Below are 144,179 nucleotides of genomic sequence, written 5' to 3' on the forward strand. Positions count from 1 at the left end.
AGACCCCATATTCCTATTGAGATGTCTTAGGTACCCTTCATTAACAAATTATTTTAAACCCTGGTATTTTCACATCTTTCTCCGTCCAATTTGACAGCAGAGGCGTCGCACCTCCTTCCTTAAACCCCTTGCATTTCCTTAAAGAAATTTGTGCCATCCGGAAATAATTTTTTTAAAACAAATCGGAATAGCATTAAAGAAAAGTATTTTTAAATTTAGAAATATTTTTCAAAACACTCAATCCAAAATATAAAAATATTTTTCTGAAAAAGAGTGTATCGAAAAACATTTCCATATCCAAAAATATCTTGAAATACTCATTTAACAAGCTCGAAAGCATTTGCTGTGTGAAATACTCATTTAACAAGCACGAAAGCATTCACCACAGCAAGCCTTCACATAATGTAAATTACAATATTTTTTTCCTGTGACTTCATTGTCAAAGTAGAAGAATCTTATTATTCTTTACCCAGTCACCAAAACATTCGAATAAGGTTATTAAATTCGAGAATTTACGTAAACTCATGAGAAGATGAGAAGAAAGTAAACTCAACTCAGTAAGAATTTACTTCAAATAAAAAAATTATATAAATAATATCTTAATTCAAATAAGACTACAAAATTATATAACTTTAAATAAATAAAATTTATAATTATATTGTTCATAAAAATAAATATTGTAAAACATAAATACTTGGATTATTGTCACTAATTTTGATGCATCTCATTAAATATATAACTTTCAAACTCGCACAATCACTCCAAACTCGCGATTATACACGATCTTACCGATTTCACAGTTGATTCTATTGAGTTTACGCAGATAACGAGTTAACTCGGAAAGTTGGAAAACGAGTTAACTCGAGAGTTTGATAACTTGAAGCAAACATGGATCAATGACAATTTCCCAAAGGCTCACTTAATTATTTTTCGTAGATCATTAACAGTAAGAAGCCTTATAATTCAGAGGCATTATTAGATGAGACAATTTTTATTCTTGGCAAAAAAGAAAGCAAACAACATCTTCAACACTATATCGAAGGAATAGTATTACTTTTGTTGTTGAAGCTATTATATTTGCAGGCAAACAAGGAACTGGCGCAGGATAATGACACAAAGAATCACATACAATGTGACAGGAATATCAACACACTTGTTTCATATGTGAAAGAAAAGGCATGAGTAAAAAACCAAGTATTCCAAACCAAATCCAAAAGCTCCTCCTCATTGTTAGTGGTCTCAGCAAGCCTGACCACATCATAAATCAACACCCTCATCAAGACCTTTTGAACCGATCATCACATTTGAATCAATTTGTTTGTCAAACTTCTTTTTCCTCCTTGCTTCAAACTCTTGAAACCCCTCCATCTAGATCATTCATCAATCGTTCAATTGTATTGAAAATTAAACCTATGATTCTATCATTGAAAAGGTAAAAAGTACGAAACAAGATCATACCTGTTGCAATTGATCCATTGATATAGGATTACCATGCAGTGATATGTTCTGAAGAGCTTTGCAATCTTTCAATAAATTCCGAGGAGCCTGTCCGAAATGAAACCAAAGCGTCATCAAGACATTTGAAATATAAGGAAACTGGCTATAGTATAAATTTGTTACGCTTGGGCTTTCAAGAGGCAAACAAAAATATTCAAATGCGAATGAATTATAAACAAAAAAAAATGGAAAAGGTATCATTGTGTAAAAATAGTTTATTACCTACAAGATGGACAACTATGATGCCATAGTCCAAACCCACCAACGTAAATTCTAGTTAGTATGGCATATGTAATTCAAAGTCAAAACTACTATTTAGCAGCTACCGTTAAAAATTATCTGTAGAATTTAACAAGTATGGTTAAAAAAATGCTACATTTCCGAATATCAACTTGGCAATTGTTAGTCGACCACTTGATCGGCTCTAAATAGTTCTCATAATAATGAATAACTTCTCATGCATATCCGTGGGAATGAAGCTGGATATTCCTAATATTGAAGTAAACCCTTAAGCAAACCAATGCAAAAGAGAAACAGGAACAAGCCTACCTCTCATCGATTTTACACATCCTTCCAACTACATAAAAAATATTATTGTACAACATACATACATATATAAACATACATACATATATAAACACACATGTATAGTTTTGAGCGATCCTGGTCATAACCTCAATTTTAACTACCTTCATTACTGCTTAATAGTTTTGAGCCTACATTGGTAAACCTTTAATAGGGCCTTTCTCTTAATATCAACCCAGATCAAAATTGAGATTAATTCAGTGACTTGATTAGTTTCACTCAGCCATGTGCTTCACAGTCTTCCAGTTTTGTAGTGATGTGGTGGTCAGTTTGAAGCTCTCTCTACACATGTTGTTATTGCACTCTTACATACATCTGCTGCAGCTCGTTGGATCTACCTCATAAATATTTTAATGACGAAGATAAAATGGTTTGAGAGAGGACAAAATCAAAGTCCCAAGGGCAGTTTAAGGGCAATATAACTACCACACAAAGTCACCCTTTTAATAAGCAAACAACAAAAACTATTTTGTACTATATTTGTAATATAAATTTATATATTTAGTGATGTGTCAGGTCAAGAGGTTTAGTTAGATACCCACTGGTTCAACCAGTGACCTTCTAACCCAGTACCTTGATAGGGTTAATGACCTATTCAGTTATGATAACACTGCATACCATAGAAGAGTTGATTTTTTGAAACTCAAATCCTAATTCATGGCAAATGATGATTGTTATTTTTTTAATTGAGAACATTAAAAGCTAGCTATATATTCTTTCTATATGTTTTTGGTTCAAAAAGTTTATGCATATGATGCCTGCTCATATAATGTAGCCCAAAAATTAATATTGACTCATCAGTTTTTAATTAGTCTCTTTGGGTATGTATGTTAAAAACATTTTGTTAATATAAAGGTAGATATGTTACAAGTTTCATCATATGAATTCCGTTAGTTGAACTCAATAGTTAATATAATTTAGCTAAATCTTTCCTGTTGTTTTGTTAATGCTTCAAAACACATTTAAGGATAAAGAGGAAATCATTATCGGACCAAATTTTGCTTTTACAATATAGATGAATTGTCCTTAGAAGATATCCATACAATTTTAGAACATAGAAAAATTCAATTCACACTCACAAAATAAATAAACTATTATAAATGGAAACAGTAAAATGCATTTAATCAAGTCTAGAAGTCCATAACCTAGAATTCAAAATCACAAAAAACTACCTGCTTCACATTATTGTTATCCAAGCAAAGTGACTTTAAGTGAGAGAGATTGCACACGGAAGATGGAAGATCTTCTATAAGATTATCTGAAATGTTAAGAAAAAGGTTGGAATTAGCCTCATTCAAACACAACATATATACAATATTGAATATAGAGAAAAGCTAGGTATAGGGTTAACCTCCCTGGTGTTGAGAATATACATAAGATAATGTATTTATAATAAAGAGGATGGAGGCTAAGCCTAAAATATAAATGAATATGTAAAAATAACATAATTAACATAGGGACATGTTTCCCTAATTAACATAAAACACGATATATTTAACATTCCCCCTCAAACTGGTACATATAAATCATATGTACTGAGCTTGTTACAAATATAATTAATATGTAGTCCCTATAAAGACTTAGGGAAAATGTATGCTAACTGGTCATTTAAGTTTACAAACTCAGTCTTGATGTCTCCAGATACAATCTTCTCTCAAATGAAATTACAATCAGTCTCAATGTGTTTGATCCTTTTGTGAAAGACAGAATTAGAGTTGATATGAAGAACAGTTTGATTGTCACATATAAGTGTCATTTGAGTGACATCTCCAAATTGTAACTCTTTAAGCAATTGTTTAAGCCAAACAAGTTCACAAGTGGCTAAGGCCATAGATCTATATTCTACTTCTGCATTGGATCTTGCCACAACACTTTGTTTCTTACTCTTCCAAGGGATTTAGTTACCTCCAATGGAAACACAATACCCGGAAATAGTTCTTCTATTAGAACGAGACCATGCCCAATCAGCATCTAAATAGCAAACAATCTTTGTATGGTTATTGGAACCATATAACAAACCATTTCCAAGAGATCCTTTAATGTACTTTAATATATGGATGATTTCCTTCCAATGATCTTCACATGGGGAAATGAGAAAGTGGCTTACAACACCGACGACAAAGAAAATGTCACGACGAGTAACTGTAAGGTAATTTAATTTCCCAACCAATCTTCTATATTGCTCAGGATATGAAATAGGCTCCCCTGATTTGGTAGGAGTTTGGTATTAGGATCCATGGGTGTGTCAACAGACTTTGAATTCATCAACCCAGTTTCCTCCAAAATATTCAATTCATACTTTCTTTGAGATAGAACAATATCATCGTTGTATTGTGCTATCTCAATACCCAAGAAATATCAGAGTTTGTCAATATCTTTGGTCTAAAAATGGTGGCAAGGGTGTTGTTTCATCTAGGAGATGGTGGTCACTACTTGTAAGAACAATGTCATCAACATATACAATGAAATAGACACATCCAAGTGCTTGAGTGACGGTAAAAGACTAAATGATCTACCTCACTCCAAGTCATACCAAATTGTTGAACAACGCCACTAAATTTTCCAAACCAAACCCTAGGAGATTGTTTTAGACCATATAAAGATTTGCAAAGACGACACACCAAACCAAAAGACTCCCTTTGAGCAACAAATCTTGGAGGTTGCTCCATATAAATTTCTTCTTATAAATAAACAAACAAAAGTCATCTTTGCCACTGAAGAAAAAGTGTCACCATAATCCAATCCAAAAATTTGTGTAACATTTGGCCACAAGTCGAGCTTTGAGGCGATCAATAATACCATAAGGACCAAATTTGATAGCAAAAACTCACCTACAACCAACAACAAATTTTCCAAACAGTAATGGGACATGCTCCCAAGTTCCACTCTTCTGAAGAACACTTAATTCATTTAGCATGACCTAACGCCAACCAGGATGGGCTAAGGCAACACTGACAGATTTAGGAATGAACACAGAAGAAACAGACGAAAGGTGGGTATAAAAAGGTGAAGATAATCTATGGTAACACAAAGAAATATAATGTGGAGAGGGATTACGAGTACAACATAGAATTAAGAATTTTGTTATCTAAAACCAATGATGGCATACGATGAATAAGATAGCATGTAGTAAAAATAGCATCACCCCAACAATGTTGAGGAACCTACCATTAATTAAAAGAGTACTAGTTATTTCAATAAGATATCTATTTTTGTGCTTAGCCACTCCATTTTGTTGAGGTGTATAAGCACGAAGTTTGATGAAGAATGTCATGAGAAACCATAAATTGTTTAAAAGAATTTGAAAGATATTCAGGATCATTATTACTTCGCAAAGTTCGAATAGAAATACCAAACTGAGTTTTAATTTTATTATAAAATGTTTGAAAGATATTGTTAGGATATTTACCCTATTTATCATCATTATATTGTGTCAAGGGTTACCCTATTTATCATGATTATATTGTGTTTAAGGTTATCCTATTTTTCATGATTATATTGTGTCTAGAGTTACCCTAATTATCATGTACTTTTGTATCAGTTTATTCTTATAAATAGAAGATTATGAGAGGGATCAATCAAGCCCTCAAGAATTATTTTACAGTTTCAATCTCAAGTGATATAAAATAAATCAAAACGGTTTTTCATTAAAAATAACCAAGTACGTATGAAATAATCATCAATAAAAGTAACAAAATATTGAAAACTTAAATTAGACTTAACATGACTATGTTCCTAAATGTCAAAGTGAACTAAGGCAAAAGGAGACGAAGCACATTGTGAGACAGTACTAGGAAAGGAACTATGACTATGTTTCCCTAATTGAAACGACTCACACACCAAACTAGATAGATAACTTGGACAACCGGGTAACAAGTTATTGCAATTTGGCCAAACTGGAATGACCTAGATGAGCATGAAGGAAAGATGGAGACTCCATAATTGTGCCAACATGTGTAGAAGGGTGGAAATGATGAAGACCACAAGACTCACATTCAATGTCAACTAATGGATAATAAATTAAAAAGAGATCCAGGGACATAAAGAACATAATCAATGGATAAAAAAGGAATAAGGTTAACAATCCCAACACTAAGAGCTAAAACCGAGACCCAATAGCCATTGTAATAGAAGGTAAATTATCCAGAGAGGATAAAGAGGAAAACAAAGATTTGTTACAAGTAATGTGATCTATGGCTCCTGAGTCGATACCCATGGACCAATAGATGTAGATTGAGTCAGACCAACAAAAGATGTCCTGTGCGTGCAACCAAAGCAGTGGAACTAGAAGGTTGACGATCCTCACACCATTTAAGAAATTCATAGAAGAGAGAAGATTTGTCGATGGTATTAGATCAAAGAGGATTCACAATAGATGATTGTGAGGGAGGATCATTCTGAGCAACAGTAACATATAAGGAGGACGACCATGTAATGCGTAACACCTGTCAATCTTGTGGCCTAGCTTGTCACAATGGTCACACTTGTGATGATGCCCTTTTCTTAGCTTGCAAGAGCGATTACGATCATCATGTTGAGATGCTAAAGCAGAGGAATCATCGACAGAAGGTGTATCATTGATGGGTTTACTCGACACACGCAAAATGATGGAACAAGTAGAAGTAAATGTGGGTACAACAAGGAACCCAAAATTTGATCACGGACATGGGAATATTTGTCAGCAAGTCTGTGTAAAGCCAATACCATGGAAAATATTGATTGTTGCTCTATTTCTTGGGAGGAGTAGAGGTAGGAGGTCATAATTCATTAAATTCATTAAAAAGAGCATGAATTTTACCCAAATAATTAGTCATGAAGTCTTCGATGAGCAACAACATTGAAAAGATTGTGACAAACATCATAAAGACATTGAGTATCATTGTTGTATAATAATTTTGCTTGTTTCTAGACAGCAAAACATGTGTCGTAGGCATGAAACATTTGTTTTAAGGAAGAGTGAATGGTATTCTTGAGAACCATGCATATCTAAGCATCAATTCTCTTCCAACGAGAAAATTCACTAGAGCAATATCAGTCACTCTTTGAGTAAGATGATCAAGATACCCCTGACTCTCAAGCCAAAATTTAATGTCTGACACCCAAGTCGCATAATTAGTGTCATCTAACTTATTAATGGAGAATTGCACATTAACACAGTTACTATAGACTGACGGGTCAAACACACTGGTGGCAAAAGAGATATCAGAAGAGGCAGCAGAAGACGCCATGGAGAAAGAGAGAAAAAAATCTTAAAAACCCAAAGAGGTATAATTGGACCAATGAGGCCAGATCCAAAAAAGAGAATGAAGAGGCGATGTCAGCACAGGTGATCGTTGCCGAAGAGTAGTGGCAACGTGGTGCAAAACTGACAGTGGCACAGCTTTGAATGGTGCATGAGAGAGCATGGCTCCTCCGATGGTGGTGATTCTTGCAGCATGGTCGAAATGATCAAAACTGTGTGTCCACCCGATGGTGACGTGATGGCAGTGGCAGCAGCAACGATTGCAATGGCAGGTGCGATGAAAAAAAAATGCCAAAACACCCTAACCTCTAGATACCATATTGAATATAGAGAAAAACTAGGTATAGGGTTAATCTCCCTTATGTTGATAACACACATAGGTAAGCCCAAAATACAAATGAATATGTAAAAATAACATAATTAACATAGGGATATGTTTCCATAATTAACATAAAATGCAATATATCTAACATATAAAAACATAATGTAGATTGTTCTAAAGATCCAAATTATATTAACTGTTGAATATAGTGAAAAACTATATTTAGATTAATCTCCCTTGTGTAAAATACACACATAAGGTTATCTATTTATAATAGAAGAAATATGGGCTAAGCCCAAAATACAAATGAGAAATAATAACAAACTAACTAAAAGATAAAAGATATAATATATCTAACACTCCCCCTCAAGCTGGAGCATACAAATTGTATGAACTAAGCTTGGAATAGATGAACTCAGTGTTGAACTAGATGATTTGTCTTCAAGAGTGTGAGGCAAACATAGATGGACTAACAGCAGTTTGTGAAACTTCAACTTCAAAAGTGGATGAAGGAGAGCAGTGGTGGACAATGACAAGCTGCAAGGACTGATTCCCAATCAATGATGGATGAGTGACAGGATCAACAGTAGTAGCTGAAAGCTAAGAGCTACAAAACTGCAGGGACTACACTAAATCCTCATCAATGATGGATGGGTGACGGGATCAACAGTAGTAGCTGAAATCTACAAAACTGCAGGGACTACACCCATATATGTGATGTGACTTGCAGTGTCTTGGAAACGTACTCCCCTTAGTGTGAAGGACGAAAATGTGGAATATCACAGTTGCTGGACCACTAAAACAAAACAAAATATTAAGCTACAATGCTGAAACAAAGACATCAAAGATCCAAAGATACGTTGGAGGTCCAAAATTCTTTGCTGGACAACTCCCAAGTGGTGATACTTAGCCGTGTATCACAAGAAGATCGGGCTAAACTCTAGCCCAAGAAGAACTGACGCAGTTGCGTCTGTCTGAGGCGGTAGCGACTGCAGCGGCGGTTGACTACTATAAATCTGTAGGGACTAAATTGCCATCACTAACTGATGGGGCCTGTAGTGGCTGGAAGCGACAAAACTACAAGGACTGCCATTACTAACTGACGAGGTGATGGGGGCCTACAGTGGTTGGAAGCATACGGTGCCTGGACAGCTGCAAACGGCGCGGGACAGCGGCAAACGGCGCGGGACAGCGCAAACGGCGCGGGACAGCGCAAACGGCGCGGGACAGCGCATCAGCAGCTGAGACGAAGCACACAACGCAGAAGCGGCATCAGCAACTGAGACGAAGCACACAACGCAGAAAGGAAGGTCCGACGATGCGGAACGTGCGGCGAGATGAAGATGCTTTGAAAACAGACGAAGATGGCAGCAATGGCTGCTCTGGAAGGTCTGAACAGAGAGAGGGAGGTCCGGCGAGACAACCGGCAGCGTCGCGGTTTGATGCCGATGCTGGGAAGGCGGCGCGTGACAAACACGCACCCGAGATCTAACGGAGAAGAAGCGGCGCGTGGCGGAGCGTGGGAAAGAGTCAGACGCCGGCACCGGTGGGGTTGGTCGTCGCGTGAAGAGGCGAACCAGATCTAGTGGTCGCCGGACGGAACTGTGACGGTGGCCAGCGACAAGGCGGCGGCGGACTGGCCAGAAAGAAGCGCTGCGTGGCGGCGTGTGACTGAGAGGTGGCTCTCGAAACCGGCGTGGTTGGTCGTCGCTCGAAGAGACGGTCCAGATCCGCAGGTCACCCGTCGAAATTGTGACAGTGGTCGGCGGTGGCGGCGGCAACGGTGGCCGGAGTTAGCAGCGACGGCAGAGGAAAGTGGCGACGACAGCAGTGGCACACTGGGTCTGGACTGGTGCTGACTGTGGCACAGATTTAAGAAGAAAAAATGGACTACCCAATGAGATTTTAGGGGCTGCCGGCGGCCATGGCGGCCGGCCGCCGGCAGACAAGAGACCCTGGAAGAAGATCAGAGAACCTGCTCTGATACCATGTTGAATATAGTGAAAAACTATATTTAGATTAATCTCCCTTGTGTAAAATACACACATAAGGTTATCTATTTATAATAGAAGAAATATGGGCTAAGCCCAAAATACAAATGAGAAATAATAACAAACTAACTAAAAGATAAAAGATATAATATATCTAACATTAACAAAGAATTTTATGATATATTACCAACATGAAATATTAGCATGTTTCGAAATTATAACCACACATAACCTGAAAATTACTATTGATTTAGTTATACTACACATGTTTGGATTAACTTATTTTGGAGTCATGAGATGGGGGTTGACTAACTCTTAAGAGATATTTAAAAAAGTAATCATTCTTGAAAATAACTAAAACAAACATAAACAAACTATAAAGCACAACGACTCCAAACACTTCAACTTCAAAATAAGAGGTTAAATAAGAGAAATAACCTGAAATATCAAGAAAACATGAAAAGCAATCTAGTTCAGCAAATCTTAAAACAAAAACTTCCATTGAAGAGATCATGAAGGCAGATCCTCTTTGGGCTAAAAACAAAAAATTCTAGCTTAGGAAACACATGAAAAAGAACAAGTAAGGAAAACACACGCACAAGCCAATATGCAAACATATCCATTACAATGTCCAGGAAATGCATACATGAACAATTTGTTTCTACATAAAACATACCATTTGCTTGTAACTCTTCCAAAGAGGAGCAACTGCCAACAGATTCCGGAAGGGACTGTAACTTGTTATTTGACACATTCAAAAGCACCAACTACAATATTAAACAATGTATTAGCCTCTAATGTTAAAATAAGGTAAGCATTTCATATTAAAGTCTGCCAAACCATACTTTGAGTTCTTTTCTTTGAGTGCATAATTATACCAAGCTCTGTGCAAATCAAAATCACAAGTCTATCTAGCATAAATTCTGCATTGGAATAGACTACAATATGTGTGTCTGGATCAGAGTTCTTAAATTCTAGAAGTCTTAATTAAATATTATTCAAGGTTCAGAAGTTAAGCTGATTTCAAGAGAAAAAAAATTATATTTATTCACTTGAAGAGTTGACAAATAGACAAGAACATACTTCGGATGGCACAATAAAATATAATTTTTTTTCATTATGACAAATAACATTGTTTCTTACATGTATACATGTATGAAGTCGAGACAACTACCTTTTTGAAATGTCTACACTCAAAGGATAATTGCAAATTTTCAAAATTGAATGATCATGAAGCAAATAATCATATCTAGGTATAAATGCATTAAGCACGTGGAAAAGAAGAAAACATAAAAAGTTGAATGATATTTAGGTTACGAGATGTATTACATTTCTCAAACTTCCAATAGTCATTGGCAAGGATGCTAATAAATTCCTTGAGACAGATAAGCGTTCAAGCCTTACTAACTGGTCCACTAGAGAAAAAATACATTGAATTAATACAAAAAACAAAGAAATAAATAACGATATTTACTTTAAATAGTTACTTAAAGATTACATTCATCAGGTAAGGAAGTAATTCGATTTCCATCCAGATTCAACAGTTTCAAAGATTGGAGTTTGCCTAAACTCACTGGCAGTCTCTCAATTAAGTTCTCCGCTAATACCTGTGATGTCAATGCAACTTCAATTAAAATGGTATTTTAATCAATCTTTTCTATTATATAACTCTACCTATTTTTAAAACATTAAAGAAGTGGCTACCCAAATACTACTATGGTAAAAATAAATGAAAGATAGCAGAGTCCTAACATAGTCAAAAGAAAATGAGTTTCAAAGTGAAAGAAAAAAATTAAAATTTAATAATTAAATAGTAACCGTACTTGCAAAGGGAAATAAAAAAAATGACAGGGTTCAATGCAGAGTTGTGGAAATGAAGACAAACTTCAGTCTGACTTGGTTCTAATAATTTTTATTTGTCCCTTTAGTTTATAAGTCCAATAAGTGGTGTAAAACAAGCACATATGCAACTTGTTAAGGTTCTACCAATTAGAAAGTCAAGAGATAATTATAGTGTTTAGTTTTTACTAGGTTTTGTAATTAAGAAATGACAAGAAATAGTGTGTGTGTGTGTGTATGTGTATATATATATATATATATATATATATATATATATATATATATATATATTATAATCAACCATGATTTATAACTATCCATTATGTTTGAACACATCATTTGGCAGTACGTTGCTAAAGCCTGAAAAAAAAAACGAATTGGTAATACCAGTATTGAGAAAAGAAGGCCACAAAATATCATGTCAAATTCTCTTACAACCTATTTAATTTACTGACCCTATTAATTTATTTAAAAACGACAGAAAAATCCATAAAAAATATCTTAGTCCAAAAACGTTTATAGTAAATGCTCAACAGAAGCTACCATCGCATCTGGCATAGCTGCATAAAGTAATAGTTGGTTCTTACCATGCGTTGTATATTAATTAACTTGTTGATTTCCATAGGAATGTCAACTGCAGAGGAAAAAATGAATTGTTAACAACAAAGTAATAATCCTTTTAGAGAGAAAACACACTTTTGTTACATGTCAAAATTACCATATACTTAGAGGAATGACATCTTAACCAAAATGTAAGGTAAATATAATAGAAGAATGGAAAACCACTTATCTATTCGATTATGCGTCAAGTCAAGAGTGCGAACAGATGTGTCTAACTTAATAATTTCATCTGGAAATGTCTGTTTGCAAAGGCTCCATTGTAAGTAAACGTGTTCTGAAAAAACACACAAGAGCAAGCATACAAATACAAATACACAAAAAGAGATAAAGTAAATTGTCCACACAAATTTTCAATAAAAGCAACAGACCTCTGTCAAATGTTTTGACGAGTCTCGCAAGTATCACCAACAGTATAACATCACTTTTCCGAAAATCAATTCATACCAAAAAAACGCCTCAAATAGCTTCACAATGTAAACAATACAATTCAAACAACAACTAAACAGATTATCTAATCAAAGTTTCCAAACTGACACTACCAAACCAGTACACACAAAAAGCTCATAAAACTTAAACATTCATCGTTTCAAATTTCAATGTACCAAGCTTAAACAACACAGTAAAAAGAAGAAAATATCATAAACAGTGACGTAAGTGTCATTAACTTTAGACGTCAACAGTAGAGGCTTTGCCAACAGCATAACATTATCATCATTTCAAGGTTTCAAATGTAACACAGCATGCACCCATGATCTCAACTAACAAAGAAATAAATAAAAACAAGAAAAAAAAAAGTACAATTGGGAAAAATCAATTAGACACGATAAAGAGAGAATTGATTGCCTTTAATTTGGAATCGCGCAAAGCAACAATTCCAGTGGCTCGCCAACGTGCGATCCTGTTGGCTTTGGTATCACCGTTTTTGCTCAAGAAACAACCCATTTTTTAGGTTAGCAATGGAGAACGATTCGTTGTTTGAGTTTGTAGAAATTGATGGAGGTTTCTGCGAGGGTGAGACACTATACTAACAATTCTTCGCGATTTGTTGTCCCACCCACCTCTGTTGTGTCTGGGTGGTGTTCGATTGGGTCTTCGCTCACAAATGACGTGATGTTATTTTCTTATACTATTTTCTTTTTCATTTTTTTTTTCTTTTTCTTGTGTTTGAGGAGTTCAGCCTGTTAAGATATTAAAAGTAATTTAAACCTAAATCACTCGGAGGATCCATTCGGTTGGCCTTTGCAGGATGATCAGTTAAGTTGTTGGTATCTTTTACGTTTAGTTGCTATACACTCGTACACTTAAATTTAACCAGTAAAACAACAGTTAATTCTCACAATATTTTTTAAACAGTTGAATACTAACCTACCTACAAATAATACATAGTTATGAGTATCTTACATATTTTATTATGAACTTATGATAAAATCTTATATGTAGGTCTCATGTTTTACTATTATAATTGTATCTCAGTTTTTAGCGGACAAATAGTGGTTTGTGGATGCCAATCACGTGATTATAGCTTTAATGGTACTCTCAGTTGATTTTCTTTTCCTTATATATATTAACATATTATAATCAATGAAATATCTGCATATAATTTGACATGTTATAAGAGTCAAATTTATGATATCTCGTTCTCTCATAACATAGCTACATATAACATAGCTACATAGTTGAAATGACAGAGGAACGTGAGAATATTGAAATCGAGGAAGTGAAAGAAACATTCTCGTCCTACGATTTTAGTGTCAATGATAATCATGAAAATGTGATTACATTAGGTGCAACTAAAAGGAGAAAACTATGAGGAATGGGCTAAGGCAGTGAAGATCTTTTTGCGAGCTCGAAGAAAATGAGGTTTCATAGATGAGACTCATACGAAACCGAAAATAGACGCATACAAGATGGAAGATTGGTGGACAATTTAATGGAAGCTTGTGTCTTGGATACTAAACACCATTGAACCTAATTTGTGTTCCACTATTGCCTACATAGAAAACGCAAAGGACATATAGGATGACATAAAGGAACGATTATCGATTGTGAATGGACCAAGAATCCAACAACTAAAGTCAAAATTGACAGAATGTAAACAACAAGGAATGACAATGGTTTCCTATTATGGGAAGCTAAAAATATTGTGGGATGAACTGGAAAATTATGAGCAAATACCACAGTGTACAAGTGGTGGATGCAAGTGTAATATTGTTACCAAACTTGAGAAACGAAGAGAAGAAGAAAGTGTCCATCAATTATTGATGGAGCTAGATCATGAAAGCTATAAAACAACACGGTCAAATGTTTTGGCACCAAATCCATTACCCTCATTAAATCGGGTATATGTCACCATGGTGCAAGAAGAAAGGGTGAGAACAATCACTAGGTCCAAAGGAAAGCAAGGAATGATCATGGGACTGGCTGTGAAAACAGATACTAAAAGCAAGTTGCGCAAAAAGCAAAAGAAAAAGAAGTTATATGCACACATTGTGGAAGGATTGGACATGACAAGGACAATTGCTTCGAGATCATTGGTTATCCAAATTGGTGGGGAGAAAGGCCACAAAATGAAAACAAAAGTGGCAGAAGAAATCAACAAAGGACATGGTTCTTCTAAGGAAGAGAAGGAACACCTCGTGTTAATATGGCACATACCAGTACATGTAGTAGTGACATGAAGCCAAACACCAGAAATCTAGAAGTAGCGAGATTGAGTATTGAGTAGTGGCAAATCTTGGCAGCCATGTTGAATTCTCACAAGGCAAATGCGAGTGAAAGGATGATCGGTAAGAAACCATGTGACTTGTGGATTATTGACAGTGGTGTCTCTAACCATATGACAGGAACACTATATAACTTGTGGGAGAGTCGAACTTTGAAAAATGCCCTATGGGACTGTCAAATGGTGAATTAGTGATGGCAAACAAAGAAGGATCGATTTTCCTTGATGGAGGATTAAAGCTTGAAAATGTTCTATATGTTTTGAAGTTAAATTGCAATTGATTTCAATATCACAATTGATAGATGAATCAAAATGTATAGTGCATTTTACGGATAGGTTTTGTGCAATGCAAGACCACATTTCGAGGACTAATTGGAGCATGTGAACGGAAAAATGGATTATATTGGTTTTGTGGTGCGAGTAACGTAAAGGCTTATCAGATCAACACAAAAAGTTAACTTGAGATTTTATACAAAAGAATGACACATCATGCCTACCAAATTTTTGAAAAGGTTCTTAATATGTTCAATGGGCATAGTGATAAGGATAAAAATAGAATGTGTGAAGTGTGTGAGAGATCGAAGCAAAGTGGGATTAAATTTTTTTTAAGTGATTATCAAGTGCCTATCATTTTTTATTTAATACATTGTGATTTATGGGATCCATACAAAACTCAATCGTTTTGTGGTGTGTCTTACTTTCTAATCATGGTTGATGATTGTTCTCGAGATGTGTGAATATACCTATTGAGCAATAAGAAAGTTGTGTCATAGACTTTAATGAATTTCATCGCTTTAATAGAACGATAATACACGAAACAAGTCAAAACGATACAAGTACGTGGCCTCCAGGATTCTTGGTGTCTCAGATTGGTATGGTGTGTCGTCTCCACAAGTTCATTTATGACCTTCGTCAAGCTCCTTAGTGTTGGTTTGCTAAACTCTCAAATGCTCTCGATCAATACGTGTTCCAACACTCTCAATCAAATCACTCCTTGTTCATTTTCAAAAAAAAAAAATTGTACAACTAGTCGTGTTAGTTTATGTGGACAATGTTGTCATTATTAGTATTCATAAAGTTGCCATTACAAAATTCAAAGGTTATCTTCATCCCTAAATTTATCCAAAAAAATTGATTTCTCATTTAAAATGAGAAGAGGTTGGATGAGGGTTTATGGCCCAAAAGTCAAAAATAATTTTGTTTGTTTGAAGTATTTTTGCTTACTATTTTTTATAAAATTAAACATTTTTTAAAATTACATAAATTTGACATATTTAATTAAAGTTATCATTTTTGGATGGTAAGATGTTAATACATTTCTTAAATATAATTGACTATTGAATTTAAAATTCGATTTTAATTGACATTAACTTTATAATTTTTCAGAATAAACTACATTAATAATTTCAAAATCAGTATTTTAATTTTAATTCTTATTTTTTGTTTTGATATCCCATCGCCATTTAAGTTACAATACTAATTAATATTATCTAAACGTTTTCCTATCTTAGGAAAAAAATTCAAATGAACTAATATAAGAAAATAACTTTGATTTTGTTAATTAAAAAATAATTATTACATACATCAATAAAAAAAATTGTAAAAAACTCAATTGAAAAAATATAGTTTACACATTATTTAAAAGTAATATCCCAACTTGATTTCCTATAAGTCTTGACTCATAATCCTAACAAGCAAGAGGGAGCATATCATTTGCTCATTGGAGTTTAGTTCGTTCTAAGAATTAGAAGGCTACACTTTGGTAAATTATTTCCTTGATTCTACCATCTTAATATTATCTTATTGTCATTTTTACTAGACTGAACAATTTTGCAAAGGTTAAGCCTTAAAAAAAAATTGAGAATTGTGATAAAATAATGGGCTAAATGCTTTATGTTATTATAAGCTCATTCATTAAAATTCTTTTTACCGAATCGAATATAATTTGTAAAAACTTCTTCTAACAAGTTGAGATGTCTCATGTCTACATCTTCTTAAAGACGAACTCAAAATGTATTTGCAAAAGATATTTTTGATGTTGTTCAAATCAATCCAATACATCAAATAATAATAAATATTGTAATTAATTTATATTGGTCTACATAATTAATTATTTTGATTAACTTTGTTTAATAATTTTTTAATATATTTTAACCATTATCTTAATTTAATTTGACAATGTGAGGAGAGCGTGAACCTAAGATAAGAGAAACATAACATCAATGAGAGAAACAAAGATAAACTAAAAAAGAGAGCGTTGAAAATATTTGTGAAGAGGACGCTTGAAAATGAAAAGAACGTGAAGGGAGGAAGAAATTAGAGATTTTCATATTTTATGATAGGTGGTTTACTATCTGTCATAATAAGTTTTGAACTTTATTACAAAAATGTCACCGCGTCCAATTTATTATGATAGGTAGTGAATTAACCGTCGTGATAAGACCTATTATGACATGTTTTCTTACATCTACTATAATAAATTTTGAACATAATTTCAATTTTCAACACGTCCACCTAGGTCTCTCAAAGTACGTCATAATAACCTTTACTTTATTACGAAAATACCATGAGTCAGCTTATTATAATAGGTAGTAGTCATGATGGAAGAACGGCTCCGATAAGTGACCGAAGGTGCGATGCAACACCTTCGAAGCTTCCTCCGACGAGTAATAAGCAGCAGAATGATGAAAATGATGACGAGAACTCGAGAAAACCCTAGGAAACAATAAACACTCCAAAAACGGAGAGGATTCAACTCGAAGAACCCTAAAACCCTAGGTTGATGGAGAAACCCTAAAATGAACTGATTAATCGGTTCAAAATGAAGATTGATCGGTGGAAATCGAAGATCAAGCGGTGGAAATCGAAGATCAATCGGTGGAAATCGAAGATCAATTGGTGAAAAGGTGTTTTAAACGATAGAAATAAAAATCAATCGGTGAAAAATGAAGAACACACGGTGGAACGGGTTTTAATCAGTAGAAAAGTGGTTTAATTAGAGGAAAATGATGAAAAGATGAGGTGGAGAGGGAAACAAGGGTTCAGAGCAGTACCTTCACGAGAGAGAAAGACTTGGCTCGCATGAGAGAAATAAAATGGAGATGTGGTTTTGTGAAGTAAAGACGCGAGTGAGAGATTTGAGGTTGAAGGAATTAGCTCGGGAATGAAGAAGATATGGTTTCTGAAATATGAAAAGTGAATGTGGTTGAATGAGCAACAATGTGTAAAAGGATGTGGTGAGGCGTTGATGACGCGTTCACAAGGTAGAAATGGCTCTGTTGACGTACATGCCACAAAGCTAAAGCGAAGTGGTGGAGAAGCTACGTTATGGAGGGGAGAGAAATAAGGTGAAGCACCGTGGAAATCAAGGAAAAGGAAAATGGAGGTATTATGCATGGAAGGTGGCTAGAGGAAGTCTTTGGACTCTTTAGCATGACTTTCAAGAGAGAATAGTTTCTGATTCAGAAAACTTAATTCTCATTATTCTCAAAAGTGCCAAAATACAAGAGAGGAACTGAGTATTTATAATAATTCATGCTCATTGCAAGCATATACACGTATACAATAAAATGTAAAAATACAAAAAAGAGACACTGATAAAAATACGTTAGACAGGATTCCATCAAGTCATCTATCATAATAAGTCGTTATAAAACATTTTTTTCCACTTGTCATGTAAGCCAAAATGATCTTAAATCAAGTGGTCGAGATTATCTCTATCTCATGTGATATAATAGTCATTAATTGAATGAAAAAACAATTTTTTATTAAATTTTGGCTTATTTTGTTGCATGTATCTTGTTCGTTTTTATTGTTAATTTCAATTCATAGTTTTGTTTCTTTCTTGTATCCAGTTCTTAATTTAATAATATTAATCGAGAAAATTTTAATTAATAAATAATTGTAATAATAAAAATAATAATTTTTACTTACCAATAAAATATCTTAAAATTTGACAAAAAAAGAAGTAATATTAATAGAAAAATATATATTAATATTAGGTAAAAGAAATGTATAAATTAAAGAAAAGGTATTTTAAATGTATGAAAAAATAATCGTTAATTAATGTTAACTAAAAAACTTAAAATATGATAGATTTTATTATGAATTTTTTTTACAGCATTTATCAATAACATATTAGAGTAATATTTTCCTAGATGACCTGTCTTGAGGAAGATCTCTTCAATTGTTTCGGAATATATGTCTTCATTAAAATATTAGAGATTATTTAATATGTTTCTCCTAAATTTAGGATTTCATACATATATATCTTCATTTATCTTCACTAATTTGAAGCAGAGAATATTCATGACTTTTGCCGTGACACGACATTTGAATGGAATGAATTCTCTAAAGTTTTCTTCTAAATCACCAACTTTTCACTAGTTGTCCTTCAAATCTCATTCTTCCTCGATAGATGTAATTTAAAATATAACTTTATGTAATTTAAAATATAACTTTAAAATTATAAGAATTATTTTAAAGTTATTAAAATTAATTTTTATCTTCTCACTTCGAAAGGCCTTTTAGTATTTTATTAAAGTTTATAAAATAAAGATAGTTTTACTTCTCTTAGAAAGGATTTTTTCTAAAATGATACAACAATAGTTACATCTTTTAAAAATATAGAAAAACAGTGAAAGAAACTTTCTAACCCGTAATTTCTGTATCATTAAAAAATCATCTAAAAAAAATAAGAGAAAAGAAAATATTGATTAAAATTTTTTGTAATAAATCTATTAAATTTTTTTTCTTCATTATTATGTATATAAGAATATTGTGAAAATCATTAGATTCAAGATTTTATATATTTTCATTTAATTAAAATTATAGAATTTTTTTACCACTGAAATCATATGCTACTGGATTTTATGATATTCCATAAGAGTAGTGTTTTTTGTTTTCGAAATTTAATTGCATGTGAATTGTGATATGCAATATTTTAATAAGGATGGCATATATTTTGACTGTGCATTGAATTAAAGTTTTCATAATTAAACTTGGCACAATTGGGTCGACATACAAAATTCTCCTTATGGCATTCAACGATGAAATTGGATTTTTGGGTACACAACCAGAAAGTACACCCTATGCAAAACACAAATCCTAGAATCTATAAATACTCACAGAGACAAAACATAAACTTCCATTTTCATATATAAAAAAAGAAAAGAAAAAAAAGAAAAGGATATTAGTAGGTAACAGGAAGCACGAAAAGAAGAGGAGAGTCCATGATATTATATATATACATACATATATATATATATATATATATATATATATATATATATATATATATATATATACATATATTGCTGTTACGAGTGTTTTGAAGATAATTAATTTGGAATTCATTTTAGCATGTATGGACAGTGTGTACTATGATGTAGTCTAATTTCAAAGTGAAGCTGTATTATGACAATTAATCTTAATATAAAGGATGTTAGATTATAAATATATTAACTAGTTTATAGGTTAATTGAAAGTTATTGTTATAAAGTTTTTATGGATTATCCAAAAGAGAAGCATTACTTATAATTAGTGATATTAAAGTGAAACTTATGATATACTTAGTAAATATGTGTGTATATTTAACAATAACATACACATAAACTTAAGTATAATTATAGATTGTATGGATTTTGTCAATTTAAGCATCACCTAAAGGTGAACTTAAATGAATGACTTATATGATAACTTATCAGTTTAAGTGTCATCAAAATGTGAACTTAATGCATGACTAGTGTATTTTTTTTTGAATCCATTAATTTTATCAAAATATTAATGTATGAGCTTGTATATTGTTTCTAGCTTCCATGAATTTATTAGGTTTGAGCAATAATGTGGTCGAGTTTAATGGGCTAAATTATGTTGATTGGTCAGAACAAATTCAGTTGCAACTGATGTGTTAGACTTGGATGTGAGTATTATTATGGATGAAATGCTCATAGCCATTTCGGAGACCAGTACAAGTGATGAGAAGTCTCTTTAAGAGGCTTGACATAGGTGTAATAGGTTGTCCCTAAGCTTGATACGCATGCCCATGACAGAGAATGTAAAACCTTTTATGCCTAAAACACAAAACACAAAGAAATTTATAAAAATGATCAAGGAGTACTCACAATCAGACATAACTGACAAGTCTATTGTGAGAACTCTTATGAATGAGTTGACAACTAAAAAGCTTGACTGGTCACAACCCATTCATGACAATGTAATTGGACGACAAGGTTGAAGTCAGTGTTAATGAGTCTTATCTAGTATAGTCTACCATGAGCTCTCTTCCTCCTGAATTTGGCCGGTTCTAGGGGAATTATAACACTCTTAAAGATAAATGGAGCTTTCAAGAAATCAAGGTCATGTTGATACAAGAGGAGGGGAGGTTGAAGAAAATGAAAGATCATTCTATCCATCTCATAACTCATGAAGGTGCTAGTTTCAGTAAAGCCAAATCATGAAACAAGAACAAGAAGAGGAAAACCCCAATGAAAATGTATAATGGTAGTATTCAGAAGGACCATAAATGTTTTTTTGCAAGAAAATAGGTCACTTCAAGAAAGATTGTCCAAAAAGAAAATATTGGTTCGAAAAGAAAGGTACTTTTTATGTTTATGTAAGTTTTGAATCAAATCTTATTGAAGTACCTAATAATACCTGGTGGTTGGATTTTGGAGCTACCACTTATGTTTATAATTTTATGCCCGAATTCCTTTCAATCCAACCCATAAAGGAAGTGACAAGTATTTATATATGGGGAACAAAATGAAGAAACATATAGAAGGAATTAAGACTTACAAATTGATTATAGACAATGGTTATTGTCTGGATCTTGAAAAATGTCTGTATGTTCCTAGTTGTGCTAGAAATGTAATTTCTTTTGCAAAGTTTGATAATTTGGGTTTTAATTTTAGGATTCGAAACAATATTTTTAATTTGTATAAACTTTCGTACTATTATGGTTCCGAAACTTTATTGGATAGTTTATATCGTTTAAATCTTATGTTAATTTTTCTGAATCCATGTTTAATGTTGAACATGTTATTGGCAGTAAATGTAGTGCAAGAAATGAATGTTATGTTTTCTTATGGCATAAAAGATTGAGTCACATATTCAAAGAAAAGATGTTGAGGTTGGTGAAAAATAAAATTTTACCTCAATTGAATTTTAAAGACTCTGATGTATGGATTGATTGTATTAAGGGTATAAAAGAAACACATTAAAGAATCCCGCCACAAGAAGCAGTCAACTTATTGAGTTAATATGCATCAATATTTGTGGTCCTTTTGACAGTAAATCCTCGGGTGGTGAAAAATATTTTATCTCTTTTATTTATGACTTCTCACGTTATTATCTATATATATATATATATACTGCATGTCTTCTTCTTTAAAAATGACAAGTACTATGTTAAACACATAGATTTGAAGTACTTGTCGGTCAAAAAGAAATGCAAAAACATAGAGTGTTGATTGAATATGTTGGTACTGATTTGATGATAGTAGATGTGTTAAATAAAGGACTAGTGCCAAAAACTTTTATTGGCCATATTGAAAGTATGAGTATTGTGGATAAGTCAACTTTAACATGATGATGTTATCTATCTATATGAAAATGTGTAGTTATATGCTTGTACTGCCATGACACTTGTGAATTCAATTAAAGTTATGTTTTTATATTTATGGACACTTGTGAATTCAATTAAAGTTATGTTTTTATTTATTCTATTTTTATCAAATTATTTTCCAAAATCTTTTTCAAACAGTTTTCTAAAGAACTACGTAACCCGATTTCTCATTTTAAATGAAAATACGTAAGAATAAGGTCAATCTTTATCGAAAACATAAAATAAAAAGATATATTTTTGTTTCTTGAAACTACGTCAATTTTGTATCCTTAATTAAAGTTATTATTTTTAAATGAGCGCAAGTCCTAATATCTTCCTCACGCCTAATCGATTTTCGAAAGTAGTTTAGGCCTAATCGATTTTCGAAAGTAATTTTCCATAACTCAATTTTAGTTGACATTTGTTAATACTTTTTAGCTTTTATAAATTAAATTTATAAAATAGTTATTTCTATTTTAAAATCAATAATATATGAAAATATTACTCTAAATAAAAAATTCTAACCATGCAATATTTCCTTTACTTAATTATTATTTTTTTCTTATCATCATTATTATTGTCATATTTTTTATTTCTATGTTTTTAACATTTTATCATCATAAAAATAATGATTAAAATAACTATAATAATAACAAATTATATTATAAATCAAATTGTAAACCAAATTAATATTTCTTTAATTTAAGTAAATTTATTCTATCATTTATTTTCTTTTTAAAATATTTCATTATTAATTTATTTTTTAATTTTCTTTCTCCCTTATTTTATAAATCTTCCAATTTAATTTTTTTGACAATATGGTAGCTATAACTTTAATAGTATAAATATATTATTGTATTATCAAAAAATTTATTAAAACAATCTAGACAATTCTTAAATTTTTTATTTATATATCAACTTTATTAAATATAAAATTAAAAGAAAGCGTTGCATAGATGAATATTTTTTAAATTTGAGAAAGCATACCATAGCTCCTGAGAACAGTGAACAGTTAGGTGTTATTGGGTATTTGCTTTTAATTTTGAAAAATAATCTTACTTATTAGATCTTTTAAGAAAATCACAACCCATCTTCCTTATATTTTTTAATATAATATATTATCTACAAGTAATGTAATCATTAGTAATATTTTATGATCAATTATTTAAGATCACGTTTCCATGATGTAAATCAGTTTAAAAAACAAATTCAGTTTTTTTTTAATTATTTATATTATATTATATTATATTGATTATGTTATTATATATTAACAAAATATATAATCTGTCATAACCATTAAAATTCACTCAAAGACCCGTCTTAGTGGATTACATGGGTCAAGAAAGGGGATCCGAAAATCAGATGGTGGAACGTTGGAAAAAAAACTCTAAGTTTTCAAAATTTCATGCCACTTTCTGCATGCACTCTTCTTCTCCAGATTTCTGAAAATTCCATTCTCTCCTCCTTCTCTCTAAAAAGCTCTTACTTCTCTCTAAGAATTCTCATTGTTTCTTCCTCTAATCATCACTCAGGCACCATTCCCACTCTTCCGGTGTTAAGGGCTTTCGATTGAATCGATCGGTTTGTGAAGCTGAGCTAAGTTCTTCTCTCCACTCAGCCGTGCGGTTTTTTGGACATGCAAACCAAGTTCTGGTTTCATGTGTTGATCACTCTTCTAAAAATGAGTAGTTCTGATAGTGTTTTGGTTTTTACTTGGTTTAGTTTTGGAGATTTGTTGAGCGTTGAGGGTAAAAGGATTTGTAGAGGTGAACCAGTAATCATACCTGTGAACGTTCGGTCACCTTAAAGGTAAGGGAAGCTTATATAATTTGATTTTATTTCTCGTTTTTGAATGCTGGCATGCTTGTTTGATTGTTGGATGAAATATGAAGTATGATTGTACCATGTTTTGGCTGTATGAATGCATGAAGATAAATGCTGAGGAATGAATTAATAAGAGTATGAGAATTCTAAGTCTGTATTACTATGTGGAAATTGATGTTCGTCACTGAAGGTCATTGACCGTTCGGTTTTCTTGTGGACTCGGTTGGAACTAGATTTTTTCATTTGGATGGAATTCCAATTGAGGACTGAGCGTCTTCGTTTAGTAATATTTATATATATATATATATAAGCGTTCAACCAAGGATATTCGTTCCTTGGTATTCAGTTATAAATGTAAGTATATCTATATGTAATTGTATATTTCGTTCGTCCTTGAACATTAGTTAAGTGATATCTTATATTTATCAAGCCTTTATTCTATAAATTAAGTAGTGTTCGGTCTTACACCAAGCGCTCGTACTATGTAGTGCTCGGTCTTACACCAAGTACTCGTACTAAGTAAGTGCTAGGTCTTACACCAAGTGCTCGTTATCCTTTCTATAATCTATCTTGATGATAAGAGCGTTCGTCCAAACTCAACAGTGTTCTCTCTCCACTGTGCTCGGTCTTCGACTGACATTAGGTTTTCTTGATGATAAATTCATAAATAAGCTAAGTATTTATAGCGTTCGGTTTCTTCATAAGATTCCTTTAAGTACTATCATTTGATGTCTTACAGTGTCTTTATCCATTGGTTTTGGCCTAGAGTCTTAGTACTCGGCCTAGGCTTTACTGTGTTCGGTCTAAACGCTCATGAGTCAGCTCATTAAATTGGCTCACTTAGTGAATAACATTCGCTTCTATTAGTCCTTGTGAAATATTATTGTAATCAGTCTCTTCCCAACCCCGATAGTCACTCTCTTGGTTTTGATCCGTTTTGGAACTGGAAACCTCTCGATCTCACTCCAAATGTTCGGTCTCATTCGGGGTTGAAAATTTACGTTCGGTATTTGGTATCCTAAGGGATCGTTGTTCAAATTGGTTCAGTTGAGGTTTAATAATGAAAGATGATGGAGTATGATATGGATGAGACATATTTGATTATGAAAGAGTATTCCGGGGAGGAATATCTCATGAATGAATATTGGAATTGGTAAAGTATGAATGTGGCATGCTAAGCTGGCGATTCATCCTGATATTCCATGATTACTCGTTCTCACGTAGAGAAGGGTAAGTCATCTGTGGGAATGGCAGAAGGTCCTAGTCCTTATGATTAATTTGGACAGATAAGACTAACCTCGGGTGACAGCTGTTGAGGGTATCTCAGTTATTACATCACCCGGGTGCACGAACGTCGTAGCTACACAGAATTCATATAGTCCGGACAGTTAGAGTCTAGTATTAGGCTTTGCATGAAAGAGTTAATGATTTTATCTGATTTAATTGATTGTGTGTAATATATGCCGATACATGAATTAAATTACATAAGCTTACCCTATTTTTCTGTCTTGTTCGTTTTGTACGTTCGGTTGTTGTCCTGTCGCAATGATCATCTGTGTGGATGTGAGCAGAAGGAGAAAAGCTGTTGGAAAAAGCGTTGGAAGAAGAAAGTTTAGTCGAGGTAGAAGTTAAGACCGAACAGTGTAACCGTTCGGTCAATATTTAGTTTAGTTGTACGATGATCGTTCGATCATCTTTTCCCTTTTTCTTTTGTATGACCGTTCGGTATAGGTCTTTTGTAAACCGTTCGGTTAAGATTGAGTAATTGTACAGTTTTAACTTTCTAGTTATTCTGTAAGGCCGTCCGGTCATAAGCGTACATCATATTTTATGTAAGACTGATCTCTAGTATTATTAACATGTGATTATTCTATTATATAGTTTTATACTGTATTTTTGGAATGTTATGTAATCAAATAATAATAGTTTAATTACACAATATATTAATATTATAAGTATCGTTTTATATTATAATTAAATGACATATTAATTTGTTAAATATGTAACAAGTTTTTATTTCCTTTCATATTTTACATTTTATATCATTATCACATGACACCTATGAGAATATATTACTATTAGTTAGAAAGAGATTTTTTATTTTTAAATTTTAATTTCAGATATACAAATTTGTTTCTTTAATTATATATTAAAAGTTATATAAATTAGGAAGAGAATTGGTGTAAGGTCACAGAAGAAAAAACTAAGGTTGGAACTACTCGTGAGGATCCGGTGCTTCCGAACCCTCCTCTCGTTCTCTGTGGAACTTCTCTCTTTCTCGCACGCGTCTTTTCTCTCTTTCTCGCACGCGTCTTTTCTCTCTGCGTTCTGGTAAACATTTTCATCCCTTTCATTATTTTTCAGTTCCTATTTGATGCATTGTGTGTATTGAGAAACATTTTCATCCTTTCAATTGCTTTTTCAGTTCCTATTTGATGCAGTGAGTGAGTGCGGCAGTTTTGGAAAAGGGGGTGATTGTTTCGTCTGTGCAGCAGGAACGTGATTCGGAAGGGGTTTAAACTGTGCTGCGAAACCTTGGGTAGAGCAAGGAGAGTAGAGTCGGCCAAGGTATGGGGTGCTAACTTTACTTGAGTTGTAATTGTTGGCTGAATGTATGATACGTGATGATAATTATTTTGTTTGGCATCCTGTTTGGGAAAAGTTGGTGTTTTAGTGCATATAAAATTAGGTTCTCTTATATGGTTTTAAAAAGAAAAAAAATTAACGCATGAATGGCGGTAGCTGGGCATGAATAAGTCTGGAGCAGTGGCATATTTATGTTGAGTCAATTAAAATAAAATTGATGTTTTATGTTATAAGGATTTGAATGTGCAGTGTTTTATGGGTTGTTTTGGTTATGTAATTGGTATTTTAATTAGTTATGTCCTTGGATATCTTCTGTGAGAGCTTAAACATATAGATGGCTATGGTGCAGTGTTTTATGGACTGTTTTGAACTTATTATTGGTTGTTCCAGCACTAAAAAGTCTGGCGTGGATAAATTTTGAAAGTTGGTGCATGGAAATAGGTTCGTGGAGTGATGTTTTTGGATAGCAAGAATTTAAGTTTAAGGTTTGAATATGCAGTGGTTGAATGTAATTTCTTTGGTTTTTTTAATTGGTAGGTTCTTTGGATATTTTCCCTGGAAGATGACACATCAATTGGGTCTTAGTGCAATGAGATTTTTGGGTGTTAAAAAGTGTATATTTTGAAAACTAGTTCTAGAAATAGTCATGGTACAACTGTAATTCTGCTAAGAAAATTTTATGGTGTAAGTCCTGAACATGCATTGCTGAATATATATATATATATATATATATATATATATATATATATATATATATATATATATATATATATATATATATATATATATATATATATATATATATGGTGTATGGATTGCTTTGAGCCTATAAGTTGTGGTTTGGTGTTTATATTGGAGGGAGCATAGGCACGTGAATGGTAGATAAGCTTGAGAAAAAAAGATAAGGACATAGTGTATGCGCCAATAATGGTTTTAAGGTTGAATTTGGTACGGTGCAGTTTTTTAAAAAGAATGCTATGTGTGTGTGTGTGTGTTTTATATATATATATATATATATATATATATATATATATATATATATATATATATATATATATATATATATACCGAGCATGTGGATGGATTGTGATTTTTGGCAAATTTTCAGCACCTGTTTTGAATTGGTATTAATTGGTATTTTTAAAATGGATAGAGTTGGTTGTAAATAGCTGCGGTTAAGTGTTTAAGTATTTTCAGATTATTATTATTATTTGTTTTTTTTTGTATGTTAAGATGGAATGTGTGTTATGAGTTTGAATCACGAATTATGTTGCAGTTTTAAAGAGCTGTTAGGAGTATTTGGTTTGTTGTTTAAGGTTGCAAGGTTGTTGTTTGAGTTGAGACCTTTGTTTCTTTGGCTGAAGTATGTATGCTGTTTTTTTAGTTATGCATATGGTTGCGAGTTATGCTTGTTGTTTATGAGTTGTGCACGGATTAGTTCTGAGCTGTGTAAATTTATGATTGAATTGTGTGAGAGTGATGTATTATGGTTGGGTGAGATGGTTAATGATGTTGAATACCTCGGTATGTGTTGGTATGCGTGATTGTGGATAAGGGTAGGGGTCTGTGAGCAAGGATTTTTGGGTTGTGTTGTTGTTTGAATGGGTCAGGGTGAGTGGAGTTAGAACCATGAGAACCATGCGTGATCCTGAATGTTTCAGCTGTGGTGACATATATATTGAACCCAAGTTAAATTAGGGCAAAACCCATTAAGAATTTTAAAATTGTTTAAAACTTATGGGAATGCTGAACACTGGCATTTAAATTGTTTTTTGTATGTAGAAGATTAAGATATGAAGAAGAAAAGTACCAGAGGTTTGGAGTTGACTTCTTACATTTAAAATGTTGTTGTGAGTCACATTTTCTTTTGTTGACATTGCTTCCCTCTGAACGTTGCAGAAACATACAGCAAAAAGTTTTTAATAGACATAGTTTGTTTACGGATTCCTCTGTATAAAAAAACTCAGAAATATTCTATTTTGCGTGACATTTTTAACACTAGCACTTGTTGCAAAGGTTGCATATATGTTACATTCTTTATTGTGTCTGCAACTATTGATCAAGTTCTGTTTACGGTGATGGGCATCTTTGACTCTTTTCATTTTCTCTAACCATGTACTCCAAAACTCGGCTAATTTATTGTATTTTTATGTTCTTGCAGTGACAATGGGGGGTGATGATAGTCTAAAGACATGGGTATCAGATAAATTAATGTCCCTACTGGGATATTCTCAGCCCACAGTCGTACAGTACATGATTGGACTAAGTATTTCATCTAATTTCATTTATGCTCCTTGAAAATTCTTCTATAGTCAGTTTGGAAATCATGTCAGCGATTCATGCGCCTTATTTTGGCAATCACTTTTTTGGTGTTGCAGCCAAACAAGCTACTTCACCAGCTGATTTGGTGGGCAAGCTAGTGGAGTTTGGGATCTCATCAATGGACACTCGTGCATTTGCGGAAGAAATTTACTCAAGAGTTCCTCGCAAGTCATCTGGTTTAAATGTGAGTTTTTTTTTTCTAAGGTGCAGTGAAATATACTGCCATAGTGTTCATGTAGCAAACCCTTTTTTTTTTTGAAAATCTCTAGTATCCGCTGCCTATTGATACTCTTCCATTCTGTATCAGCAATATCAAAAACAAGAGAGAGAAGCTGTAATGTTGGCCAGGAAGCAGAAGACTTACACAATTTTGAAGGCTGATGACGATAGTGATGATGAATCTGTGGATAAATCTTCAATAACTACTACTGCATCTGGAAGGCTTGACAATCACAAAAAAAAGCGTTTCAGGAAGAAAACTGAAGTTCAAGATGACCACGACGATGAGGCAATTTGCTCATAACCTATTAGATTCATTTTCATATTTCTTGCTCATGGTAAGTAGCTAACTGATGGTTCTTCTAACAGCATGTGAATTGTTTTGACCAAATGCAATCCTGCAGGTGATTTTGAGAAAGGAAAGTGAGAGACAAGTGAAGAGAAGAACTTCCTCCGATGATGATAATGATTCGGAGGTACTTTCTCAGTATTCTGCTCCCCTCCTCCCGGATAAATATCTAAGTTTGCCTATGCATGAGAAACTTTGTTACTGATAATGAAATTTCTGTCATTTCCACTTGTTTGATTAATGTTATGGCTGATTGTCAGCTAGCTTTTATTTTTCCCACTGCATATCCAACTCTATTTGTCAGTGGTTTGTGGTCTTGTTTTGGGTAATTAGATCCCTTACTGAGTGATGTTTTGATCCATAGGACTTGATGCGACCAAGCTATTATTGCCTGTCTTCCATATGATTTGTGTATTCAAAAGAAAACTAGATTTTCTATGGTCTATTTAATCTTGTCAAAGGGTCTTTTGTTTAAAAAACTTTCCTGTGTATACTGTTAGACCTCTACTTGTGTATAGTAGGAGAAAGACAGTTACATAACTTAACTGTCTAGGCAGTTAGGGGGTTAGGGGGGTCGGTTGAGGATACCTTGTATATAAGGGAGATTAGTTGTAAGTGGAGAGTAGTTAGTGAATTCATTTGTTTGATCAGGAACTTGTTAAGTCCTGATAGGGGGAGGTTAAGCTCTCTTCTTTCTGTAACCATTACCTGCATTTTGAATAAAGGAGACTGTTTCAGTTCAATTGTGGGTTGTGTGTGAGTTTAGAGGCGTGTTTCTCATAGGTTCTTGATAAAGAACCTATCATATACAGTGTTTCATTACATTTTTCAAAAGCATTATTTATTGTTATTACTATTATTGTCCATCTCTTGTCTTGATGTAATTTCTTGTTTATTTGCATACAGTCTGAAGAAGAAAGGTTGAAAGACCAAAGAGAGAAGGAGGAATTAGAGCAGCATATGAGAGATCGAGATGCAGCTGGGACGCGGAAGGTACTTGTCAATGTTCAATTGATTTGGTTATGTGTACTTGTTCTTTACTCTTTTAATGATTATCTTTATTTATTATTATTATTATTATTATTATTATTATTATCAGTATTATCATGGGCTAATACTACTATTACTAACTTATGGTGTTAGATAGTATCTGCATGAATTCTTTGTTATAGATAAAAGAAGAAAAATTGTTGGAAGTAATGAGGAAAATTTTGAGGTATATGGATAACAATGTGCATTATTTTATATAAAAAAATAGTATTTTATATTTTTATAAACTTTTTGATTTGTTGTTTTATAAAATATTATCTTTTTTGTTTTTGTTTTCTTTTTTTCCTTTTTTTGTTTTATGGATGAAGTTTTATTGACAAGGAAAACCCAATCAAGGATTCCTCAAAGGCCAAAGGGCCATCAAGAAGCAAAAATATTCAAACTTTCTGTTTTAAATTGGCAACAAATTGTCCATTCTATCCACATATAAGATTGTCCTGCCCTCCCCTTAACTGGCCATGTTCGTTGAGCCAAAGAAAGTGTACACAGTAGACGTGTGCATGGCATATGTAAAGGCATAGAAACACCCAGTAAAGGCTAGAATTACTTGTGCTATTATCTTTCTTTAATGCAATTTGGTTAATACTTATAGCTTAGTCGTTATTTTAAATAATGTTATTATTGAAGAATATGTTGATGCTTTTATTAGAAGCACATATACCTATTTCCGTGCACACTTATCTAATGTACTATTTTTTTGGCCTTATCTGTTATTGCCTTCTAATTGTTTGAATTGTTTCATGATTTTCAGTTGACTGAACATAAGTTATCACAAAAGGAGGAAGGTATGTTTATTGTTTGTTTGTTAAACTTATTGCTATGTACAAATACGACCCATCTGATTTCATGCATGTTTATATACATTAACTTTGTTATTATTGAATACAGTGAAAAATTGTGTTTGGAATTAATCTCCCTTGTATAGAAAATACACATAGGCCACTTTATTTATAATAAAGCAAATATGGACTAAGCCCAAAATACAAATTAAAGATAAATCTTAACAAAAGATAAGTAACTAAGACAAGAGATAAATATAAGATATCTAAGATATGTAATAATCCAAAATATCTAACAATCTCCCAAGCTGGTGCATATAAATTGTATGTACCGAGCTTGTTACAAATATAATTAATTCTCAGTCCCCGTAAATATTTAGTAAAAATATATGCTCACTAATCACTTGAGTTAATGAACTCAGTCTTAATATCTTTGGATACCTTTTCTTGAATGAAATGACAATCAATCCAATATGTTTGGTCCTCTTATGAAATACAAGATTAGAACTAATATGAAGAGCAACTTGATTGTCACATATAAGTGTCATTTAAGTGACATTTCTAAATTTTAACTCTTTAAGCAATTGCTTAAGCTAAACAAGTTTACAAGAGTCTGAGGCCGTAGCTCTATTATGCTTTTGCACTAGATCTTCCCACCACACTTTTTTTCTTGCTTTTCCAAGAAATCAATTTACAACCAATGGAGACACAATATTTAGAAGTAGATCTTCTATTAGAAGGCCATCCCGCTCAATCAGCATATGAATAACAAACAAATTTTGTATAGTTATTGGAACGATATAACAACCATTTTCTAGGAGATATTTTAATGTACTTTAATATATGAATTTTGCACTCCAATGATCTTTACATGGGGAATTAAGAAATTGGTTTACCACATTGGCTACAAAGGAAATGTCAAGACGAGTAACGGTAAGATAATTCAATTTTTCAACTAATCTTCTATATTGCTTAGGATCTAACATAGGCTCCCTCTGATTTGTTAGGAGGTTGGTATTAGGATCCATGGGTGTGTCAACAAATTTTGAATTTATCAATTCAGTTTCCTTCAAAATATCCAATGTGTACTTCCTTTGAGATATAACAATACCATTGTTGGATTGTGCCACCTCAATACCCAAGAAATATCTGAGTTTTCCAAGATCTTTGGTCTGACAATGGTGACAAAGATGTTATTTCATCTGGAAACTGCCATGGTTGTCATTGTCTGTAAGATGTCATCAACATATACTATTAAGTAGACATATCTAAGATATCTAACATTTATAATTACCAAAGTAAGGGTTTAGGGTTTAAGGTTTAAGGTTATGTTTGTCAATAAGGATATCAAATCTCGTCTATTTATTGTCTTGACTTCTTTTTCTCAATATTAAAAAACTATCCATGCTATTATATAAACATGGTTTCAGCTCAATGCTTCTCTTTATCTTTATAGTTTAAAGATTTCTATATGCTTGTTTTGTAATCTTGGTTCAATCTGTTTTGTAACAGAAGAGGCAATTCGAAGATCTAGTGCTGCAGAGCCGGAGGATATTCAAGCTTTGAGGTTTGTTATTACATTTTTGGGTGTTGCATGGGTGTGGGAGTAGTCTTTTACATGAGAAAACATCAAGGTTTGCCGTCTTCCGGGTAGTGGTTAAGATAATAATCGAAAAGAAAGTGTTTTTATTTTTGGGAATGTTTAAGCGATTGACACTTACAAGCAGGTAATTTGATGTTTAAGATCCTGGTTAGTCACTGAGGAAGAAAAGGCGGAAAAACTGAAAATCTAGCAAAAGTTCTTTTAATAAATACATAATATGAAATGTATGAACAACTTAACACTTCAGTGCTAAAGTTTAGATTATGTATGATATATCAAGCAATTTTAAATTACTGTAATTTTTTTATCTGTATATTCAGACCATATCTGTTATATATATTATTATTTTGAAGTTTAAAAACTATTGCAAAAATTAGTTATATTTATTTTTTTATTTCATTATTATCTATAAATGCATATTGCTTTTCATACGTAATTAAGTTATATCTATGAAGAAATTGGTTTATGTCATGATGTGTTGTTGACCGGAGGAAATAAAGTGCTATACCAAGTTGCTCTGAATGATATTTGGTAGTGTCTCAAAAGGAATGCATTTCTAATGAAAAACCTTTGAAACTTAATTTCTTTGGGATTGATTTGATTTCTTGGTTGCTTTTTTGTGCTCAACTTATGGTTTCCTTAAGGGAATTTTGTATGGTAAATTTGCATAAGGAATTGGAGAGCTATCTTGTATTATTGAATGGTAGATATTTTGGGTAAAATGGATAGGGGGAAAACTGAATGAAATTTAATGAAATATTGAAATTTTGGTTTATGTTGCCAATGGAATTTTGTATGGTAAATATTGAAGTATCCGATCAGATATTGTTGTTTTTGTCTTTCCTTGACTTGTTTAAGGATAAATTGCCATTTATTGGTTTGAAATGACTTAAGTTTAGCACAGTATGTCATGTTACTGACAGTTTCACCACTGTCATTGCAGAAAGGTTTCAAGGCAAGAATACTTGAAGAAAAGGGAGGAAAAGAAATTAGAAGAACTAAGGTATGATGCAACTAAGTGTCTTAAGGTTCTTTGTTAGGTCACATTTTTGGTCAATAAATAAATTATAGTTTGATTGCATTACTTTGCTGTGGCATGCTAGTATCGTATTAGTTATTTATTTTATCATTGAGTTTAGTAGTTTTTCTTGGTTACCGCAGAGATGATATAGAAGATGAGCAATATCTGTTTGAAGGTGTGAAGCTTTCGGAAGCAGAATATCGTGAACTGAGGTAATCTATCTGTTTGGTGGTTTCTTGAGTTCCTCTTCAATTTGTTTTGTGGTACTATTGGACAGTTTTTTATTTCTTTTTTTCTCAATTAAAGATTGTACCAACTGAATCATGTGAAGCAAATGCGATGCCCGGCTTTGGTCTCTACCATAGTCCTTGCTTTAGGGGATATTTGATATCCGAGAAATCTTTTCATACTTGAGAATTACAAATCCTATGAATTATTAATCCTAGGAATGACCAAATTCTGATTGGTTAGTAAAAAATATTGGTTAGAATATTTCTACAAGTTTTCATTATGTGTTATTTTTATTTAAATCTTTAATTTATTATTATGTTAGATGATTTGATAAGAGACTCTCACTTCACTATGGAAATGCCAAAATTCTAGAAAACTAAAAATTGTTCTTTTACCAAAAGTGTACATATAGAGTTTTTTGAAATTTAATCAAATTTTTGATTTAATTTTTGATTTTTCATGTTCAATCTGTATGTTCTGAAAATGTATAATCAATTTGTATTCCATGAGTGTATAGTTTCTGTATTACCAAAAGAATTTTTATGTGCTTTGTTTATTGCCCCCAGGTACAAGAAAAAGATCTATGAACTTGTGAAGAAGCGCACAGAGGAGGCTGACAATGTGAATGAGGTAAATAATCATTTAATTTGTATTCATGAGAATGTGATGCTGGTTGGTTATTTATTAACTGTTGATTATTGTTGAAATAATTTTTTTGTTAGTTTAAGTTGCTTGCCAGTTTATTCCCCTTTAACTTTCTATTGAGTATTACAAGTTATTGCTGTTAGGATATTTATCCTATTTTATTATCATTATATTGTGTCAAGGGTTATCCTATTTATCATGATTATATTGTGTTAAGGGTTACCCTATTTATCAATTATATCGTGTCTAGGATTATCCTATTTATCATGATTATATTGTGTCTGGGGTTACCCTATTTATCATATGTACTTTTGTATCAATTTATTCTTATAAATAGAAGATTGTGAGAGGGATCAATCAAGTCCTCTAGAATTATTTTACAGTTTAATTCTCAAGTATTGCCAAGACTAAGCTGTGTAGTTCTAAAATACAATGGAAGTTGGTGTGAAGATCTTTTATCTGACAGACTGTTTAATTCTTTTGGGATCTGGGAACTGATAAAGGGATCTGGACACTCAATAAGTTAAATTGATCCATCTGTGTTTTTTTGTCCAACTCTCATGTTCTACTGAAATTGCAGTATAGAATGCCAGATGCTTATGATGAGGAAGGTGGTGTAAATCAGGAGAAGAGGTTTTCTGTGGCTATGCAGCGTTACAGGTATTTCACTTGGCAAATGATCTCCACTCCAGTTGGAATGACATATACGCTATTAGTCTATTCTCATTATTCCAGTTATCATGTGTTTCCTCTCATGTTGTTTGCTTTGTTTTATTTTATAGGGATCCAAATGCTGAGGATAAAATGAATCCATTTGCTGAACAAGAGGCTTGGGAGGAACATCAAATTGGTAGACATTCTCCATTATTATACTCATAAGAAGTCCTTATTCTTTATCTAAGTTCTGAATAACATCTTTCAGGAAAGGCAACGCTGAAGTATGGTTCAAAGAATAAAAAACAAGTCTCTGATGATTATCAGTAAGTTTCTTCATCTAGAAACAAGTTTCCAGATTCAGACTGATGACCATCCAATCTCTAGAAACTTTATTGTTGCATTAGGGATCTCCGTCAATTAGGTCCATTAACATTATTCAAATTGGGTTCCTGTGGTTAGTTATCCATCAACAAAACAAATGGTAGTTAGATGAAACTATACCATAAGGATCCAGTCAAAAACAATTATAAGATCAAGGACCTAATTGACAAAAAAGTAGTTTAGGGACCTATTAAAAATTCTTAAATAGTTCATGGACCTTCTAATGGGATATAAGGTGATAGGATATAATGTGTGTAGGATAGAAGGAAACAGATTAGGAATGAGTTGTTAGTTGGTTGGAGGGCCTTTATAAGAAGACAGGGAGGTCTTGTGTCATAGAGAGTTTTTTGATATTAGTTGTATAGACAGGAGGTTGTTCCTGTGGAGGGAGAGTGCTCCCTTGAGAGTTGGATGCTGTACATTTGTATTCTCTTTCATTTGAGTAATAGATAGACTTTTTGTCCAATATTCTCTGTGTGTGTGTGCTGTTGGAGTGAAAGATTGATTTCTTTACCAAAGAATTCTATCAAATTAGTCCGACTTGTCGGATCCAGAAAAGGGAAAATAATGGAAGGAAGAATCAGCGCAGTAGAAAGGGCGATAGAGGAACTAAAAGAGGGTCATCAAGAACTCAAGGAGATGTTTAGCGATTTTATTAAAAACTCCAAGAATTTAGACAGGAATTCGGAGGGAAGTCAAGGGTTGGTGTATGGGGAAAGAAGGGGAAGGAAGGACGAGGCTGAGGAGGTGATGGAAGAAAGAGTAAATACTTTGGAGAAAGGGGCCAACAATCAAGGAAGAGCCATGACAGAAAAAAAAAGACAGTGTGCAAGACATAAGAGAAATCATCCAAGAAAAGAAAGACATGCTGCAGGAACGCATAAATCGTGGAAGGGGCTCAAAAGGAAGTGAGAAATCTGTTATGAAAGGAAAGAAAGAGGGAAACACGGGATTGGATGCTAAGAAAGATATTTTGCAAGACACCAAGAAAGCAAAGCAACCCTCAGATAAAGGAGAAAATTCAATCAAAACCCAACCATCAAAGAACCGGGAAGAAAAAGCAGTCTAGGGGTTCAAGACCTACCAACAAAAATCCAGGAATTTTTCTTGGGAAGATCTTGCAGCAACTCTGCCAAGGATAGTTGAGGGGAACAAGAGAAGCATGGTATTGGATAGTTTGACAGCAATAACATGGACTGGGAGTGAAAAAATTTTCATCCAAGAATTCAAGATATGGGAGTCCCAAGTAAAATCAACACTAAGAGATCAGTTGAGGGAGTATTCCTTGGGAAAGCTATAGGCCCTATGCAAAAAGGACAAGTTTCTCACCCACATCACCAATGTGGACATGGCTGAGTATTTGTCTAGGTGTTTGTAAAGCAAAGACACAGATAATAGTGTGGTGTTATCTAGTAGGAGTTGTTGGGATGTTAGGATGTTTATGTTGAACCATAGGTGTGGATCCAATTACATGCATAGGAATTCTTATGGTTGGTTTGCAACTAATAATAAGTGTGGTGACAATAATAGATGGGAATGGATTGAAGATATGAAAATATTGGATTTTTTCATCATGGAATTAGGGTTCTTGGTGGATGATTCTAGGTTTTTAACGCCTCATGTCACGTGAGCAAGGAATTCAGCAGTTTCTCCATGAGTGTTCATGTGATTGTTGGAAGAAGTGAGAGGGGTGATCGGATGTATGATGGGCATATGGGAAAGTTCACTTGGAGAATCAAGAATTTTACTAGGTGGAAGGACTTGTTAAAGAAGAGGAAAATCATGGATACAGAATCAAGAAATACTTCCAGTTATTGGAATTGTTTTGTTAGCCATTAGTTATCAGTGATGAACCTGAAATGGAGGATAAATCTTTCACCAAGGAATTTCAGAACCACTACTCAAAAGCTGCAAAGGATGGGGGTTGGTGTGAGTTTGTGACACTCAACAATCTCTTTGAACAAGATTCAGGGTGTTGTGTCCAGGAAAAGGTCATAGTCTCGGCTGAAGATCTTACCAAGCATGATTTCAAGTTGAGTAATAATGGTACTTCTTTGGATAATTCGGGTAGAAGAAGTTCTTTTACATGGAAGAATAAAAAGCCCCGCGCTTTCAAGGAAATAATGGAGACACAGAAACGGTTCTATAAATTTTGTCTCTCATATCGACCACCACCCAAGCCTCCAGATCTAAATTTTGTTCTGCAACAGGGTGTAATGATAGGATATAATGTGTGTAGGATAAAAGGAAACAAATTAGGAATGAGTTGTTAGTTGGTTAGTTTGTTGGGGGGCCTTTATAAGAAGACAGGGAGGTCTTGTGTCAGGGGGAGTATTTTGATATTAGTTGTATAGATTGGAGGTTGTTCCTATGGAGGGAGAGTGCTCCTTTGAGAGTTGGATGCTGTACATTTGTATTCTTGTTCATCAGAGTAATAGACAGACTTTTTGTCCAGTATTCTGTGTTTGTGCTGTTGGAGTGAAAGATTGATTTCTTTACCTAAGAATTCTATCACCTTCTGAGTGATTTAATCTCTTTAATTATTTAGATTTGTTGTAGGGTGTTATTCATCACCTCCATTCCTGTGTATAGAAATAACCGATTTAAACTTGTTCATAAATTGTTTAGGTATGTGTTTGAGGACCAGATTGAATTTATAAAGGCATCCGTAATGGATGGAGATAAGGTATGTGGATTACGCAGCTGGACTCATGGGATTTAGTGGTGATATTCTTTTGTTTGAACCAGTCTCTCTTTGCAGTTTGATTATGAAGAGCTGGAAGATTCTCTTGAAAAGTCCAGACCAAAGTCAGCTTTGGAGGCACTTCAGGTAGCCTTTTGAATTTATTCATGACTTTAATAGCTGCTTGTAGATTGAGAGGCACCCACTTGCCAGTCATTTTTCTTGTTTAATATTTAATATGAAGTTAAGATAAATGAAAATAAAATATTTAAAATAGCTGATTAATTTTAAGAGGAACTTTAACAATTAAATGTCTAACATGCTTTTCTATGTAACTGTATGAAGTATAGGGTGAAATTCTTGTTGGATCCACTAATGTTGTGGATCCCATTCCCTTTTTAACAACTTCCTTTTGAATCTTAATGGAACCCATATGAATCAAACAGTGGTATGCTGTTATCATTTTCCTCATACTATAATTACAACAATTATACTATTTATATTTTAATTCCTTTAGAAAGAAATTAAGTTACAAGGAGGTTGGCTGTTAGTCAAACTTGAGGATTAAAAATTAAAAATCTCAATCTTTTGGCAGGGTTAGTTTTTGAAACGAGACTATATTATTCACCTTTTTGTTGTTTTTTTAGGAGGAGAGGAAAAAGTTACCCATGTACCACTATCGGGATGAATTGCTCCAAGCTATTCATGATCACCAGGCATTTTCCCCTTCTATTCCTTTCTACTGAATACGAGTGAATTTCATCTCTGTTGTCAATGATCTGTTTTGTATTTGTATTCATTGCCTTTGTGTAAATATTTTCTTGTATACAATTGTGTCTATTCAAATTAAAACTCGAATATTCTCTTTATTTAGGTACTTGTAATTGTTGGAGAAACTGGTTCTGGAAAGACAACACAGATCCCCCAATATCTTCATGAAGTTGGATACACAAAGCATGGAATGGTGTGATTCAATTGCATTCATGTGCTTACAACATCTAAAAACCTTATTTTATGCTCCTGTTAATACTTTTTGGCAATGTGCAAGTATTGACAATGCTGTGCTTCTTTGCTGATGTTTTATTTTTCTCTATTCTTGTTTTGTGGGCCTTGTCAACTATTGTTTATATATTGGGGAAAAAGTAGTTACCTGTTTGATTTTTCCATGCATGTTACTATAACTCCTAAAAAAACAATTCAAGAGCAGTGGCCATGGTTTAATAATTTAATTTTGACTGTCATTCAATTATGATTACTTGTAACTTTTCATACATTGTATCATACCTTTTGTATTGTAGGCATTGAAAATGACGAAACCTAAGGTGGTTATATTTTTCTTTGCAGATTGCATGTACTCAGCCGCGGCGTGTTGCAGCTATGAGTGTTGCTGCCCGAGTTTCTCAAGAAATGGGTGTTAAATTAGGACATGAGGTAAGCTGCCCTAAGTTTTGAATATTTTAACATTATTTCTGTAGTTATTATATTATAGAGTTTATTTGCTGTGAAGATTTAACATTTTTTAGAAAATGGATATACACATTATATGTTGAGTTCTTGTCAATATGTAAGTGGATTATGCACATCTCTCTTTCACTTGTCTTAGTCTTTTAATTGTTTAATTTGAATTTTTTTAATTTTAGGTTGGTTACTCCATCCGTTTTGAAGATTGTACATCAGAGAAAACCATTCTGAAATATATGACTGATGGAATGTTACTGAGGGAATTTCTTGGTGAGCCTGATCTAGCAAGTTATAGGTGAGCTTTTCTTGGATTCATATTTGGGGTTTAGTTAGACGCATTATAATTGTTTACTTATTATGTTTGCAAATGTTGCAGTGTTGTGATGGTGGATGAGGCTCACGAGAGAACACTCTCAACGGATATTTTGTTTGGATTAGTAAAGGTGAGCAGAACATTCTGTGTTGAACTAAATCTGTTTGCCTTGTTTATAATTCTAACAGGTTCAGCGTTGAGACGTTTTGAAGTCTATTTCTTGAAAAATAAGCATTTTTATTGATATTGAAGACACTTTGGGCATATATTTGGTTGAGTCTGTTGCAAGTGTTTTCCTTTACATTGCAATATCCTCCTGTGTACTTAATATTTTTGGGCTAAATAATCATTTTGGTCCCAATAAGTGTCACATTATTTTTTGAAACTAAGAAAATTTCAAATGAATCCTTGAAATTTATAATGGTTTCATTTAAGTGTTAAACTTGTTATCATTTTGGTCCCTAAACATGTTATATTGTAACTTAAGTCATATTTCTGAATTTGACTCACGTGGTTGACAGACTGCACTTTCAGTGGAATTTTCTTGGTTAAAAAAATTAGTATGACAGTGTTATTGATGGGATTTGGAGCAGATAGGACAATTATTGGCTGAAAATATGAAGTTACGTGTGTATTGTTTAATTAGGTTCAGTTATGTTATTTAGGAATGTATTTTGTATTAGGTCTGATGGTTAACATTTATTATGTTTTTAGGAGCAGCTATTATATTAAAGTTATATAGCAAATGCCATGTAGGAAAAAAGTAAGCAGAGTACTTGAAAGTTCTTTGGGCGACTTCTGGTGGAATTTTCTCTTTAATTAATGTGCCTAAATACTAAATATCATTGTTCAATCAGCAATAAACTTTCAAGGACTAAACTGCTTGTCTACTCTCTGTTTTTGTGACAGGATATTGCTCGATTCCGGCCTGATCTCAAGTTGCTGATATCAAGTGCTACACTTGATGCTGAGAAATTCAGTGATTACTTTGATTCTGCACCAATATTCAGAATTCCAGGGAGACGATATCCTGTTGAAATAAACTACACGAAAGCTCCTGAGGCTGACTACTTGGATGCTGCTATTGTCACGTCGCTTCAAATCCATGTCACTCAACCTCCTGGAGATATATTGGTATTCCTTACTGGACAAGAAGAAATTGAAACAGCAGAAGAAATCTTGAAGCATAGAACTAGAGGCTTGGGGACTAAAATTGCTGAGTTAATAATATGCCCTATATACGCCAATCTTCCAACTGAATTACAGGCTAAAATATTTGAACCAACTCCTGAAGGAGCACGAAAGGTGGTACTTGCAACTAATATTGCCGAAACGTCATTGACAATTGATGGGATCAAGTATGTGATTGATCCAGGATTCGTTAAGATGAAAAGCTATAATCCTAGAACAGGAATGGAATCTTTGCTAGTAACTCCCATATCAAAAGCTTCAGCCAATCAGAGGGCAGGTCGTTCTGGAAGAACAGGTCCTGGAAAGTGCTTCCGACTGTACACCGCATATAATTTTCACAATGATTTGGAGGAAAACACTGTTCCTGAGATACAGCGGACTAACCTTGCAAATGTAGTTTTGACTTTAAAAAGTCTTGGTATTCATGATTTGTTGAACTTTGATTTTATGGATCCTCCCCCTGCTGAGGCCTTATTAAAAGCTTTGGAGCTTCTATTTGCATTAAGTGCATTAAATAAGCTCGGTGAGTTAACCAAGGTCGGTAGACGGATGGCAGAGTTTCCACTTGATCCTATGTTGTCAAAAATGATAGTGGCTTCAGAAAACTTCAAATGTTCAGATGATATCATTTCAATTGCTGCTATGCTTTCTGTTGGAAACTCAATATTTTACCGTCCAAAGGATAAACAAGTACATGCAGACAATGCAAGGATGAATTTTCACACGGGAAATGTTGGAGACCATATTGCATTGCTAAAGGTTCCGTTGCTACTGACTTTTTCTGTATTTTGTTGATTGTCAACTTTATCTATATGCATTTTTTCCTTTATGTGAAATGTTAGACTCTATTATTTGATCTAATTATAGATTAGATATATTTCTTGTGCCATCCACCATGACGGTGAGCTGTGCTGCATCACCCGTTGAGTTCATGGTGACCACATTGTTCTTTGTGGGTCATTCTAAATTTTTACTAGACCTTATTATTTTTGTTTCACTCAGGTCTATAATTCGTGGAAGGAGACCAATTATTCAACGCAATGGTGTTATGAAAATTATATACAGGTATTGACCTTTTACTGCAAACCATTATTTGGCGTGTCCGTCCGTATTTAGTGGAAGTGCTAGAAGAAAGTAGTATACACATTTATACGTTGTTAAGTAAGATAAGTAGCGATAATGTGATTTGAGAAAATTAAGGAATTGAGTGAAAATGGTGGGAGAAATGCTACTTTATTTAACTTGTTCTAAATATAATTTGGTTAAGTTTTTTAGTTCATTTGACGAGCATTAAGTTTTTTTACAAATTGAAGTGTGTAAAAAATATTGTACCAAATACTGCCTCAATGTTCTCATTATTGAGAGTGGTGATGTGCCATGTTAATAGTTACTTTAGAGGGTTTTCTTTTGCAGATAGAGTGGATATAGCTTTGAGAAGATGTAATTACTAATCGTTTTCTTTTTATTGATTGACTTTTTCTTATCCTTTCTACTATTACCTTTTACTTTTTTCTGCTGATAGTATTCTTTTTATAAAAGAGAATTTTAAAACTTGTTGAATTTAGGCTTGTGACTTTGATGCCTATATTTAGTTCTCTTGTCATTGTGATCTATAAATGGAGTATTTCCTCAATGATTCTCAATTAAAAATGCTTTTATTCGAATTTATTTATCTTTTGTTCATCCTAGCAATGATTTTTGTTTATTAGTTTGTTTGTGTTTATCTTAATTCCAGGTAAGGAGTATGAAACGGGCAAGGGATATCCGTGATCAACTGGCAGGTCTTTTAGAGAGGGTTGAAATTGAACTAATGTCAAATGAAAGTGATTTAGATGCCATCAAGAAATCTATTACTTCCGGTAAACTTATAAAACTGGTAATTTCTTGCATTGCAGATACTCTTTTAGTTTACTGAATCTAATTGTTAACTGCTGCAGGGTTTTTCCCACACTCTGCTCGACTCCAAAAGAATGGATCTTATCGAACTATCAAACATCCACAAACTGTTCACATACATCCTAGTGCAGGGCTGGCAGAGGTATTTTGGTATTGTATGTTGCTAATAAGTGATAATGTATGTTGATTTATTGGACCGCTTACTTAGCAGATAAAAATAACAAAGTAAAAGAGTAAGGAAGAGAGAAATTTGCAGAGATGATTTTATACTGATTTGGATATTACCAATCTTATGTCCAATTACTAATCTCAAAAACAGGGACTAACTATTCACTATCACAAAACCAGGGGAATTGGTTTCTTACAAAAACTTGTGCCTTTTAAAATTTTCTCTCAATTAAACTTACTTAGCAGATAAAAATAACAAAGTAAAAGAGTAAGGAAGAGAGAAATTTGCACATATGATTTTATACCGATTTGGATCTTACCAATCCTACGTCCAATTACTAATCTCCTACGTCCAATTACTAATCTCACAAACAGGGACTAACTATTCACTATCAAAAAACCAAGGGGAATTGGTTTCTTACAAAAACTTGTGCCTTTTAAAATTTTCTCTCAATTAAACTTACTTAGTAGATAAAAATAACAAAGTAAAAGAGTAAGGAAGAGAGAAATTTGCACAAATAATTTTACATTGATTTGGATCTTACCAATCCTACGTCCAATTACTAATCTAAAAAACAAGGGCTAACTATTCACTATCACAAAACCAAACAAACTTACAATCACATAGATACAAGTTGAAAGGTTTAGAATACACCTCTCTTGACGCCCAAGAGATGAACCACACTTCCCTAGACACACCAAGGGATGAGCACCTTCTTCAACACACAAAGCATGACACCTTCTTCAGAAAACCTCCTTAGACACGCCAAGGATGATTTGGCTTTTCCTCAGTCACAGCAGTAGTACTCTCTATTGCTCCGCAAACACCCAAGTTTCCCAAGCCTTACAAGAATACAAGTTTCTGTTGTGGTTCAGAGAATTCACAAGTTCTTAAGTGTTTTGGATGCCGTAGAATGAGAAATAAGAGTCTATTTATAGACTAAGCAATGGATACCTCCTAATTTTGGTTTTCAGCCATTCTTAATGTAATAATCAATTATTTTAAGTGTTAATCGATTATTCATTAAAGGACAAGCCTGAAAGATAGTCCAACGGCTAAAGACCGTTAAAAACTCCAATGGATGTTAATCGATTACAACCTTTGTTAATCGATTATTCCTGAGCCATTTTGAGTTTTCAGACTTTGCTATAATAATTGATTATTCCTAGTGTTAATTGATTAAAACTAATTGATTACCACTCCATTTAATCAATTATTCTAGTGCGGTTTTGACTCTAAACACAATTTTTACAAGACATATTACAAGGAATCAACAACCACTAGAAATCTAAGACCTAGACAACAAATTACACTTTATTACAAAAGATTTACAACATGATACAAGTCTTCAAAAGATCTTGTTCTTGATTGCGCATGACTTGATTTGGACATCATCAAAACTTCATCTTCATCATTTTGCTAACATGAAGGTCACTATGAGTTCCTTGTTATGAAGTATAATGTCTTTATTATTATTAATATTTATGTTAGGGTTTTGTTAGGGGCTTCCTGCCCTTTTACTTTTTAGAACTACTGTCTCCTATAAATACAGTAGTAAGTTGTATAAGGTTTTTTAAGTGAAAAATAAGACTTTTCAGCTTCTCTCAACTCTTCAAGTCTTGTTATGCCTTTTAGGCTGACAAATGCTCCAGTTATTTTTCAATCCTTAATGAATGATGTTCTAAGGCCTTTTCTATGGAAATTTGTCCTAGTATTCTTTGACGACTCCATGTGGAAGTGGCCAACTCCATAAGATGCCACTGCTTTACGTCGATTTTTGGGCCTCATGGATATTACTATAGGCGGTTTGTGCAAGATTATGGAAACATTGCCAAATCTTTGACACAACTATTGAGGAAGGATGTGTTTCAATTGACTGAGGAGACTCAATAAACTTTTACCATCTTAAAGGATGCAGTGTCACTTTAACAACCTTGGCTGTTCTAGATTTTTCTAAGCCTTATGTGGTTGAGACAGATGCATCAAGCAAGGGATTGGGTGCAGTTCTCCTTCAAGATGGTAGGCCCTTAGCCTTTTGGAGTCAACCTTTGTGAGCCCAAAACAAATCAATTTACGAGAGGGAATTGATGGCTATTGTGCAAGCAGTGCATCATTGGAAACGTTATTTGTTGGGGGCACATTTCATGATCGTAACAGATCATAAAATTTTGAAATTTCTGACTGAGCAGAAACTCTTGACAAAAGAGCAGTTCAAATGGACAACTAAATTGATTGGATTTCATTTTGAAATCTGATATAACCTAGCAGAGAAAACACTCGTTGATGCATTATCCAAATTTGCTTATACTTGTAGCATCTCTATTTTGCAGCCCCAAGAACGGGAAGGTTGGGAAGAAAAGGTGAGAAAAGATAAGAAATTAAGTGGTATCATGACAAATTTGTTGATAGACCCTAATGCCCATCCTCTTTATGAGATTAGAAAAGGAAGACTGTACTACCAAGGTAAATTAGTGTTGTCTAATAATTCATCCTGAATTCCTACAATTATTAAGGAGTTGCATGAAACACCTATGGGAGGATCTAATGGCAATTTTCATTCTCTTAAACGAGTCGCGGGTATTTTATTTTGGGAGGGCATGAGGAAATAGATAAAAAGTTTTGTTATGCAGTGTGAAGTTTGTCAAAGAACCTTTGCCCCTGCAGTGTTATTGCAACCCCTATAAATTCCAACACAAGTCTGGCCAGACATCTCCATGGATTTTATTGGAGGTCTACCAAGAGCAAAGGGAAAAGACACCATTTTTGTGGTGGTGGACAGATTCACAAAGTACACTCATTTTTTTGCTTTATCTCATCCTTATTCAGCAATGGAGGTGGCTCAACTTTTTGAAAAGGAAGTTGTCAGATTGCATGGATTTCCTTCACCCATTGTTTCAAACAGAGACAGTTTTTCTGAGCCAATTTTGGAAGGAGATTTTCAAACAAGAAGGCACTAAATTGAAGTACAACACTGCCTATCACCCACATTTGGATGGCCAAACGGTGGTTGTGAATTGCTATCTCGAAACCTATTTAAGGTGCATGACACAGGAACTCAACCAAAACAGTGGCCCACTTGGCTACCTTAGGCCGAGTTTTGGCTCAACACCAACTACAACGCCTATTCCTTGATGAAACCATTCAAGGCTTTATATGGTTGCGATCCTCCTCTCATTTTTAAAGGCACAACAATCCCATCCAAGGTGGAAAGTGTTAATTAGATGAAGGTAGTAAGGGATGAGATTTTGAAAGAGTTGAAAGAGAATTTGTGCAAAGCCCAAGAGAAAAAGAAGCTTCAAGCTAACAAACACAGGAGTCATGTGGTTTATAATGAAGGGTAATGGGTTTTCTTAACATTCAACCATATAGATTTAAATCCTTAGCATGAAAACCAAATGAAAAATTAAGTCCACGTTGTTATGGACCTTATCAAGTGGTGTAACGAGTTGGAAAGGTTGCTTACAAATTACTCCTACCACAACACAACCACATCCACCCTGTCTTTCACGTGTCTTTGCTCAAACCAGCCATGAGTTTGGTGTGACAGATTGAGAGATAGTATAATCCTCAAGACTTGTGTCCTGCTCCAACGTTTGTCTGGTACGCCGATCTTGAACAAGAACATAATTATTAGCAAAAAGAACATAGTAATTTTGGGTGCGAGTAAGCTTGCTTGTGGAGATTAAATTGAAAGGACACTTGAGAATATAAAGCACAAAATCTGGGGTAAGATTAGAAGAACGTTGTGTTTGCTAATGCCGTGAACTTTTATTTTAAAGCCATGTGCCATGGTAACAGAGGGCAAAGAATCCAAATAAGTCAGTTGAGAGAAAAGGGACTTGTTGCGATACATATGGTCAGAGGCACTAGAGTCAAGAATCCAAGGTCCAAGGGAGGAGGTTTGAGAAATACAGGCTACATGATTACCAGACTGAGCAATGATGATGACATGTGTAAGTTGCATGGCTGCCTTGTATTGGAGAAACTCATTAATGGCATCAACGAAAATTGGAACCTGATGGTTTTGAAGAGTTGACTTGAACAATATTAGTTGTCTTGTGTTGTTGTCATGCCTTTGTACGACATTCTGATGGTTTTGAAGAATTGACCTGAACAATATTAGTTGTCTTGTGTTGTTGTCATGCCTTTGTACGACATTCTGCCTTAGTATGGCCATACTATTGACAAAAATTGCAACAAGTGCATTGACCACGATATCCACCACGATTTCCACTTCGTCCACCATGGTAGGAAGATTGAGAGTGAGTAAAAAGCAGAGGAATCAGTTGGAGGTGCAAGAGAATGACCAAATATGTGAGGAACTGAGAGGCGAAGTAATTGTTCACTAAAGGTGTCATAAGATGGAACAACCATGGCAGATAAGATTTGATTGTGGACAGAATCAAACTCAGAAGGAAGTTTAGCAAGTGCAAGCACCGTAAAAAACTTGCCACGTTGTTCAATATGTTTGTCTACATCATTAGTAAACGACAAGATTGACTCAAAATCAACAATTAAGTGATCGAGCTTACCAAGATATGTTATCATGATTGTCCAGCTTCATAGTGATAATAAGGTTGGAGACAACTGTAAAGGCGATGAACATCGTTAGAGTATACTTTCTTGGCTTTGTTCCTAACATTATAACAAGGAGTAAAAGTGTGCTATTGAGGCTGCAATTTGACATCATCAATTTGCATCCATTGGGCTTGATCATTACGCGAAATGTCTTTGGCTTGTTTGGTCAAGTGGTCGGCACGACCTTGACCCTAAAACCATAGCTGGACAGCAGCAGCCCAACCGTTATAGTTGCTCGTCGATCAATTTTTCACATGGAATCAGCAGAAGAGTGGTAAAAGTAACTACAGAAGGGGTACTTGAGCGTGAGCTTTCGGAAGCCATGGGAAAAGTACTTGAAATGGGTTTAGAAAGGGGTGTTTGGCTTTGAGGAAGGGGGCAAAGGGCATGTTGGCAAGTGGGTTGTGCTGGAATAGTGAGAAAAACGCAAGTGGAGACAGGCGCATGATACGAATGTGCCAGGAAGAGGCCGCGTTTATGGGTGCATGCATCAGCTGATCTGTTAGGTTACTTTATACGAGTAACCTAAATCTACCCTCCCTTCTCACTCAAATACTCAAACAACACAAATGAAAGTCTGTATGTATGTAATATTGATTTTGTAACTTGAAAGAAAATACAAGTATAATCTTCCCCAAAGTGGCCTATCCTCCTCCATTAGCAAATATGGCTAGTCTATACCCAAAATGAAAATATATGATGATCGCTCTTCCCCTATTCTGAAATTATTTATACTCTCTCTCTACGAACAACTAACAAACTTTCCCTCTATTGAGCCATTCGGTCATTAGCTCCCTCCTCCGATGCAACACCGTTCGGTGTGAACACATTACTGTTCGGATATTACTTCAACATTTCCACTCGGCCTTCAACATTACCGATCAACCCTCCTCTTCTATTCCTCCTTTCATATCCACCGTTCGATCCTTACTCCTCTTATATTCTTTTAGCTTCCTAACATTACCCTCCCCTTCAATATCAACCTTGTCCTCAAGGTTGAAGTCCAAACCATCCTCTTGCTCTGTATTAAGACTTGGGGTGTCTCCTCCCTTGGCTGCTGCTGGTTCCTTCGCTGTAGCACTTTTCAGGGCTTTGCAAATCCATGATAAATTGAAAGAGTAGCCACTTGATAGATATAGTGCAGAAAGGCATATCCGTCCAGTTTGGCCATAAGTGAAAAATTTCATTCCCAGTGCATATTCAAAAAGAACTGGAATAAGCCCTTTACCCTGTCCAGTTTCCTGTAAATCAAGGCCTGATAGAACATTAGCCTCACTACCGCACTCCAACTCAATACCAGATGCTATCTCCTTGTAGGCATTGTGTATTAAGTCTCTCTCAACATAATTAACTGGATCACTTTCAAAAGATATAAACTTTGCTACGTCCTTCCAAGCATTCTGTCCTATATGTTTTCTAGTCCTTCTTACATATGATTTATTAGACTTAGCCTTAAACTGATCATCTATGTTGAATATAGTGAAAAACTATATTTAGATTAATCTCCCTTGTGTAAAATACACACATAGGGTTCTCTATTTATAATAGAAGAAATATGGGCTAAGCCCAAAATACAAATGAGAAATAATAACAAACTAACTAAAAGATAAAAGATATAATATATCTAACACTCCCCCTCAAGCTAGAGCATACAAATTGTATGAACTAAGCTTGGAATAGATGAACTCAGTGTTGAACTAGATGATTTGTCTTCAAGAGTGTGAGGCAAACATAGATGGACTAACAACAGCTTGTGAAACTTCAACTTCAAAAGTGGATGAAGGAGAGCAGTGGTGGACAATGACAAACTGCAAGGACTGATTCCCAATCAATGATGGATGAGTGACGGGATCAACAGTGGTAGCTGAAAGCTAAGAGCTACAAAACTGCAGGGACTACACTAAATCCTCATCAATGATGAATGGGTGACGGGATCAACAGTAGTAGCTGAAATCTACAAAACTGCAGGGACTACACCCATATATATGTGACTTGCAATGTATTGGAAACGTACTCCCCCTCAGTGTGAACGGCGGAAATGTGGAATATCACAGTTGCTGGACCACTAAAACAAAACAAAATATTAAGCTACAATGCTGAAACAAAGACATCAAAGATCCACAGATACGTTGGAGGTCCAAAATTCTTTGCTGGACAACTCCCAAGTGGTGATACCTAGCCGTGTATCACAAGAAGATCGGGCTAAACTCTAGCCCAAGAAGAACTGATGCAGTTGCGTTTGTCTGAGGCGGTAGCGACTGCAGCGGCGGTTGACTACTATAAAACTGTAGGGACTAAATCGCCATCACTGACTGATGGGGCCTGTAGTGGTTGGAAGCGACAAAACTACGGGGACTGCCATCACTAACTAACGAGGTGATGGGGGCCTACAGTGGTTGGAAGCATATAAGGATTGTTTTAGGCCATATAAGGATTTGCGAAGACGACATACCAATCCAGATGACTCCCCCTGAGCAACAAAGCCAGGAGGTTGCTCCATATAAATTTCTTCATGCAAATCACCATTTAGGAAAGCATTTTTGACATCAAGTTGGTAAAGAGGCCATTGTCGAAGAGCGGCCATGGCAATGAATAGGCCATATAAGGATTTGCCACTGGAGAAAAAGTATCACCATAATCCAAACTAAAAATCTGTGTGTAGCCTTTGGCAACCAGTCGAGCTTTCAGACGATCTATTGTGCCATCAGGGCCAACCTTGACAGCATACACCCACCTGCAACCAACAAGAGACTTTCCAGATGGTAATTGGACAAGCTCCCAAGTTCCACTTTTCTGTAAAGCACTTAATTCATCCAGCATAGCTTGACACCAGCCAGGATGAGTTAAGGCATCACCCACAGATTTAGGAAGTGACACAGAAGAAATGGATGAGAGACAAGTGTAAAAAGATGGAGATAATCTGTGGTAACTAAGAACAGTATAATGGGGGGAAGGGTTACGGGTAGAGCGTATACCTTTGCGGAGGGCAATAGGCAAGTCAGACTCATTTGCTGGAGCCGGAGGAGACACAGGAGGCGGCACTGGAAGTGAGTCATGAGGGAGACAATTGCGGCGACTATAAACCTGAAGGGGTGGTGGTGAAGGACAATCTTGTGGTGAATGAGAGTCTAAAGAAGGAGGAGACACAATGGGTGGAGCATCACCAGAAGGATCACAGATAAGAGGAATATCAACAGTAACAGGGAGAGGTACAGAACTAGAAGATAGATGTGTAAAGTAAAAAGAAGATTCATCAAAAGTGACATCAGCAGAGATAAAATGACGATTGAGGGAAGGGGAAAAACACTTATAGCCCTTTTGTGACCGTGGAAATCCTAAGAAGACACATTTGTGAGACCTAGGAGATAACTTATCAAGACCAGGACTAAAATCATGAACAAAACATGTAGACCCAAAAACTCTAAGAGGTAATGGATGTAGAGGGTCTTGAGGAAATAAGATAGAATGAGGGATTTTGTTATCTAGGACGGAAGATGGCATGCGGTTGATAAGATAACATGCCGTGAGAACAGCATCACCCCAAAAACGTGAGGGTACTTGACCATGAATGAGAAAGGTACGAGTTGTTTCAATAAGGTGTCTATTCTTGCGCTCAGCCACCCCTTTTTGTTGAGGGGTATAGGCACATGAGGTTTGGTGAAGAATGCCATGAGAAGCCATGAAATGTTTAAACGGTTGAGAAAGGTATTCACGGCCATTATCACTGCGTAAAGTGCGAATAGAAACCCCAAACTGAGTTTTTATTTCATTGAAAAAAGATTGAAAAATAGAAAACAACTCAAAACGATTCTTCATGAGAAACAACCAAGTACATCTGGAATAGTCATCAATAAAGGTAACAAAATACTGAAATCCGAAAGTTGACTTAACACGACTAGGTCCCCAAATATCAGAATGAACCAATGAAAAGGGGGATGACGCTCTTTGTGAAACACTACGAGGAAAGGAACTACGAGTATGTTTACCTAACTGACAAGACTCACACGACAAACTTAATAATTTCGACAGACTCGGAACAAGTTGCTGCAGTTTGGCAAGACTTGGATGACCTAACTGAGCATGAAGAAGGGATGGTGACTCCATGATTACGCCAGCATGTGGAGAAGGGCTGAGATGATATAGGCCATGAGACTCACATCCTGTGCCAATCATGTAACCAAACAGAATCTTTGGTAAATGAAATAACACAATTAAGGGAACGAGTTAGATGACTTACGGACAATAAGTTAAAAGGAGACCCAGGGACATAAAGTACATTATCAATGGATATGGACGGAAAAATATGAACAGTACCAATACCATGAGATGAGACTCTAGACCCATCAGCCATCGTTACCGAGGGTAAATTATCCGGACATGACAAGGAAGAAAACAAGGACTTGTTACCAGTGATATGATCGGTGGCGCCTGAGTCAAGGACCCAAGATCCGAGAGAGAGTCAGACCAACAAAAGGGGTACCTGTGCGTATAACAGAAGCAGATGTAGTGAAACTAGAGTGCTGACGGTCCTCATACCATTTGAGAAATTCCTGAAAGAGTACAGGGTTATTTATGGTATTTGATGAAGTAGGATGGTCTGCAGACGGTGATCAGGGAGGTGGATCAGAATTAGCCATTGCTATAGGTCGAGGAGAACGTCCATGAAGCGCATAACATCTATCAATTTTGTGGCCTAGCTTGTCACAGTGGTCACATTTTGGACGTCCTTTACCTGGTTGGCGAGACCGACTCTGATCATCAAGTTGGGCAGCCATGGAGAGGGAGAAACCCTAAAAATCCAAAGTGCTCCGATTGACGCAACGACCACAGATCCAGAAAGAGGGCGAGGAGGCGATCACGGCGGTGCTGATCGGCGGCGGAAATCTCCGGCGACGCGCCGGCACGCGCGGCGGGAATCGGCGGCAGCGGTGACGGTTGCGGCGACGCGTGGAGGCGCGTGGGTGGTCCGTTCGCCGCGATCTTTGGACCATGGTGGTCGCCCGGCCGAGACGATTCCGATGGTGTGGTCGTCGGTCGATTCTGGAACTCCGATGACGGCGATGGCAGCGGCGGCGGCGACTGCAGCGTCAGCGGCGGTGATGGGTACCGGAGACCGTGGAGTTGGCGGGAACTATTCCTGTGCTCCAGATACCATGTGAAATAATAGAGAAGATTAGGAGAAATCTCCCTTATGTGTTTAGCATACACATAGGGTAGTTTATTTATAATGTAAGATAAGGGTTAAACCCTAAATACAAAATGGGCTTAGCCCAATTAACATAAACACACAACTTAAAATCTAACAGTCACTCCTCTTGTTTGGGCGACTAGCATCTCAAACTCCTGCACATAATCCTCTATAAACCCTCGTTGTTGCAGCGATGCTAATTTTTCGAACACAGTTCCCCGCTCTCTCCCACCGAACCGCCGCACCACAGCATCACAAAATTCTTCCCACTTGGGTTCCGTTACCTTCGTCTTCCAAAATCGAAACCAGTAGTTGGCGCTGCCTTCCATGCAGACAAAGGCCAATCGGAGTTTCTCCTTTTCCCCTACCCCTTGGATCTCGAAGAATTTGTCCGCTCGAGCAATCCATCCCATCGCTGCCTTCCTCCGAGCTCTCTCTTCTCCCCTCCGAGCACTCTCTTATCCTCCGCCGATTGTCATTAATTGACCCCTGACTTCCTTCTGAATTCCGTTCTAGATTTCGCGCCAACCTCTCTACCACTCGCGTCAACTCTTTCAAGTCCTATCGAATGCCCATATTGTCTGCCTTCAATTCTTCTCCCGCTAGCTCCAACGCGTTCATCCTCCCTTCGATTCGGTTCTCCAATCCTCCCTTCCATCTTGCTCTCCCTCCAATTTGGATCCGGCAGGTCGGACCAATTATTAGGTTACTTTATACGAGTATCCTAAATCTACCTTCTCTTCTCACTCAAATACTCAAACAACACAAATGAAAGTATGTATGTATGTATGTATGTATTATTGATTCTGTAACATGAAAGAAAATACAAGTACAATCTTCCCCAAAGAGGCCTATTCTCCTCCACTGGCAAATATGGCCAGTCTATACCCAAAATGAAAATATATGATCCCTCTTCCCCTATTCTGAAATTATTTATACTCTTTCTCTCTATGAACAACTAACAAACTTCCCCGCTATTGAGTCGTTCGGTCATTAGCTCCCTCCAATGCAACACCGTTCGGTGTGAACACATTACCGTTCGGATATTACTTCAACATTTCCACTCGGCCTTCAATGTTACTGATCGGCCCTCCTCTTCTATTCCTCCTTCCATATCCACCGTTCGGTATCAATGTATATACGGTCCTTACTCCTCTTATATACTTTTAGCTTTCTAACATGATCAGAGTGGCAAATTAAGCATGGTGGTCACCAGAGAAAGACGGTCTTGATTGTAGTGGTCACCAGAGGCTCGGTGATAGATAACACGAGCACATAGTGGCCATTGTTAACCTGCAAAAAAAGATCCAAGACTGAAACCCTACGCAACTGATTCCATATAGAATTATATATGTTTTGAATGTATTGTGTATCTAATGTAGATCAACACAATATGTATTTATACTATTTTACAGAATTAATTATAATAAAAACACTTAATAATTAGGAATCGATCATCCTAATTTCCTATATTATGTAGGGGTTAATTTCCTCAAATCTGTAATAGCTGATTACATTCTAACAGTATAAAAGATCTAATTGTTTCTTTCATCATTTGGTTTCTCTTATAGGTTCTTCCTAGATGGGTTATATACCATGAACTAGTACTCACAACCAAGGAATATATGAGACAGGTAATTCCAACTGTTACCTATTTCATGTTTCATGACTTTTTTCGATGGATATCTGACAATAGCTGAAACTGAATACTCATGTTTCAGGTGACAGAATTAAAGCCGGAGTGGTTGGTGGAGATTGCGCCCCACTATTACCAGCTTAAGGATGTTGAAGACTGTATGCTTTCTCTCTCTTTCTCATATTGCTATTATATTTTTAGAAGGAGTTAGCAACATTTCCCCTTTGAGCATTAATCAAGTTTTCTTTATAAATATCATAAAGAGTCCTGTTATTGGATTCTAGCTATGATCCTGCCATTAGTTTGTGGATGTTATCCCACATGTTTTAATGATGATTCTAATTTATAGGTTGTCATACTGTTAATGCATCTTTAGCTGTTTAGTAGTACGTGAGAAAAATACAAATAAATTAGAATGAATTTGGGAGTATGTATTGCCTTCTCTTAAGTTTTCATATTTATTTATAGTAGTTTTTGAGATACATCAAATACTGTGAATGAGAGGGAAAACTAGATGGTTCTAGAATATGTTCCTAGAAACTAGGTTTAACACAAAGCATTCTTCTAGAAACTAGGTTTAGGCGATCGGAAAAGAAAGAAATAGTGAATTTATTCAAGATAATTATGTACTTACAAAATACCGTCTCAATTCATCCTATTTCATCCTATCGAGGATGTGATATGGTTCCAAAGGGTGAACTGGACAGTTCCAATAAGATTTCATTCTTGAACAAAAATCCGATAGACTTTTTGGAGGGAGGGTCCCATTGGCGTGCATCCAGTAGGAATTGAACCTACGAATTCGCCAATTATGAGTTGGGCGCTTTAACCATTCAGCCATGGATGCTTAGCGGGAATCCTCGTACATGGTGAATAACCAAATTCCAATTGAAGTGAAATCTTTCGGATAAATCAATGCAATTAGGAGGATTCGATGAAAGGACATCAATTCAAATCCTGGATTTTCGAATTGAGAGAGATATTGAGAGAAATCAAGAATTCTCGCTATTTCTTAGATTCATGGACCCAATTAAATTCAGCGGGATTTTTCATTCATATTTTTTTCCAAGAGAGTATTAAAAACTCACCCATAAACAATAATAAAATATTATCATAGTATTAAAACTATTTCAAAGATATATTAAATCTGTTTGTTTCTTAGATATTATTTTGTTTTATTTGATATATATTTGTTTTATTTTGCTCAAGTAGCATATAGCATATTATTAGTCAACTTCGAATTTTTTGATTGTTATAAGAATGTTATTTATGCCATATAGCTATTGAGTATCAAATTTTATGGCAGCGTATTCGAAAAAAATGCCCCGAGGAGCAGGCCGGGTACAAGAGGACAAATAAATGACACTTTTGGAAGAAGAAAAAAATGTCTCTGAAACATGGGATATGTTTAGGCGTGTCTTCCACAGGAGTACACAGAAGTGATTAAATGATACACGACTATACCAACTTATATAAGGTTGGACTTTTATCACACTAGGAGTGTATCTTCTTTTTGTTTGTAATGATATTTTAGGTACTTTTGGCATATTAGTCTAATTGAGATGTCAAAAGATTATAATCATGGGATATGTACTGTAAATATTGTACTATAGCATTGTATTTCCATGCCTGTGCTGACTTCATTACTAAATTACCAACAAATTTTGCTCTGTTAGGTTGTTTTTTCATTTTTTTTAAGTGAATTCTGTTTCAATTTTGTTATTGCTATTTTATACTAACGAATTTCACAAGGGTAACACAATATTTTGGAAGCAGCATGAACAAATTCATTTGATCTAGCAAATAGTTTCCTATCATTCTATGGTTGAGATGTTTTGTCCCCATATCTGGAACAAGATGGATGAATGATATGTATCATTATATTAGATATCATGTATTGTTTTTTTTTTCATTAGTTTTACTTAGATATTAATTCTTTTAGTTTTTCTTTTTAGATTCCAATTAATTTTTCTTTCCCCACCTAGTTTTACTAAATAAATAAATAAGTTATAATTCTACAATTCTATCTTAACGTATCAAGTCTACGGATATACAGTAATGAAGAATTTAGGTTTATTGACTTATGCGACCACAAATCTTTCAACAAATGGCTCCAGTGCGTAATATTTAAACCATTTCTTATCCTTTACTTACTGCAAAATAATTTTTGTTTTTTTATTTAAAATTTAACAATTATTTAATTTAATTTAAAATTTTAATATTATTTATAGTATTTTTATATTTTAATAATTATCAAATGATTTATATTTTTATAATAATTTTATTAAAAAAGTTAAAATAAAAATAAAAATAATGGAAATAAAGAAAAAAGTAAAAAAAATAATTTAAAATAAGATGTAGTATATTTAAATATATTAAATTATATTAAAATATTGAATTAGATTAAAAATTATTAAATTTTAAATAAAAAACAAAATTTTAAAGAAAAATTGTTAATGTAACCGATTTGGATATCTTAAAATTATTTTTTTATTTAAAATTTTATAATTGTTTAATTTAATTTAATATTTTAATATATTTAAATATATTAAATCAATTTTTTTTCATTATTACTATTTGATTTTAATTATTATTTTTTTAATATAGTTATTATAGTAATAGAAATTGTATTTTAATAATTATTAAGATACAAACATATATTAAATAATATTAAAATTTTAAATTCAATTATTATTAAATTTTAAATCTAAAAATGAAATTTGAAAAAACTTATAAATTAGATTTGGAAATCTCGTTGTGACTTTAATAAAAAAGAAAAAGAATAAAAATATTTATTAAAATTAAAATAATTTTTTTAAAAAAGTTGATGTAGGTCGAGATGTTGGAGGGTAAGGGAAAACAATTCCCTTATCTTATTGTCATTTTTATCGGGCTGGACCATTGCAAATGTTAAGCCCTGATAAAGCAATTGAGAATTTTGAATAAAATTAAAATAAAATAGAAGAAGGCGATAAAGTAGTAGTATGAATGGTTCATGTCATTAATTTTTTAAAAGGTTTAATTTGGATATCCAAATTTTTGTGAAATTGTCTCAAATTTTATTTGATCGGACTGGACTGACTGCCCAATTTTTAATAACATAACATAGTGTGATAGTCTTCGGTGGAATTTTTTTTATTTTAAACTTTAAATAAAACATAGACCTGACTCCGGGACTCCTCGCCGCACTCCAGGGAGATTAACTTCGGCTTGTAGAGAACCAACCATTCTTCTTTCTTTTTCTTGGTATTGTTGCGGCTCCGCAGGAAGGAGAAAACACCTTTCTTCTATCTTTACTTTGAGGTCTTCATGGTGGTGCGATCCGGCATGAACGATGGTGGATTCATAGGGTTATACTGTCGTGTTTTATCACGTTGAGCCGCAAAGAAGATCTGATGGTTGTCGCGTTTTGCGAATTTGGGGATTAAGATTTTCGGAATTGGAAATTTGAGAATTTTGGAGGTTTTGAAATTTGTTCTTGCAAATTGGGGTTTTTGGTTCTTGCGTTCTGATCTTGAAATTGGGGATTAGGGTTTCTAAATTTGGGATTTTTCCTTTTGGGGTTTTTGTTCTTGATTTTTTTGATGTTGCGATTGGAGGAGTTGGGATTTTTCCTGAGGTTTTTGTTCTTGATTAGCAAAAGGTCTTTGAATTAGAACCCGTGTTCTGCAAATGGGACAGATGGGTGTGTGGAGAATCCATGAGTCTATACAGTGCAGATGGAAGGTGTGGTTGCAATTGGGCAATAACCTGCATAAATCACCAACCTTGAAACTCTCTAAGCAAACAGCACAATCGACGGGGCTGCTGCACCCTCTTCTCTCTGCTGATGCTGCTGCTGGCTCGTTATACACAAAGCAAGGAAGGTTTTTGAGGTCACTAATGTTGTCTTCACCCAACGTTCTTTTCATTCCAATCATGTTCTGCACCTGTTGAGTACCTTCTTCATCAGTATTGTTCCCTCTGAAGACTCTCCCCACGATGCAGACATGGATAACCACCAAAATATCTATACCCACAAACAATATGATCAAAGAAATCACAATCTTCATCACCGTGATCTTGCCCAGTTTACCCAACCTTTGTTTTCTTCGAACTTAGAAGTGTATGATTCTGATAAAGTATGTTTACTCCTTAGAGACAACAGATTGAAACTGGGTTTAGACAACTACCAGATTGTAGCAACGGTGAACCATCGAAGTCAATCCCCTAGAGCATGGCAAGGAGTCATCGGAGTCTGTTTTATTTAAAACTTAAAATAAAATAAATTCCACCGGTGTCACTTCATAAAAATTGCGCACTTACCAAGCCAATCAACAGAAATTTTAACGTAGTCTAATCTAATTATCGGTAAGGTTTTAACTGAGTCAATTTTATAAAAATAAAAAACCTAACTGAGATCAAATAAAATACAATAACTTATTTAAGACCGTTCCACGCAAACAGAGACCATTCCATACAAACAGAGACATCCGAAATGAGCCTTAGTTTGCTGCATGTACCTTGTTACTTTTACTGTTAATTTCAATTCATGGTTTTGTTTCTTTAATTCTTAATTTCAATTTATAGTTTCGTTTCTTTTATTCTCAATTTCAATTCATAGTTTTGTTTCTTTCTTGTCTACAATTCTTAATTTGATATTAATGGAGAAAATCCTAATTATGAGAAATATTAAAGTTATTTATTGGTAAATTTTAAAATTATGATATGAAATCTTAATTAAGCTAACAATATAATGAAGCCAATAATATGAATTTTAATCAAGTTAACGACACTCTAACCAAATAAAATGAAGCAAAAAAACTTTAAAAGGAAAAAGGCAAATTTGGTAACTTGAATCATTTCATACACTAATCCATTTACTTTTATAAAATAATAAAATTTATTTTTTCTTTAAAATTTCTCATCAAAGGAACACAATAATATATATAAGAATTTTTCTGTTGGTCGAGAATGAGATTATATACAAAAGTCACGAATGTATTTAAAAGGTAAGTCATTTCATTTGAAACTAATTTTTAAAATCATGTTTAGAAAAACAAATGTGCAAAATGTTGTAGCTCTCGATTCCATAGTAAACTATCTTTTTAATATATAATCAGAAAAACGTCAAATTATCCAGACTTGGCAAGCATCTTTAATACAGACGACATGATGAAAAGGGAAACACTGAATAACTTAAACTTCCCTCACTTAAAAAAATGGCGTATTTCTACCTCAAAATCTTGAGATTTCAGCTTTGTTTGCCGGGTCTGGGAGGTCCAAAGTAGTTTGTTATCAATCCCATTAGAGAAAACCTGAGGTTCAGATTAACATCAAGTCAATAATTTAAAACTCAGGAAAACCTGTCGAAATTTATAATAGATGGGAATTGAGGACAAACTATTTTATGTTCACGTTGCCACAGAAGAATGAAGAAAAATAAAATGCTGCAAATCACATGTCTTTCTATGTGTGCATGTAACTGCTAATATACTATCACTTGCATTTTAGAATACTACAGCAAGTTAAACCTTTGGAGAATTTCAGCCATACCCAAATCATATACTTCTAAAAAGGTGCAAGTAACCAAACTGTTGTGTTTAGTATATTAGTATGGTGGTATAGAAGATTAGATTCACCATTCTTACAGGCAAAATTCTTATCATAAAATATATATATCCAAAACCTTTGCCTCTATTCTATGTGTGCAATGAAAAATCCAAACAGAACAAAAAAGGTTATTATGCAATGTATTTTTTGTGCGGGAACAAGTTATCAAACTTTAGCAGTTTTTTGTCAACGTAAAATAACTCAGTAAACAACAATTTAACATTTTTCAATAACATATTACAGATTATTTTCCTGGACCTATCTTGAAGAGGATTTCCTGTCCATAGAGTTTTAAGGAGACTTGAACCTATAAGCCTAATTGATGAACCACAACTATGACGACACATCCATCTAATGCTAGCTCCAAAGAAAAGCAAAATGACATTACTATCCTACCACTTTCCTAAGCTCTATGGTTGCATTTATTCCAAAGAATGTTAAACTATTCTCCAAAAAAGCAAACAACACAACATCCTCAATATTTTAAACGAGTTTTCACAACATCTTTGGGGCATTTTTCCTTTCTCCAAAAGTACCATTCTCATGTTTTCATTGACTTTTAACCCTGTCATAATGGAAGGATATGCAGTTTTACCATGACATGGGAATGCAAGTAATTTTCTACCCGACTATTGGCTCAGTCCCCACTTCTTTATACCGGACATTCTTTCTCCCATTATTTGAATTCTGAAAAACATTCCTAAAACTAGTAAACGCTATCCATATATACTCATTTATCCAGATGTAAAGTTACCTGTCTTATACTTCGACATTTCCGTCCAAAATCTCTATGTACTTCAAATACCCCCTTAAACATGTGCTCTCCATCTCTAACTATTGTTCTGTGTTGCTAGGTATTTAGCCATGTCATGAGAGAAGTCTCAAACTTAGGAAACAAATTCAAGGGCCAGCCATTTTTTAAGTCAATCTTTAGTTGTATAAGCCTTAAATGTTACATAATTGAGACATCAGGGTTTATAGTAAGAACATGAAGAACTTGCACGCAGTACAACAGATACAAGCAGAATAAAAGAGAAAAACCTTGTAAGAGTTGAAACATGCTTCAGAAAGTTTCAGGGACATTACAAACCATATATAATATTGGTTACTTTTTAACAGTCCATACACAAGAACATTGTTACTTGATAGGAATACCTACATAGTAAGCAGTTAAAAATAATGACCAAGATTACGATGCACTTAAATGATTTGGTCAGCAATCCTATAACTATTTCAGGTGAAGGAATCACCTGTGAGACGTAGCTGTCCTATCTACTCGACTGAACAAGATTCAACATTTACTTAATCTATGATTGGGGCAAAGCATATACTCCACTAAAGTAAAAAATTCTGCAGTAAAAGGAATCTATTGAATGAAAAAGGTTGGGAGTGCCCTGAAGAATTGAAAGAAAAAAACCAGAAGCTTGTCTTCTGTATATAACGAGTAGAGGGAAACAAAAATGATATTGAAAGAAGTTATGAAATAGGATCTCATGATGGATAAAATTCATGAAAATATGATTTTTTGATAAAGCCCAATAGGCTGTTATTCATATAACCTATCTAGTGAAATAAGGTTGTCGTGTTCTTGTTGTTTGTTGAGGGCTATGTTTGGAAAGCTGGAAATAGGGTGAGCAATAGAGGATGAAAGGGAAAACATACTTAAACACAGTTGTGGAGTTAAGTAACAGAAGGGGGCGGAATGGAAAGGGAGAAAATCCTAGTCCCGTTCCTTGACAAAAAAAATAAGCAACCAAACAATAGATCAACATGTTCTATTCCATTATGAGCCATTCTTCTCCTTCTCTATAAAACACCCAAACATTTTATTAAGATGCATTTTGAATTGAATTGAAATGGATTGTAAAACATACATAATTAAAACATCTAAAATTTGTAATTAGTAAAATGAAAAAAGAAAAATGCAATTCATCATCCATGACTCGTTTGATAAAAAAAAGAAAAGCTATGTTGTATTTTATTGTTTTAAAATATTTTTTGAAAATAATGTTCGATATTTATACACATTCTTACTCCCAAATAGCCTTTGAGTCTCAGACTCATTCTCTCTATGTCCAACCAATGAATTTTGGAATATCTCATGTTGATCCAATGGATTATAAATCATGTGGGATGGTTGGTGGTTCACTATCCATGGTGATCCGTCCTTTTAGTTTTATTTTAGAAGTAGATGGATTGGTGAGACGAATAAACGCTGACAAATTAATGTCATCAAGCAAACGGTTCAGATATCAGAGGCCAGATTAATGTCATCAATTAGCTTGTCGAACATCTAGAATTCTACATTAAACATCAATCCTCTCATTATGATCCAATCCCTAACAAAGGCAAATATTGAGTGTCATCTATTTAGCAGGTTCCTGTCTTCAAGGATAATCGACACTGAACCTTATAAAAATAAAAGTTTCATTCGATTATACTACTGACACTTCTGGAACAAATGAGTAAAACAATACTAACTTCCAAAAAAAGGAAGGGAAAGATCCTTACTGCCGATTTCAATTTCCTATTCATCACGCCCTAAGCCTCCAAATCTGACTTCGTTGATTTTGCCTACATTTTTTTTCCTGATTCCGTACCCTTAAGAACGCATGTACCTATTCCTATTCTTTCGAGCCCTAAGTCTATATGTAATTCAGAAACTTGAAAAAAAAAATCTGAAACGGTGGAAAATACACTACCTCCCAAATCCAAGAACATTTATTCAACCTTTTGCTATGCTTCTATTTTAAAGAACAGATCACACAATCAGATCCACGAACAAATCTCTTAAAGAAAAAGCAAACGGGAATTCAAATAGAGGAAAACGAAGAAACTCACATCATAGCCATCATAACTTGTTTGAGATCGTTCTCGACATTCCGCATGTTCGCTACGGATTGCGCGCAGAATATGAGTGCCAGCCAGGAGCTCAGTTTGTACTGATTTCACAAATAACACAATAAGAAAAAAGTGTTAACGCATCGAAACGAAAATTCTGCAGTGAGATCGATGGCGAAGAGGTGCTTCAAATACAAACCCTAAACATAACGCCGCCGACGCCAAATATGACGGCGATGAATCCGGCGTAATCGATCGGCAGGTCCTGCGGTGCAATCTGCGGTGCCACGTAGGGTCTCGCCGCCGATGGCTGACGGGGATCGTTAGTATGCGATGACATCTCCGATTTCTCTCTTCGAAAGCCAGAGACAGGTGTTGACTAGTTTCTCAGTAAATTTTCTTTTACTTGTTGTTTTAATATTTATAGTGCGAAATCTGCAATATATAAAGGATTATATTACAAAAATTATTTCATTAATTAATCTGTAATTTTATCTCTTATCTTACATATTAAAGAAGGATATATATATATATATATATGTATAACTACTCTTAATAAAAGAGTTGTTTATTATAACTTGTTTTGAGTATAATTATCTTTACCAATATAAATAATTTTATTTGTTAAATACTATAATCATTTTTTTAACTCAATTAACTATTTTAATAAAAAAATGTTTTTTTAAAATGTTTATTTTATAAGTATTTTCTTGTGAATATTTTTTTTATAAATTTAATAACATTTTTTTAATAATAATTAAAGAAAGTTAATTTTTATTTCTTTTATCGTAGTAACTAATTCTAAATATTGACAATTCTAATAAGAGCTATAAAAATATGATCATAATTTGTAAATATGTATTAATAAAAATAAAAATAAAAACTTAAAATTATATAATTAGTTGGATTGATGTAAGAAAGATTTTATGTAAGTTAAATTTTTACTACATAATTTGATGAATAAGTTCTTTTAAAAGTTTTATAATTGTACAATTCTATAATATATTGAACTTTTATTTTTAAACAATGATATGATAAGATTTTTCAATCTCCGGATAAAAAATTAAGTTCTTATAATAGTACAAATTTTGTTTTCATGCATTCCTTATGTTTGTTCGAGGTAATTTAAAAAGATAATTTATTTATTTAAAAAATTAAAAAAAATGAACTAAAATAATTTGTTTGAATAACATAATTAGAAATAAATTTAAATTTAAGAAATTTTGAAATGTAATTCAAATGAATAAAATAGAAAATTTTCAAATACCTTGAAAAGTATAAGAAATTTCAAATTCTACTCCTTTTCACTCTCTTACCATTCTATTTGTGATGTTCGAGACAAGTCGGCCTAAGACGAAGGTTGAGCTGAGTTGACCTAGGATGAAAGTTGAACTGAGTTAATTCAGAACGAAGATCGAGTTGAGTTGGTTTGGGACAAAAGGACAAGATGAGTCAGCTTATGATGACGATTGACACGAGTTAGGTAAAACTGACAATTGAGACGAGTTAGCCGAGTCGACGATCGAAACAAGTCTTCCAGATTGAAGGTCAAGTCAAGTCGGCCTGAGTCGTAGGTCAAAACGAGTCATCCTAGACCAAAGCTCGAGTCAAGTCAATTTAGAGATTGAGCCAAGTTAGCATGCGCCTAACACGAGCTGGGCCTAACTTAAATCTTCGGGAGTCGACCAGATCAAAAGTCGAGACGAGTCGTCCTAGATCGAAGGTCGAGCTAACTCAACTCAGGCTCAAGATAGAGTTGAGTTTGTCTTAAATTCGAAATTAAATTGCTTTATCCAAACAAGAAAATTGAAATTTAAGATATTTCAATTACTCAATCCTAACAAACTATTTAAGAAATAAAGAGAATTCAATTGTAAGTAATTCAAATAACTATGTATTTTAATTTATTGTAATTATTGAAATTTTTCATCCAAACACAAGGTAATTGTTCTTTCTAAATGTTAAGAAAAAGACTTTAAATCTAATTCAACCTTACTTGACTTCTAAAGTGAGGTTTGCACCCATTTATTACATGCCTTGTAAAGTAAGGTTTGCACCTGCTTATATATTGTAAATTGGGCTTATCACTAGTCAGTGTGGGACTTCAATCACACCCTATCACGTCGAGACATATACATCTTGAACGTAAAACTAAATATTAATGGGTGGTACGACAATGACCCAATAGTGGGTGAAACAAAAAATTCAATAAGCAACAAACTTCACTATGATAAATTTTAACTCGGGATTATGATATCATGTTAAGAAGTAAACTTTAAATCTATCTGAACCATACAAAATTAACTTGTAACACTAGTGCAGTCAGGGGAAACGACAGCGGTTATTTTCGCTAATAGGCAGCGGTTCCTGAACCGAGGCATATTAAGGCGAGACAAAAAGTCTCTAAACCGAGGCATAAAAGGGTAGGATTTTTCCTCGGTTCAACGTTAACTGAAGGAGTAGATGGTTTAATTTTTTTTTGCAGGACTTTATGCCTCGGTTCCCTCTGAACTGAGGCAGTATGTCCCCTTCTACTGCCTCGGTTGACAACTTAACCAAGGCAGTAGAGTCCTTTTTTTGTTTTTTTTTCATCCGTCAGCCTTTCTGTTTCGATTGTGACCTTAACCGAGGCCATAGGGGGGTTTTCTGCCTCGGTTATGGTCTCAACCGAGGCATATTCCCCTACTTTTTTTTGAAAAATCAGGTCTGTTTTTGCTACATTTCCAACTGCAGAAATAGACTTGCACATAATTTTACAGCCAAAACAGTCCAAAATAATCCAGAAGCGTATATTTTGAATGAAAATTGTATTAAAACATAAATACATTCAATGTAATCATAAATCAACTTTTTAGAAGCATAAATCAATCCAATGTAATGTACAAAGTTAAACTAATAATAATGTACATAAGCATAAAACAACTTAGAAACATAAACTTAGAACTTATTATATCCTAATATCTACTACATACTATTATATAATTGAATGACATATTTAGCCAGTGTTTTCCTCACGAGTTTAAGTGACTTCTCTAGAATTGGAGCAGTCATATTGAATCTCTGCATAAAACACAATGATTTCAATTAGTGTATATGAAATTTAAACTATAGAGAAAATAAAATTCAAACCTAAATATTATCGTTTGCCATCCACCGGTGTAATGTGCACGAATAATGGTCATCATCCAAAACATGACGTAGTAACCACATTCATATGACCTTGTTTGTCTATTACACTACAATATATCATCATAATTATAAAATGTTAAGTAACATCATTGGAATGGAACAAAATGTAACAAAGTATGGACTAAATACCAAACCTTAAGGGCAACCCATGCAAGCTTTTTAGCTGTAGTAGTAGATCTTCCAGATAACATCATATGTGTTCCAAGGGAACTATTAAAAAAAATTGCTTTAGCATACATTTATATAATAAAGAAAGTTGAAACATTGAGGTTCTTACCAATCTACTACATGTTTAAGAGGGCTGGGAGGAGACTTGTGCAATGAACAAAACTAGATAGGAGTATATAGTAGGAGTGTTTACCGGGGGATCAAATACATCACCAACCAAATGTCTAGGCCAGGCGACGAAGGACTTAAAGGGATGGAGGGAAAAACATTTCTAGCTGACACATGATGATGATAATGTCGCTTTGAAGTTCATCGAACTTTGTAGGATCGATGACTTTACTACAAATTGACGAGAAAAATGAGCACAATTGAGTTATGGTCTGTCTAACTTTTTTGGGAAAAATTCCACAAATTGCCACCGGTAACAATTGTTGCATTAAGATGTGGCAATCGTGAGATTTGAGTCCAACAGACTTTAAGTCCTGCATTGACACTAAGCTCTTAATATTTGAAGAGTATCCTTGTGGTACCTTGATACTCGTTAAACAAAGACAAAAACTTATCTTCTCTTGTCTGGACTTTGTGTAACATGCATGGGGCAAATAAGTATGTTTATCAATCTCTCTTGGTGCCAACTCTTCTCGGATCTTCATGTCAACCAAATCCAAATGTGCATTCACTTCATCTTTTGTTTTTCCCTAAATGTTTAGTAGTGTGTCAATCAAGCTATCACAAACATTCTTCTCTACATGCATGACATCTATGCAATGTCTAACATCTAACTTTGACTGATATGAAAGATCAAATAATATTGATTTCTTCTTCCAAGGGGTCGTTACAGAAGACTTCTTGGACGTTTTCCCAAATACATGATGTACTCTATTAAATTTTTCAAGAACTTCAAGTCCAGTAAGTGGAATGGGTGCATTGTTTTTCTCTTGTTCTCCATTGAATGTTTTCTTTAACCTTCGATATGGATGATTAGATTGTAAAAATTGTCAATGACACATATACATTGTCTTCCTTCCGTGTTTTAGTTGTTGAGCTGCAGTGTTTTCTTCACATATAGACATGCTTTATGACCCTTCACACTGTACCCCGACAAATTACCGTAAGCTAGAAAGTCATTAATTGTGTAAAATAACATGGCATGCATCATGAAAGTTTCTAAAGCAAAGGCATCAAATATGTCAACCCCATCAACCCACAACAACTTCAAATCTTCAACTAATGGCTTGAGATAAACATCTATGTCATTTCCAGGCTGCTTTGGACCAGATATCAACATTAACAACATCATGTATTTTCTTTTCATGCACAATCAAGGAGATAAGTTGTAAATTATAAGTATAACGAGCCAACAGCTGTGATTGGTACTTAAATTACCAAAATGGTTCATTCCATCAGTAACTAAGCCAAACCTAAGATTTCTACACTCTTGACCAAATTGAGGGAATTCTTGATCAATATTTTTTCATTGCTTTGAATCAGCTGGATGACGAAGCAGCCCATCAGTTGTTCTCTCATCTACATGTCATCTTAGATTTTTAGCGTCTTAGGGATTCGCGAACAAACGCTTAAGTCTGGCCACGAGTGGAAGGTACCAAACTACTTTCAAAGCAGAACCATTATTTTCTGTGTGACCACTATTTTCACAGTTGTTTTTTGCCTTGTATCGTGATAAGCCACATTTTGGACACTTTGTAAAACATCATACTCATTCCTATACAATATGCAATCATTCGGACATGCATGTATCCGTTTATACTTCATACCCATCGGACAAAGAATTTTTTTTGCATCATAATTACGAGTGGGTAATGTATTTCCATCTGGCAGCATTACATTCAACAACGACAACAATTCTGTAAAACTCTTATCAGTCCATCCATTGCTCGCCTTTAAATTCATGAGCCTTAACACTGCTGACAACCGTGTGAACTTAATTGAACCGACATACAAAGGAGTCTTCGCATCCGTGGACATCGTTTCATACACATGTGCTTGGGCAAAAGCTTTTGCGCCAACATCGCGGATCATGTCCTCTAAGTTGTCTTCTTCCGGTCGATCTTCCATATCCATGGTGGAATCATATACATTTTCAGTTCGACAGACAGTTGGAAAGTTTGTTGCCTCGTCGTGCCATATCCATGTTGTATAACTTCGTATGAAACCATCACAGATAAGATGTTTCCTAATATCGATTGCGTTCAACTTCCTCTCATTCAAACAATTCACACAGGGACATCTAAACTTGACTTCATCATTACCACTTGTACTCAGTGCTGATGCGTGGTAAATTAATCCACCCTCGATTCGTAAGCATATTTACTAAAATTGTTTACACAATTTCAATAATCTTGAATGATCACTTTGATCGTGTTTGTATTCAAGGTGTGACCTATCCCATTCAAGAAGATTCACTTTTTTTAGTTTATTAAACATATCAATTTTAAACAACATATCATCAAATTTCACGAAATTTTGCCAGCATTTCGCATTGGTCTTCAGGTTACACGAAATGAAAGTGATTACACATCACAATCAAATATGCACCCGAAGATCAATACAAAACACAACTGCAAAATTTCATGAAATTTAAGACATGTATATTAAAAATGATATGTATTAATAAACTATGAAAAAGTTATTACTCATCTTAAACTGTCCAACCGAACAATTCAAGATTCAATACTTGTAAATTATTATTACCATCTCCTCTCTATTCATTTGTAAAAAGTACATTTGTTCAAAAAAATATAGAGATAGTAAATAATTTTTGTATTGAATCTCAAATGGGAAAATAAGGCTAATTCACAACAACAAACAATATATTCAAGCAAACAAATAATTACATGTTCATATTAAAAGGAAAATATTAAGAATAGGAACCTGGGAGTGTGAAAGCCGATCAACTATCGAGAATGCCTGCGTATAAAGCCTCACCACAAAATACAATATCTAGACAAAAACAAACAATACATTAGTTAGTGTTTTAATAATTTAAATAATGAATTTATTTGTCATCCAATCATCACTTTTTAAGAATAACAAAAGTGATATTAACATTCATCTATGAAAGAATCCAATCTCGTTTGAAAACTTGCACCACAACATTATAAACATCACAAAATAAAAATGATAGAAATTGTCATTAAAACTAAAATTATAAAAGTGCATACACACAACTATCATTCGTCACTAAAAACCACAACCCACAACTTTAATCTCATTATGTAAAAACCATACAAATTCGATACAAACTTATCATGACCATTATGTAAAAACCATCACTGTCCTATCATCATTACATATAAACAAAATTTTAATAAAACTTACCACGAAGCCACGAAAAAGATGAACGTTGTGGAGGAAGCCGCCAAGGCCAGCGGTGCAGCGAGGCGTGGAGCAGCGGGGTTGAAGCATCGGGGGTGGAGTGGCGGGGCGCGGAGCAGTGAGGTCGGCGCATGGGGGTGGTGCAACGGCGACGCTGAGTAAAATGGAGGCGAGTGAAGATGGCGAAACGAAGGCACCACGCAAGAGAGATGGAGGCGACGAACAATGGAGGCGCCTGAGAGTAGAGTCCAATGGAGGCGGGACGGTGAAGAAGAAAGAAGACGCAGCAGTTGCGGGGAAGAAGAAAGAGGAACAGTAGGGTAAAAATTGTACGCTTATTGCAGATAAAGAAGTTATACTACCTCGGTTTTCCTAATCACCGAGGCAATAGACAGATATATGCCTCATTTCATCTCCTAACCGATGCCTATACTCATCTGAAAAAAAATATATGAAATGACACTTTTGCAATTATCTTCAACTTATACGCCTCGGTTTTCCTCTAAACTGAGGCATAAAGCCTTTTTCACACCGGCTCTGTGAGAACCGAAGTCGTATGGTTTGAACAGAAAGCATTGGAACGTTCCTTAAATCAGATGTGCTAGTGCCGGATAGGACATATTGCCTCGGGTCTTCAGTGAACTGAGGCAGTAGAGCAAGATTCAAAAAGTTCTCAGGCCAAAAGTCAATTTTGCAGGAATTTCTCAGGGTGTTAGGCATCGGTTGGAGTTTGAACCGAGGTCATATGTTGTATATGCCTCGGTTACGCTTGAACCGAGTTAGAAAAGTTAGCCTAAACTACAAAAATGCCATCGCTTTCTGATAGGCTTCGGTTCTGCCTAAACCGCTGCCTATGGTGCGAGTTTAAATAGCGTTTTTTTACTAGTGCAATGTGAAACTTGCACTCACTTATATACTGTAAATTGGTCTTATCACTAGTTGATGTAAGTCTTCTACCACTAAGTAATTATCTCTACTATTTTTATAAATGCTCATGATGCACTCACTTCAAGCAAAATAATATATAACCTTCAAACTCATCATTTTTTAGTATTTATGTCACTAAGAAAACAAAATTTGATATGTTTTCCTCTTTCATTCTATATGTACGTCGAAAAGGAAATTATCACTAAACTTAAAAACTTTTACATTATTTTTTTATAATTTTTTTTTGTCGTATGTTCTATCTTTTTATCTTTTTGTATTATCTATGCAGATATTTCGTGTTTTTATAATATGAGAAAATTGAATATCATCTTTATCTCCTATAATCTTGCATCTGTCTTTTCATGTTCATTAATTCAATTCTTTGTCGTCCATCAAATCTTAGGATTATTGTAATATCATATGATCATTTTCCGTGTTAACACTACTCATGGCTTCTTTCAACCTTTTTAATGGGCTCATATACAACATAAAAAAATTTGCAACAAAAATAATACAAAAAAACACAACTTACAAGTAGAGCTGTCAAAACGGACCACCTGACTCGGTCCAGCCCAACCCACCATGGGTTAGCTACTTAGTGTGTCAACCTAACCTGACTCACTTATTAGTGAGTTCAAAAAATTTAAACTCTGCCCTGCTTACCACATATTGGTGGGTTAATCGGGTTGACTTAATTAAAAAGATTACAAATTTTTTTTCTTCAATCCCAAAAACTAAATCATAATTCTAATTAAAATCTAAGTAAACTTCAATACATTTCAAATATAATCCAAAATTATCTTAAACTCCAAATACATCCTAAAATTACAAAAATACAAATTACTATCTAACATCAAATCATTGTTGTCACTTACACAACTATAATATTAGGGTCTTGAATGGATAAATTTGTAACATTTTCATCTCTTGAAGCATCTTCTTTATCTATATCTATAAAAAAAATTAACTAATAATATTGAAAGACTGAGTAGTAAATAATTAAACTAATTTCACAGTACTAACAATAATGTTACCTGTCAGTTCAAAACCATGCAATCAATTTTGAGTTAAAATGAGTGCCTCAACAATCTTTGGAAGAATGGAAGAACGATATTTGGTTAGCACACGAGAACAAGACTAAAGGCAGACTCATTAGCAATAGTAGTGATTAAAATGTTAAGCACGTCGCAAGCCATCATAGACAAGTTTGGACAATGATCTCGACGATCCCTTCAATAGCTCAATACATCCAACTTATAAAAAAACTTTGGATCAAGATTCACTTCATCCAAATAAAGATCCAATTTAGACCTTCTAGTATCATTAACATGTTAACTCAAATAATCAACATATTCCTAAGACAATATGCAAAAAATTTAATATGTCATTCATAAGTAAGAAATAAAAAAATATAAAATAAAGCATGATTTGTTAAACGGGAAATTTGAGAATTAAAAACTCACATCAAATTCATCCATCACTGACTAATCCTTCGTAAAAGAAACAAGTTGTGTTGGAGGGGAAGCTTGAGAACTTGAAGTATTTGAATTTAATTTGGCATATTCTTCAAACAACTTATACATGTTATCCTTTAAAACAATAATATTTTCTCCACAAGTAGAAGGGTTAATCTTTGAATAACAAAATCGAATTGCTTCAAACTTTACCCGTGGATCAAGAATAGTCCAATAACAAGAATGTCACAATAGTGATTCCAATACTTACTAAACTTGTTCATTATACTCAATGACATATCTTTAATTGTCGGATCATCACTTTTTACATTTTCCCGCAACAAACATTCAATTTTCAAAACTTGCATGAAGTAGAAGAACCTGAAATAAAATTAGTCATTACATAAAATAGCTTCAAGAACTCACGTTTTTCCAACCATTTGCCACTCATCATTTTTGATGGACAATGAACATAATTTCTATCACGAATATACAAACTTCTAAAGGCACGTTGATATATAATTGCACTCTAAAGCATGAGATAGGTAGAATTTCATCTAGTAATAACATTCATTCTCAAACCTACTTTGATATCAATACCCCTGACTTGAATAACACATTTTTTCAATGTAATTTTTCTTGCCTCCAATCCTCTCATACTTGATACTCTCTCTAATCTTATGCAAAGCATCCTAAACCACCCTTAATCTCTCTTGCATAATAATATTAAAGACATGGCACTACACCTTGCATGAAATTAATCACTATTACATATCAAACTATTTTGCAATTTCTATTGCTCACTCAATTTTTTTTTGCAACACCTCATTGGAACTAACATCTAATGTGATAAAAAAAAATCCTCTATATTCCCTAATCAAGCAACAAAGCAAAAAAAAATTATGCCAAATCATGACCAGTATGGAGGTTCCATTTTACAAAAGGTAATAATCTTACTATTTAAGCTTCAACTAGCATCAATAAAATCAATAGTCAAACAAATAAGCCCTTCTTGATTTATAAAACTCCAACAATCATATGTCAAATAAATTTAGCTATGAGATTTGCACATTGTAGGTTTCACCATCTCTTCGTGTTCATGAATTTGTTTTCAAATAATAGACACAAATATATTTCTACTTGGAAATTGTACTTCTAGATTTAGATACATACAAGTAATCCTTTAATCTACTTATATTCAACCAATTATATGAAAGCCCGTGTTGAATAGTAGCCATTGAAGTAAGGTCATTTATTACTTTTTGGTCAATTTCCCCATAATTTAATTTTCTAGCATGATTAATTATCATTTTTCTCACGTCATTGTCTTTTAATTTTTTTATGACCGTACACTTTGACAAATGGCGCAACATTGTTGATGTCCTTATTTTTGTACCACCAGCAACATATTCTGCACCACAAGCATTGTCTTTTACCTTTTCTTTACATTCTTTTATACCAATTTTTGTAAAATGATCCCAAACTTTAGAAGTAGTTACCCTAGGTCTCTTACATTCTCTATCAAAATCCTTACCCTCATTCTCAATCTCTTCTATGGTTGGTAACAAAGAATCATTCAAATTATCATTAATACATTGATCATCTACAATTTCAGAATTCATTTTGTTATATAATAATTACACAATATAATATCATTAATCATTTAAAGAAGGGTTAAATATGTTTTTAGTCCCTAAACTATTGGTCGTTTCTGGTTTTCGTCCCTCTTTCAAAGTAAGGTACAATTTGATCCTCATTCTTTTCGAAACGTTCGTTTTAGTCCTCGAAAACTAAACATTGTTTAAAAATTTGGTCCTCATTTAACAACAAATGAGGACTAAAACCAAAATTCCGAGGACTAAAACGAACGTTTCGAAAAGAATGAGGACCAAATTGTACCTTACTTTGAAAGAGGGACGAAAACCAGAAACGACCAATAGTTTAGGGACTAAAAACATATTTAACCCTTTAAAGAATTAAAAGAATGGACTAACATTGTATAAACCAATACAAAAGGATATTTAAAACTTTTTTAATATTCTAAAATGAATTTATTTTGGTTTTTTATTATTGAACTCAATTACTAAATGGCCACTGAAGAATAAATATGAATTACAACACATGTATTCATATGTTTTTGCATGATTCAAATATTTCAAAATTTAAACCTAATTTATGATTAAGTCAAATTACAATCACCTTTTAAGTGTCTTTAATGAGTGGTTTACATAAGCGGTCTTTTTCAAACGGAGAAGAAAGAAAATACGAAAATGAGAAGAAGAATGAGAGTGAAGAAAGAAAGTGTTTTTTAGGATTAAAGGAAAGGGTGCAGCAGCTAGTAGAACTCATCTTTAAGGCTCTGTTCACTTAAATAGATTTGGGGAAGAATGATTGAACGGATTTGAGAGGATTTGAAAATAATTTTTTTTGTTATTTATTTGAGTAGATTTGAATGTAGGTGAAAGTGGATTTGGAAGCAAATTTTTTTAATCTGTCACATCAATCAAATCCTACACTAATTCTCACAAACATTGCTTCCAAATTCACTCTCACTTATCTTCAGATTCACTCAAATAAACAACAACAAAATTTATTTTCAAATCCTTTCAAATCCACACAATCACTCTCCCTTAAATCCATTCAAGTGAACAAAGGGTAAAAGTCAGAAAAAGAGAAGGAAAAGTAAAAAAAGAAATTACTTTGGTAAAAGTTGCTTTAACTTAAGATTATCTTTGCCATTTTGAAAAATTTTGAAAAAAGTTAAAAGTGCATTCTATAATATGCTTTTTAATTTTGTGGTTGAATACTGATACCCTCGTAGAAGTAAAATGCTCCAGGAGATAAAAATATTTGGAGTACTTTGAATTTGAATTGAACTCGTATAATTGTATAGAATTATTTTCTTTTAACTGTTTTACTTAATTATTTTATTGTAATATTTGAATTAGTACTTTGAATTTGAATTGAACTCGTATAATTGTATAGAATTATTTTCTTTTAACTGTTTTACTTAATTATTTTATTGTAATATTTGAATTAGTATATGATTTATAATACTTTTTAATGAGAAGTAAATTCTTTTTGGTAAGACTATTCACAAATTAGACATCCTGATATTCCTATCTATTTCATCAACAAACCAATAATTAAATATTTATATATTATCATAAATATTTAAAAATATGTAATCTTAAAAATTATAATAATTATAAAAATATACAACAAATAAAGTTAAATATGGTAAGTAAAAGATAAAATAATTTATTAATTATAATTAAAAGATTTATTTTATTTTTTAACAAATATGATACAGTAAATAATATTTCAGTTAAAAAATTATTAAACAAATTTTATGAGATAATAGAATATTTTAATGATATTTACATATAATATAATATGTTTTAATGGAATATTTTAATGTATAATATATAATACATAATATGTAAACATGTGTTATATATTATATGATATGTAAACTTTATGAACATATATATCATACTATATGTAAACTGTAATATATTTTTTGAAGTGAGAGGAGGTGAGATTTGTTATTAAACTTTTAGTTTGTTATAGAACTTTGTGTTTTAAACCTTGTAGGTAATAATAAAACTAATTTTTTAGGTTAAACGTTATCTACAAATTGGGTTAGAGTTGATATGTTCTTTGATTGCGAGATATGCATTAATTGAAGATTAAAAGAAGTTATTAAATTTTGGAGTATCTAGGTAAGAAGAACTAACTGTTTTTATTTTAACTTTTTTAATTATTTTTTTAGCTTGTGTAAATTTGTTTTATATCTTAACGAGATTTGGTGAAAAAGGTTTCTTTTGTTGTGTCTTTTGATTTTATAAAGATTTTTAATTGATGAACAATACCTTTGAGGATCATCAAATGGTTAGAACACTTTGATTTTTAAGAGATTTTCTTTAAAATTTTGTTGGTGTATTAGTATTGAGTGAAAAACTCCATATGGGCAAGGAATGATTGTTGACATGTTTATGTGTGTATGTAAGACTCTAGAAGCAATAAATAGTAGACTTTGTATGTAAAACTCTAGAAGCACTTGAGAGGTTCTAACTCTAGTGGAGAGCAAATGGCTATAAGCTAGATGCATAAGCTACAATTAGGAACATAATATTTGTTTAATTCTCAAAGAGCAAAAGATTGGAAACATTGTGAGTGTATAATAATCAAGAAAATAATTTATCAAGTGGCTCTATGTAAACCTATTAGTATAAAATCCTTACATTGAAAACAACACATGTTTGTATGATGTGTTGTTTAAGTTTATGATTTTTATTGAAAAGTATTTAAAACTTATTTTGAACAAAATGTGTATTTTTTTTAAGACTTAGTGAATAAAGATGTTTTCTAAACCAGTGGCATCATAGTTAAATTTCTTATTTCTTATATTTTCAAAATTAGTGAGGTAATATTACTTTACAAAATTAGTGAGATAATATTAATTTAGTATCATCACAGTGTTACAAAAGATATCTATTTAATACCCATCATATATCCTACTCGTGAAATCCTCGGATATGTATTTGTTTTTTTTCATCTCTAGTTGAACTGATGTCACATAAAACTTCATTGGTGTATTTTCTTTGACAAATGAAAATACATTCAGATTTTTGTAGCACTTCTATGCTAAGGAAAACACCTCATCATCCACAACTCAGTCATGTCAAATACTCTCATTATAGAATTCTTAAAATCTAGCATCTGCCTTCATCATCACCAGTGTAAATTAAATCATCCACATAAATACTTAGGATTAGCACTTTACCTTCATTGCTCATCTTGTTGAATGAGGTCTGATTATTTGGACACTTTTGGAAACCATCATTAATTAAACGAGTTTCAATACGATTAAAAAGCCACTGAAGTTACGCTCACTTCCCTCTTTGGCTGATCCACACATACATATCCTCGCTCAAATTGGAGAAATGTTGATTTAATATATCATACTGATAAATGTTGATTCAAGCCAATTAAGTAAATACTTTAGTGAAATGTACTCCTTGTTGGGAATACCCTTTGGTCACTGATCGAGTCTTGTACTTGTCAACTTCTCCAAGCTCATTCAATTTATCTTTTAATACCATTCCAACGGTTTTGGCCCCTGCTAAAAATCAGTAGGGCTCCAAGTCTGATTTTGTCAATGGAATCAATTTCATCCATTGCTAATTTCCACTTCGAGCTCCTCACGGCTTTTAAGTAATTTCAGAATGGATTTGCAAAAACTAGGCCACATTGAGCTCAAATTCCTCCTTGGATAGACCCTCAGCACTCACAAAGTCCTTTATCAGAGTGCGGACCTGTGTGATCATTGTTCCTCTTGTACTGAACTCTTTTGTATTCATAGGATTGCCATGTCATGTAGTTTGATCTTCTCTGCTACCTTCATCAATTGACTCAGTGTTTCATCCATTTCTGCCTAAAGTTCTTCCTCTATATTAATCTCAGCATCACCCCATTCAAGATCTAATAATATTTGTTTTTAAAGCTTGCATCCCATTCCCATCGCCCATCTTCCTCATATTACATCTCTACTAGTCACCACCTTAGGATCATACACCCAAACACATGTTCTCGCTAATTCCTAAAATCACACACCCAAACTCTTGTTCTCAAGCTTGGTCCTCCAACCATCCAGTGTACATGAACATGTGCCATGCATCTTCAAATACTCGAAAATGGTCCACTAAAGGCTTCACACTGGATCATGATTCTTATGGAGTAACATTCTTCATAGCTACCGTGGTACTTCTATTTAGAAATATAAAGTCCAATTTGCTGCCTCAGGCCACAAAGTTTTGGGAATCTTCTTTTCTGAAAGCATTAAACAAACCAAATTCACCATTGTGCATTCTTTATCTCGACCACTCCATCCTATTATGGAGTGCAAGCATTGCTAAGGTTCTCTTTAATGCCACTTTGTTTACAAAACTGAAACTCTTGTGAGTGGAATTCATCCCGTCAGCGTGTAGGAAGTTGATCTACATACCTATCTACTTCTCAACAAGATTCTTGAAACATTTATATGGTTAAAGCGTCTAACCTTTCTACTAAGAAGTAAATCATGCTTTTCTGCTAAACTTGATATAATTTGCCTTTGTCCCATGTAGGACACTCATACTAAAAATGGCCAAGTTGGTGATATAGATAAACATTCCAAGTGGCTTTATTAAAAGCAGAAGGGCATCTTTCTCAATCTTTTCCTCTGAAATTTTCTCTACCCTGTGACCTCTTCCTCCATTTCTCTCACCCACAGTCACTTTCATCGCATGTTCTTCTCCATTGCTCCAATGAAACTTTTGTTCATGCACTATGAGTGAACTTTGCAATTCAACAATTGTGAGTGCATCCATATCCTAGATTATTTTATTAGACTACAACTTAATTGAAGTTTTCCATCTATGTTCTAAGGATTCTATCGAGAATGGAAACATCTTTCAATTGTTTTCCACTCACCCTCATCTTGTTTGCTACTGCCATGACTAGAGCAAAATACTCATAATGCTCTCTCGCCTATCTACACTCCCAGAATTTCAAAATATCTCAAAGCTTGACGAACTCAACACTTCACCCTAGAACTCCCTTCAAATTTCTTCTTCAAGTCCTAAACTTTAGCATTGTCTTTTTCCAATATAGTTTTAAGAATGCTTGTCAATTGATTGGAAAGGAAGTTCCTCACCTTAAGATTCAATTCAGTTTCAGTTTCACAAGGTTTTTAGTTGCACACCTCTGTCACAGTTGCTCCCGCTGCTGGCCCCTCATACCCTGTGTTCAACCAAGCTCCAATATTCTTTCAACCTTAAGAAGATCTCCATAAGCATATTCCAAAGGTCGTAGTGACCATCAAAGTGCAGAATAGCTGGTTGGAAGAATGACCCCTCCCTTGACATCTCCATGAAAGCCAAGTGTTTAAACTCTGGTGTTTGCAAGTCAAACTTAGGACTGCAACTTCCTTTTCTCACAAGCCCAGTTGGGGCTCTAATAGTACTTACTAGACACAATTCAAACAATATATGCTCAAAAGGAGAGAATGATTTGTGTATGGCTTTATAGCCACATTACAACAGCAAGATAAAAGAAAAAACTGCAGTAAACATAGCATTATCTTAGCTGCACAATTTACATAACAAACTAATTGAAATAAAATATACTTGTAAAGACTGGGACTATTCAAAACAGAAAAATAACTATGTAAACCTTAATTGAAAAACAACAAACTTCGTCACTTTGATTAATTGTTTAAATTGATATAACCAATGACTAGATGTCCACAAGACAATCATCTGTACACAATCAACTAATATTAATAATTAAGTGCAATTTTTATCCAAGATTATTTTAAAGACAAGTTATATTAGTAATACATGGAGATTTAATATAACTGCAAATTGGTGTATATAGTCATCAATAAATACTAATTAAATACCAAAAGTAAATCATGTCCACAACTTTTGACGCACTTACATTTTGCTGATGGAATGTAACATCCCTGTCAAAGGGGTTTTGCAATGGGAAGAACTACAAAGGAAAGCGCAGAGAAAATGATTTGATATTGAAACAAACAAAAATGATAAGTGAAGACCTATGCTTAATCAGACAAAACCAAGCCAAATGGTATGATTAAACCTTAAATAGACTGCATATATAATTTTCTATATACAAATATGGCTTGGAACCTGAAAATCTCAAGATAACTAGATTGAAAAGATCTACACATACATACAAATATATAGATTGCAAGATCTACAGCCTCCGGCGATTGATGAGGTGATCTAAAATACCATTCTTCCCCTACATTGCCAGTTGTATGGTTCTATGGTGATGAAGTGCAATAATAAAAGTTGAAAGAAAAGGACCCGAATAAGGAGGTTGTGGAGTCAGTTGATCAAAAAGGATAGAAAAATGAATTAATAAATTATCAAAGTGAGAGACATTGTACCCTGTCTGGGAGATTCCTAGGCAATGGAACTGCAGTAACATATTTAAGGGGGAACGATTTTTGAGCATTAGTATTTGCATCGGAAGATGATGAGGCCTCTGCCCCATCATTTTGTCCCCGCCCATGAAACTTCGCAAATCGATTGATGACAGAATATCTTTCCAAATCTTGACATTCCACCCTCAAGTCCAAAATTGAGGCTTTGCTATTTAATCTGCATCACCAAGATGAAATGACATAAAGTACAACAAATTGTAGCTGTCATGTAAAGATTAATTAAATTAGAATGAAATACAACACAATGATAGTAACACTAGCAGCAGGCAACCAACTTAGAGGACAAATGTGACGGCCAAAGTTTCCACATGCGCTGCATTAGTTATAGATATTGATATACCACCATTAACAAGACATACAAAATTTTCAATAGGTAAACAGAAAAAGGGCAGGGAGGATTAGGACTAAAGAAATTTTGAACAACTTCATGGTGTAACAAGTTACAAAAGCATTAGCATGAAGAGAAATAGATATGAAATTTATGTAGCCAGTGGCAAAAAATTGTAAGCCTAATTGTACAGGTGTCACGGAAAATTCATAATATTAATGAAATGCATTATAGTGAATACCTTCCCAAGCTCATGCAGAAAACAAAATACTCCATATAATGAAGACTTGCAAAAGTCCACGATCCAACATTCCTAACTAATATCATAGTAGTCACTATCACAGATAATAGAGGGGAGCCCCCAAAATCGCTACAGGGAGAAGCCCACTACCGTGAAAATAGAAAAACTACGTATATATTTTCAATTATGTAACGATCAATGTATTTGCTTAATAATACTTTATAGTCTTCCTGCTTATTATTTTATATATTTTATTCTTAGTACATTAGATATACTTTATCAATTTATATACATTCTGTTTATAGATTATTTTATACTATATATTTGTCTCTATTATACAACATTATGCTAAATATCTTTTAACCCTATAGCTTTTTAGTAGCATAATATATGGGAGTAAGGTTAAAGAAACACCTTGAAAGGTGGTCCATTATGGACCAAATTTAAAACTGTTGGATTAGAATGATAAATCTATGCCAACCTTCAAGATTTCAATACCAAAGCACATGCTCATTTGCATGCATAGAAAGATGAAGCCATGCATCAAGTTTGCTACATGTATAGACCAGACACCCAATCTAGAAAATTAAAAAACAAATGGGTATAGAGCATAAAAATATATACTACAACAGTACCTTAATATATCGTCTTCCAGTTTCCTTGTTCTACCAACAAAGTCCGTAACTTTCAAAATGTACTGATCAATTTTATCAGACGATTTACACTTTTCATGCACTCTACAGAAAACATCAATCAAAAATGTTAATTGCTATAGAAAGTAGATAATGAATCGGTTTACAACAGCACAAGACTTTATCACATCATTCAATAACTATTATTAGAATGATTTCATTGACTTACAAAATATGATCTATATTAACACGCACTTCCAATCCAATGGTAAAATTTGGGATAAATTAGGAGGTATAATGTTATCCAAGTGATTGACCTACACCAATGTAAACACAGATCCCTTATACATCCATCATTGTTGTCAATCCTTAATAACAGTACAGATCCCAAAAATGCTACAGCAGGTATAGCAGGATGGATGTCACTCAAACCAATTTGAACACAACAACAAAAGCCTTATCCGAGCAGGTCAGGTCAGCTACATGGATCACACAACACTATTCACCAAGGTTAAAAACCAAAGCTACAAGAGAGATGCTTAGAAGAGACCACAAGACAGTGAGATAAACAACCTGGAATACAGACTGAAAAACCAGACCAACACAAGAACAATACAGAGTAAGGTAGCAAAGGTCATGGTTGGCCAGAAAAGACAGGTTCACAAGAAAATGGCCACTACAGTCTCAGGGATTTCCAGAAACTACGGAGAACAAAGGTTTGGGAAGCCAAAAACTGTCACATATAGCCAGAAAATGCTGCCACAGATGGGTAAGTGTTTGTCAAAAAGTAGAACAGTAGGCTGTGCTATTTCATAGGAGTGAGCAAAAAGTAAAGTTTCAGTTCTTATTCAGGGGGCCAAGTCCTGATTCGACCACCTAAAACAGCGCTAAATGACTCTGATTCATGGTTAAAATAGGTTTTTTGAGATCCATTCACATAGTTCCCCCTGCTCCATCATGGTTTTGCCTCAAACTGATGATATTCTATTTCTCTAGCAAACTCCAATCAACAGCACCACTATTTGGTGTTATTAACAACTATGGCATGCATACATAGATGCACAAGGCTTGGAGGATTCACTTACAAGTTCTTATTGCCGGGAGCAAAAAGTGCATCACATCTGGACCATGAAATTGAACTGCATGCTTCTCCTAATGCTAATCTGGCAACTGAGTAGACCATACTCTCATGATGCAACTTCACATCTGCTACAAGAACTGAAGCTGGAGGAGGGCCAAGTAGTTGCTGCATGAGCTGTGTAGTCAAGACAAGCCTTCTTTTTGACTTCACCACTGCTGACAAATCTTCAACTACCTCCACACTGCCTTCAACCTATAATTATAATTGTACAGAGTAAAGTGAACGTATTAATTATAGAATTATAGATTCATGAGTGTAGACTAATTTTATTGTAAACAAACCTTCTCAATCAGTCTGTTTGCACTTCGAGCCCAATCTAACTCAGCCGCACTGTCAAAAATCAGATAAGAAATTTAAATTATGGGAGAACAAAATACTTGACATATTAATAAACATACAACAATACTAAATTAGTCACATACCAAAGTAAATACTAGGCATTTTTCCGCAAAACAACTAAAACAACATAATATCAACCAGTGACAGATGATTTTTTTCTACTCTAACAGCAACAACAAAAAATTAGCACATTAAATCACTTAGTTTTGACAAGCACCTAATATCTCGAAGCCTTTCAGAACCTTCTAATATTTCTTTATGCCATGGTATGAGTTCAGACGTGGCAGTTTTTCGCTTCTTTGGCCTCACAAAAAGCAATTCGGGCTCAATGGCAGGAGTCGATAACTGAGAGTCTACAGGCTTATTTGCAACTGACAGAGACATTGGACTTTCCCTTGGGTTACTTAGCTGAGCATCACTAACATTGTGATTTTGCTCTATTGATTGGTTTGGTACAATGAAAGGCTGGTCCATAATCTTAGCAGCAGTCATCTTCTGTACATTATACATTGGCAACATCTTACCATTTTTATAAGTTCCATATCGCTCAAACCATGATGGTGCCATCTGAGGATTTACCAGAGAATAATCACTTTTAACAGAAGCTCCTTTATTACTGTCAGCAACCTCAGTTTTTTTACCATAACCAACCTCCTCTTGAGAAGATGCATTAGCGTCCTGTTCGTCAAGGGGCTTTGTCGAAAAGCTGAGCATATTAGGATTTGGTGATAGCAAGGAATTATTACCTGTACCATCTTTGACCACATTATCATATCCATGTGACAATTGTTGCCCACATTTGGAATCTACCAGCTGTTTGTCCACCACATTATCAGATACTTTCAATCTCTTCACATCCCGATTACTAGGATCAGCCTCTCCGTTTCTTGTGGGTTGAACTTGATCCAACAATGAAATATTATGATTCAAAACAATATTTGCTCTTAATGATCGACCAAAAGCCTCAATATCTCTGGGAGTAGCAACTGGGCTAGGTTGAGTTGCATCAAATGTATGTTTCCCAACAGGTTCCTTCAGGTGTGATGCACCTGCAGCCTCTTCAGTACTAACATCATTCTCAGGTAATGTCTGCTGCACAGAAATATCTTTAAGCAAGTTTACCCCGGAGCTGTTGGAGTAAGCAGCACAAGGACCAGTATCAGAGAAAACATTACCATCTTTCTCAAAACCCTCATCACCTGGATTTTGTGAGCCAGTGATCATTTCACGATCATTAATTTGTTGGGGTGGGGATAGAAACCTCGAAGCATTAGGATGCTGCTTGCTAGATAAACAGGCCCATGCATTCTGTGTAACTTTTGAAACAGTGCCACGTTGAGATGCACTGAAAGTAACAGAAGATTGAGTGTCAGCCTCAGCTGTCAAAATTTGGTTGCCAGGATCTCTCGGATGATCTTGGTCTATACCATTCAGCTGGGACATATCCTGAGCAGAAGCCAACTCAGATTGACTAGTTGGAGCTTTTTCACAGTATTCATCAGTATGATTCATGGAAGCAGTGAAAGTTACATTGGCAGATTGAGTATTTGCTACTTGTCCACTAAAATTTGCCAAACTCTGATTATGAGAATGGACCCTGGAGAAAGGAAAGCCAGATGTAAAAGCCTGTGGAATGCTTCCCAGCACATCATATTGTGAGGCCTTATCAAAAAAATTTCCTTGTGCGCTAGAAATATTACTCCTAAGCTCCCCATGAGATGGATCACGAGAAGTAAAAGTCTGATTAGTACCTAACCATGTTTGGTCCTTATCCCTCGTCTCAGGCATGTGTGGTGCAGTGTGATCTTTCTCGATTGAGCTACGAGAAGGTACCACAGGAAGCCTTTGAGTAGGAGGAGCCAATTGTAGACCAAAGCCCTGAGACAAAAGACTTTGATTCTGCTGATGATGTGCAACCGACCCATCAGAAGATTCAGTTTCAGGCCCCCTGAAAAATAAATGGCAGTTAGAAAGACTAGTGTTTCTTGCAATTCCACAACCCTTGACTGGTCCACTTTACCAAACATCTAGAATATTTTGACTATAATAGTTTTAAGAAATTGAGGTAAACAGTTGATCTAAGGTCATCTCAGTCATGCAATAGTATATAGTAGGTGAAGGAAAGAAAGGAAATGAAAAACAGGTATCAGCACCAATTAGACCTAAAGTTTAGCACATGCAAATGTAAAAAAAAAAATGAATGTCATGGTTACCCTTCACAACAGCAAGCAGAATTTTTTACCAAAATATGGAAGTGGTATATCATCGTTATTATTTGCATCCCTATGTTGCCAAATAACAACAATCATTTGCAGCACTCCAAATACCATAAAAACAATTAAAACAGTCACACAAAGAGAGGGGAACTAGGCCAAAAGCCAGCAAGAAAACCTACAACGTGGCAAATAAAATCTATCTTAAAGAATTACATGACTTAAGAAATCAGGTACATTATCCCACCAAGCAAATAATTTTAACAATAATTAAGCAGGAAGTACCACATGCAAAAGTAAAAAGAATGCATACCATGGTCACCTTTCATGACACAGAATAGATTATTTCCATAACAATTAAGCAATATCACATGAAGGCACTGAATTTATACAAGTAAACTAAAGCATGAAAAAATTTTCAACATTCAGCTACCTGGGCGAAATAATCTTCTGTGAGGCATAATTCCCAACACTTCTATCAAATGAGGTTATTTTTTTTGGCATTTGACCCGGGAGTATGCTTTTTGAAGCATTTTTATCCAAGCTTATTGAATCACCCTGAAAATTAGGTACGTGTTTCAGTCACATTTGAAAGGAACGGGATACAATTGACTCAAGGTTTTTCAAGACAAGAAATTTTAAGCAAATAATAGGGACAAGAATAAAAGTATATATCAAGGTAACTAACAAAGTACCTTATTTATTTCATTCAAATTCCTGTCAGAATGACCATAATTTGACTGTCCAAGATAGCTTTGGTCCTGACCTTTAAGCCCTCCAAAGGGCTGATGGGCCATAGGCTGTGAATTTATGGCACGCTTGTTTCCATAAGGTTCCACTTCAACACCCAGATCCCCCATTGGGTGATACTGAAATTTACGAGTCACAAGAGGTCTTCGATTACCCTGACCAGATAACTTTGGACTATGCAAATCATTGCCATCAAAACTACTATTTTCTCTCATACCACCAGCTCTAGGATGGGAAGGATTAGAGCCAAGACTATCTGCTGATTTTTCCTTTTTGTTAGAGTCCTCTAAATCATGTGTCTCACCTTCTACCTTTCCATTTTTTGATGATTCCAAAACTAAGGGGTTCTTATCCATGTGATGCTTATACTTTCCTGAAATCTCATTTCTTCTATAGCTCCCTGCTGACTCTGCATCCCTCCATACATCAACATTAGGAAGCTGCTTGTTGATATGCTGGCTGAACCATGCAGTGCCAGAATTTGGCAATCCAGCAATACCATTGGTGCCAAATTCCTCCCCACAAACCTGCATATTACCTGCAGATTTCACATGTTCCATTCCAACAGATGAATTAGCATCAGAATCAGGTTCCCATATAGCAGGAACTTGGCCCATCTCCTCATGCACGGCTTTCTCATGATGGGGCTGTAATGAGTTTTCATTCTCATGGACTTTGAAATTTGAACTCCTATCAAATGGTGGTGATTTCATAATATCCCATCCATTGGATTTATTGAAAGGATCACCACTACCATTTCCGGACAATATGGTTTGTTGGTTTTTCTCGAAACCTGAAGAGTTAGCAGCATTTCCATATATATGACCCCCTTCTGCAAGTTGTTTTTGCTGAGGACTGCAATCTAACCATTTGCCTCTTTCTAAAAACTGTGGCATTGATCTCAAGGAATTACTCTGCAACCTGTTATGCTGTTCATGCAAAGTATCAGAACCTGACTGATGAAGCCCAGAAACACCAGAATAATTTTCAGCGGCATTTGGCCTATTAATATCATCAGGCCGAAGGAAAGGTCTTGAATTTATATTGGATGCAGATGGCACGTTATTGTCACTCCAAACAGATTGTCCTTTGCTGCCATCAATAGTTGAAGGTCGCTCATTTCCATATGACCGTCCTGTATTCTGGAAACTTAGACCACTAGACTCCTCTTGTTTGCCTATGTCACCACTAGAAGATTCTGCTACAGCAGACTGCATAAGTGCACTCCAACTCCCACTCTGAATAGATGGAAACCCACTAAAGCTATCTGTACTATCTAGCATATTGAAAGCACCTGAATTCCTACCAAATCCATCCCACAGGCTGTCATCTGAACCAAACAAAATCTTCTCTTCAGTTGGATCCAAGGTAGCCACATTCTGCGAAGTAGGAGTCTGCACTAGCATTTTGTCCTGTGACATTTCCACAGATCCACCAAGTTCTTGTCTCCCATGAAAATCTTGCATTGGAACAATTCTTTGCTCAGAATTCATTTGCTGCAAGTTCTCTATATTCAGTCCACTACTTATACCGCTAGAAGTAGAACCAAACATACTCTTCCCCTGAAGATCTGGCCTTGAAACTGAAGTCCCGTCATTTGTGTTAATTTGGTCTGAAAATGCAGCATATTGATGAGGAGAAAATGAACTATCACCAGCTGATATGTGCTGCAGTGCAGGTTTGTCCCCATGAACATGAGAATACTGGTGTGGTATGGAAAGCTGGGGCGCTGCAGGCTTATCTGCTTGAACATGAGAATACAGGTTAGGAGTGCCCCTTGAACCAGAAATTGGAACCCCATAAAGGGACTGGTCACCCTGATTAGGAGCCAGACCCATCAGACGCAATGCCTGTCCTTGTTCAGGGGATAACATATGTCCATTTGAGGCCCCATGAAGAACTGGAGAGGCACCATGCTGGAGCCAATTAGCATTAGTTGGTAATACTTCAGGCTGCCATATAAGGTTAGAAGTCTCATTAATGGGAATGCCACTGAGAGATGCAGAATGGCCTCCAACTGCTTGTTTTGAAATGGAGGAAGTAGGAGTCATAGAATTTTGTTGCTTCGCTTCTATTTGATGAAATTGTTGTTGCCTCTGAAATTCATGCATCTGGTTAAGTACTGCTTGCTGCTGTAATAAATGCATTTCAGTTATTCCTGACTGCTGTCTAGGTGAAGGTTGAAGCATTGCACTATGTCGTCCACTCATTTGCTGTTGACCTCCAAAAAAATCAAAATTGACTGGAGATTCAGTAGCATCATTCCTAGCCAAGTTTTTCTTGTAGAGTTCAAGACCACTCCCTTGGGACTCCAGCACTGGAATTCCTCTTGACAGACTATGCCAATCAGATTCTGTTTCCATTCCTAAAATGTTAGCTTCATTCTGCCTGGTCTGAAAGACCTGTTGTCCCTGTATATAGCCATTCACAGCTGATTGCTGGTTTGGCAACAAATTTCTGCCAGACTCATGCCTAAAACTAGTCTGTGAAAGGTTCAAAACATGTCTCAAATGTGGAGAGCTTGTGTCCCCCTGCTCAGGATCTTTGTTCCAGGAAAGATAGATTGATTAGTATTCAATAAAGACAACCTCAAGAACACAAGGAAAATATTCCAACACAACAGATTACTTATTTAAAACCAATGAAACCATACGAAAATGAATAATATAAATGGATAAAATATCATCATCAAACAATTTGAAACTAAAAAGTCCACATTCGTTGAACCTTTACCTGATTGTTGTTGATTAAAATTCTTCAAACTGGAAATAAAAGGCACACCAATCGGTCTCTGGCTACCAGCCCACAAATTGTTGCTTAGTCCTGGCCAGTTCCCATCAACCGCTTGAGAATGATATTGTCCCTCAGACAAGTTCTCTTGACCAAAAAAATTATGGACCCTATCTCCTACTTCGTTTCCAGGCATAGATAACCCAGCCCACAAATTTTCAGCACACAACTATTTATATGAAGGTCTAATTGATCAAGGGAAAAAATTTAAAATATTTGAAAAACTACATAGCAGGAAGATAAAGAAAAGTTTCTCCAAGTATGTATGATGCTGTCCAAAAACACACCTCTGAGCAACTACCATTTAACCCTTGAAATTATTAAAACACTCCTGCAGGTAAAAGATCATATGGAGTAAATTAACGACCAGAATAATTGCACAGAAATGTGACAGGTTAAAAGTAACATACATGTCATACTTGGGGCCTTTTAACAAAAGCTCTTTAATGCATTATGTTAAATGTAACGGGCTTAGGCCCATGTCTTTGTATTTTCTTATTTATAAATGCATAACCCTATGTGCTCTATAGGCATTAGGGATCCAGCCTATGCCTCTCTCTCTTTTAGTCAAATACACAATAAAGAGTACAAAGGATTATACACAACAGTGACACCTAGCAAGCATAGCCAGTAATATTAAATGCAAAATTAGCTTTCCAAAAGAAATGTTTCTAATTTGCACACCCTATTAGCAGCTTCTGCCCTATATTTGGAAATGGGTGTTGTCATTAAGTTAATCAAAATAATCTGTGTTACTTCATTGCAAACCACTAGTGTTTAACTATTCCCTCAACCAACTATCCTTAAAACAGTTTATATATATATATATATATATATATATATATATATATATATATATATATATATATATATATCATATTCGTGGCACCGTACTACATGGCAGCTGTTTAGCAAATAGAAAATCAAAGCTGCAACCCATTGCAAACACATAACCAGTTAACAGCCCTCAAGGAGTATCCAAAGACTTCAAATCAGCCATGATCTCCAAATTTCCCCTTTTTATACTGCATGTACACACACAAATGAACAGCATATGTGAATAAGACATTTACTAAAAGCATCCATCATCTCTGTTCATACATAACTAATTTGTATGGCATCCAAAGGTATAGAATTTTAGGCAGAAAACCTATTTTAACAACTAACCCTAAATTAACTAGATGTAATCTACATACATAAATTTTATACAGTTTAGATGAGTTAATGTTTTAATCTTAACCATCTATGGTCATATATATAAAATCATTATAATATCCAAAATTGAATAATGTTCTGAAGCCATCATTGTTCATGTGTTTCAAAAAAAAAGGCCATATCAAGTAGTTTTACATATAGTTGTATGTTTCATTCATTTTATCTAAGGATGCTAATGATTACATGGAGCACTAAGGTCACAAATCAGCAAAATGACTTAATTTGCCCACATCTGCTGACTAGTTTTGAAGCTAAGCCAAACTAAAAACTCAATACATGTAGAATAATCATCCAAATTTTTTAATAGCTCTATGCAATCATTTCGTGTCATCATTGACATAATCATCAACCCACTCTCAATTAGCAAGAAAACAGCGAACCAAACAATTAGACCAAATGACCGAAGTTGCACCAGTATTGTATTCAAAGACCTTCTTCTAACTCTATTTCCTAAGCTGTACCACCAATATAGCAGGAGTCCAGAAGAGAAAAAAAGAGTAAAGCAAGCAGAGATACTAAAACATCAAACTCTAAATTTCTTATTTCAACTTCTCCAATTGAACGGGGGGCAATGTTATAACATTGCTAGGGGAGACTTGTATAGGACCATACAATAGTTACCAATCCCTATAAATAGGAATTGTTGGTTGTAAAACTGATATAGAAAAAAAACAATTGTATATCTCTCTTTCTATCTTATCACGGTATATTCTTTTTGATTCCCACCAAGTTCCAAGTTTCTGAAAAGTTGTTCTTGTTTCTACCTTAACAGAAAGTACCCAATAAATATCCTACGGAATTCTCAAAACTCTTACAAATTAGACATTAGAAAAAAAGTCATCATCACAGAAACCAAAAATAAAAAATAAAACTGTACAGTATCACCAGAACTTCTATCCAAACAGAACCTTATCTACAAATAGACTTCCAAGGGATGCCAAGAATTGGAAGCAGCAAAACAAAAGGCAATGAAGGACCAAGCGCCAAAGCTAAAATCTAACTAAACAAGTAATCAAAATCGATTCTAATTCCATTTCTTTCCTTCCAGCTCTCTTCAATACAGAATCAGGAAAACAAACAAAAAAAAATGGTGAATTACAAATTTAAAATTATTCCGTGAGCTGTTACACGAGCTGAGCTGAAACCAAAGAAGATAACGTCCACATTCACGCAATAATGCGTAAGATCGTAAGCTCGTGCACAATTCCATTTCCAAAGCAGCATTTGAATCTAAGCCACCCCGCAGAACAGCTGAATGAGGTTTGGAGATTGCACAAGCACGCATACATTCGCGTCTTATTTTTTCATACTTTTCAATTTCTATGGAGAACAAATTGGTAGCTAGGGTTTCTAGACATAGAAAGAAAGGGCACCAACTCACAGTGACATTGAGAAGCTCCATTGAAGCACCGAGCTGATCCTCGAACGCGAGCGTCTAGGGTTTGCAGGAGCAGTAGCACCGAGGGAAGGGACGCGTCGGTTTGATTATTGCTCGGACAGATAAAAAGGAGTGATCGAAATAGTGAGTGAAATTTTCAAAGAACAAGAGAGGGGCAGGTTCGGAGAGAGAAGCTGGGTGCTTTGGATCCGAGGCTGGGCCTTTTCTCGCAATTCGGGAAGCGTTTCAAAACGGAAGAGGGTGTGAGAAGACTTGTTGGGGGTAAACTTGGTAAATGGAAATTCGGGTAGCCATCCAATTGACTGGCCACAGGTGGCACCAACGAGGAGGGACCCACTTCACCATTCTTTTTCAATTTAAGTTACATGAATTTCTTACACAATATTTATCCACAATTATCTTTAAATATAATTATTTTTTCACTTTTCTACTATTATTTTATTTAAAATTAAATTTTAATATCTTGTGCATTACATGACTAAAAAAAGAACTAAAATATGTTTTATTTTTTTTTTTACATAATCATTCAAATAATTTTTTATAATTTTCAAAAATATGAATATTCAATGTCGCACTACCTGAACTTTCAGTGGTAATAAACAAATTAAATTTTATATTTTTAACTAATTCAGACATGAGTTATCATATTGCATGCTAGAAAAGCTAATTTGAAATATTTTGACTAGTTAATAACCAATTTAAAAAGTTTTAAAATTATTCAAATTTTAAAACTGAATCATACAATATTAGTTATGTTTATTTGAGTTTACAGATCAATTAAACTTATTCTAATATTTTTCTTAAAAATAAAAATGTGTAGAAACAAACAGAAATTGAAAAAAGTATATATATATATATATATATATATATATATATATATATATATATATATATATATATATATATGTGTGTCATGTTCTAACTTTCATGAAAAATAATTGTCTTATTGGTTAAAAGTAAAAATCATCATTACAATGTATTTACATCCTTATATTTCATGTTATAAATATTATTATTTTATATTGTAATATAACAGTAGTACTTAAATTAGACATTAATTTTTTATTTTGATGATAAAGTAGCTGTATACATAGTTAAGTCTCATTTATTATAAAATATATAACATGTTTAGAAATATTTTAAGAAAAGTTTAACAAAATTTACATTTGTGTGTTAAAATAAAAGCAACAATGTAGTTATTCTTGGAAAAATTAGTTGGATAGACTTATTTTCAATAATCTATTATTGACAATAATGATCTAATACAATTTTTATTCAGATTTGTTCATCTTACATATTCTAATCATAACAAATAATATTAAGTTTTGAATCACTTTATTCAATTTATCATATGAGAAGGTAATCTACCAGTATCTAAAGTCATCAAATTATCAAATTTATTGTACTTTAAGTCAATTATAAGATGCATCCAAAACAAAAGGGCTTAAAGATAGATGTGCTATGCACGTGAGACACCACTTCAGTCAATGGACAAGGCATTTGTATGAGTACATAAATGAAAACCAAAAAAATGTACAATAACCTATCATATCAAAAGTAATAGTAGAAAGATGATGAGACAAAATATTTGTGTTATAATAAAACAATATATTTATGTCCTTTGTTTTATATATTTTAGCTTGTATAAATTATAAGTTTTTTTGTTTTACGCTCAAACAATAGATTGTAGAATATACTTAATTTGATTATTACAAGTCCAAATAAAATAAGAGGTGTGACTATGAAATGAAAATGTACTTGAAACTTTATGGGTCTAAAAAGAAAGTTTGGAAGCATGTTCATTGTCACTTAACTTGAGAATCACAAAGAGTAGGAATTTTAATCTTAAAAATTAAATTTTCCTCTTAAATTGTCAGTCAAAGAAAATTTTCATTGCACTCTATTCTTATTAGCATTTGAATTTGTGGATGACTTCTTCTATAAATAGTTATAGATTGATATTATAAAACAAGTTTGGGTATTGATTGAGAGAGTATTTTTTTTGGCACATTATGTGTGGGAAGTAATTCTCAAAATCTTATATTTAGAGGAAGTTGTTAAATTATATTAATTTAATATTTAATTCACGTAATTTAAAGAATAATTTTGATGTAAAGATTTTAATGTGATAATTATTAAAATATAAATATATTAAGGTTATAAGGATTATTTTAGAGTTATTAAAATTATTTTTTCTCTTTTTACTTTTAAAAGAGTATTTTATTAAAGTTGGTAAAATATCATAAAAGATAGATAGACATGTTTATGTGAAGCGGTTATGTTTTTAAGAAAAATAAATAAATAGTAACTTTGAAAGAATGAGACTTTTTATCCGATTAATTTTTACATCATCAATAAGTCAAGTAAGAGAAATAAAAACATTGATTATGAGAACTTTGCAATGAATCTAAAAAAGTTATTTGTTTCTTCATAGTTATATAAGAATTTGTGAGAACCATATAATTCAAGATACTGTACGATTTATATAAAATTGCTTACATATGGTATCAGAGTCAGGTTTCTTGATTTTATGATTATTCATAAATGGTATTTTTTTTTTAATTATAAAATCCTAATTTGAAATTATGAAATTTAGGGACTTTATATTTCTTGTGCTTACTGTAAAATTTAATGATTGATTTATATTATCATGCATTACGCTATTAATTGCATTTAATTGGCTTTGAATTGAAATTGAATCATCTCTCATATGAGTTGAAAATGAAGGTTGCAATTGTAATTTCGTATTATGTTAATTGGAACTCATGTTTTTTTTTCCTGTTACACACTTTGTTACACACTTTATTGGTATTCAGTGTTTTAATTGCAAAGTTATTGAGGAGAAAGCAAAAGGCAATAGCTTTTATGTTTAGATTTTAGACTTTGCATTTAACAAAATGTGTTTATTTGAATTACATGCATGAGTTATATATGTTTTATTTTAATTGGTTGTGCAATTATGGATGTTATTGGATTAAGTTCATGCGATCATGTGAATTGAAATGTTTTCACTGTTAAAAAAATAAACATTTGTCCTATCTTTCCAAATGTTTTTTAAATAAAAATAATGCAGAATGCTCCTTTGCCAAGCATGTTACTTTTGTTTCATGAAAAAAAGGTTCATTAATTTCAATTTAAACATTAACCATAGTACAAAAATAATTAAGTTTGATAATGCTCGATTCATTGAAAATAGACAATTTAATGGGAGTGATTAATCATGAACAGTGGACATTCAAGAGAATATTAGTAATGTTTCTACACTTAATATCTCTTCTCAAGTTATTATCTCTCTTGTTGTATCACAGTCACACAACAAGCAAGGACAACAAGTTAATATTCCAATCCCACAAAACGAACATCAATTAACAATGAGCAAGTCACAAATGAGCAATTAATAAAGGAACCACAAGAAGTAACATTAAGAAGGTCTATAAGGCAAAAAAGACTTGTTATTTCAAATGACTATGTGGTTTACTCTATTGAACATGAATGTGACTTAAGCATTGATGAGGATTCGGCCTCTTTCAGACAAGTCATGTAAAGTAACAATTCAGAGAATTGGTTGAATGTTATGAAAGAATAATTGAAATCAATGGATGACAAAAAAGTATGAGATCTAGTTGAATTGCCTAAGGATTCAAAAAAAAAGTTGGTTGTAAATGGTTTCTTAAGACTAAACTTGACTCGAAAGGCAATATTGAAAGGTATAAAACTATATTAGTCACCAAAGGTTTCACTTAAAAGGATGGCATCGACTACAAAGAGACATTCTCTCTTGTTTCTAAGAAGGACTCTTTGAGAGTTGTTTTGGTTTTAGTGGCTCATTATGATTTAGAGCTTCATCAAATGAATGTAAAGACCACTTTTCTGAATGGTGACTTAGAAGAGGAAGTTTATATGGATCAACCAGAAGGTTTCCCAATAATAGGAAAAGAAATTTTGGTGTGTAAATTGAAGAAATCAATACATGGATTGAAACAAACTTCCTGACAATGGTATCTAAAATTTAATGATACCATAACTTCATATGGTTTGTAGAGAACATCATTGACCAGTGTATATACATAAAGACTAGTAGGAGCAAGTTTGTTATGTTGGTTCTATATGTTGACAACATTATTCTTGTTGCTAATAATATTGGTATGTTAGATGATGCAAAGAAATTTCTCTCTAGCAACATTAAAATGAAAGACACGAATGAGGCATCTTGTGTGATTCGTGATAGATCACAATGATTGTTAAGTTTTTCTCAAATAGGCTATATTAACAAAGTGTTAGAGATATTCAAAATGAAAAAAATGCTCTCTTGGACTGGTTCCAATTCAAAAAGGGGACAAGTTTAGTTAAATGCAATGTCCCAAAAATGATTTAAAACGAAAGGCCATGGAGTCCATTCCTTATGCGTCTGTGGTTTGGAGTTTGATGTATGCTCAAAATTGTACTTGGTCAGATGTCAATTTTGTTGCTGGAATGTTAGGCCAATATCAAAGTAACTAGAATGGATCACTGGAAAGTTGTGTTGGCTACAAAACCAACGACAAGTGCACCGGTCACAACATAGCAAGTGATAAATATCGTTCTCTCCCAAGGATTTCGTGCAACACTTGATAAATCTCACAATTCACAACTTAATTAGACATAAAGATAACAAAAACATTAGAAATTTTTTTGTATTTTTATCAAATTTACGATTTTGTTAAGACTAGAGTTCATCCATTTCACTCTCATGCATTCACAAACATTTCAATTCCATATTAAAGTCAAAATCAACTCACACGCATACTCAAATATTATCCTTAGTGACTTTAAGTCTTTGATAACTTATCAAGTTTTAATTCCTTGAACCCTCAACAAGCAACAATGCATTAAGTTCAATAGTTTAAGATTACTAATTAATCAAGTACTATTCCTAGATACAAGAATCTATTAGGCATTCAATTTCAAGTCTAGATTATAAAAATGTTTCCCAACACCTTAAGAATCAAAAATCAAGCATGGGAACAATCCACATTAAACATTAAGCATGGAAATTAAATACTAACATGAACTGGAAAAACATATGTCATTAATAACACAAAATTACACAAGAGTTCCATGTTTTACAACTAATCTCACAAATAAGAATAACCCTCTATGGTGGAGAATTTAGGGTTCTACAAATTGAAGAGATAGAGAAGAAATGAAAACCAAAGAGAAGATGCAAGCCCTCTCTCAAGGTTATTGGCAGTTGATTCATGCTCCAATTGTGTCTCCCCCTCGCATTTCCACCTTCAATCCGCAACTGATCTTCCTCTTCAACTCTAAAAGGTAGAGAACCACCATGGATGAAGGAGGAAACCCAAGGAGGAGAGTGAGAGCTTCCCAACACCCCCAAACAGCCTTAAAGAACCTCTCCCAAACATCCTATATGGTTATATTCATGTAAGAATGAGGAATAATGTAAACCATTGCGAAAACACGATTAAATATCCACTTTCGTGTATCAGATCTGACAAACTCGCCCAACAGTTTTATTCTCGCCTAGTAAGGCCTAAAAATTGGTGCTTCCTAACTTGTAACTTGTTGGGCGAGCCATTTTTGTGCCCAACGACTCAAATACTGCAGGTTTAGGCTCTCAAACTCGCCCAACGAATCAGCCTGACGCCCAATAGTGATTTTCTAGTTATTTGGGGGTGGTTCATGGTAATATAACCCATACAGGTGAGTATTTTCTTCATGTTTGCAACCATATGTGTGATTTTAGAGCCCCTAAAGTTGGTATTTGTCTAAAAATAATTATTTCTTGTCCAATCATTCTTCCTTGAGTTCTAACTTGTTTTCTCCACCATAATTGTTTCCTTTTTTTTATTTCACACACTTAAAGAGAGATTAGAGGTAAAACAAGCGTATAGTAATTAAAACACAAAAAAAACATAAAAATACACTAAACTTGGGGGCAAAACAAGGTAAAAGTTATGAAGGAGTTTATTTATAAAATATACACACAAAAACACGTAAAATCAACCGCTATCAAACTGCAAAGAAATTTCTTAGGTACTTACAAGGTATCAAAGACTACATGCTCACCTATATAAGGTCAGATCATCTTAAAGTGATTGACTAAGACTATGTTGAATGTGTGGATTCAAGAAAATCCAAATTTGGGTATGTTTATTTATTTGCTAGAGGAGAAATTTCTTGGAAAAGTTTAAAACAATCAGTTATTGATACTTCTACCATGGAGGCTGAATGTGTGAAATGCTTTGATGCCACTATTAATGCATTGTGGTTGCGAAAATTTGTATCGAGACTTGATATTATTGATAGTAATGCTAGACCAATAAGGATTTATTGTGATAATTCCGCAATCATCTTCTTCTCCAAAAATGACAAGTGCTCAAAGGGTGCAAAATACATGGATTTGAAGTACTTGTTGGTCAAAGAAGAAGTGCATAAACATATAATGTTGATTAACATATGGGTACTAATTTGTTGATAGCAGATTCACTACTAAAGGACTACTACCCAAAACTTTTATTGGCCATGTTGAAAGTATGAGCATTATGGATAAGTAAATATTAACATGATGATGCTATTTATCCATATACATATGTATAATTATATGTGTATATTATCATGACACTTACGAATTCAATTAAAGTTATGTTTCTACTTATTTTATTATTATCCACATTAAGTTATATACATGTATTATTGATTGTGGTAACATGTTAGGTTTCTTTTAAAGACATGGAAGTTATAAAATTAATTAAAGTTATGTTGAGTTGGTTTGATTATGTGATATATGGAAGGAATCTTATCATTCATGACTTTTGCCCACCATGATCTGATCATTTCAATTCATATAAGGATGATGACTTGATAATTCTAATGAATGATGCACACTTAAAGTTTAGTATTAAATATTCAAGTCATCACATGAACCAAGTGAGAGGATGTTAAATTATATTAATTTAATATTTGATTTATGTAATTTAAAGATTAACTTTGATGTAACGATTTTAATGTGATAATTATTAAAATATAAATGTATTAAAGTTATAGGGATTATTTTAGAGTTATTAAAATTAATCCATCTCTTCTCACTTCAAAAGGGCAATTTTGTATTTTATTAAAGTTGGTAAAATATCATAAAAGATAGTCAATTTTACTTCTATAAAAGGGTTACGTTGTTAAAAAGATAGGGAAACAATGACTTTGAAAGAAGGAGACTTCCTATCCAATTAATTTCTATATCATCAAGAAGTCATCTAAGAGAAGTAAGAGAAAAGAAAACATTGATTAAAAGAACTTTGTAATGGATCTATGTAAGTTCTTTGTTCCTTCATATTTATGTATATGAGAATTTGTAAAAATAATGTAATTCAAGATCCTATATGATTTTAGAAATTGAAATATAAATTTCCTTACATAAGCATGCAATTACATTTTGCTTCAACAAGTGGTGCAACTTCTTTCGTTCCCTTTTTGTCCTTCATTCCTTTTCATTCCGTTTAGTCATTTTCACAATTAAATTTAACTCCTACTTAAATTTGTTTTCTTTGTCATTCTTACTATATCATTGTTGGTTATAATCATTTACTCTAGAATATCCATATTGAGATATTCCTTAATAGCTTTTTATACTCCCTGATATTCTTTACAATTATAATATATGTTATAATTGTGATAATCTATCAAAGTTCTATTTAGGAATAGTTGTTGTGTAATTAGCGTAGATTAAGATAGTTATTTATGTAAAGTTTGTATATATATTGAGTCTTGGTCAATAATAAATGAGATAAGAATTACATAGCAAATTCTTCTACATTGTACCAGAGTTTTCTCTGATAGTACCAACATGACTGAGGAAGTCAAGGTGAGAAAGACAATCTCACCTTGTAACATAATTGTTGTAGAACACCCACGAAGTCTCTTGATGTATGTTCAAATGAAGGGGGGAATTATGATGAATGAGCTTAACCTTTGAGAACTGCGTTGAGAACAAGGAAAAAGTTTAGGTTCAAAGATGAAACAATCAAACAATTGCAAAAAAAAAAATCATCAGATCTTGAAGATTGATGGACAAATAAGTCATTGTTGGTGTCATGGACAATGAACACCATTGAACCTAAACTACGTTTAATGATGCCATACATGGAGGTAGCGAAGGACTTGTGGACAAATATTAAGGAATGTTTAACATATGCAATAACTTAAAGTGGATCTGATTGACAAAAAGGAATGACCATCGTTGCATATTACTACAAGTTGAAGTTGTGGGAGGATTTGGCCAACCATCAACAGACATTTGCATGTACGTGTGGCAGATACATCTGTGACCTTGGATACAAACTAAAAAAGAAGCGTGAAGAGGAGAAATTCATCACTTTGTCATGGGTCTCGATGAGACTACTTATAGGATTGTTAGATCCAACATACTTGCCCAAGATCTATTCAATCTTAGTTCAAGAAGAACGTGTGAAAACTATTACTTGGGGCAAGGAGGAATCCAATGAGATTATGAGCTTTGTTGTGCAAAGTGTAGGAATAAATCATGGGAGGACGAGAAGCAAGGATCGAAACATAATATGCAACAATTGTAATAATCCAGGACATGACTTTGAGAAGTGCTTTCAATTAATTGGTTATCCTAAGTGGTGGGGACAACTTCCTCGAGATACTGAATGAGGTAGTAGTTAAGGAAAATCTAACAAGGAAAGACATTAGTTCTTATAGGATGTGGTATAGTGACTAAAGCAATAACAAATGTTGACATTTCTGTTCATGATGGGCTGAACAACGAGCAATGATGAACATTGGTGAATCTCTTAAATAATGTCAATTAGACGTTATTGAAAAGCTAGTTGGTAAGCGTAATTCTACTCAATGGATTATCAATACAAGTGTTTCTCGTCATATGATAGGAGAGCTAGAATACTCAATTGATGAGAGAAATGTCTTTGAATGTCCACTAGGACTTTTAGATGGAAAACAAACTTTTGTTGCTAAAGAAGGAATGATGGTGCTCAATAAAACATTAAAATTAACCGATGTTCTTTATTGTCTAGCTTGAAATGTAATCTGATTTCAATATCACAACTTTGATGAATTAAACTGCATGACTCAGTTTATTGACAAATTTTATGTTGTCCATGATTGTATCTTGAGGATGGTGATTGAAATGGAAGAATAAAGAGAGAATGTCTACTACCTTTAAGGAATTGACTTTGCTATTGTTATTATTAAATTTAGGAATTGATTTTGATTTATGACATATAAAACTTATAGGGTAGTAGAGCTTATTCCAAATATTATTGGTCCTTATATAAATAATGCAGTATGCAATAAAAATTTAACAATAAGAAATTATTATTATTTTTCTAAATTTGAGATTGATATGGTCAACAACAAAATTAAATTTAAGGTATATGGTAACCAAGTTTAAATTCAAAATTACAAAACACGTTAAAAATGTAGTAACAAAAATTGCATTTGAAAATAAAATAAAAAAATTGTAAAATGAAGGTCTTTTTATGAACTTTCTCAATAATAACTAAAACAAACAAAATAATAAAATATTGAAAATAATATTTATGGAAAAGTTAAAATTATACACATAATGTCAAAATTAATATTTCTTATTTTAATGTTTCTTATTTTAAATCATATTTATCCCATCATTTAAAACTAGCGTAAACACAGACCCTATTTCACCGGTGTGTATGCATAGTTTGAATATTTATAAATTATTTAAGTTTTAAAAATTGTACTTAAAATGGTAAAATTGAAAAAATAATAAATATATATAATTATAGATATATCATTATAGATGTATAGTTATAACTATATATTAAATAAATTTTAGTTATTAAAATAAAAAATATTATAAATAATATTATGTAAATATTTTTGTATTATGAAAATGATTATTTAAATTTTTAAAGAAGTTACTAATGATAAAAAAAGTAAATAATTTTTTTATTTAAAATAAATAATTATTTGAATTAAATAAGTAATTACTAAAATTATAAAATTGAATTTTTTTATTATGAATAATTATTTAAATTTAAAATATAATTATTAAGAAGATAAAATTGAAAAAAATTAACAAAGCACTAAAATACAGTATAACCTTTTTTATATATAATTATAAATATAATATTTATTTTTAATTTCTTACTTATTGTAATTAAAACAAATTTAGTGATAAAAATAAAGTAACATGAAAATAATAGGTTGTTTTAATTTAGGTTAGTTTTTCATGTCAAAGCCCGTGAGGTAGTTTTTAGTAGGAATGACAAAATTAACTAAACTAAATTATCAAAGAAAGAACTGAACTATTTATAATAAAAAGTGAATTATATCATTTTATAATTTAGTTTTAGGAATACTGAACATCTAAAATTATAGTTTAGTTAATTATTTATTAATTTAAAACTAATTTTTTTTATATTTTTATTTATTTGAGAGTTTCTAAATTGCAATTTTGTTTGGCTACTGTATTAGATCAAACTTTGGTCGGGTCACTCGATTAATTCTCTCAATTTTTGTCGAAGTTGACTTTTTGTATTCGGTCGATTTTTGGCAAGGGTTGACTCAGTAAAATTTCTTGTATTCGGGTGATTTTCGACAAGGGTCGACTTAGTTGAATTTCGATTGGGACTAACTTGACTGAGTTTGGACTGTGTCCGACTTGACCGAATTCGACCAATTTTTTGGCTGGACTGATTCAGCCAAATTTGATCAATTTCTGATCGGGACCATCTCGACCATTGGTGGTCATCCTAGACGAATTCCGCTGATTTTAACCAGTGTCGACTTAGTTAAATTTGACCAATTTCGATTGGGACCAACTTGATTAAGTTTTGGTCATAATCGTCCTAGCTAGTACTGTAAAAATGGGCCAGAACCCGCTGGTCAACCTGACACACCACAGGTTCGGCCCGGGTTGGGTTTGAAAAGAATGTCATTTTTTTATATGGGTCGGCTCACTTAGAACCCAACTCACCCGAGTTGAACCCGTGGTGAGCCGGGTTGGCTCACCAACCCACCTAATTTAATTTAATTATTTATTAATTTATGTTTTAATATTATTAGTTAACACTTTTTTATTGTGTTGTAGGTAGAGATAAAGAAAAATATGTTTCCAAGAGAGAAAAATATTATGGATTTATCTATTTAAGACTCTAATATTATAAAGGGATAAGTGGCACAAAAATGATCAATTCTAGAAACTTATTTGTTTGCATTTAGTATTTGCTTTTGGTTTACATTTGGATTGTTTGATATATATATATATATATATATATATATATATATATATATATATATATATATATATATATATATATATATATATATATATATATATATTGAATTGTCTTTTGGAGTTTAACATGATTTTAGAGTGAAATTTATTTAGATTTAAATTAAAAAATAATAATCTTTTTATATTTGAAAAAATTGTAATTAAGTAAACTAGTAAGTCAACCCGTTTAATCACCAACCCGTGATGGGTCGAGTCAGGTTATAATTGTTTAGGTATTGCTCCTTTACCACCCCAAAAACTCCCTACACCTTCCCATTATTTTTTTAATTCCAAAAATACCCTACACCTCCCTGACACTGTCAAGCCTTAGATACAAAAATGTGGGACATGTGATTGTCACCTACTAACATTAATTCTCATTTATAACAATGGTTGGATACTGGAAACAATGGTTGCTGGCTCACCTAACAGGTGCATGCCACTAACAGGTGCATGCCACTTTTTATGCTTGTGTCTGTTTATGAAGGGTACCTTTTTGTGCTTGTGCCTGTCGAGAACTCCCTCGTCGCCGACTTCTCCTACTGCAAATATATATCCATTTGTAGTAAGTTTTTATTACTAATTATTTTGGCTATGTAGCAATTTGATATATAATGCAGATGTATATACATTCGTTTGTCTTTTAAATGGATGTCAATATCCGTGTACGGATGTTGACATCCGTTTAAATATTAATGAAGGGTAGAAAAGGAACGGGGAGGTGCATACAACATTGTGTGGTGGTGGAGGGAGTAACACCCTAATTGTTTTAGCTCGATAATAAATGAGTCGGTTGAGTTGGCTCACTAAGTGACCAACCTGTGGTGGGCCGGGTTACCCGTTTTGACAACACTAGTCCTCAATCATATTCGATTGATTTTCGGTTAGGACTGAATCAGAGCAAATTTTGACTGTTGTAGTTCCAATCAAATTTTTTATTGATTTTTGACCGAGATTGACTCAATCGAATTTGATTGAGTTTTGTCAGTGACCTTCCTAACCTAATTCGGTTAATTTTAAGTTGGGGTTGACTTTACTAAGTTTTGATTATGTCAATTTCAACCGAATTTAACTCAATTTCTATCCTAGCTTGTTTTGACATTTTGTTCAATTTGACTCTTTCAATTTTTGGTCTAACTTAACGTTTTAATTTTGTTATTTGTAGAAAAATCTACATTATAAATGAGGTAGATAAATACTATTTTTTTGTTTTTTAATTACAAAATTGTTACAGTTGAACTCAAAATTAATAAAATTCGTATAAAAAATTATACAATTTAATTCAAAAGTAATTCGAAAAGAGGTTAAGTTACAAGCAATTCAATTCGGTTTATATTACAATGTAATTTAATAAATAAAAAAAATAATTCAATTGACCTGGGATCAGTTCAATTCAAACATTTTGTATTTTGAATTTACTGCAAATTTTTAATAGTGCAGTTCTCCACTCCTGGTATTTGGGATGAGACCAGCCATTACCACTAAATAAGCATGGAATCGCATCATCGACACCACAAACGCGACTGATCCTGTGCCTTTCACGAGCACAGCACAAGAACAAACAAACGCAGGTTCCCAGTTGAAGCGGTTCAATAAAAAACTATTCGTGCTAGGGTTTCTTCTCTCGGAAGCCATGGGAGGTGAGGAGAAGCGCCACCAGATGATGCAGAACCTCTTCGGCGACCAGTCCGAGGAGGAGGAAGAGCTCGACGTCGATTCCGAGCACGAATCGAATCCCCAACTCAATTACCCCTCCGTACGCCCCCAATTTCACACTCGTTTTCCTTGCAACGCGTTTGGATCCCTACCCTAACCATTTTTCCACGTTTTGGCGTATTGTTTTTTCAGGACGAGGGAGAGGGAATGGGGGAGCAGGAGGGAGAGGGCGAGGTGGAGGGCCAGGGGGAGGTGGAAATCGAGAGCGACGGAGACGGAGAAGGAGAACATGATCGCGAAAGCGAGGGCGAGAGGGAGCAGAGCTCGCAGGAGGTGGAAGTTGGAGAGAGAGAGGAAAGTGAGGGAAGAGACTCAGATAGTGAAGCCAAAGATGACGGCTATAGCCAGCGTGGCGTCACGAGTAAGCGCCGCGATGACGTCGTTGAGAGCGGATCTGAAAGGTCGGAGGAGAATCATTACGATCAGCACGACGATGAGGAGGAAGAAGTCGACGAAGCTAGAAGCCCCAGGTATAATGTTTCACGGAAAAATGTGGACAAATGTAGCTGAAGTATGTTGATATTTGTGGACTCGTTTATGTTTTCCTTTATCAGTGTTGTCATGCATATTGAAACATGTTTCATTGATTAGGGCATAGGATAGAACACAGGGAATTACTGATGACCCAAGACTTTTTGTGCTTAATTATTATAATTTTTCAATTTTTGGATTCTAGCGCCCCCCCTAATTTGATCATCTAACTTAGTACCGGTTGACAAATTCATCCTCTCTACTAACTATATTTAACATTTTCTAACTGAAAGGATGAACTTGTTTTACAGCGCATAATTAGAGGACCAAATTTAAACAAAAAGGAAGTTGGAGGACCGAAGTGAAACATTAAATGAAATTAAAAGATCAAACGTCAAAGAACTAATCTTGCCAATTGTTTTATAACTGCTGCATGACATTAAGACTGATAGTTTATCTTTTATTTTTTTTTATAAATGTAGTGTGTCGCCCAGAGATGAAAAAGAAGACGAGACTCGTGACTTGCATTCGGCCCCTGAAATTCGTGATGTATTTGGTGATTTTGATGATGATGAAGAAGAGGAAATGGGGTATGCTGTTCAGCAGGACATTGAACAAGATTCAAATGTGAGTGAAGGTGCCAATAGTGACATTGGTGTCAATAATGATTATTTTCCTTTATCTGTGAATTGCCTTAATTTTGAGAATTGACGATATTATTGGTTTCCTGCCCCAGAGATATCCTGTGGAGGAGGAAGGAAGCTACGGAAAGAACCTGAGACCAGAAGATATGCTTGCTGATGAAGGTCATCAGTATGAATCAGAGGAGGAAAACTTTGAGATAAAAACTAAAGAGAAGCCACTTGGCCCCCCTTTAGAATTGGAAGTTCCATTACGACCTCCTCCAGCTGTTCCAGACAAGGTTTGCTTCTAATTAATAAGTTTATTTATTCGAGTGAGAACCCTTTATTTTTATTTCATATTTTAATTTTAAAGCTTTTAACTTGGTGGCTGATGAATACGTTTTATGATAACAAGGTCATCACGAATACGTTTTAATACGTAAAATCTCTCAGGTTTTGTGTATAGATGAATTATAAGGACGTGCATTCTGGTAAGATATGTTGAATTTCATTATTCAGACAATTGTATTTTAATCTCTCTCTCTCTCTTGGCAGACGAACATGATTAAAGTTTCCAATATTATGGGTGTCGACCCTAAACCATTTGATCCTAAAACATATGTGGAAGAGGATACTTTTGTAACTGATGAATCTGGAGCCAGAAAGCGAATACGGTTGGAGAATAATATTGTACGTTGGAGGACTGCTAGAAATCCTGATGGCACAGCATCTGTAAGTAATTGTATACCGTTATCAATTATAATTTCTGTCAAATTTAAATGACTGGTGCGAAGAAGATTCTGATGTTCTTGTGTGTAACTTCTTAACTGCTTTTACATCATTTGTATTCGTTTCTACTACCTTTTACTCTCCTAATTATATCATAAAATATTTGATTTTGAATTTTGAGGTTAATATTGGGATGGATTCAGGATACAATGGCCAAATGTATTCTTTTAAGGTTCTGGAGTCTACTGTGTCTTCTGTCGATAAATCTGCCTTTTGGTTGAGAGAATCTGATTTAGTTTTGATGTGCATGAATGGACATGATTCTTTTGAACTTAGTAGATTGGTAATCTGTTAAGGAAGTTTATAATATTTTAAGGATATGTGAGGGCGAGGAAGTACTTCAATAAATTCATTAGTACTAAATAGGAATAAAATGCTCCATGTTCTATTATGTTTACCCTTTAACTTTGTAGAAAACCAGGTGGGTTAGTGTTATGATGATTTGTCATTCATGATCAGGTTGCAGAATGTAATTGTTTACAAAAAATGTATCATGGATTTTCTATTACTGTAGTATGAAAGCAATGCCCGCTTTGTGAGATGGTCTGATGGCAGCCTACAGCTTTTAATTGGGAATGAAGTTCTTGACATATCAGTGCAAGATGCACAGCATGATCAAGCACATCTTTTCCTTAGACACGGAAAGGTGAATTTCGTTATTCCTTTGAATGTCTTGATGAGTTACCATTTTCCCCTAATTGTCTGTGTTTACATGCTTCAGGGAATCCTTCAATCACAAGGAAGGTTATTGAGGAAAATGAGGTTTATGCCATCTTCCTTGTCTTCAAATTCTCATCGGCTGTTGACTGCCCTTGTTGACTCAAGGCATAAGAAGGTTTACAAGGTTAAAAACTGCATTACTGACATTGATCCTGAGAGGGAAAAAGAGGAAAAAGAGAAGGTATAATTAATAATTCAATAATTACGTGCTAAATGTCTCTTGGGTACCATCATCTAATTTCTCTATATCTTTTGTAGGCTGAAAGTCAAAATATTAGGGCTAATGTGCTTCTTAACCGAAAGCGTGAGAAGGTGAGCCGGAAGTATACTCCAGCTGTGGATAGGAGGCGGCAACTTTCTCCTGGGTTTTTAGAGGATGCATTGGATGAGGTATAAAAGTCTGTTTTTCTTTTGGTCACGTATCTCCTGTAATTTTCTGTAAGCATATCTGGGTACATAAAACTATGACAGTTTCATTATTTACTCATTGTTCTTTCCTTCAGGAGGACGAAGCAGAGTACTATGATTCAAGTCGCTCTCAGCGCCGCTTTGAGGATGATTTGGAAGTGGAAGCCCGAGCAGAGAAACGAATTATGAATGCTAAAAAGGTATCGTTTCTCAGTCTGCGGAAATTTGTTTTTATATTGATTGTTTTGGCATTTGTCATTGATGAGGGTTTTTTTTATTTTTTTGGAATTTAGTCACAGGGACCTAGAGACATCCCTCGCAAGTCTTTTTTCCCACCTGCTAAGTCCTCTCGAAATCCAGTCGGTTACCAGGATGATGAGAGAGAGGAGTCTGAGTATGAAACCGAGGAAGAGGAAAATGAGAGGCCACCTCCACGCAAGAGGGATGAGGATACTGAACCAGAGTATGAGGACGATGAAGAAGAGGAAGATCACTATGAAGAGGCAGAACAAGTTAATGATGCGTCAGATGAGGAGGTACTGCATATTTTATTAAAAATAATACATATTTAAAATTTTGGCTGTAGGTCCGTAGATATTTAGTTTTAGATTGGTTCTTATCAGCCCTCCTTAACTGTTGATAAGAAGGTATATTACATGTGATTAGTTCATGCAGTTTCGTTGTTTTTAAATCTTCCTCGTTTATAATGTTTCCATTTTATGCACTGGTTTGTAATGTGAAGATATTTATATTTTTGTTTATAAGACTGCTGTACGTGTGTCCTCTGTGTGCTTGTACATCTTGTGGGTAGGGTGAAAGTTCATAAGATGATGAAGCATTGTTTGTCAGATATTATATCCTTATGGACTTCTCTCTTATTGTCAGTTGTCACAACTGTGGATGAAATCCCACGACATTTTCAAAACACCCAACATGTTTCAACAACGTTTTGATTATCCTTATTCCCCTATTTTTTGTTTTCTCTTAGTGTTCCTTAATTGTTGTACTCTTATTTTATGTCTCATAAATTTAGGTGGAAATAAGGATAGTATTCGATTGTTATGCCGTGGTTTTAAAACTAGTTGGATGTTTTGTTGCAGGAACCAAAGCAAAAGAGTAAGGAGTTTAGAGGCAGTGCCAAGAGGAAGGGATTTGAATCAGATGAAGAGTCTCCTCCAAAGAAAACAACCACCCATCGACGGATGGCAGTTGTGTATGATAGTGATGAGGAATAATGAACTTCCTTATGCCAGATTTTCACGGTTAGTATTCTTAGTCTCTAGAATTTTATTACAATACTACGGATCATCTATGTAGGATTGTTGAATTTGTAATAATTATTTTAATTTCACAAATGAATCTTGCAGTGCCCTTCCAGCGAAGGGTGTGCGTAAGACTGCAGCTTAGAGAGGCTGAGATGACTCAATATTTTTCCTTAAATAGCTGTAAATTTAATATTTCATCCTTGTATACATAAACAGAGCCTGATATATTGATATAGTAATTGAATCTCTTGATAATGGTTTTAAAAAAGATCAGTGTAAATAAGTTTGTTCTCTGTATTTTCCGATAGCAAACCTTTCGCCCTAGGGGCAGGTAAGGGGTGGACAAATAGAACTGAACTGCACTGTACTACTAAAATCTTACTGAACTGCACTGTACTACTAAAGTCTTACTACTAAAGTCTTACTGAACTAAAAACTAATTTGTATAAACTGAACTGAGCTGTAAAATAGTTCAGATAAACTGAACTGTTTTTTGTTTTATCAAACTGGACTGAACTATACTAAATTGTACTAAACTACAATATAAATTAAACTGAACTACTAACTATACTAATTTTAAACTGAATTACAATAATTTTAAACTGAATTTTACTAGTTTTTAAACTGAATTTTACTAGTTTTTAAACTGAATTGTACTAGTTTTTAAACTGAATTATACTATATTTTAAACTGAATATTATAACAATACATGTTCTTTTTAATTAAAATTTATTTTAATATTTATTTTATTTTATTCATAAGTGTCTTACAAATTAACTTTTTAATTATTTGATATTATTTTCTATTTTATTTATATTTCTTTTGTTATTATATGTGTATGGAAATTATTTTATTATTTATTTATTTTATTTTATTTTTTACTTTTTTATTTATATTTATTTTGTCATGAATATTATTTTACTTTTATTTTTATTTTTTTAATTTTTTATTTATATTTTTTTGTTTTATATATATATAATTTATTTTATTTTTTTATCTACTTATTTTATTTAAAAATAATTTTTTATTTATATTTATTTTGTTCCCTCGTAAAATTGTTATATTAATCAATTATTTATTATTTATATTTTATTATGTAAAAATTAAACTAATATTTATTAATTATTATAATATAATAAAAGATGATACTAGAAAAATTACTCTTAATAAATGTTTGTTAATTTTTTTGTCATTTGATATTTTTATAATATTAATTATTTTTGTTGCATTACTATTTTTTTATGATATTTCATTATATATTCATTTAATAAAATTTAACGTTAAAAAATATATTTTAGTTTTAGTATGTAAAATACTATCATTTAAAAATAATAATATTGATATTTATTTTAAAATAAGTTGATTTTTAAAGTAAATAGTTATTTTAGTGTGTGCGCTTCACATATTTTAATATCATTAGAATCTTTTTTAATATATTTTTACATATTTAATAATATGTTAAAGAATATAATATATTTAAAGTATTATTTTTTATTCAGTCTTTTTTTTATGATTTATATTACTTAATCATTTATCTTTTTACCTATGACATAGCCACCAAGGTGTGGAATATGTGCAATTGATGATAGGTATAAGCACTACACATCATAATCAACCCATGTTCATTTCTAAAAAAATTCCATGTTTCATTCTAATAACAAAGGGAACAATCTAGGACAAGGATTATGGATTTTTGTCATATGGAACATTTGGAGTCACAGGAATAAAGTTGTTTTTAGGCAAGGAAAAGTTAATACAGAGAATATTTTCTTTATGAGACAATTGAGAACGTGGACATGGATGAAGCACAAAATATCTATGGTGAAGTTTTCATACATAAAATGGTTTCAATGCCCAATTGAGTGCATTAGATCTGTCTCATAGGTAGTATAGAGAGGTATAACATAAACATAGGGGTATATAAGAAAGGGAGAGATAGACTAATTTATAATCGAGAAAGAGAGGGAATGGTATATAATATACTAGAAATACATGTGTGTTTGTATCCAATTTTGTGTAGGTGTCTTGAAGCTACCACTAAGGAAAACAAAGTTTTATACCCACTATGAAGGTGTCCAAAATAATTTTGAAACCTAATTATGAAAAGAGAGTTGAACTGTTGTGAAAAACCTTGTGAAGAATGAAACAATACTGTAATAAGTATTGGATAAATGTTGCCTCATGTGTTTGATGAGGTATATGTCTAAGTTGATGTGGAGGTTAAGAAAATGTAATTAAGAGATATATTATCACAATCCATGCTGTAAATATCATGTAAAGGTAAGTGTACCCAAGTACTCCATTTATAAATATATGAATTTCTTTGCTAATAAAAAAAAAGAAAAAGAAGGTTTAATTATGTTTTTAGTCAGTATTTTTGTATGAAAATCTCAAATTAGTTTAACAATGTTTTTTGTTTCAATTAAGTCTCTATCTTTAAAAGGGTGTAATTTGATCATTTTAAAGATGCTTCACGTGTCACTTCGTAATTTTTTTTTATTTTTTTTTAATTTAAAAATATTGTCACGTATTAAGTTAGTCTCGTGACACATGGTAACAGTGATGTGATGTGACAATAACAATGTCGCGTTCAGTGTCAAGTGTCATTGTCTTAATTTAAATTTATTTTTTGTATTTGTTATTTTGATTTAGTTCAATCTATATATTCTTTAAAATAGATTAATTTCATCCCTTCCCGAGTTTAAACCAAATTTAAGTTTTATATAAACGTTATACTGATTTTTTATTAAAATATTTTAAAAAAATTTAAGTTTATTTTTTTAACAAAATTAGATTTATAAAATTAAACTTTATTTAAATTTTGTTTTACAAAAATTAATTTATTTGTATTTTTATTTTATTTCATCATACTTTAATATTGTTTTTTCATTTGAATTCATATTTAAGATAATTTTATATAAATTAATAAAAGAATTACCATAGAATTTTAGAATTTGCATACAAATGTTAAGAGTTAGTTTAAAAATAATTATAACAATATTTAATAAAAATATTAGTATAACATTTATATAAAAATTAAATTTGATTTTAATTTGGAGAAGGGTAAAATTGCTCCATCTTTAAAGAAATTAGGACTTAATTGAATCAAAATAACAAATACATAGACTAAATTGAGATTAAGACAATGACACTTGGCGCTAATAGTAACACGTGACACTGTCATTGTCACATCACACTGTCACTGCCACGTGACACAATACTGACTTAACATGTAACATTTTTTCTAAAATAAATAAATAAAATAATCAAGAAAAAAAAACATAAAATGAGACGTGACACATATTTATTAATGTTTGTATAGTACTAGTGAAAATTACCAAATTATATCGCATTTTCAAAAAGGCTTAATACCTCTTTTGGTCCCTCAAAAGAGGAGTTGTGTTCAAAATGGTCCTACATTTTTTAAAAAGTAACAAACGATCATAATTTCTAAAAAAACGGGTCAAGTTAATCCATTTTGCTTATGGCGTAAAAAATGTAACGGTGCAGCTGCCTCCTTGGCCAAAACTTAATGAGCTGTCATCTTTTCCTCATACATGGCACATTGAGGTAATATAACATGTCAATTTTAAATTTTAAAAAAACAAATTGCTTGTCACATAAGCTTCGTCTTCCACCTCCAAAAACGTTAGAGCTACAAACCGCCACCGTCAACACCTCAGACCACCACTAAGGCTACTAGCTTCTTCCTAACAACCAGATCACATTTTCCTCCTCCATGTGCCACTGCAACGAAACCAAAAAACCACCATCATCTTCTCCGCCAGACTTTCGAAAAAACTCAAAAATAAAAAGGCGAGCTCCTCCACCAATTTCCTCCTTCGAAACCTAGAAGAAACCGCAAAGACCTAAAGAAACCCAAATCAAGCTTCATCCATAGCCACGTGAACCTGCGAAAACCAAATTTCAGATGAACATTAATCGCAGGATAGAAAATCAAATTAGGAACCCTAATCGCGAGTTCATCGCGAATAAAAAAATGTCCAACCCTCTCGCGAAAATCACCCAACCGGGGTCTTTGATTGTTAAAGCTAGGGTTAAGAGACTCCAAAGTCAGTACGAGGAAGCTCATCATTTTCACCTTGCGAGGCATTTTGGAATGAGGCAATTTTACTTGCTGATAATTTGTGTGTCGTTTAATGAAACCAGTACGCCGGCAGCCACGATACGTTCCCATCGGCCACCTTCCTGCCGAGCTGCCACTCTCCGGTCGAACTCCCCGTTGTTCCACAATGAGTTCAGCACCACCAACCCTCTGATCAGCTTCTCGTTGAAGAAAATCTGCAACACAGAACCAGTCCCTGTCCTCTCATGCAACTCTCTCTCCCTCTCGCTGAACACGTCATTTAACCTCACACTGCCACACAATGACATAAACTGGACACGTCATTATGTTTTGTCCAGGGAGGCAACTACACCATTACATTTTTGACGTCGTAAGCAAAAAGGATGAACTTGACATGTTTTTTCACAACTTGGGATCGTTTGTTACTTTTTAAAAAAGGTAGGACCATTTTGAACATAACCCCTCTTTCGAGGGATCAAAAAAAGTATTATGCCCTTTCAAAAATAAAGATCAAAGTGAGACAAAAAGAAATTAAGGAAGCAATTTTAGAATTTTGTATGAAAATGGAGGTCAAATGTATAATAAAAAAAATCTTTGTAAAAGATGCAAATCACAAATGTTAAAGATAGAGGTAACACCATGTTTAGGAGAAAGATTTTGTATATAGTCATTATTATTAATCCTTTTAAATTAGAGTAGCTCATCTTTATTAAGATTGAATTTTGATTGTTCCTAATATGAAAACTTTTTCTTTCGCAAATGGAACCAAACTCAATTTCCTTTCTTAAAAATCATTTTTCTTATCTCTTCCCCTTTGAGTCATCTTAAATCCAAAAGAGTTATATAAAAGCATAATTTTCTCCTCACGCAAGTAGATCTTAAAAAAAATGACAAAATGGTAAACTTAATGTGATTAAAATTTTAATAGGATAAATTATTATCTTCATCGTACACTCTGATATTTAAGTAGATGAAGAAATTTGTCATCTTATAGATAATATTGAGGAAGAGAATGATATTCTCTAAAAATATAATAATTTTTATAAAATAAAATTCAATTAATAAATAATTTTTTGTTTATAATTTAAACTTCTAATAATAAAATAATTGAATGACGTTTATAAAATTTATTTATAAATTTACAATTACTATATACAGTCATGAAAAAAACAAAGAAAAGGATGAGCGAATTACAAATAAAAATTTGTTTTTGAAAATTAAGAAGAATTCTACACCATAAATAAATTGTTAATAAAACAATTCTTTCAATATTTTTCCAAATGATGATAAATATATTTTGTATATCTATAAGTTAAAAAAGCGCAATCATGTAAAGAAAAAGATGTTAAGTATTACACGATATATTACATATTCTCAAATATCAACTCTTGCAAGAATTAAAAGAATAAATATGATTAATAATAAAAAGATGAAAAGTTTAGTTTTTATGGAATTTTGGATTATAACATAGACTACAATAATGAGTATGTGTATAGTATAAACAATAATACTCTAAATTTTTTTTTTTGAAAATAGAAAGAAAAGCTTTACAAATTTCCTCTTTAAAACATAAAAGTGATTATATTTTAAAAACATTTGGGGAGGAATAAAAAATATAGTTTTTTTATAAATAAATTGTTTTTATACATTTTTTTTTCTAAAAAAAAATAGTAGAAACATTCAGTTTCGGTGTATTGTACCGATATAAAACTAATTAGTTTTTGAGTGACGTTGTTTATCTGAAGAGAGGGAGTTGGTAGGGTGGGAAATGTTTATGCCATGGTTATGAAGTTGTGTTTTTCTTTTATAAAAAAAAAAAACAAAAATCATACTTAAAATTACAACTTCTTCATAATACTTCAAAGAACCACTTTTTAAATTTACTTAAGATTCTAAATTACATTTTACATTTTTTTTAAAATTAATTTCGAAAGATGGAAATATATTTAAATGCATTAAAATCGAAATATGTCGGTAAATTTTTAAATACTATAGATTATTTCAAAGTATTTATTTAATATATAATTTTGACTTGTGTATAAAACACGACTTATTTTATGTTTGAATTTTGTTCGATTTTCAACTAATTAAGAAAAGTTTATAACGACGGCAAAGTGCGGTACGGAATAGAACTAACGAAGAAGTTTTGTACTTTAATGATTTTCGTTTTGGACTTTATCTTATGTCAACATTTTCTTTTCTTTTAGCTGCGTGTGATTGTTTTAACATAAAATAAACAGTTAATATTTTTTATAGTTAATAAAATCGATTATTATTAGTTATCATTAATATTGATGTTATTTCATATATTAACAATTTTTAGTTGTAAAATAGTGTTTTTGTTTAATTAATGAAACGATTAATTATTTTTGTTTTTAAATTTGATTGTTATTTGATGATTTTTTAATATTTATTATTTTATAAGTTTTAAATATTTTTATTAAAAAATTCCATTGAGTGTTTAATTTTTCTTCCAAAGGTTTACATTAAAAATTTACAATTATATGAGATAAATGATGGAGAGTTACTCTAAGGTCATTGTCATTTAGGCATTTGTCTTATGTCCAAAAGATATTTTCTTTATATATATATATATATATATATATATAATCAAAATCAAACTAGTTTCGTTTGGTATAGTTAACTAGTTGTTCACATGCAATAAAAAAAAACTTATTTAATCCCATAAAACGTTTCGTTTGATAAATAACTTGTATTTATATTACTATATAGGGTATTTATTTTTAACGTTATTGATGCACTATATTTAAGTAGTATAGTGTCTTCTTTTTTTTGGAGACTTTGAACCTTCAATATTTCATTACAACACTTTTACTTTTGCATTTTCAAAATATACAATTCTATAGTTTCGTTGTTAACTTTGATATGAAATATATTAAATTGAAAGTTACCTACAACTTCTAAATTATTTATAGAATACATACTGTATAACTAATATTTTACTTGTTTAAAAAATATTATATGGACAACGGCCACACACATATATATAAAAGTAGATATGTTACTTCAAGAAAAATAGTTTAAAGTGTGATTCATATTATAAAACTAGTAATATAAAAAATATCTAGTAATGTGAATAAATATAATGACTTTATTGATAATTAACGAAATTGTATATATAATAATTAACGAAATAATAGTAATAATGTGATATTTTATCTTGATTTATCAAATATTTGTAAATATATGATATTAAGGATTATTAATCAAATTATCCAAATTTGATCGTATATATAGTTATCATATGAATACTTGTATCAAGAAATATATTTTAAAATATTCTTTAACTACTTTAAGTTTAAGGTTAGTTAATGACAATGAATAAACTTGTTAAGTTATATGACTTAACATATTTGTTAAATCAGGTATGTACATTATTGTTATAGGCTTTGTTTTGATAAATTTTTTTATAATTATTTTTAAAAGAGAAGAATAAAAAATAAATATGAGATGAACTTTTTTATATATTTTTTTAAATTCTTATTCTTCTTAATTTATATATATAACAATAATTTTATTTTTTTCTGTTAAAAATACTTATCGATTTTTTTCATACTTTAGATTGTATTTACTTGAGTAGAAGGATTTGAAGGAGAATGAGTATATGGATTTCGAGGGATTTGAAAGTAAAGTGTGTATTATTTTTTTTTAGGAATGTAGAAGTAATTGAGAATGAATTTAAAAGTAAAGTTTCTGAACAATTTAATAAATGTAATAGATTATTATTTTTTAATAGATAAAATATTAAGATTATCAAATTATGATAATAATAATATAAATTGATATTTAAGAATAACATATGTGTTGGTAAAAAATTATTTAAAATAGTAAAATTAAAAAAAAAATTAATACAACATATTTTTTGGGATACTATAAATTTTTTTGTATAGCCATTGCTAATGAATTTCATCTATTACAAAGAAGGTTAGTCTCTTAAACGTCTTAGCCAAGGTAAAGCCCTAGACTAGGACCTGTTGCTACTCTCACCATATGCTTCATCCTTCTCTAACTGAGAATGAATGACCATTAAAGTATGGAAATAACTTTCAAGATTGAGCTTCTACAATAATACATACACTACATAAAACAACTATCAATAATTTCACCTTAAAAACTCTTTTTAAATCATACTTTAATACATACATAACCTAATGCATAAACCATTAGATAATTCATTATATATTACTAAACAAGCTTTCAAGTATAATAGTCTTTGAAACGACATGAAAATGATATTTTTATTGACAAGGAATTAAAATTGTTTTAGTTAAAAATAAAAAATAAAAATAAAAGTGATTAAATGGAGATTTTTTATATGATATTTTATTCAATCTTAATACATGGTATTGTTTTGTCTTTAAGTGACAAAATTTTTATTTGATATTTGATAATTTTTTTTAAAAGAGAAAAAACTAATTTAATGATTTAATTAAGATTTTTGAAAAGTATCAAGTAAGTGTTTAAATCTTAAATAAAAGCTAAATAATAATGTAATTATTCAAAATATTCATTAACACCTTTTCATGAATTTGCTATAATTTATTTAAATAAGTGCTTGTAAAATTTACTAATATTCTAATTATTATAAATAATTTTCTTGAAAATCATATTTAGAAAAATAATAAAGAAGAGAACGGTCTAGCTCCTTCCTTACCAATTCCTATCAATAAATAAAATAAAAAGGGTGTAAAAAAATAGTAGGTGATATTTTCTCACGAGTTCTTTCAATTACCTCCTCCTATCAATAAAGGCAAAATGGAAATCTCTAGGAGCTTTTTCTACTTTCTCAAGGAAACTCTCAAACTTTCCAGAAACATCTTTTCCCACTTCATATACTAGCCATGCTTCCATCCTTTCTCACTTCATACATCGATCACCGAAAACTCAAACCTATTCAAATTCTCTGTTCATTCATTCTTCACTTTTGTCTCTTCGTTCCAACAAATCAAATTTGATTCAAATTCTCTTCGTTCTTTCCTCCACTTTTATTCTCTCAATTTTCACGAATCAAACCTATCATCTTACGAGTGATAAGAAGGTATGCGGTGATAATCTTCCATATTCTTATTCAATAAATAATTATAAATAAATTATAGTTGTAATTGTTGCTGATTGTTAAATGTTAAATGATAATCTAATATGAATCTTGGTTGGCGAAGGATGAATCCCGACAAGTTTACGCACAAGACTAATGAGGCTCTGGTGAGTGCTCACCAGATAGCGGTGAGCAGTGGCCACGCGCAGTTCACTCCTCTCCATCTCGCGTCCTCTCTACTCTCGGACAAGGGTGGAATCTTCTCCCAAGCGCTATCCAACGCCGCGGGAGCGGGAGAGGAATCGGCGCGAGCGGCGGAGAGAGTGTTCAGCCAAGCGCTGAAGAAGTTGCCCTCGCAATCTCCTCCTCCGGACGAGGTTCCGGCCAGCACGAGTCTCATCAAAGCCATCCGCAGAGCGCAGTCGCTACAGAAGACGCGTGGTGACACGCACCTGGCCGTTGATCAGCTCATCCTCGGCCTTCTGGAAGATTCTCAGATATCAGAGTTGCTCAGGGAAGCCGGTGTGACGGCATCGAAGGTGAAATCAGAAGTCGAAAAGCTTCGCGGTAAAGAAGGAAGAAAAGTGGAAAGCGCAACGGGTGACACAACCTTTCAGGTACTAAATTTAGCTTAAATAATTTATTGAAGAGCACTAATATGAACGTCAAATGATAAATTTGAAAAGACATTCTGGCCAGATTAGATTTAATAAATGAGATTTTCGGTTTTATTTTTCGAATTGAATAAAAGCAATTGAATTTAATTTAGTATATTTTGTACTACTTGAGTTTAACTATGATAATTCGAGGATAATTTGATATCGGTAGGATGATAATTCTTTGAAAAGAAATAATGATTTAGTTAACTTTGAAATTCGAGTTGTACTTTTGAATAAAACATTTTTACTAAAACGAGTGAACATGATGATCAAACATTTAACTAGTTTAAATAGTTCACATAACTCACATTGTATTTAACTCTGTTTTTAGGCTTTGAATACCTATGGAAGAGACCTTGTGGAACAAGCAGGGAAGCTCGACCCGGTTATTGGAAGGGATGAGGAAATACGAAGGGTTGTGAGGATTTTATCTAGAAGAACGAAAAATAACCCGGTTTTGATTGGTGAACCGGGTGTCGGAAAAACTGCTGTGGTTGAAGGGTTGGCTCAAAGAATCGTTAAAGGGGATGTTCCTAGTAATCTGGCTGATGTTAGGCTCATTGCATTGGACATGGGTGCGTTGGTTGCGGGTGCGAAATATAGAGGGGAGTTTGAGGAGCGGTTGAAGGCAGTTTTGAAGGAGGTGGAAGAGGCTGAGGGGAAAGTTATTTTGTTCATTGATGAGATTCATTTGGTTCTTGGTGCTGGAAAAGCTGAGGGTTCCATGGATGCTGCTAATTTGTTTAAGCCTATGCTTGCGCGGGGTCAGTTGAGGTGCATTGGCGCCACCACGCTTGAGGAGTATAGGAAGTATGTAGAGAAGGATGCAGCCTTTGAAAGAAGGTTTCAGCAGGTGTACGTGGCAGAACCAAGTGTTGTTGATACTGTAAGTATACTTCGTGGTTTGAAAGAAAGGTACGAAGGTCACCATGGTGTAAGGATTCTTGATCGTGCTTTGGTTGTTGCGGCTCAATTGTCTAGTCGCTACATCACTGGTATGTGCTGCTCTGTTTTAGTCTATTCTTTAATTGGAATCATAAGTTTTATTCCTTATGAAAAGTTTAGTCTCCACATTGTTTTGGTTCCCATTCAAGAAAGCGTTTGGCTTTATAATTGCTACAGACTTTATATGTTTAAATAAGTTATTTAAATGAATAATTTCGGTTGTGTAGGTCGTCATCTTCCAGACAAGGCAATTGATTTAGTTGATGAGGCCTGTGCGAATGTGAGAGTCCAACTTGATAGCCAGCCAGAGGAAATTGACAACCTTGAAAGGAAGAGAATGCAGTTAGAAGTAGAACTACATGCTCTGGAGAAAGAGAAAGACAAAGCCAGCAAAGCTCGTTTAGTAGAAGTAAGTGTTGATGATTTTACTATGCTAATTGGTTGCCCTTGTAATTTGTATTATGTTTGTGTTACAGCTATTGTAATTCTACTTTAATATTCAGGTGCGGAAAGAGCTTGATGACCTGAGAGATAAGTTGCAACCTTTGATGATGAAGTATAGAAAGGAGAAGGAGAGGATAGATGAGATACGAAGACTAAAGCAAAAAAGAGAAGAGCTGAACTTTGCTCTTTTAGAGGCTGAGAGGCGATATGATCTTGCTAGAGTTGCGGATTTGCGATATGGCGCGATTCAGGAAGTGGAATCTGCAATTCAAGAGCTTGAAGGGAACACTGAGGAAAATGTAATGTTGACAGAAACTGTTGGACCTGAACACATTGCTGAGGTCGTTAGCCGTTGGACTGGCATACCAGTAACAAGACTCGGACAAAACGATAAAGAAAAGTTGATTGGTCTTGCTGACAGATTGCACGAGAGAGTTGTAGGGCAAGACCAAGCCGTTAATTCTGTAGCAGAAGCTGTGCTGAGATCAAGAGCCGGGCTTGGGAGACCTCAACAACCAACGGGCTCCTTCTTGTTCTTGGGTCCAACTGGTGTTGGCAAGACCGAGCTTGCAAAGGCCTTAGCTGAGCAACTTTTTGACAGTGAAAATCAGTTGATTAGAATTGACATGTCGGAGTACATGGAGCAGCATTCTGTTTCACGCTTGATTGGTGCACCACCTGGGTATGTGGATTGACTGTTTTCCTTTTTTAGCTTATGGTGATTTTTGGGTATGAAGACGGATCACTAACCCACATTCTAAACTTTTAGATATGTTGGACATGAAGAAGGTGGTCAGCTCACTGAAGCAGTAAGGCGAAGACCTTACAGTGTAGTACTGTTTGATGAAGTAGAAAAAGCACACATATCTGTATTTAACACTCTTCTTCAAGTCTTGGATGATGGAAGGTTAACTGATGGCCAAGGCCGTACTGTGGACTTTAGAAACACAGTTATTATCATGACTTCTAACCTTGGGGCAGAACACCTCCTTACTGGACTTTCAGGAAAATCTTCAATGCAAGCAGCTCGTGATAAAGTAATGCAGGAGGTATATTTCTTGGCACAATTTTTATTACAAATGATTGAGTTTTTTTGTCTGTTTTCTTTGTTGTGACTGATGGCATCTGAACATGTTTTCAACAGGTAAGAAGACATTTTAGACCAGAACTATTGAACCGACTTGATGAAATTGTTGTGTTTGATCCCCTTTCGCACGAGCAACTAAGGAAGGTTGCAAGGCTACAAATGAAAGATGTTGCTTTTCGTCTTGCTGAAAGGGGAATTGCTATGGCAGTGACTGATGCAGCACTTGACTATATCCTTGGTGAAAGTTATGATCCGGTTGGTGCCATTATTATGATAATATTGTAAACATTGTTTACTGCATAATAGTGTGAGTACTTAATACGGTTTGTGTTATGTTTCAGGTTTATGGTGCTAGACCAATAAGGAGGTGGCTTGAGAAAAAGGTGGTGACAGAGCTTTCTAGAATGCTTGTGAAGGAAGAAATTGATGAGAACTCAACTGTTTACATTGATGCTGGTCCTGTGGGTAGTGAGTTAATCTACCGGGTGGAAAAGAATGGAGGGTTGGTTAATGCCGTGACTGGTCAGAAGTCTGATATTTTGATTCAGATGCCTAATGGAGCAGTATCAAGATCTGATGCTGTCCAGGCAGTAAAGAAGTTAAAGATTGAGCAAATGGATGAGGATGAAGATGGTGAAATGGAGATGTGAGTGAATGTTAATAACTATGTTTGACAAAGAGAGGTTTAAGTTGCTTTTGTACTTTTGCATCTTGAGAAACAACTTCTTTTCATACTTTTGCATCTTCTGAAACTCGTCTTGTAAATCTTATTTTGCTTTTGTAAGTTGATGTTTTTCTCGTTCTGAGCATCTTTTTCTGCATGAGTTGTTGAAGGATGAATATCTCTAATGTTGAAATTTGTTTCTGGAAATGAGCTAATCATAAACGGAATGTAATTACTCAAATCACTTTCTTGGCAAATTGTTTGTATATACTTTTTTTTTTCTTAAGAATATTAGTATTGGTCAGAAAATAGGTAAACATGGAAAGATTAGAGAAATATTTGTTATTTGATATCAGAATAAGAGAAACCTGATTTATATACTTAGGGAATAATTAGAAATTTTTATATATTTAAGAAATAAATTGTAAAATAATTTTAAAAGGTTTGATTGATTCTTTTTATATGATAATTGTATGATAATTGCATAATAATTACATGAAAATTTTATCACTTTAAACATAATAATATAATTATCACTTTAAACATAATAATATAATTATAATAAATAGAATAATTTTAAATATAATATAATCATAATAAATAGAATAATTTTAAATATAATATAATGATAAATAAAATAAATATATTAACATATATGAGATGTAAAATAATAATGATAAATAAAATAAATATAATATAATGATAAATAAAATAAATATATAAACATATATGAGATATAAAATAATAATGATAAATAAAATAAATATAATATAATAAATAGGATAAATTTAAATATAATATAATTATGATAAATAAAATAAATCTAAACATAATATAATCATGATAAATGAATAATTTTAAATACAATATAATATAGATAATAAATAAAATAAATATAATATAATGATAAATAAAATAAATATAATATAACGATGATAAATAAAATAAATATGTTAACATATATGAAATATAAAATAATGATAACAAATAAAATAAATATGTTAACATATATGAGATATAAAAGTAAAGAAATTTAAAAAATAATGAATCATTTATATTAATTTTCGAACTACTCTCGAAACTCCTCGTATCTGCGGTTCATGCCGCTTTACGGCGAGGTCACTTCATTTTCTTTTCGTCCATTTTCATTTTACGTGTTTCTTGTATTCGATTATGTCAACTATTGTTCTGACTGTCCCACATCCACCAACAGTGCGACTAGAAGAGGACAAGCTACGTATCCACACAGTATAGCTGTAAAGGTGCGCCACTGGATATTTTGAAGAATACAAACTTTTTACTTGTTGTAGAGATTATTATTTAGAATAATGACAAAATTATTAGCTATGTAATTCAAGTTTGTTTAGTTAGTTGTGTTTGTTAATGTTTATGTAGTATTTGTATTTATATAAAGGACTTTACCATGTATTGTTAAATACACAACGTATTATTCAGTTTTAAAAGTTTCTCTCTCTCTCATTCTCTGCTTTTCTACTTTACGCGTATTTCCTCTTTGAGTTTACGTTTCCAGTTTTATCATTGCTTCTGCTTAGCTATCAATGGTATCAAAGCCAGGTTGTGAAGAAAGAGACGAAGGGTGTTCGTGTGTTGGGTACAGTGCGGCTGGCTAAGAGAATGCTTTAAAGAAGAAGGGTCTTGAAGCAGAAAGAAGGCAGTGATGGCGGATCTTTCTGCAACGAATCTCCCTATTCTTTCAGAAAAGAATTGGAGTAGATGGAGTACGCAAATGCGGGTGTTCTTTCGGGTGCAAGGCGTCAACAGTGTGATAGAAGGGGTGGAGTCTGCAATTGAGATTCATGGCACAGAAGATTAGAAAGAAGAGTTTAAAAAGAAGGATGACAAGGCTTTGCTAATCATTCATCAGTATGTAGATGATACACACTTTGCGAAAATTCAGAACACAAACACAGCGAGGGAAGCATGGAATATCTTGGTGCGATGCCATACCGGTGGAGAGAAGATCAAGAAAGTGTGGCTTCAAACTTTGAGAAGACAGTACGAGTTGCTGCAAATGGAAGACGGAGATAAGGTCAGTGGTTATTTTAATAAAGTTCTAACGATTACAAATCAAATGAAGGGTTGCGGAGAGAAACTTAGCGATGTGCTAATAATGGAAAAGATAATGAGATCGTTACCTAGGAGGTTTGATTACATCGTTGTCGCAATCGAAGAGTCTAAAGATCTGGAAAAGTTGAAAATAGAAGAGCTTCAGAGCTCCTTGGAGGCCCACGAAATGCGACTTTTCGACAGAGATCCCGTTAGAATGGATGATCAAGCATTGAAGGTACAACATGTTAGAGGTGACGAGAAGAAGAGATTCAAGAACTGGAGAAGTAAGCCTACTTCTAAAGGTAAGTGGAAAAATGAAACGGTTGTACAAAGAAGATGGAAGAATGATGATGTTGATGAACAAGAAGGAAGAAACAACACCAGTCATCATTACAAGAAGAAAGATAGACGAAACGTGGAGTGTTTCACGTGTCACAAGATGAGACACTTCTCCTACGAATGCTATTCCAACAAGGGAAGGCCGTTCAAGAAAGACCAGAGCAAGGAGGCACATCTTGTAAAGGAAGAATCCGATTCAGAACCATTGATTCTCATGGTTACCACTTCTTCAGAAAGCACGACAAATCAAGTGAGCAAGTCTTGGTATTTAGACTCAGGATGTTCTAACCATATGACTTATAACAAAGAGTGGTTGATCAACCTAGATGAATCAAGGAAGAGCAAGGTAAGAGTTGCCGATAATAGCACATTACAGGCTGGAGGCATTGGAAATGTGGTCGTGAAGAAGAAGAATGGACTGCATGTGACAATTGATGACGTCCTTCTCGTTTCAGAAATGAAGTGCAACTTGCTTAGTCTAGGTCAGTTAGTAGAAAAAGGTTTCACCGTGATCATGGGTAACAAAGGTCAAGCTGAGATATTAGACAGAAACAATAAGTTGATCCTACAAACAAATATTTGCAAGAATCGTACCTTCCAAGTTTGCATGGATATGGTGGAAATGCAATGTATGTCAGCCGTGACAGAAGATGAGAATTGGAGATGGCATCTCAGGTTTGGACATCTCAACTTTACAGACTTACAAAAGCTGAGCAAGAGGACAATGGTTTCTAGGTTACCAGAAATTATCATACCTGAAAGATCATGCGAATCATGCATCATAGCCAAGCAAACCAGAAAACCTTTCAAGACACATGGAGATGAGATCTAAGGAACGCCTCAAAGTGGTACATTTAGATGTATGTGGTCCACTAGAGACACCAACGCTTGCAGGAAATCGTTACTTTATCACTTTCGTCGATGAATTCAGTCGTATGACTTGGGTGTATTTCATAAAATTAAAAAGCGAAACACTGGAAATGTTCAAAAGGTTCAAGAATCAGGTTGAAAAGGAGAGTGGAAGGCAAATAAAGTTGCTTAGAACCGATGGTGGGGGAGAATATACTTCGTGTGAGTTCGAAGAATTTTGTCGTGCACAAGGAATAATACATGAGGTAATAGCACCCTATACGCCACAACACAACGGTTTGGCAGAGAGACGAAATCGGACCATAATGAATATGGCGAGAAGTTTGCTTAAAGAGAAGGGCGTAGCACGTGAATTGTGGGGAGAAGCGGTATCAACATCTGTGTATGTGTTGAACAGGTGTCCAATAAGGAGGCTGCCAGAAGACGTTTCTCATACAAAGTGGTCAGGTACGAAGCCCTCTGTTAAACACTTTAAGATTTTTGGTTCCTTGGCTTTCTGTCACGTTGCAGAGTAGAAAAGAACAAAGCTTGACGATAGAGGGGAAGCTATGGTGTTCATGGGTTACCACCCTACCGGAGCGTATAAGCTGTACAACCCTATTAAAAGAAAGACTATCGTTAGCAGAGACGTCATGATCCTTGAAGATGAAAGCTGGGATTGGGAAAGCAATCAAACTAGCATGAAAAAATTAAGAACTGTGACGCAATTGCCATTGCAAGTCGAAGGAGATGATGCTGAGACTAGGGTCAACAACGATACTGAACATACAAGTCATGCAGAATCCTCAACAAGGCCGAGAAGACAAACGGTAAGACCTTTTCGTTTCTCCGAATATGAAATGTATTCAGATGCAGGGGTGGATGAAGAAGGCGATATAGTCCATCTAGCTTTGATAGCGGGAAGGGAACCAATAAATGTCGATGAAGCTCTATCACAACCACACTGGAGGGAAGCTATGGTGGAGGAACTTAGATCTATTGAGAAGAACAAAACGTGGAAGATGGTTGATCTTCCACCCGACAAGCAGTGTATTTGTATTGGTGTGAAGTGGGTCTTTAAGACCAAGCTGAATCCGAATGGCATAGTCTCGAAGCACAAAGCTCGATTGGTGGCAAGAGGTTTCTTGCAGTAACAAGGAGTTGATTTCAAGGAGGTTTATGCGCCTGTTGCAAGGTTAGAAACTATACGTGTTGTAATTGCTATTGGATGTGCTAAGAAATGACCATTGTTTGCTCTTGATGTCAAGTCTGCGTTTTTGCATGGACCTTTGGAGGAGGAAGTGTATGTCCAACAACCTCCAGGTTTCAGCAACGAGGAAAATAAGCACAAAGTTTACAGGCTTCACAAAGCACTCTACGGCTTGAGACAAGCACCTAGGGCTTGGAACAAGAGAATCAATGAATTCTTCAACAGCCAAGGATTCGAAAGATGTGTTGTTGAACACAACTTGTATGTGAAAAAGAGTGATAAAGAAGAAGTGTTGATCGTCTGTTTATATGTTGACGATCTATTGGTGACGGGTCCCAACTTAGGATGCGTTGAAGAATTCAAGCAGACGATGGAGGCAGAGTTTTAAATGATAGATCTTGGTAGGCTTAGCTACTTTCTCGGGATGGAATTCACACACACAGCTGCAGGAATGCTGATGCATCAGAAGAAATATGTAAAGGATTTACTGGAAAAATTCAAGATGACTCAGTGCAATACGTGTAGAAGTCCACTTGATATTAACACAAAACTAAGGATGGATGAAGAAGAAGAAAGCGTGGATGGAACAAGTTATAAGCAGCTTATTGGCTCTTTGAGATTTTTGTGTAACAGCAGACCAGATCTAACGTATGGAGTAGGATTGTTTCTTTGTAAATGACACACTTGTTTCATGGAGTTCGAAGAAGCAAACCATAGTTGCTCTATCAAGTTATGAAGCAGAATATGTGGAAGGTTGCAGTGCTGTGTGCCAAGGTACCTGGTTGGGTGAAATCCTGAAGCATTTGAAGGTGCAAACTGAGAAATCATTTGAGCTGAAGATGGACAACACATCTGCAATGAGCCTGGCAAAGAATCCAATAAGTCACGGAAGAAGCAAGCACATCGATGTGCAGTATCATTTTCTTCGTGATATGGTGAACAAAGGTAACGTTGAGCTGAAATACTATAAAACCGAGTCACAGTTGGCTGATTTATTTACCAAAGCACTCAACCAGAATAGATTTGTTTTTCTCAGATCTGAAATTGGGGTATTTGCTATAGGTGGCTTGAATTAAGGAGGAGTATTAGCTATGTAATTCAAGTCTGTTTAGTTAGTTGTGTTTGTTATTGTTTATGCAGTATTTGTACTTATATAAAGGACTTTACCATGTATTGTTAAATACACAACGTATTATTCAGTTTTAAAAGTTTCTCTCTCTCTCATTCTCTGCTTCTCTACTTTACGCGTATTTCCTCTCTGAGTTTATGTTTCCAGTTTTATCATTGCTTCTGCTTAGCTATCAAAAATAACTTATGTTATTTTCATGATTTGCTAATTTTTGTTTTTCATGTTGCCATTCAATGACAGTTGCGCAGAGAGAGAATAGTTGAAAGAATCAGGGTTTTACAATAACTGGTTCTTAGTGTCAACAAGGTATTATTGCAAAATTCTCCTTCAGTACAAGTTAGGCCATAATTGCAAAATTATTGCCTAAAGTTTGGTTGTTCTATGATATATGGGCATTTTGATAAAAAGGGAATGCATGTGACTCTAAATACGTCTCTCTCTTCCTGCCAATGTTCTTTGATAGGATTGTGTTAAATGTCCTCTCTTTTGTTATTTGTTCATGTTATTCAAAAGGAAGGAATTCTTATTGCTGATATGAGAAAATATTGGACAACTTTGCAATATGATGCATTTTTTAGCTACTCTAGTCCACTGTTTTCTTTTCTATTTTCTTCAATTCAGGGGAGATTTCTTATGCTCCCTCCAAATCTACTTTCTCAAATATATTGTTCTTCCACAATTTGAAAATTAAAGAACATTCTACTGTAACTAAATTTTATCTTTTCTACTGGAACTGCTTTTAGGTTCAGTTTTGTTTCAGTTGCTTTCTCAAGTGCAACATTGAAAGTAAGACGGTGGGAGGGGATCTAAATATAAGTACTAGGACGATGACATTAGATGTCATTAATTAAATCATTCATTATACCAAAGTTTAAGTTGAAAAATTATTCCAATATTTGCTTGCACTAAACCAGAAAACACAAACAGATAATACACATAAAAAATAAGTACACATATGCATAAATAAAATGCAATAACCAGAGAGGAAGAGTTTCTTACTCAGTTACTCATAAGTCAATATCATTGAAGTGCCCCACGCTGACATGCTAAAAAATCTTGGGCCAAACCCTCTATAAAAGCTTTTCCAACCGTCTTCACTTAGTTTCCTTCAGTTTTTCTTTGATCATGTTTAGCTGAATTTCTCAGCCTAGGATCATCATGTGTACCAAAATTCCTTCTCATTTCATTTACTTAAAATTTCATACGTATGCTTTGTCAGTGTAAATATGTTTAATGTCAAGTATCAACTAATTAAAAAAATTCAACTTATAATAAAAATACAAGTTTCTGAGAAAGCGTTGTTCATACTCTCTTTAAAATAAGAATTGCAATCAAATTTTCATATTGATGTCAATAGATGATGACATTAATCTTCTTAATAGGATATTTTGGGTACTCTTTATTTCTTAATTGACTTGGCCTTGCTGAATGTAAACATAAGGTGTGTTATGGCCTTGTGAAAACCAAACTTGTGAAAGTTGTTGTGCTATCACATCCATCATTTGTCCAAGTGAATAACTTCCGAGGTATGAGCTTTCATCAGTGTTCAAATTATTTCTTAATTTACATATTTACACAATATATATATATATATATATATATATGTATATATATATAAATTTATTTTTATGACACTCAAAAATATTTTGTTAATAGTATTAAACTGTTTCTTAGAAGTAGTGATTTAATTCAAAGTCTAGTAAATATTTATTCTTGAGTAATGCTATTATAGTTGGTACTTAGTGTTTTATTCACCATTTACTTTTAACATCTAAAGTCTTTGGAGTCAAAGCTCGTTCTCATAGTGATCATCTTCAGCTGCCCCCTTCTAATGATGGCTTATAAACTCAGGTTAATGAATAATTTCATTTTTCTTTTATGATTAACTTGTTAGGTATCATTTTTCTTAATTTTTAAATAATTTCATTTGTTACAGGTATCTTTACTCACATCACAAGTCAATAACATGACATTACAAGTCAATGAAATGAAGGAAATGATAACATTTATTTTGCTAAATTATCAGGGTTAATTGCTTTCATAGTTTGCCTCATTTCAACCATCGATAATAGTTGTTAAATTTATTTGTATAATTTTTTTAAAATATGTAATCGATTAACTATTATGTTATATTGTAGGTATCTGATTAAAGAAGCGTGTTAAATGATGAATGTAATGAAGATGAAGAAAATTAGACATGTATGAACAATTAGTTATGTCTGGATTTTGATATGCAATGTATGAAGTTTAGAGGATGCAAATATCATCTGCCATCCTTTTAGTTGTGTATGTATTGATATGCTAGTATCTTTAAGTGCTTTCCTAAAGCTGTCAAACAAGGGAAGGATCATCCTCATTAGTTTCCGAGCTAGTCTCGATGTATATTTCATCTTTTGAATCACTTTCCTTGTTAGTCTCTCTTAAATATAGTTTTGGTTTTATTATGGCTCTTTCTAAATATTAATATGGTTGTTTCTGATGAATGAGTTTCATTTGTTTGGATTTTATGGTGCTGTCGTGTTCGTTGCCATGTTGACTGAAAATGGTATCTATAATAAGCTTGGTGCAGAGGTAAAAAATTATGTTCGAATTCTATTGATTTTTGTCATATGTTCTTAAACTTGATTATAGGAATTAGAATAATTGGGCCGATACTGCAATTGATGGCTGTGAATATCTTTGCAATAGATGGTATGATCAATTAAAAAGGCAGAAAAATTCTGACATATAATCCTTATTTTATACAAGGTTTGGGTACTTTTCATATATAGTCCTCACTGTCTAAGGTTTGGTAGTTCTCACCTTACAATATGGTCGTGGGTTATCAGATTTTTTATACGAAGAAAACGCTTTGAAAAACTTAACAAGGAGAACTGAATGTTATTTCATTTAAAACAGAAAGAGTACACATGCTGATCATATATAGGATCTAAAGAGGTTACAAAAACATAACAGAAAATAGAAAAGCTAACATCCAGTTGAATAAGTGAATGTTTTATATGTTTGTCTATTACCCCCATCAAACTCAAGATGAGGTATTTTTATGGACAAACCTGCACATTTAGTTTGTGCCGAAGAAGTTCAAAAGGGTTAGAAGGAAGAGGCTTGGAAAGAACATCTGCCCACTGATCCAAGCTAGGAAAATTATAAACTTCAAGTTGTTTTGTTTGGATAACACTTGGTCAAGAACACAATCTCCATATGCTTTGTTTTGGAGTGATAAACAGGATAGTGTGCTATGACAACAACACTTTGATTGTCGCATACCATGACAAGAGTGGAGAAAGAAATATATAGTTCTTTCAAAAGGTATTGAATCTTGAAAATTTCTGGAGATTGAGCTAAATTGCAATATTCAACTTCAGTGTTTGATCTGGCAATGACACGCCGCTTGCAGATCCAGAAGTAGACCTTCGGTAGTTGATCTCAGAGGCCCAGTCCACATCACTCATGGCTGTGACAGAAAAAGGTTGAGTTCTTGAGGCTGGTTGCATATGAAGTCTATGCCCGTAAGATATTTTAAGATTCTTTTTAACAACTGTCCAATCATCCAAAGAGTTTGACATGAATTGACAGACTTTTTAGATGACATAGCTAATATAAGGTCTAGTAACAGTTGTCCAATGATCAACACCTACAATCTTTAGAGCATGTGGCACCAGCTTCCTATGCACCAGCTACCAGGAACAACCATCTCAGGACCTTTGGACAAAAGCTCTGCATCGATTTTGTCCAATACTGTTTCCAACGGTTTTTAAAAAACCCTCGCTTTCCGGCGGTTTTAAAAAACCTCTGAAAAATGTGACGATTTTGTACAAAACAGCTTAACGATGCTGCTTTTTTGAGAACTTTTTGAAGCTGTGGGAAACGAATTTTTCAAGAATTAAAATCGTCGATAACACTAAAAATAACCCCTGAAAAGAAAAATTATATATTTTTATAGTGAAAGAAGTAGCAGTTGCTTATCAGGAATGAATTGAAAGTTCTTTAAGTCACTGGTAACTACCTAGTAAGACTTAAATATCAAAGAAAAGGAAGATGTCTCAAATACTTCATCATTTTGTCCTATACCACTATAACACTTTGACATGATATAAAATAGTAATACTTTTAAGTGAAAGATTACATGAGATTGTTTCTTTGTTTATTTGATGTAAGAATAAGAAGAAAAAGACGTGGAAGCAGAATGCACACTAAATGAGACTTAGATAAATGAGGGTAAAAGGAAGTGAAAGAGAGACGTGAGAATTTTTCAATTTCATTTTTTTTTTGTTTAAGAAGAAGAATATCGTGAAAGGTAGAAAGAAAATGGAAAAATGAGTGAAACAAAAATGATGACGATACCGAAAAAAAATAAAAAAGGAGAGAGAAAAAAGTGAAAAATTATTAATGTGTCATTTGTATGTTAATAGTATATTTTTGTTCTAATTTTTCAAATAAATGGATCTGCCGCTTTTGGTATCAAGTGTTTTTCTTCTCAAAAATTAATGAAGTTTACAAATAGATTTTTGACACGTGTTTAATTAAAATTGTTTTAAATGAGGGTTTCTTAATGAAAGTATCTAATACTCACTTTTCAAAAGTAATTGTTTTATATTAAATATATTGTGCACATGAGGTCGTTCAATAGCGGTGAAAAATCTACTAAAACGTTGGCTTATAGTTAATGTATTATATTTTGAAAATAGATAAAATATTTTTTTGAAAACTTTTGTAATTCGACATTTATTGAAAATAACTAAACGAGTTTTTAATTTGAGAGATTTAATGCAAAGATGTTTTCATCACTTGAATATCTTTCTTTGCAATGTTAAAGTGGCATCTTTCATACTTTCTTAACCAAAAATGTGTTGCCTTTTTGCTCATCATTGGCCTAAGATGGCCTATGTTTATTTATGAATCTTTTAAGAAATGGTTTTAAAAGATTAATTTTCTTTATAAATTTGTACAATTATTTATATAATAAGCAAAAGTTTAATAATTTACACTTAAATTTTTTTTTGTTATGGACCATGACATATGTTTAATATGCATCTTCATAAAAGATTCTATAAAGGAGACATATGTAAGTTGAGAGTTCTTTTATTACATGTTGAATAGATTAGGTTTCTCCAATATGTAGATTATGTGAATAATGGTTGTGAGTTATCATCTCCTTAGTGTAGGTAAATAGAAATCCAACTTAAGAATTTAAACTCACAAGTGGGTTGACAAGGGAACCCCTTCGCTTCAAACCTGTTTTTTATAGTGATAGAATGTTTAGTTGGAATGGTTAGAAACGCTAAAGGAAACAAGTATACAAAGGATTAAAATTAAGGAAAAACAATGTTGTGGTTAATTTATTAAAGTTTACTGATGACACAATTCTTTGTGTGTGAAGCAAGCCTCCAAAATATTTTGGCCATGAAAAGTATACTAAGATACTTTGAAATGGGTTCAAGCCTTAAGATAAACTTTCATAAAAATATCATGGAAGTGTCATTTAGGTATCTAGGCTTGTTGGTGGGATCAAGAACCCTATAAAGCTGTTCTTTTAGCAACTTGTTGTTAGTAAAATAAAAAATAAGTTACCAATTCTCATCATTTGCAAGACATATTTGTGTTATAAAGTTCATTGTTGTTGTGCTACCTCTATACTATTTCTATTTCTCCTTCTATAAAGCATCTATCTTTGTATGCAAGACAATATAAAAAAGCAAAGAATTTTTTTCTCGAGATGAGGTTCTGAGGGTAGAAGGATAACTTGGGTAGCATGGGATAACTTATGCAAACCTATAGAAGATAGAGGGATAGAAATAAAAGATACTAGGTTGTTCAACAAAGCCCTCTTAGCTAAGTGAAAATGGAGATTAAGTATGGATGAATAGGAATTATGGAAAGATATATTAGAATCAAAATATGGATCTTGGAAAAATTTAAATGGAGATTTCAAAAAATAATATGAATATTTGTGGTGAGAATTTTAAGTGAAGTAAGTGGTTATGTCAATAAGAAAGATGGTTTTTAAGTGGAAAGTTAGATCGAGGACTAAGATCAAGTTTTGTGAGGAAACATGAATAGATGATATCTCATTAAATGTTAGATTCTCTAGACTATTTGTTAATTCTAATAATAGGGAAGAAAACATCAATTGAGTAAAGGAGTTGTATTAGTAACAATTGAGGATTGAAAATTGAGTTGGAGGAAAAATGATTTGAATGGAAAAATTCCAACTAATAGAATTCATGCATATATACATAACTCATTACATAGAGAAGGTGAGGATACATGGATTTGGAAAGTTGAAAAGGGAGAAAAGTATACAGTAAAATTAGCTTATATAAAATTGCATAACACGTTTAATTGGAAACATTATGATATGTTCAAGTTATTTTGGAGTATAAGATTCCTCTCATTTACACAATATTTTGTATGAAGGGTAATTTTAACTAGAGTGGCAACAAAGGGAAACCTTAGGAGGAGAGGAACAATGTTACAAAACACCTTTTACATATTGTGTGGGTTAGTGGAGAAAGCTGTAACTCATTTATTTTTTTACCTATGACATAGCCAACAAGGTGTGTAATATGTGCAATAGATGGATAGGTATAAGCACTACACATCATAATCAACAACATGATCATTTCAAAAAAAAAAATCATATTTCCTTATAACAACAAAGGGAACAATCTATGGAAAGCATTATGAATTTTTGTCATATGAAACATTTAGAGTCATAAGAATAAAGTTATTTTTAGGCAAGGAAAAGTGAATGCAGAGAATATTTGTGTGGGAGGGCGAGAAGAAGGTTTCCCAAAGATGGGAGAAGGTGAGGTTGGAGTTGGTGGGGAAGGGGAAGGGGAAGGGGAAGGGGAGAAGGTTTCGGGAAAGAGGAAGGGGAGAAGGTTTCCACACAACGTGCCACGTGATAATTAAAAGCCACCTCAGCATGCCACCTCGCTAGAAAGTTAACGCCGTTTAATAAAATTAACGGCAAGGACATTATTGATTCAATTTTACCAAAACAGGGACTCAATTGATTACTTCCAAAATTGGAGGACCTAATTAAAACTAACCTGCAAATATAGGGACTTTCAAACCTATTAAACCTATAATTTAATCATTTATGTTTGTATATATTAATAACTTTTAAAGATGTTTCATGTGTCAATTAGTAGCTATTTTTATATTTTTAATTTAAAAATATCGTCACGAGTCAAGTCACTCTCGTATCAAGTGTCATTGTCTTAATTTAAATTTATTTTTTGTATTTGTTATTTTGATTTAATTCAATCTATATATTCTTTAAAATGGATTAATTTCATCCATTTCCAAATGAAACTAAATTTAAGTTTTATATAAATGTTATACTGATATTTTTACTAAAATTAATATTTTTATTAAAATATTTTAACAAAATTTAGTTTTTTTAACAAGATTAAGTTTATAAAATTGAACTTTATCTAAATTTTGTTTAAAAATTTTAATTTTTTTATTGTTATTTTATTAATCATACTTTAATGTTGTTTTTTTTATTTGAATTTATATTTTAGATAATTTTATATAAATTTATAAAAGAATTACCAATATAACATTTAAGAATTTTCATATGTTAGAGTTGGTTTAAAATTAATTATAGAAATATTTAATAAAAGTATTAGTATAAAATTTATAAAAATATTAATATAAAATTTATATAAGAATTAAATTTGATCTCAATTTGAAGAATGGTAAAATTGCTTCATCTTAAAAGAAATTAGGACTGAATTGAATCAAAGTAATAAATACATAGACGAAATTAAAATTAAGATAATAAGACTTGGCATTAATAGTAACGCGTAACATTGTTACTGTCACATCATACTGTCACTGTCACTGTCACTGTCACTGTCACTATCACGAGACACTGGATTGACATGTAACAATTTTTTCTAAAAAGAAAAATAAAAAAAAATAAAACAATCAAGAAAAAAAACATAAAATAACACATGACACATATTTAATGATGTTAGTATACTGCTAATGAAAATTACCAAATTATATCGTATTTTCAAAAATAAAAATCTAATTAAGACAAAAAAAAAGAAGTTAAAGACCAATTTTAGAATTTTGTACGAAAATAGAGATAAAATATATAATTAAAAGAAAGTCTTTGTAAAAGGTGCAAATCACAAATGTTAAAAATAGAGCTAACATCGTATTTAGTTAGGAGAAAGATTTTGTATATATGCATTATTATTATTAATCTTTTAAATATTTAGAGTAGATAATCTTTTTTAAGATTGGGTTTTGATTGTTCCTATGAAAACTTTTTCTTTCAAAAATGGAACCAAACTCAAGTTCCTTTCTTAGAAATCATTTTTCGTATCTCTTTCTCTAACGTATTGAGTTATCTTAAAATATACAAACGAATTTTTTTCTTCATGCAAGTAGATCTCCAAAATAACTTAAAAAAATGACAAAAGATATAAACTTAGTGTGATTAAAATTTTAATCGGACAAATTACTATCTTCAACGTACACTCCCATATTCAAGTAGATATAAAGAGATTTGTCAAAATCTTATAGAGAATATTGAAGAAGAGAATGATATTAAAGATAATAATTTTTATAAAATAAAATTTGATTAATAAATAATATTTTGTTTATAATTTGAACTTTTAATAATAAACGAGACTTATAAAATTTACTTATAAATTTACCAATACTATACACAGTCATGAAATAAAGAAAAGGATGAGCGAATTACAAAAAAAAAATTATTTTATAAATAAATTGTATTTATACATTTTTTTTCTTAAAAAAAGTAGTAGAAACATTCAATTTTGGTGTATTGTACAGATATAAAACTAATTAGAGAAAGAGATGACATTTTTTTCTCTGTAGAGAGGGAGTTGGTATAGGGTGATAAATGTTTATGCCATGGTTATGAAGTTGTGCTTTTTCTCTTATAACAAAAAAAAAATCATACTTAAAATTACCACTTCTTCATAGATTTGAAAAAGAGAAATAATCTTTAGAAGAACAAATTATCCAGTAAATTAAAAGATACAAATAGTACTGGAAAGAACCACTTTTTAAATTTAATTAAGATTCTAAATTGATTTATTTAGCATTTTACATTTTTTTAAATTAATTTCTGAAGATGAAAATATATTTAAGTGCGCTAAAATCTAAATAAGTCGGTACATTTTTAAATACTATAGATTATTTCAAAGTATTTATTTAATATATAATTTTGACTTGTACATAAAACACGACTTATTTTATGTTTGAATATTTTTAGATTTTCAACTAATTCATTAAAGTTCATATCGACGGCATAGTGCAGAACTAATGAAGAAGTCTTGTAGATTTTCGTTTTAGACTTTATCTTATGTCAACATTTTTTTTTCTTTTAGCTTTGTGCGTATGATTGTTTTAACATAAAAGTAAATATTTAACTTTTTTACGTTAATAAAATCGATTGTTATTAGTTATTATTAATACTGATCTTATTTCTTATATTAATATTTTTTAGTTATAAAATAGTGTTTTGTTTACTTAATGAAACGCTTAATTATTTTTGTTTTCAAATTTGATTTTTATTTTATGATTTTTTAATATTGATTATTTTATAAGTTTTGAATATTTTTATTTAAATTTTTCATTGAGTATTTACTTTTTCTTTAAAAGGTTTACATTAAAAATTTACACGATATATGATGGGAGTGACTCTAAGGTCGTTGTCATTTACGCATTTGTCTATGTCCAAAAGATATTTTCTTTATATATATATTTATTAGTTTGTAAAATTGTATTGAGATATACGATTTAAAATTACAGCAGAAGCTATGGTAGATGGTCATTGATAAATGTTTACTTCTCAACGTATCAAGTACAGCAAAAGAAAGACGTACGTGGAATTGTGAACACCGTATATCTGAATACGGAACTTTCCGCCGTGCTTGCTCTGTTATTGCTATAATGGTACGGAAGTATCACTTTGTTAGTTGGATTGATATAAATAATAATTGTTTTTTTTTTGTAAGTTTTGTATATATGTATAGTATGTACGTAGTACTATTTCTTTTTAATTTTAATTTTGCTCCACCGTAAATGAATACGTGGTACAACTTGTACCTTTGAAATGAATATGTTTTATTGTTATTTAAAAAACAGGTTAAACAAATACTAATTTTGTAGTCACACACTGTTTTTTTTCAAAATATTCAAAGTTAGGTCTATGGTCACAAAAGTCCAACAACCTCAAACACCAAATCACTTTTCTCGCCGATTATATGGTTGTCGTGTTGAATACTCCATCAAGTCAATATATAATTAAACCAAGTTTGATCAAATTAGTTATAGATTAGGGTTTTGCTTTTTAATTATTAAGTATAATAGAAGAAATAGATATTTTCATTTTTCTCATATTATAAGTAATGTAAAAATTGAGTTACCATTCTCCTTAAGTTAACTTTTATTATTAAAAATCATTACACGCCGATTTAAAAACCGTGTCTCTATGGGTTAACTAGAATGGAGTATAACCTTTATGAGTTTACTTTCTTTTTCTCACACATATGAATTTGGTTGAAAATCACGATTTATGTGACGAAAACATGAGAAAAGGATAAACTTTAATCTTCGACGTGTTCGCGAAATGTTTTAGTGTGAATAAACGCATACATATGAGTGCATTTTTCGAAAAATGTTACGGTCAATAGAATCAATCACTGTCTTCATTTTCACACTATGCAGAGATAACATCGCTGTTGTTTTTACTTTCTTTATTTATGTCATAAAACAATAAATATAAAAATTATAAATCTATTATAAAAATTTCTCTTGCACTTTTCTTTCAAAGATCATCAATTTTCATTTTTGGCAATGGTTTCAAACCAGTTCTCGACAACTCAAGCTTAAAAAAAACGGTCAATTTTTTCAATCTATTTCAATACAAAATTTTCAACATAGACCTCATTATTAAAAAATGTTATCCTATTATTCTCCTTCCAAAATCATCAATTTTCTTATATTTATATAGGTCATTTCAAAATTGCCACCTAAGCTAGCCTTCTAAGAATAAGCACAAACGATATCTGTATTCGGAAAGCTTCGTGCATTACAATTTTATGGTCATAATTGTTTGAACGGATATTTTATGCGCAGATTAATTTGAATTCTGAAAATGAAAAATAACATAAAAATTGCTGTAGAGTCGTTGACCCAACAAAAATACAAAGGTCATCTTGTGAGTTGCATAGTGACCTCTCGTTACATTCATTCACCGTCGGGGATTTCATGATTATGTTTCTTTGATGATATATCATGCTTGTCAAATTTCAAATTGGTATAGTTAATTAGTTGTTCACATGCAATAACAAAAAAAAAACTTATTTTAATCCCATAAAAAGTTTCGTTTGATAAATAACTTGTATTCTAGAAAGGAATTACTACATAGGGTATTTTTTTTTAACGTTATTGATGTATTTTTGAAGAATCTTAATACTATATTTAAGTAAGATCTTAATAGAATGAAGAATCTTGTTATGTATTTTTGAAGACATAAAATCAAATCAATAAAAGAGTTTGAATATTTTAAATAAAGAAATTATTATAAGTAAGTATTTATTGGTGAGATAGTATATATTTATAAGATTTTTTTAACTCTTGACTCATGTAATAAAACTAGTAATATTAAAAAAATATTAAGTAATATAAATAAATATAATGATTTACTTTGCAAAAATAATAATGTTAATGTAACACCTTATCTAATTTATCAATGTAAGTATATTCTATTAAGGAATATTAGATGTAATGAAGTAACTGAAATTTAATAATATATACAATTAATATATAAATATTTATACAATAAATATATCTTAAAATATTTCGAACAGTTAACAAAACTGAATAGACTTTGTTAGATTATATAACTTAACATAGTATACATTATTGTTATAGGCTTTATTTTGACAAATTTCTCTATAATTATTTTCAAAAGAGAAAAATAAAAAATAAATATAAGAGGAACTTTTACATAAGATTGACTTATGTAATATTATAATTTCTTTTTTGTTTAAATTCTTAACTTTCTTAGTTTATATATATATATATATATATATATATATATATATATATATATATATATATATATATATATATATATATGAGTTTGTTAACGCACGTACATCTGTTTTTCAGTTGATACATTTTAGCAATGTGTACCGGGTTTTAATAGACAAAAATACCTTTATATATCATATGGATTCTAAGTTTTAAGGTTAAGGATATTTTAATAATTTTCATTCTCAAAACTGAAAAAAAAAACCTCAAAACCCTTACTCACGTCTATCATTTCTCAACCCTTTCTCTTTCATCTCTCTCATTCCAACATGTCGTAGCCCCAACTGAAAAAAATCAGAAACAATGAGTTTTCATTTTATAATTTTTGTCTTATCTAATTTTCACAAGCATAATGACATAGGAAGGAATTGGTAATTAGCCTGGAAAAAATCAGAAACACTCTGTTAAACAATTTCTAAAAAAAATAATTTTATAATGAGTTTTCATTTTATAATTTTTGTCTTATCTAATTTTGTCTAATTTTCAAAAGCATAATGACATCCAGAAAAATTGGTAATTAGCATGGAAAAAATCATAAACACTCGCGGTTAAACAATTTCTTAAATAAATGATTTTATAATGAGTTTTCATTTTATAATTTTTGTCTTATCTAATTTTCACTAGCATAATGACATATGAAAGAATTGATAATTGGCCTAGAGGGTTTTTTTAGAGATGATGATTCAACATCAGATAATGAAATTAGAGAGATTAGTGAAGATGATGAAATTGAAGAGATATTGAATTAACGACGAATATGCCAATGACTCAATTCTTTGCAAAGAGAAATGGTTTAACGACGATCTCAAGTTTTACTTTCAATTTTATAGTCTTCTACAATTTGCTAATTATGTTATATTATTTATTAGTATATTTTCACACATCAACATGAAGAAAAATATTGCTAATTCTCACTCTTAAACTCATGACCACATAAACCTTATAAACTTCTTTTTCAATAAAAAATATTATATTTATATAAATATATATAAAACAAACCTATTAGAGTCAAACTTCGACATACTATTTAAAAATGTCAGAGTTTGACGGAATTCTATTTAAAAACACTCTGACATATTGTTTTAAATTAAAAATATATATTTAAATTAATTAATATAATTTTTTATTGAGAAATATTAGTTGTTTATAACCTTTTCATATTTTCTTCCAAATTAATTTTATAACCTTTTTACTTTTTTGGATTTTTAGGGTATTATATATATATATTTTATGTAATTATAACAAGACAGTGTAAATATAAAGGTAAAAGTTTTGACCTTCTTAAAAGTCTAAGGTATATGTTACACTTGATCTCAACTTCGAGCTATGTCACTTTTATTACGAGACTTTTTCCTCCAAATAACACACATAAATATAAAAGTTATCTCAGTTAATGGATTTTTTCAAAAATATTTACCAAAAACACACAACACTGATAAAATACAAATCTAACTCACATATTAATATTATTCTTTGTCAAAAAATTCAAAACAATGAAATTTTATAAGTTTTTCTATATAAATATTTAAATTTTTTTATTCAAATTTAAACTCACACTTAAATTTTCAATTTCTAATATTGTGACAAATATTTATCTAAACGGTATATTTTTAGATCAGAATTCAATAGGAATCAAATTCTAAATTGTGGAAAAAAAGTAAATTGGTTGAAAAAAAAAATCAATAATTGAAGTACCGATATTTGAATTATTTTTATTTTTTCTTTTTATTTAAAAGAGGAAGAAGAGGAATTTAGGAAAAAAAATTATTTCCAATGACATATTTCAGAATTTGATTTGAAAAGGTTTATTATCTGAGTAATTTCTTAGTCCATATACTGTGATATTTGAATGAAAAACACATTATATTATACCTAGTACAATAATATATATATATATATATATATAATAATAACTCAAATAAAATTTTATTACTAACAATTATACCTAGATAAAGTCAAAATAGTTACTAAAAATTATCAAAATTTACTGTCTCATTACTTTTAGAGGAGATGAACTTTTTGGATAATGATACTTTGACAACTTTTTTTGACAAAATTTTAACATAATTTACGTGTCATTATGTGATTGGTCCAAAATTACTCTATAATCAATAATAATAATCATAAACACCAACATGGACCAATTATAGAATGACACATATATGGTGTTAAAATGTTGAACATTTCAGCGCATATTATCCACACACACACACACACACAGTACATAAACTATTTATTTATTCTTAAAAATTAATAGTTAATATTTGATATTAACATTCTAAAAGTTAATTTAGAATTTCATGAAAATAAATAAGTACTTTTAAAAGTATATTTTATAAAAAAAAAATTACAACATTGAAAAAGGGTTTATAATGGTGTTAATTTCATGTTGCATGATCCAAAATTCAAAGTTAAAAATGTCCAATAATATTTTTGTAAATATTTTGTTTAAATTGACATTAAATTCTCTCCTAACAGACATTAAATTAGAAATTGAAGTCATATTAAATGCCAACATATATTAAATTATCCAATGTTGGACACTAATTTCCAATTGAGTTTTAAAATTTTAGAAATAGGGTCAACTCTCAACTTTCTCTTTTTTAGTTTGGGTGAAACCTATCATGAAAGTGCATACCAAACTTTTAGGAAGAAGTTATTCAATCTATTTTAATCTATTTTTGGGCTCAAGCTTTCACTCTCTCTTGTTGCATTTCACATTAAGATTGATTGTGCGACCTCAATAATGCATTTTTATATTTTTTGGTTGACTTTGATTTTGTAAAACTCACTATAAATAATTAAAAAGTTATTTTTGACCAATTTTTTTGGTGTGACTTTTATTAGGGTGTATTCGAATGTAAGAGATTCAATTATCAAAAATTGGTCACAAATTTAAAATTGTAAAAATTTAGTGAGAAAAACTTCAAATAATCATGATTTTTATTACGGGATTTTGGATGGTGACACTTCAAAAATAAAATTGTTAGAAATATTGTGACGAACGTGCTGACCAATTTATCAAAAAAATTTTTTTTTGAAATTTTAAAAATTCCGTTGTTTAAAAAATATTTTTTATTTTTTATTTTTCACTAATTTTTCAATACCTTACAATTATATTTAAAATGTTCATACTACTTACAAAATTCTGAAAATTATTTGGTGTATTTTTGGTTTGCAAATTAATTTTTCATGGTTTTAATAAAAGAAAATATTAGCCAATAGTTCTCTTAAAAAACGCCACAAATTAAATTAAGTTGTCGCTTCAACTTGCGTTAGTTACATTTGATATAAAAGCAACCTAATTAATTGTCGGAAGTTGAAAGACAACATATACTTTAATTTAATTGATGTATCCCACTATGTGTTTCCTATTAATTTGAGTTTCACCTTTAAATATATTTTTATATAAAAATCACAAGTTTAACCTTAAAATAATAATTCTATCATCTAAAGTTAAGAACAACTACAAAGTTCAAATTATTATTTCATGGCTTTTGTTTGTAAACTCGTTGAAGATTAATGAATAACTATTAATCTTAGAAAATCACTTAAAAATGTAAAATGAAAAACATGTACATCTCTTTTGTAAATCATATATACACAAAAGACGTTTTAGAATTTTAGATAAGATAAACACAAGATAGCAAAAAATAAAATAAAATAGATTATTTAAAAGAATAGAAAAATGAAATATACTACAAAAAAAATTATGAAACTTAAGTAAAAAAAAATCTGCTTACATAACTAATTTATAAAAACGGCTGTGCAATTTTGATAGTCGATTATCCTTGATGAAATTTTTAATAAAAAAATTTAAGAGAAAAAAAAAATTTAATTTCCTTATAAGATAAATAAACTAGTTTATAACGCTTTCTTTCATTTATAACAGTTTCAGGTTTTCATTTATAATTTTTGTACAATAATGATTCATTTTAACTTAAATTTGTTTGATTTTTTTTTATTTTTCATGAAAAAAATGTTGCAAATATGTTATAAGACAACTTTTTATTTATTTATTTCACATTAACATTTTATATTTTGATTCTATGATCACTTAGGGTGTGTTCGGTTGAAGGGAATTCACTGTTTACAGTGATTTGCGAGCGAGGATGGAAGGAGCGAACGTGTTCGTTTGTAACGATTGTCGAAGACGGAAAATGATGGATTTGCGGGAAAGCACGAGATGATCCATCTTCGCATTACTGAGATGATTTGCGCGGATTGTGACCACATTTACATATTTGCCCTGAGCCATTTCCATTACAGGTGTGAAAGTTTTAAACGTTGTTGCAAGTTGGAGACATGTGTGTGGTGGAGGGCCGGTGTTGAAGACGAAGAAGGGTGTTGTGTTTTGAAGGGAAGCAAATGGCTAGGTGAAGATGAACCATGCGGTTGAAGAGGAAGAAGACAACCATGGCTATTCGGTTACGGTCCAGAGATGTGGCTACAGGTGAAGGAAGTTAAAATTGAGGGTGGTGTAATC

At 32.8% G+C, this 144,179-nt stretch overlaps 6 protein-coding genes, 1 non-coding gene and 2 pseudogenes across 11 annotated transcripts; 4 read left to right on the forward strand and 5 right to left on the reverse strand.

Annotated features, from left to right (window-relative positions):
* Positions 1-962: 962 nt before the first annotated feature.
* LOC124848163 (Leucine-rich repeat (LRR) family protein) lies at positions 963-13,343 on the reverse strand. Its single transcript, XM_088106117.1, has 9 exons — positions 12,941-13,343; positions 12,267-12,336; positions 12,064-12,110; positions 11,136-11,244; positions 10,967-11,052; positions 10,314-10,404; positions 3,255-3,340; positions 1,459-1,545; positions 963-1,368 (listed from the first exon to the last, which is right to left on the reverse strand). Exons 1-9 carry the CDS (start codon positions 13,037-13,039, stop codon positions 1,258-1,260), a joined length of 786 nt encoding a protein of 261 aa, XP_087962243.1. The 5' UTR covers positions 13,040-13,343; the 3' UTR covers positions 963-1,257.
* A 435-nt stretch (positions 13,344-13,778) lies between these two features.
* Positions 13,779-14,775, forward strand: LOC148203412 (uncharacterized; annotated as a pseudogene).
* An 11,667-nt stretch (positions 14,776-26,442) lies between these two features.
* On the forward strand, positions 26,443-56,879 carry LOC124836713 (pre-mRNA-splicing factor ATP-dependent RNA helicase DEAH1-like). Of its 2 annotated transcripts, XM_088106118.1 has the most exons (29): positions 26,443-26,577; positions 26,672-26,814; positions 28,994-29,098; positions 29,211-29,338; positions 29,462-29,662; positions 29,778-29,849; positions 30,629-30,715; positions 31,524-31,557; positions 33,064-33,118; positions 34,098-34,157; positions 34,316-34,387; positions 34,973-35,036; positions 35,632-35,711; positions 35,834-35,901; positions 35,974-36,031; positions 38,718-38,775; positions 38,851-38,919; positions 39,420-39,488; positions 39,647-39,736; positions 40,117-40,203; positions 40,413-40,528; positions 40,610-40,676; positions 41,456-42,496; positions 42,740-42,802; positions 43,473-43,596; positions 43,675-43,775; positions 55,140-55,202; positions 55,290-55,362; positions 56,511-56,879. In XM_088106118.1, exons 3-29 carry the CDS (start codon positions 28,999-29,001, stop codon positions 56,561-56,563), a joined length of 3,153 nt encoding a protein of 1,050 aa, XP_087962244.1. In that variant the 5' UTR covers positions 26,443-26,577; positions 26,672-26,814; positions 28,994-28,998; the 3' UTR covers positions 56,564-56,879. The 2 variants fall into 2 exon arrangements, with proteins under 2 accessions (XP_087962244.1, XP_087962245.1); XM_088106119.1 differs by lacking the exons at positions 26,443-26,577; positions 26,672-26,814; positions 28,994-29,098; positions 29,211-29,338 and having other exon boundaries at positions 29,584-29,711.
* On the reverse strand, positions 55,978-56,051 carry TRNAM-CAU (transfer RNA methionine (anticodon CAU)). Its single transcript has one exon. It is a non-coding gene; the product is annotated as a tRNA-Met (tRNA).
* Positions 56,880-60,271: 3,392 nt separating the features above from the next.
* On the reverse strand, positions 60,272-64,046 carry LOC124836716 (asterix-like protein). The gene is made up of 3 exons (XM_047311890.2): positions 63,837-64,046; positions 63,638-63,738; positions 60,272-60,501 (listed from the first exon to the last, which is right to left on the reverse strand). Exons 1-3 carry the CDS (start codon positions 63,975-63,977, stop codon positions 60,438-60,440), a joined length of 306 nt encoding a protein of 101 aa, XP_047167846.1. The 5' UTR covers positions 63,978-64,046; the 3' UTR covers positions 60,272-60,437.
* Positions 64,047-69,785: 5,739 nt separating this feature from the next.
* On the reverse strand, positions 69,786-73,285 carry LOC148203413 (zinc finger BED domain-containing protein RICESLEEPER 2-like; annotated as a pseudogene).
* Positions 73,286-80,128: 6,843 nt separating this feature from the next.
* On the reverse strand, positions 80,129-91,999 carry LOC124819701 (uncharacterized). Of its 3 annotated transcripts, none has more exons than XM_047291261.2 (10): positions 91,759-91,999; positions 89,106-89,493; positions 86,318-88,914; positions 86,056-86,180; positions 83,627-85,357; positions 83,352-83,400; positions 83,015-83,262; positions 81,933-82,034; positions 80,672-80,885; positions 80,129-80,250 (listed from the first exon to the last, which is right to left on the reverse strand). In XM_047291261.2, the coding sequence occupies exons 2-10, from the start codon at positions 89,296-89,298 to the stop codon at positions 80,137-80,139; spliced, it is 5,373 nt and encodes a 1,790-aa protein (XP_047147217.2). In that variant the 5' UTR covers positions 89,299-89,493; positions 91,759-91,999; the 3' UTR covers positions 80,129-80,136. The 3 variants fall into 3 exon arrangements, with proteins under 3 accessions (XP_047147217.2, XP_087962246.1, XP_087962247.1); XM_088106120.1 differs by having other exon boundaries at positions 80,129-80,545; positions 91,759-91,998; XM_088106121.1 differs by lacking the exon at positions 80,129-80,250 and having other exon boundaries at positions 80,350-80,885; positions 91,759-91,998.
* Positions 92,000-104,498: 12,499 nt separating this feature from the next.
* LOC124833298 (protein LEO1 homolog) lies at positions 104,499-109,258 on the forward strand. Of its 2 annotated transcripts, XM_088106123.1 has the most exons (12): positions 104,499-104,825; positions 104,918-105,255; positions 105,739-105,883; positions 105,993-106,178; positions 106,435-106,611; positions 107,183-107,314; positions 107,390-107,569; positions 107,647-107,778; positions 107,892-107,996; positions 108,090-108,332; positions 108,897-109,058; positions 109,164-109,258. In XM_088106123.1, exons 1-11 carry the CDS (start codon positions 104,703-104,705, stop codon positions 109,029-109,031), a joined length of 1,896 nt encoding a protein of 631 aa, XP_087962249.1. In that variant the 5' UTR covers positions 104,499-104,702; the 3' UTR covers positions 109,032-109,058; positions 109,164-109,258. The 2 variants fall into 2 exon arrangements, with proteins under 2 accessions (XP_087962249.1, XP_087962248.1); XM_088106122.1 differs by having other exon boundaries at positions 104,500-104,825; positions 108,897-109,258.
* An 8,684-nt stretch (positions 109,259-117,942) lies between these two features.
* Positions 117,943-122,148, forward strand: HSP101 (heat shock protein 101). The gene is made up of 8 exons (XM_088106124.1): positions 117,943-118,207; positions 118,329-118,821; positions 119,195-119,858; positions 120,036-120,217; positions 120,312-120,934; positions 121,022-121,301; positions 121,397-121,594; positions 121,681-122,148. The coding sequence occupies exons 2-8, from the start codon at positions 118,330-118,332 to the stop codon at positions 121,987-121,989; spliced, it is 2,748 nt and encodes a 915-aa protein (XP_087962250.1). The 5' UTR covers positions 117,943-118,207; position 118,329; the 3' UTR covers positions 121,990-122,148.
* Positions 122,149-144,179: the final 22,031 nt, after the last annotated feature.

The sequence above is a fragment of the Vigna umbellata genome, chromosome 2 (genome assembly GCF_029865625.1).
Source record: "Vigna umbellata cultivar VRB3 chromosome 2, Vumbellata_1.0, whole genome shotgun sequence".
Taxonomy (NCBI): Eukaryota; Viridiplantae; Streptophyta; class Magnoliopsida; order Fabales; family Fabaceae; genus Vigna; species Vigna umbellata.

What these genes read in the sequence shown, in the direction of transcription:
- LOC124848163 (XM_088106117.1), bottom strand. Translation starts at nt 13,039, where the DNA reads ATGGGTTGTTTCTTGAGCAAAAACGGTGATACCAAAGCCAACAGGATC. An exon ending in GGAAGAGTTACAAGCAAATG is followed by an intron (nt 3,341 to 10,313) that starts GTATGTTTTATG and finishes TTAACATTTCAG; the next exon opens with ATAATCTTATAGAAGATCTT. An exon ending in CAATGGATCAATTGCAACAG is followed by an intron (nt 1,369 to 1,458) that starts GTATGATCTTGT and finishes TGAATGATCTAG; the next exon opens with ATGGAGGGGTTTCAAGAGTT.
- LOC124836713 (XM_088106118.1), top strand. Translation starts at nt 28,999, where the DNA reads ATGGGGGGTGATGATAGTCTAAAGACATGGGTATCAGATAAATTAATG. An exon ending in GCAAGTCATCTGGTTTAAAT is followed by an intron (nt 29,339 to 29,461) that starts GTGAGTTTTTTT and finishes ATTCTGTATCAG; the next exon opens with CAATATCAAAAACAAGAGAG. An exon ending in CCGTAATGGATGGAGATAAG is followed by an intron (nt 38,776 to 38,850) that starts GTATGTGGATTA and finishes CTCTCTTTGCAG; the next exon opens with TTTGATTATGAAGAGCTGGA.
- LOC124836716 (XM_047311890.2), bottom strand. Translation starts at nt 63,977, where the DNA reads ATGTCATCGCATACTAACGATCCCCGTCAGCCATCGGCGGCGAGACCC. An exon ending in TCGGCGGCGTTATGTTTAGG is followed by an intron (nt 63,739 to 63,836) that starts GTTTGTATTTGA and finishes TTGTGAAATCAG; the next exon opens with TACAAACTGAGCTCCTGGCT. An exon ending in CAAGTTATGATGGCTATGAT is followed by an intron (nt 60,502 to 63,637) that starts GTGAGTTTCTTC and finishes TCTGAACCTCAG; the next exon opens with GTTTTCTCTAATGGGATTGA.
- LOC124819701 (XM_088106120.1), bottom strand. Translation starts at nt 89,298, where the DNA reads ATGCCTGGAAACGAAGTAGGAGATAGGGTCCATAATTTTTTTGGTCAA. An exon ending in TTTTAATCAACAACAATCAG is followed by an intron (nt 88,915 to 89,105) that starts GTAAAGGTTCAA and finishes CCTGGAACAAAG; the next exon opens with ATCCTGAGCAGGGGGACACA. An exon ending in CAGAAGATTATTTCGCCCAG is followed by an intron (nt 85,358 to 86,055) that starts GTAGCTGAATGT and finishes TTTATTTTTCAG; the next exon opens with GGGGCCTGAAACTGAATCTT.
- LOC124833298 (XM_088106123.1), top strand. Translation starts at nt 104,703, where the DNA reads ATGGGAGGTGAGGAGAAGCGCCACCAGATGATGCAGAACCTCTTCGGC. An exon ending in GAATTATGAATGCTAAAAAG is followed by an intron (nt 107,997 to 108,089) that starts GTATCGTTTCTC and finishes TTTGGAATTTAG; the next exon opens with TCACAGGGACCTAGAGACAT. An exon ending in ATGATGCGTCAGATGAGGAG is followed by an intron (nt 108,333 to 108,896) that starts GTACTGCATATT and finishes GTTTTGTTGCAG; the next exon opens with GAACCAAAGCAAAAGAGTAA.
- HSP101 (XM_088106124.1), top strand. Translation starts at nt 118,330, where the DNA reads ATGAATCCCGACAAGTTTACGCACAAGACTAATGAGGCTCTGGTGAGT. An exon ending in TTGATTGGTGCACCACCTGG is followed by an intron (nt 120,935 to 121,021) that starts GTATGTGGATTG and finishes CTAAACTTTTAG; the next exon opens with ATATGTTGGACATGAAGAAG. An exon ending in GTGATAAAGTAATGCAGGAG is followed by an intron (nt 121,302 to 121,396) that starts GTATATTTCTTG and finishes TGTTTTCAACAG; the next exon opens with GTAAGAAGACATTTTAGACC.